Source organism: Haliotis rufescens, unplaced genomic scaffold, assembly GCF_023055435.1.
Source record: "Haliotis rufescens isolate VD_foot unplaced genomic scaffold, xgHalRufe1.0.p SCAF_35, whole genome shotgun sequence".
Lineage (NCBI taxonomy): Eukaryota > Metazoa > Mollusca > Gastropoda > Lepetellida > Haliotidae > Haliotis > Haliotis rufescens.
Genome location: NW_025964057.1, coordinates 992,320 through 1,101,640, shown reverse-complemented (window position 1 = coordinate 1,101,640; position 109,321 = coordinate 992,320). Strand labels below are relative to the sequence as shown.

Below are 109,321 nucleotides of genomic sequence, written 5' to 3'. Positions count from 1 at the left end.
ATGACAAAATGGGTTCCCTCTCATTCAGGAACAATCGGAAAATGCTTGTGAGACAACCAATATCCGTCATTATGATCCTAATACACATCGTAGCGACATATGGTAATGACCAAAGTCCAAGCTAAGAAAAATGGGGATGTCATAATTATGCTGTCCGAATGTTACTTTCCGGAACACAAAACATTTAAGTCCAATTTGTCATGGAAACGCAAACTCTCAAAATCACAATATTTCAAAATGCGACAAAAACGTAAGAACCTCAGATTTATGAGACTACGGCTGAGACTTCTGAAGGTGAGTCATTTGTATAAACATCCGATACTCATTGGTAACCCCAATACCCCATGCTTGTCGTAAGTATCGTGTAAACAGTATGTAACTCGGCTGATTGCGTGTCATCGTACCCGACTTATGGTTTCTCATGCTTGTCAGACACTAGTTCCCCTGGTTCAGAGTTGGTTATATAATATTTATATCGACGTGAGTTAACAGAAATATAGTTGACTGAACAACGTTGTGATCCATATATAAATATTACTCGATATCAAAAGTTTTCACCTGGTTCAGTTTGGGTTTTCTTCTAAATAATGCTTACCTGCCTCCATTTAAAAAAAAGCAACACAACAATTATCATAAGAAAGCTGTGCATTGTACGATTCCGACCTGTATCATAAACATGTATTCACGAATCACTGGACCCATGCTTGCAGTAAAAGGCGACTAAGCTCGTCGTAAGAGGCGACTAACGGGATCGGGTGGTCAGGCGCGCTGACTTGGTTGATGCAGGTCATCGTATCCAATTGTGTGGATCGATGCCAATGATGTCAATCACTTGATTGTCTGATCCAGACTCGATTATATACAGACTCGTCATATAGCTGGAATATTGCAGAGTGCGGCGTTAAACAAGAAACAAACAAAACAAACATGAATCATTATGAAATAGTGGTGATTCTAGGTGTTCAGTAAAAGCGGATCTTATTCTGACCCACCTGTTGCATCCGTCACAAACACGTGCAGGAAACCAAAAAACACGGGAACATTTGTTACAAGTCAAAATCGGAATTTGAATCGGTCATCATTTTGGTCGCTGATCCCTCAAGTTGGAAATATCTTCCACGTGTCTACCATAAATGTTTTTGAAAGCTTTACAAAGGCTTTGAATGTCGTAACCCTGATCAAACAACTGGAGCAAGAGTTACATAACGCTCTTTGACATCTTCGTAGGAAGAGGGGGCACGGGTGGCCCAGTCGTCTAAGGCGCCGCGATTATCTGTGCAGAGTTGAGTCCCTTGGGCACGCCAGAAACCTATGATTGTGGGTTCGAATCCCGGTTCGCCCCGATTATGTTTCTAGGTTTGTCAGCACCATACCAGTGCTCGTGGGTTTCACCGAAGTGGTAAACGTCTGAGACCTGCATCACTTCGGGCTTTCCTCCCACATTAAGCTGACACGCCGTGACATGACTGGAATACTGTTAAAAGCGGTGTTAAACCTAACTCACTCACTCACTCGTAAAAGAGCATGCCGATTGTATCTCAAAATGTGTAATAGATACAAAGGATGGGGCTGCAGGAATATTGCTGGACATGAAGGAAGAGTTGGGGACTATTGTGGAGTTGCAGGCATCCCTCTTGTCATACATACTTATGGATAAGTTTAGTCATTCTGTGTTTTTGCACAGCTCGGAATAAGAAACAGATGAGACTGTTTCACTGCTCTCTCATTTCTAGTACAGGTGGGTTGTTGGTTGGTTGGTTTGTTGTTTAACGCCGCACTCGGCAATATTCCAGCTATATGACGGCGGTATGTAAATAATCGAGTTTGGACCAGACAATCCTGTGATTAATATCATGGGCATCGATCCACGCAATTTGGATCGATGACATGCATCAATCAAGTCAGCGAGCCTGACCACCCGATCCCGTTAGTCGCCTTTTACGACAAGCATAGTCACCTTTTACGGCAAGCATGGGTTGCTGAAGATCTATTCTACCCCGGAATCTACAGGTGGGTAAATCAGTTGAAGGGAATTGGATATTTAACCATTACTGAACGATAACAGATCATTACGATACCAGAATCTCAGGTAAAACTTCTCAGCTAAACTGTAGGACCTAAGGTTTTACCTTGAATCATAAAAGAGACCTGCTTTGAGTTTTTACTTTTGAATTATATCATTTAATGTTGAGTTTTGGCTTTTTGAAAGTCAAGGGTTTTTCCCACATGAAAAGTCCATGACGTGAATCGAACCTGCACCCGCATATATCATGTTTAGTATTGTAACTTAGTGTTGTCCCATTGGAAGCTTCCAAGGTAGGGGATGAAGCAATGGTTCACTGAGCACGTGGATTGTGACAACGTGCGTCGCCGACCGGATGCTGCACGTGCTACTATGTTATTGGGCGTTAGACGAGCATAGTTGATTATTACATGTATCAATCCATGACAGGAAGAGTATGTCTGTTAATAAGTCGGTTCACAACCTCGAATTCGGACTTGGAGTGTTAAGACCTCACAAAAAGCATGTGCTTAAATCGTTACAAATATCAAATAGAATAAATAATTTTAAAAAGGTACTTTAGTGTGTTCTTATTTCAGTCGTTTGTTATAGTTACATGATCTTTTGTTAATTTACAGATTGACCCGCCGCCTACCAGTGTCAACATATCGGTGATGAGTTGGTTCGATGTTGTTGTTTGCTTGTTACATTTCCTGTTCACATTCAGCAAACACCAGGTGTCATAACTGATTGTCGGGGGCACAGGTGGCCCAGTCGTCTAAGGCGCCGCGATTATCTGTGCAGAGTTGCGTCTCTCGGGCACGCCAGAAACCTGTGATTGTGGGTTCGAATCCCGGTTCGCCCCGATAATGTTTCTAGGTTTGTCAGCACCATACCCGTGCTCGTGGGTTTCACCGAAGTGGTAAACGTCCGAGACCTGCATCACTTCGGGCTTTTTCCCACATTAAGCTGACACGCCGAAATTTAACTGGAATAATGTTAAAAGCGGCGTTAAACCCAACTCACTCACTCATAACTGATTGTCGGTGGTCCTTTCACTTAATTCTCACAGTTATTGTGCCCATTAAGCCCAATGGAATCTGTTCCGGTGCATAATATAGAGTGGTTATTCTCTAGCATTGACAGTTTATAGTTTATGAGGATATCCGGAGTTGATAACAATAATCGAAATGTGTTATGTACAGAACGTGGTAAGGATATTTCGTGATTAAAAAAATAAGTACAGTAACTGCAATATGATTTTCAACATTATAATTTCCCCTAGCTACGCCCCTGTCTTGAACGGTGCAATCTGAAGCTCTTATACCACAGACAGGACAGTGTTGTCGCGAGAGTGTTGTTCCCGATCATTCATGTAATAATCGTATTTCTTAATGACGGGGGGGGGGGGGGGGGGGGGCACGGGTGGCCCAGTCGTCTAAGGCGCCGCGATTCTCTGTGCAGAGTTGCGTCCCTTAGGCACGCCAGAAACTTATGATTGTGGGTTCGAATTCCGGTTCGCCCTGATTATGTTTCTAGGTTTGTCAGCACCATACCCGTGCTTGTGGGTTTCACCGAAGTGGTAAACGTCTAAGACCTGCATCACTTCGGGCTTTCCTCCCACATTAAGCTGACACGCCGTGATATGACCTGATTACTGTTAAAAGCGGCGTTAAACCAGACTCACTCACTCACTCTTAATGACTGAAAAGTATTTCCTTAAGACGCTAGATGAAAGGCCGGAGTCGCTGTCCAGCTGTGTGAAGACAAGAAGCTGGTGATGTCACGGGTGGTTTGTCCGTGAAACCTATTGTGTGGTGTATTGTATACCTGTTAGATTTAATACCCTCTGTGTATTTAGATCAAGAAAGTTGTATTTTGGTAATGACTAGTTACTATCAGAGTTGTTAACATGTGACTACTCGCCTGTTAGGCGTATCTCACGTTATGTGAGGTCACCTTGCATGTACTTACTTAAAGCATTAACGCTTTAGCTCTTGTGTATTGCTCACTGTTAATAAATCCTTAACTTCAATTTGGTTTTCTTTGTCAATACGCCTTAATGCTTGTTTGTTTGTTTGTTGTTTAACGCCGCACTTAGCAATATTACAGCTATATGACGGCGGTATGTACCAGACAATAAAGGGATTGACATCATGAGCATCGATCCACACAATTGGGATACGATGACATGCATCAACCAAGTCAGAGAGCCTGACCACCTGATGCCATTAGTCGCCTCTTATGACAAGCATAGTCGCCTTTTACAGCAAGCATGGGTTGGTCCGGAGGGGACGCGCCTTAATGCAATCGGTCTGTCTATATTTAAAACCCTCGTATATATATTCATATTTCGACTTATCAAGTGTATTCACATCTGCTCGCTGTCCATACCTTTTTTGAGAGTTACGAGTCGGTTTCTCTGTGGGTGAGTCACTATAGCGTAGATGGCGCAATCGTAAGTCATCAGCACCGTGACTCACGCATGTAGAACACATTTGACATGTAAATGTCATTTCTTAGTTTAGTCATTATTATAAAATTCACACGTTAGTCAGAATCATGAACGATGTATGAGTGAGTGGCGTATGAACACATACCTCCCCCATTCCTGTAGCAGAGGTAGGGAAACCTCCAGACTGTTCCAAGGCTGACAGAGTAGCCGATACAGGACAACAGGAACTGGACGTTGTTTCCCCAGGATTCTCTCTCTACAATCGAAGTGGTAATTAGAGCTGCGTATGTATTATTGTTTTATTATTAAGAACCCACTCCACCACCACGCACCCAGAGCATCACAGGTACATTATTAATGAATAACATAACATCTAATTCCAAGCCAACTCTACATTCTGGTATTAAACAGATTAATGTCAGGTGCATGAGTGCATTTGCAAAGGTGTACACACAGTGCAATCATGTACATAGAAGGGGAAACTTGAATGAGTGTTCGATTTATCTTGAGTACTCAGTAGTGTTGTGGGGGAGGGGGATGAGATGGATATGCGCATCAGGGACAATAATCTTGGTTTTTGTTTTTGTTTGAGAACTGTGTGTGGTGTGTGTTTGTTGGTTGGTTAACGCCACACTCAGTTTTACTACAGTTATCACGACGGATAGTAAATAATCGAGTCTGGACAGACAAACCAATCCTTCATATGATGGACAACGGCAAGCTGTGTCGGGGTACGAAAAAGAGAATCTCACCAGAGTGTCTTTTAATATCAAATATATCAACACGAGTTGATAAAAGTGGAAAAATTCCGAGGCTTGCCGAGGATTTTTGCCACTTTTATCAACGAGTGTTGATATATTTGATATCAAAAGACACGAGGGTGAGATTTTATTTATCATCCAACATCATTCTTCCAACCTTTTCAATTTGTAGACAGTAATTAGCAGTGTCTTCAGTGTAAAAAGTACTGCTAACAGCTTCAGTAGCAGAGCCATTAGTGATGTCATTTGATTGTGACGTCATGGTAAACCAGTGACGTCACAATGGTCTGCAAAGCATGGTGATGTAATTTCATTGCAGCGATATCTCCTGTGGGAGCCAGTTTTGGATGATTATTCAGTGCTTGGCTCCTAATGTAACCCGGGTCCTCTTATGATGGACAACGCCATTCTGTGTCGGGGTACGAAGTCAATGTATCAACCTGGCTTAACCACCCTATCACCGTACAGTGCTTGGCTCCTAATGTAACCCTGGTCCTCATTGGGTCTTGCTTGCCAAGCAGGTGACATGGAATTTATGTATTTGAGGTCATTTTTGTTATTCATACTTCATCAATAAGAACAGGAAATATACTTCCCATAAGACCCTGATATTATTTGTTTCATAGAAAACTCATATGATTACAGAACAAAAAATACCAAAATGATGTTAGTGACGGATGCAAACGGTGGGGCAGGATACGCTAACCTTTTCACAATCACCTGGTATCATTACTATATGATAGTGATTCATAAAAACACGCTTCTGACGCTAATGATAAAGTCGGAATGGTACAATGGACTGCTTTTAGTAGTGCTTCCAAGTGCTTTATGAAAAGTGTTTTGTCGCTTTTATTTTAATTATAATTTAAACCTGTCAAATGCGATAATTAATGGTGTAATATGCCAAGACGTCACATCTGAATGAGTAATTCAATGATGAACACCTGTGTGCAGCGTTATTCATAACTAACTGGGGTTACAGAAGATCTAGCCAATTAGCCAACTTTTATACCCGTGAAGAACCAATGCTTGCCGTAAGAGGCGACTGTGCTTATCGTAAGAGGCGACTAATGTGATCGGGTGGTCAGGCTCCCTGACTTGGTTAATGCATGTCATCGTATCTCAATTGCGATTGATGCTCATGATAGCAATCACTGACTTGTCTGTTTCAGACTCTTTTATTTACAGACCGCCCTCATATAGCTGTAATATTCTGACCCCGTGGTAGAATGGGCCCCCAGCACCCCATTGCTGGTGTTAAGAGGCGACCAAATTGGACAACCCCTGAAGACACCAAGGTAGTTCAAATCTCTCTTTTATTTACAGACCGCCCTCATACAGCTGTAATATTGCTGAGTGCGGCGTTAAACAACAAACAAACAAAGACTTTGAGTTATACTCCGTATACCTATTTATGTAACATAATGACCAATAAAGCCCTGAGCTCTGCGCATTGTAATACCTTCCCCGCACGGTTACCCCCCCCCCCCCCTTCTGGCCATTGACAAAAGCGTAACACACCTTTAACGCCAAGACACTTGGCCATCAATCAGCATCACCCAGCGCGGCATCAGACCGAAGACAATCAACAAAAATCTTGTAATATTCTCATGTTCCAAGACTGTAAAAAGATCTTGAAGAATATTTCGCCTCTATGTTGCCTTTAAAAATGACTGTTGATCAGTCGGATCACAGTAAACCCTGTACGACCTTGCTTACTGATGCATATAGTTTGCTCCTGTGACGGTGTGTTGACGGACCGCTTGTGTTTACATGGTTGGATGAATTGGGGCGCCCTATCTACCGGGTTTTGACGGATGTAGATACCAGTTAACGAATGCAATATTCCACGTTTGTAAGGTGGTCTGGTCATTCAAAGACGGCATGGAGCGTTACACATAATCGAGTTGCAAACTGTGGCAAATATTCGAAGTTTGTAAGGTGAGTTGGTGATTCAAAGTCGGTATGGAGCGTTACACATGATCGACTTGCAAACTATGGCAAATATTCGAAGTTTGTAAGGTGAGTTGGTGATTCAAAGTCGGTATGGAGCGTTACACATGATCGACTTGCAAACTATGGCAAATATTCCAACATTATACAGGTGTCATTTTGGAGTGGTGAACATTATTTAATTTTATCATCCAAAACTGGCTCTCACAGTCGATATCGCTTGGGTGAGATAAAGCGATATCTATATTGTAGATAAAATTGCATCCCGATGCTTTGCAGACCATTGTAACGTCACTGGTCACCATCACGTCATAATCAAATGATAACACTAATGGCTCTGCTACTGAAGCTGTTATCAGTACTTTTTACACTTAAGACACATTTTATTAGTGTCTACAAACTGAATTTATTTTTTGTATTCTGAAAAGAATGATGCTGGATAGTAAATAAAATCTCACCCTCGTGTCCTTTGATATCAAATATATCAAGCCTCGGAGCTTTTCCACTTTTATCAACTCGTTTTGTTGTATTTGATATCAAAATACACTTGGGTGAGATTCTCTATATTAAATTACATATAACAATACAAGAACTAACAATGATAATGTAGTTCTATTCACTATAGTTTCAGTATCATTAAAGAGAAAATATGATTCTGAGTTTCCCACGCCCGGTATAAACATCCTATACGACAAACAGCAGGCTCTTACAAGCGCTGTACGTCCGGGCTGTAAACAACTATCACCCGGGACATATCCATGACCACATTGGTTGTGGAACCCACCGACAAGCAGGAAAACTCAGTAAGCAGGCTTGCAACTTTTGAGGGTGCAGTCATCCCTCCTCCGTAATTAATTATCTAATTGATACACATCTGAAAGCGCATATCTGAATTCACTCTACAAACTCAGAATAGAAGTAGAGTGGAACGGAATGAATATGGCGGATCCCTGGCCCAACTCGCTCGCCCAGAGACTGAGGAAATCAGGACATAACTATAGCATCTTAGAAATCGCCGAGCGACATATGCATGCAGTGTGACAACAAATACCCATCTTTTAGTGAGTGAGTGAGAATGGTTTTACGCCGCTTTTAGCAATATTCCAGCAACATCACGGCGGGGGACACCAGAACTGGGCTTCACACATTGTACCCATGTCGGGAATCGAACCCGGGTCTTGGGCGTGACGAGCGAACGCTTGAACCACTAGGCTACCCGACCCAGGGCAGACAACGAAAGCGGTGGAACTAGCCCTGGGCTGCAATAAACTATGTATGGTGTGTGGACCGAATTAAGATGCACCGAGTCGTTGGTGCTCCCATTACAGCTCTCATTATTGATGAGTGAGTAAATATGTTCTTAATGATTTTCAGTGACGCATTCACTAAATATTTTATCACTATTTTGCCTTTCAGGAAAAATGGAATCTGTCACGGCAGATAATCAATGTTTGAAAGTACGCCACTTTCAAGATGGGTATCGGAAGGTAACACCGACAATGACCTAAATGTTTATTCGACCTGGTTACTGAATTTGATTGTACAGCGCTCGGTGAACCCGGTACTTTATATGTAGACGGCAGGATAAATGTATACACAAACCGAATACATGAATACTTGACATAATGGAGATGTTAATGGAGCGTTTCTCAAACGTGTTGTACTGGTAAACACTACGGCGACACAGGCCAGTGAGGAAATCGGCCAGATGACACAGATCCTATGAACTCCTTCGAGCTATGGTTCATAAACTCGACAACACTGAATCACGGTCAGGGCGAATTAAATTTGCGGATCATACTCACATCAACAATATGACTCGACACTTTCGTTCATTGGTTGGTTCATTCGAGGTTCTGTCAATTTCGATCTCTAACTTGCACTGAAATACATCGAAATTGAGTGAAACCATTTCCCGATTCAATAATAGTTCTGAATATCGGAAATCCTGTTTGTTTGTAAATTTGTTTGTTGTTTAACCACCCGATCCCGTTAGTCCCTTCTTACGACAAGCATAGTCGCCTTTTACTACAAGCATGGGTTGCTGAAGACCTATTCTACCCCGTATTTGAGTATCACAGCGTTACATATATAATACAATTTTATTAGTATAAAAGCATAAAGGGTAACGAGCCACACCCAGTTATGAGAGACTATAAAACGTTCGTAAAACCATACACTTTCATATATATTAAACAAGATATAAATGACAAAAATATATATACAAAACAATAATCTCTAATACTACATGGTGTAAAGCAAGCAATCTGGCTGTTACAATATCCTTGAAGGTCTTGGCACTGTACAATTCCATTCTGGACTGGACAGTATAAAAGCTACTTCATGTAAATCAAAATCAGAACATATCTGACGATATTTGGAAATAAGATAAAACCTAAGATGTTCATGGTGTGGACAATATCATAAAACATGCCTTTCATCTTCTATTTTATCCGTACAAAACGGTCATGTTCTTTCTGCAAGAGGTGTATTGGCACAATGCATGTGCCAGTTGCTGTAGATTGACTTCTGTGGGTCTAAATTCTGTAACGTGTCCAACGGGTTTAGATCTGTCCTCGTGGCGGGCAAAGGGACAGTCGTGATGGAGTTGTGCTTGAGAAACTCCCTGTGGAGAACGATATGGTCTCGCATTGTCGTCCATGTAGACGGGTCTGGTAGGCAGAGGTGGTTATTAAAATGTTGTACAACGATCGGATCATTACTTGACGCATGTACCTGTCACCATGCATAACGACCATGTCCAGTTTGCAGTCATGGGAAGGGAATCCCCACATCATGACTACTCCTTCACCAAATGGGACTGAAAGGCGTATGTTCCTGGGCGTGTATGTCGCGTATCCGTGTCGCCATACACGAATACGCCCTTCTGTGACACTAAAGAACCTGATCTCACTCGGCCAGTGCATCTACCTCGATGTTTCCAGCAACGTCTTCCCAGACAACATGCCCAATGTCCCTGTGATGACGATCTAACAGCACAAGACGCGTGGTCACCCTCATTGGACTCAAACCTGCTGATTTATCAATGTCAGTGGTGACAACGTCCAGTTCTCCTTCAGACATTTGCCTGGGGCAAAGGGTTGTCTCGTGATCAAGCCGAGCCGGTCGCGATCGTTGCTTAATATGTTTCTGGCGTCAATCTGCTCCTAGCCTTAACGTATGTAGCCAACCAACAGCTTTGTGGGACTTTCCTACATTAACCATGTATATTTCTAGTTACCTTATTGGTCATAATATTTGCACATTTTGCAGGGATTTAGAGTCGCCGGATCGTAGGGTTTGTTGCACGTGTGTTACGCGTCAGAACCGATGGTAAACATTCACATCTCAGCTGTGGATAACTGTTCGTGTAGTTAACAAAATGAAGATTACCAATACAATTTGCGGTCGCACGACACTGATTAATTTCAACATTGTTTCAGGGATACATATATGGCAGAACGAATAAATATTTGACATCTCTGACTAAATTCCGATGCTTCACATGGCATCAGACCAGTTATTGCCCTAGCTTGTACCATGACCCGAAAGGAAAATAGAATAGAGCGCTTTAAATTTTTTGAATATATATATATATATATATATATATATATGAGTGTGGGTACAGCGAAATATGCATGTTACCATGGTAACATTTTGCTGTTTGTTTGCAACTAACGGGATCGGGTGGTCAGGTTCGTTGATTTGGTTGATGCATGTCATCGTATCCCAATTGCGTGTATCGATGCTCATGATGTCAATCACTGGATTGTCTGGTCCAGACTCTATCACTTACAGACCGCCGTCATTAAGTGCGGCGTTAAACAACAAACAAACAAACAGAAGGAATAAGCCACAGTGTCTACAGTTCCGCACTGCATGCAATTTGGTGATTTTCTGCAGTTCGGCACTGCTACCTGGAGGCTTGTCTATCGTACAATGACACCAGCCTTTACTTGTATTATAAAGTGGAAACGCTCATACAGTAGTATGTAGGAATAATCCAAATGGACACAAGTGATGCGAGGGACAGTCAGTATTTGCCATCGGCCATCTCCGAAACTCCTCAGGTAAACACCCGAGAACACCTGAGGACACCCGAGAACCCTATTTTTCTAGCATTACATATCATGAAAGGATTGTGTTCTCACTAAACAAATCAAGCTCTCAGCATGTCATTTGTCATGTTTTGCACAAAAGCATTGTTTCAAATAACCATAGCCTTTGTAATGCGTGACACGTAAATACACCATCTTACGCTTATAACAAATGTTATATTTGGAACAACATTTTCTCAGGAAAATAAAGATTCTCGTACCATTTTGTGGAAGCGTCGATGACTGAGTTGGTTAGATCGAGGACTTTGTGTTTTGGGGATTAGGTGCCTCACTCTCACAGTGTTGGTTCGAATCCCGGACGGCACTCAACCAAACCAAGTACGAGAATCTGTACTTTACAACGAAAATGTTATCCCAACTATACCATTTGTTACATCTGACCACTTCCTAAATGACATTATGTGTTCTCACACTTACTAACATTCAAGGGGTGCTACCCCTTTTCACTCAATCACATATTGTTCACCATTCACCATATTGTTGACTGATTGCACAATTACACGGTTACATAGATATATATCTTCAGATACACGTTGTCCAGATACAGTCACCCACACGGATATCTACATCATCTACGCATATTATACACTTTGTCTTGATACAGTCACCCACACGGATATCTACATCATCTACGCATATTGTACACTTTGTCTAGATACAGTCACCCACACGGATATCTACATCATCTACGCATATTGTACACTTTGTCTAGACACAGTCACCCACACTGATATCTACATCATCTACGCATATTGTACACTTTGCCTAGATACAGTCACCCACACGGATATCAACATCATCTACGCATATTGCACACTTTGTCTTTACACAGTCACCCACACGGATATGTACATCATCTACGCATATTGTACACTTTGTCTAGATACAGTCACCCACACGGATATCTACATCATCTACGCATATTGTACACGTTGACTAGACACAGTCACCCACACGGATATCTACATCATCTACGCATATTGTACACTTTGTCTAGATACAGTCACCCACACGGATATCTACATCATCTACGCATATTGTACACGTTGACTAGACACAGTCACCCACACGGATATCTACTTCATCAACGCATATTGTACACTTTGTCTATACACAGTCACCCACACGGATATCTACATCATCTACGCATATTGTACACGTTAACTAGACACAGTCACCCACACTGATATCTACATCATCTACGCATATTGTACACTTTGTCTAGATACAGTCACCAACACGGATATGTACATCATCTACGCATATTGTACACTTTGTCTAGATACAGTCACCCACACGGATATGTACATCATCTACGCATATTGTACACTTTGTCAATACACAGTCACCCACACGCATATGTACATCATCTACGCATATTGTACACTTTGTCTAGAGACAGTCACCCACACGGATATCTACATCATCTACGCATATTGTACACTTTGTCTATACACAGTCACCCACACGGATATCTACATCATCTACGCATATTGTACACTTTGTCTAGATACAGTCACCCACACGGATATCTACATCATCTACGCATATTGTACACGTTGACTAGACACAGTCACCCACACGGATATCTACATCATCTACGCATATTGTACTTTTTGTCTAGATAAAGTCACCCACACGGATATCTACATCATCTACGGATATTGTACACTTTGTCTAGATACAGTCACCCACACGGGTATCTACATCATCTACGCATATTGTACACGTTGACTAGACACAGTAACCCACACGGATATCTACATCATCTACGCATATTGTTCACGTTGTCCAGATACAATCACCCACACTGATATCTACATTCTCTACGCATATTGTACACTTTGTCCAGATACAGTCATCCACACTGATATCTACATCATCTACGCATTGTGCACACTTTGTCTAGATACAGTCACCCACACGGATATCTACATCAATTACGCATATTGTACACTTTGTCTAGATACAGTCACCCACACGGATATCTACATCATCTACGCATATTGTACACTTTGTCTAGATACAATCACCCACACGGATATCTATATCATCTACGCATATTGTACACTTTGTCTAGATACAGTCACCCACACGGATATCTACATCATCTACGCATATTGTTCACGTTGTCCAGATACAGTCACCCACACTGATATCTACATTCTCTACGCATATTGTACTCGTTGTCCAGATACAGTCATCCACACTGATATCTACATCATCTACGCATTGTGCACACTTTGTCTAGATACAGTCACCCACACTGATATCTACATCATCTACGCATATTGTACACTTTGTCTAGATACAGTCACCCACACGGATATCTACATCATCTACGCATATTGTACACTTTGTCTAGATACAGTCACCCACACTGATATCTACATCATCTACGCATATTGTACACTTTGCCTAGATACAGTCACCCACACGGATATCTACATCATCTACGCATATTGTGCACTTTGTCTAGATACAGTCACCCACACGGATATGTACATCATCTACGCATATTGTACACGTTGACTAGACACAGTCACCCACACGGATATCTACATCATCTACGGATATTGTACACTTTGTCTAGATACAGTCACCAACACGGATATGTACATCATCTACGCATATTGTACACTTTGCCTAGATACAGTCACCCACACGGATATGTACATCATCTACGCATATTTTACACTTTGTCTAGATACAGTCACCCACTCTGATATCTACATCATCTACGCATATTGTACACGTTGACTAGACACAGTCACACACACGGATATCTACATCATCTACGCATATTGTACACTTTGTACAGATACAGTCACCCACACGGATATCTACTTCATCAACGCATATTGTACACTTTGTCTAGATACAGTCACCCACACGGATATCAACATCATCTACGCATTGTTTACACTTTGTCTAGATACAATCAAACATAGGCCTATACATCTCTGTACCACAAAGTGAACACGTGGTCACATATATTGACCTACGTACATTGGTCCTTGATAATCATCCACGCGTTACACCCTCAAAGGCTGTATTGAAGTTCAGAGAACATAAACAGGGTTTGACCCACATTAACTACATTTATACTGAAGGGGAAAAGAAAGTGTCATCATGTTCTTGGATGTTTTATTTTGAAAACCCTTCTTAAGTGAAGACCTACTGAGTACCGGCATGAACATGGACTCGTCATTATCTTTCAAATTAGGCTTTTGAGCATACAAAAAGTATTTTAAATGATCAGAGTGAGTGAGTAAATATTGCTTTACCCCGCATCAGACACCTTGAAACTATTCGCGGCGAAAACTGATCAGTGTCATCTTGTCTTGTAATGCCATAGATACAGATTTCCTGAAATTGGGATCTTAACAGATACTATTCGTTAACTTGGATTGAGATGTCTCCAGAACAACGGAGTAAACCCTCATCTTATAAAAGATCACTTGACAGCCTTCATGGTATATAAATCATAGCAGATCAGGCCTAAAATTAATTATCATTTTGCGATTTGTTTTCAGTGACAATTAACTAAATATATATAATTAAATCATTTTCGGGTCACATAATGATATACCTTGGATTATGTACAGCTCCCATGATTTTTAAGTTCTTTCAGGACGGTTTGTTTGCTCACACTAATTTGGGAGGTTGTTCACCGCAAGCTATTTGAACTGTCCTGTGATGACATTGGTGATACGTATTATATATGCGAATTTTTTTCATTCACCCATGACCAATTTCTTAACATTGCCGAGGACTTAGAGCATGACATCCAGCCCGACGTCTTTTGAAATTGGGGGTTTGGTGTCATATGGTACAGGTGGTATTCTACGTTACAGATCACTTGCCAACCAGTTCTGGGTACCCCCATCCAAATGCCTGGGCATATAATAGGTGTTAAGGGCCCTTAAAATATTCCTAACATATTCTGCCCTTAGTTTAATTCTTTGCGACCACTGAAAGACAACGCACGGACGTACCAGCATGGCAGTGGAGGTAAAAACTTATTCATTTTCATATTTGTCTATCAGAACATATCTTAACAGATAATACATAAATATTTAATTGAGAAATTATTGTTTGAAACGAGAACATCCTTGTACTGTAAGCTGTATTTGACATTTACAACGCTTGTTTCCCTCACCATGTGTACATACTGTGTTTACATAAGTACATGGTCATTGGAAGAATTGAACAGAAAGTATGGAAGACGATACAGACGGTGGGCAATAGCTAGACATAAACAATGGTAGTCGGTTTCAACATACTTAAATGTACTCTTTGGGGATTCCAAACAGATCTTTGTCCCAGTTCTTGTATACCATCAGTTTTATGTTTAATTAAGAATTAAATGTCAGTTTGGATGGGTTCATTGAAGTGTGAATGATTTAAAAGCGCTGGTTAAACTGTGTGAACCTCCGAGCTTGCATCCAAACTGACGTTCAATGCTTATAATTTCATACTTTGTAGTTTACTGGTCTCGCCGAATAATATCGTAACAATGTTTGCTTAAATTTGAATTCCTCTGGTTTCGCCGAAGAACATAGCAACAATTTTATTTTGTCGGTATTTGTCGGCTCTCGGTCACATACGTTTCCCCACTCATACTCAGAAAGATAGTTCTTTGAATATATACAACATAATCTAGAAATACGTCAGCATAATTTCATTCTCTGAACAAATTTACAAACAATACTTGGGATAAATCAAATGTTAAAAATAGGTTACAGGAAGGTGAACAAAAATATAAACATGACCTCGATGCACCGAGGCGTGGTCAACCTTCAAGCGCAGATTTATATATGACGTCCATAAGTTTGTAAAGAGGTGCATTTTGTGTCGAACGGGAGCATGTGGATGAAATTTATACTTACTGCTGTTGAAAATGATGTTTATGGCGCAGTCATTGAAAACACCCCGACGCGTGAACCCTCTCATGGCACTAGCAAATTGGGAATATCACCGATTTATGAATGTGTTACTTGTGTTTGGATAATCGCAAAGCAATTCGGACGATGCGGAATGGACTGGTGGGGATTGAACCGAGTGCTCTGAAACTTGTAGATTTTCTCTTCTCCGATGACCAATCGGTAGAACAGGCAAGTTTTATGTTTTTTAAAACAAATTATGTTTATGTTTTATGGTTTCTCAAAATCTTAGATTTTTTCCCGATGACATAGTGAATCGGGTTTACGTTTGGGATTGATCAGGAGCAGTCGCGTTTGCTCTGTGTCAGCGGCCACATCTGAGCAGGGTACTACATTGTTTTGATTCGTGCAAACAAGGCATCAAAGTCAATTTCGCTCAATAAATCAATTTCGTTTCCCTCAGTAATTTTACAGAATTAGTTTTCTTTACTTACGTTATTAGTATTGAAAGATTCCGTGTCCAAATCACCGTAAGGACAACCCAGTTAGTTTCATGTAGCAGCTAGACGACATCAAACACCCGAACCAAAGCATTATTTATTTATAAGTCAAATGAAATGTTACAAGACCAGGCAAAAATACTAAATTAATTATATTGCTGATAAATGCAGGGATTAAAAAGAAAATAGAAAAACGAGTTGATCATAAACACCAATCGAGAATTCGGGGAAACCCCGGAAAGTAGTTCCGGCAAAAGTTCACACGATCAATTTCACAAAAAAATGTTCACATCGTCCGCCATAAAAGTATTAGCGGACCAAGAGGTGCAAAATGAAGAGGTTTAATGTGTTATAGTGTCTGTGACCAATGTCCCTTTTCAAAATCATCACAACATGGACATGCTAACCATTAGTCGGGAAACACGTATGATTCGGAAAAAGCGCACCCAGTGTGTCTATCATACTCGTACAGTGACAGTTCAGCAACGTATCAAGATTAACAGAAGTACAAAGAAACAACGTCATTTGCCGCTTGCAGACAGGGGAATCCCGATCAGCTGAAGCTTGGGTTTTCAATTTCAACCGCACCCCAAATACAGGGACTGTGCAGAATCCCCGACCAGACCGTACAAAACCGTTAAAGAGCAGCAGGTCTACGAGCAAGACGTCCTGTTCGACGCGTCATATTGAATCGACAACATCGTCAACAACGACTGCATTGGTGTCATCAACACAGGGTATGGCCTCAAGTGAGATGGAGACATGACTCGTTCAGCAACGAAATCAAGGTTTCACCAGGTGCACTGTTCTACAGACGTCCAGGAGAACGTTACGCCGGAAGCTGCGTAGAGGAAGTGGACAGGTTTGGTGGGGGTAGCGTTATGATGTGGGCGGGTATCTCTCACCATGGTAGGTCAGGATTGGTCCATATCCAGGGCAATCTTACGACTCAGTGATACATCAACGAAATTCTCCTAGCACACGTCCTCCCAATTGCAGTCAACGGAAACGATGTATTCCAGCAGGACAACGCTCGCCCGTATACAGCACGGATCCCGAGAGCTTGTCTACACAACAACAACGTTGATGTTCTCCCCTGGCCCTCCAGATCCCCCAATTTGAACCCGATAGTGCACCTTTGGGATGCATTGGATAGACGGCTACGCCGACGTCAACCACAACCTCAGACATTGCAGCTGTAGGCTTTTGCGTTGCAGGCCGAGTGGGATACCATTCCTCAGGATGTGATTCCCATACTCGTCTCTTCTATGGGCAGGAGATATCAGGTGGCTATCGGGGGACATACGCATTATTGATGGTAGCTGACCTTCACTTTGGGTTTTTCGTATGTACCGATAACTGAAATGACTACGATCATCAAGTGTTCTCTCCACATCATTTTGGCTCAATACCTTGTACGGTTCCTTGTATAAATGTAATTTCCTACCTCACACGAATTTGGTTTTGCGTTTCTTTTTTTGAAAAGTACACATACATCGCCAGATTCTTTAAACATATCATAATTTTTACTGGGCATGAGCACATTTAATATATTTATTGAAGGATGTATAAATAATGTTGATATGAAATTCCTCACGACATGACACACATATAAAAACAAGGATAAAATAGTACTCATCTTCTACATACAATCTGTTACACTGTAAACATACTCTCTCGTTTCTTGGTTGTTTGCAGTACATTCCGGTTTAATTCTTAACAGATGGAAACTGCATCTTAGTTTTGAAAGTCACTGTCTAAACTTAGAGATATTAAATATATTTAATGATATTATATACAAAGAATAACTAGAATTTTTAAAACCGTTTTTGGAGGGCCTCAAAACTTTGTTCGTCTGAAAATTTAATTGAAATGCAAATTCTGAAATAGATGAAAGAATGTTACAGATTGATGTTTCCAAATATGAACAAAACCATTGAAATGGAGCAATTACTTAATCTTTGATACCCTGTTGAAAGTTCGATTTTTTGCAAAAACATAAAATAACATTTTTTGACAATTTAACAGTATTTTACACCACGTTTCTAAGCACATTTATATGGGATATATACCATATTCTCGTTTTACCACTTGACATGATCATTTTACTTGCATGACATTAAATGAATCGTCTCAATTTCTTTACAATTATCTAAATCCAAAATTTCTGAACCGTGCAACAAAATAGGACAAATTTTTGTCTCACACATTTTGATCTATGTGTTATTTTGGTTGAGTTTGAATTGCTGACAATCTCCTAAATAAACAACACAGAACCTTTTCTGCTTGCAACGTGGTACTAGCAACATGTCTATTCCATGCCGCTGATTAAGAAAATATTATTCGAAGGTACGAATATAATGTTTCACATTCTATCTGTGTGTCAAGATAAAACTATTTATTTCATCTTGACACATGCTACCATTCTTGAATACAAGTAGCTTGTTTTTATCTAAATCAACAGATAAATTGTAATCAACACATGTTACGTTTGGGATAACACCTTCTCAGTAAAGTACAGAATCTAGTACTGTTTAAGGTTGAGCCCCATCCGGGATTCGAACCAACGCTGCCAGAGTGAGGCACCTTATCGCTAGCAGACAAAGTCTAACCCAATAACCCACCGAAAGTCTGACAACTGGTAGTCTAGATCATGTACTTTCTGTATCCACCAGATACAATAGAAATATCGAAATACTAATAAGGCACTTATAATTAGGTTTTTCACTTATAATTAGTCTTTTTGTTTATTTTGTTGTATTGTAGTAAATTAGCAAGATCCACATGCTGTTCACAAGAATTATAACCAGAACCAGTGCCAACCAATGTTTTAAAAAAAGAATTTCGGTTGATAACATATGTTAGGTACTCCATTAGGATCCATTTCACTGTTGCAAATGGCAACAAAGCCTCCCTTTGAACTAAACCCTGCACAGATTGGGCAGACTAATTGGAAATATCGCTTTCTCGCTCTATCACTGAATATCGCTTTTTAGCTCTATCGCTTTCTCACTCATGCTTTCTCGCTTTCTCTTTCTCGTCTCGCTCTATCGCTTTCTCACTCTTGCTTTCTCGCTATCGCTTTCTAGTCAAGTGCTATCGCTTTCTCACGGCCGTAGTTGAACTCGATAAAATGATGTCCCCTCCGGACCAACCCATGCTTGCTGTAAAAGGCGACTATGCTTGTCATAAGAGGCGACTAATAGCATCAGGTGGTCAGGCTCGCTGACTTGCTTGATACATGTCATCGTATCTCAATTGCGCGGATCGATGCTCATGATGTCAATCACTGGATTGTCTAGCTGAGACTCGATTATTTACAGACCGCCGTCATATTGCTGTAATATTGCTGCGTGTGGCGTTAAACAACAAACACAATCAAGCTGGAATCAGGAGAAATCTGTCTTCCCGCTGTGTGGTGGAATGCTGTGTGACAATGTTCCCTGGGAGCTGATCCAAACGCATGGTATCGAGTCCATGCTGTGCTGGTCACAATTTGGCTGACACAAAAAACGTTTGCAAAGTAACGTTGTATTGACCCAGCTTCGAGCATGCCTGTGCATCTGCCTAATTCTTTGGTCGTCAAACAAAGTTTTTGAGATTGAGTTGGCATAAGTGCATTCAGTTGTTGCAATCCTCAGCAGCAAATGTTGTTGTGCTCTTTGATGTGCATCGATTCTGTCTTCAAACATGCAAACACAGGTTTTCAAGCACCTCGTGAAAATCGTGCCCATGTCTGCATGCCTCTACCCGTTCATCATGACATTGAGGTCCTACAGGGCTTACCCAATCATTGTGTACCAGGGTGCCGTTGTTCAAAACAACCTTAGCGCTACGACTGTCGTAAAACTATGTTAAGGTATGGGAGTTACGATCACCTCAGCGCTAAGATCGCTTTGTACAACGGCACCCAGGATATTTCATTCTTTATTGGTTGGACGATTTCTTGGTACAGTCAACCACGCATGCTCACAGAGATCCTTTAAATGTGAAATGCATCTTTCCCCCACCTGTCATTCAGTATATTCCTACCAAAAGATGTACAAAGTCTATAAGCTGATGTCCAAATGTATTGGTTGATTTGTCATATAAAAACGACGTTGATTGCTTGCATGCATAAGTTTCGTCTTGTAGTGGAAATTGCCGGCGTGTTTAACATATTTTGGTGTGACGCGTCTTGAGATCGGACCGCTGACCTGCGTGCGCAAGTGCTAGCGTAAGTGCCCGTGTATGTGTAAGTGCGTAACACCTTTTGGTAGGACACGTCCGGGGACTGAACCACCGACCTGCGTGCGTAGTGCGTAAGTCCCTGCGTGCATAAGTGTCTATATGTCCTCAACCTCTTTTGATATGTTAGATGAGGTGAAATTGGGTTTAACGTCGTGTCCAAGATTATTTCACTTATATAGCGACATGCATGCACGTGTGTGTGAGTGTGAGTGTGAGTGTGAGAGTGTGTGTGTGTGTGTTTGCTTGTACTAGTCCGGACTAGTACTGATGCCGATTTAGAGTGCTCGTCCATGGAGATAGCATGCTGCAGTTTAACATGAATACCCCACTCAGACACAGTATACTGACTCCGAGCCGACCAGTCCTTGTTTTAGGGACAAGGCATTTTGACATAGATCAAAGTTTCGCAATACCGACTCTACCAGAAATTGAGAGACATCCCTTTGTCCCTTTATCAAGTTTTCCTCAGCGCTCGTGCTCAAGCAATGTAAGGACCCACCAACCTTCCGCTCTCCGGGCGGTTGCTCTATCCACCAAACCACGGAGGCAATCTCCATACAATACAAAATAAGGTGAAGATGCATTCCCTATCAATGACTCAAATCGACATTCTGCCTTCAGGATTTTGATTGTGGACGTTACATTTCACTTCAGGTTGTAGAGAGAGAATCCTGGGGAAACAAGGCCCAGTTCCTGCTGTCTTGTATCGGCTACTCTGTCAGCCTTGGAACAGTCTGGAGGTTTCCCTACCTCTGCTACAGGAATGGAGGAGGTAATGTCTATCACACATCGTAGTCCTCAGGAGGACATTTTATAATGTGTGATCTTGCTGATTGTTGGCCATTTTGTCTGAATGGCATTATTAGTTTTTTGACTAATGGTTTGCCTGGGTCAAAGTGAATTATCAACAGGTTCTTCTGATACACAAATAACAACAGGTGTTGACAGATATTCATTTTGTTTGCAGCCACGTTTCTCATTCCGTACTTCATTATGATATTGGTGGTAGGACTGCCGTTGTATTTTCTCGAGCTCGCGCTTGGCCAGTTCGCCTCTGAAGGTCCCATCACAGTGTGGAAGATCTCTCCAGCATTCACAGGTAATGAAATAATTGCGTTGGGGTAATAGATCTGCATGATACCATTCGCAGATGATAATTGATTTCTATTATTAAACATATTTTTCTGACGAAATTGTTAATATCTGATGAATGAGTGTTCCCGAGTGCCAGCTAAAATAAAAATGTACAAGTGCGGCCAATACGCCATCAGCAGTTTTAAAACATGCTTCTGTGCATGTGAAATAGTCCGTGAAAATATGTTTGGCATGCTTCATTGAAACTGTCAGTCAAAACACTTCATTTTACGCCTTGTGTACATCAAGGATGGTTGGTATTGATTTCTTGTCTTTTCGTACATGCGTTTCAGGTACCGGAGTTGCCATGGTAACCACCAGCAGCATGGCTTCCATCTATTTCAACGTTGTCGTCATGTACGCCATGTACTACATGTTTGTCAGCTTCGTCAGCCTGGATGGCTCAGTGCCCTGGGAGTCGTGTGGCAATCCCTGGAACACCAACTCCTGCAGGACGGAGCTCTATCCATTACTGGACGGGATGGACGAGAGCAACAAAACAATGACTTTGTTCAGTAGGTGTACAGACACCTTTAGATGTAACACACATTGTGTGTTGTTACTGATTGAAACATTTGAATAAACACAGAGCAATACAATACACAACTGGTCCCCATTGGCATTGCGGTTTGGAACAGATCCCTATGGAACCTACGCATGTCGTAACAGGCGACAAAATAGATCATGCGGTTAGGCTGGTACACTTTCATGTCATTCTCTTATATATATCCTTTAGTTTGTATGTAAATTATTATGCATTCTTCTACAGAGGAGTTGTACAATCAACCTTGTGTAGACCGTCTCCTCGGCAACATTTCCGATGTCTACAACTCCACCTTCATCAGTACCAGCAACCTAACCTCTGCCATGATCCAGAATGAGATTACCAAGAGTTGCAAGATCACCTATACCTCAGCCAGTGCTGAATACTGGCAGTAAGTATCAGTTCTTGTATTTGTCCGAATCTCGTATTCTACATTTCCGTAATCATTGACACACATATTAGAAAGTAAAAGTCTTCCATAAGTAGATTTAATTAATCATCTCAAAGGAAAAAGGTTTTGATTATCAGATACAGGTATAATTTATTGAATGCAATACTACAATGATGAAAATACAATTATTCTGATATTTGTATTTTTGGCGCTATGTGCTTCGTCTCCACGAATCGGATGGGTTTGAAGATTTGGGAGGGTTCAGTCTAAAGAACACCATGTGTCTATTCCTTACTTGGCTCCTCATCTTCGTCTGTCTGAAGAAAGGAATCAAATCATCCGGTAAGGTACTGTACCACAAACTAATGATTCGCAATCTCTAGTGGGAAATGTCTGTATACATTGTCATGAATGTATTCTAAAATTGTTAGCAAAAACCCGAGATCATCGAATGAAATATGAAGGTTAATTTCATCAGTGATTTTACAAATAACACTTTCCAATTGCCAATTGACGTCACCATGATGTAATTGTTCAATGACATGATGTCATTAAACAAAAGACTGCTGCTGCCAAAGTGAATTTGTGTCGAGAGTACTTAAGGAGAAGCATTTCTGGTACTTTTAAAATATATGTTTTATAAATTAATTTTTAAAAAATAACATTTCCTGACAAAGTTGAAATTATTATCTGCGGCTAGTTTTCTGATAATATTTGCAACATATCCCATATCTAGTCAAGACTTCCATACACACATCAAACCAATGTTCAGATATTTAAAGTTTACAATGAAATGTAATAAAAGCGAGTATACAGCCATATTTATTTGATGGCGGCTAAATATGGAACAAACAATAATGGTTATTGGCGACTGTTTTCAGCCTACTAACGCTTTGATAAGGTTTGTATTTTTGTTGGTCAAATCCAATTTTTAAGTGTATACTTTTTCCCCCCAGCAGTTTATTGTTTTTTCTTTTAAAATATCTCTAATACCTGCATAATTTGTGAATTTGCATCTGTTTATGTGCACATGGATATGTTACTTCTGTTTCCCTCCCAGGTCGTGTACTTCACCGCCACCTTCCCCTACATCATCCTGGTGGTCCTGATGATTCGAGGATTGACGTTGCCAGGAAACGAGAAGGGCATCGCATTTTACATGACCCCAGATGTCCCTCGGTTGAAAGATGTCAAGGTAGACATCATCATAAGATATACGAGGGCTGGTCAAAATGTTCTAAGCCTAACAAACAAAACCTACAATTGTGAAGGTGTTTAAAATTTTATTTCTGAACATATTTTCCCTGCTTTTCAATAAACTTCTCATATCGACAGTGAAGCTTTTCAATTCCAGTCAGGAAAAAGTTTTAGGAGGTCACCCTGAAAAGCCCTTTCACGGCAGCTTTGCGGTCATTGTGGTCGTCAGAGCACTTTCCACGAAAGTGCTCTTTTACTTTAGGAAACAGGTCGAAATCACTTGGTGCCAGGTCTAGCGAGTATGTAGGGTTTGGAAGCTCTTTGAACCAACATTGTAGTACAGCAGCCTTTTACGAGTCGAGAGGTTTGAGAAGAGGCCTTGTCATGAAATAGTAGAACTCTTTGATAGAATAGATGAAACATATCAGCATAGTAGGCACTGGTAACGGTCTTTTCACTTTCTAAGTAATCAACAAGGATCACACCCTTTGCTTTACTGAATACAGTGGCCATAACTTTCTTCACTGATCTTGAATACATAATCTTTTTGGTGCCAGAGAAGTGGTTGACCCATTTTTCATCACCCGCTACTAATCTCTTTTTGAATTTGAGGAAAATCCTCCTCTATTAGTTCTAAATTTTCACTGGCAATGTCAGTTCATTTGTCCTTAAGATCAGAATTTTGAAACTTTGACACCCAACGAGCAGATATCTTATTCATCTCCTTGATTAAATCTCCATTGATGGAAGTTGAGGGACGTCCAGACCTAGGGTCATCATCAAGGCTTGTTCTCCTAGCCTTAAACATAGCTGCCCAGCGTTTAACAGTGGAATAGCTAATGCACTTATCCCATACACCCAAACAATGTACAACATGGACTAGTTCAGGCGATTCAGGCTCAGAGCTTTTTGACCAGCCATCGTAACTTATTATGGTTTGTTTCAGTGTTCTCTTTCTGAACTAATCAGAATAATAGCATTTTGCATTTTTTTGGCAGGAATTTAAATCTGTTGTGGCTTGATATATGGTCATGTCTTATGCAGGTGTGGGGAGATGCAGCCAGTCAGGTATTTTACTCTTTGAGTGTTGGATTTGGCGGTCTGTTGACCTTGTCAAGTTACAACAAGTTTAAGAACAACTGTGAGAGGTGAGTTGATTGTGTGAATCACCCTTTTTGTTGGAGTTTATTTGTTTGGGATGTGCCGGGTGGTTGTGGCTGATACATTAGTTTGAGGTTCCTCAGCACCATATCCGTGCTCATGTGCTTAACATTATCGGATCCAGATGGGGGTCTCCCCTTTTAAAAAATCAAACGTTGTATGTTGCAGGTAGTTAAATTGACTGAGAGAGGATTTTGATATTTTAGAACCCTCCCTTTAAAAATGCTGGTTCAGCCCCTGCGTTACCTAAATATAAGCCATGTGTGACCTGCATCACATTCGGTCTTCCTCTCATCTTAGACTGACACGCCAGAAAGCATATAATATTATTTTGAAAGCCGCGTTTGCTGTTGTTACAGGGATGCACTTTTAGTTACTGGCCTCAGCTGTGTGGGCAGTATTCTGACTGGCTTCACCGTTTTCTCCATCCTCGGATTCATGGCTCACACCACCAACCAGGACGTGGAGAACGTGGTCGACCAAGGTTAGTCACAATGTGCATTAAAATACGAGGGGTAGCTGAAACGTTCTGAGCCAAATTGTGAATGATGTATAATATATCATTAACAGTTTAAATGTATTCAGTGCAATACTTTCAATGCTTACAGGCTGCAGTCAGGCAGAATATTTCTGTAGGCATCAACTTGACTGGGTATTCTCTGTGGATGAAAATGGACAAAAGTGACTACAGCGCTGTCACCAGGTATCTCCAACTAGAAGGACAAACTCCATCAGCTATCAATGCGGACATGGTGTCAACTTTAGAGAATAATGCTCCCTCCTTTGTCACTGTTATGATTTTGGCAGCGGAGTTCAAGAAGGGGAGAGAGAGAGCCTCGAAGCTGGTCCGGTCCGAGATCAGGAAGACCATCCACTGCCACCACTAAAGACAAAGTTGCTGAAATACATCTGAAATTATCGGTGACACACAGTATTACAATAGGCATCTCTCATGAGACAGCAATCTGAGGAATTAACTGGACATAACAAACGTTTCAGCACGCTGGGTTCCAAGGCTCCTGACCAGAAATCCTACTAACGCTACAGGTTCATCATTTCTCTTGAGAATTTACATCGTTTTGAAGCAGACCCAGCTGACTTTGTTGAGCGATGTATTTCATCATCACCTTTCGTCATCGATTGACGTGGTACAGGAATGCGCAACTGTTCCTGTTTTCCGATCAAAGCAGATCATCATCAGAGCCGATTGCAGAGTATGTGAATATCGACATTGTGGGTAATGTACACCACTGTGTTGTGTTCAGGTCATGTTCAGGACCTTGAACTAGACTACCATGGGTAGTCCCAACGTTACATCGATGGTGGTGTGCGACAAAGCACTGGCGACGTATCCAGCGTGATCATGCAGTTGTCAATCTTAATGCGACAAAGAGTATTTGCCTGTATGCTGACACGGGGAGGTCACACAGGTTATTGAGAATATTTTGTCATCTGCATAATGAACATTGCAACTTCATATGATTGTCTCCAATTTATTCGCTGGCTCTGACATCGTCACTGATAGCACTTTGTGTGATGTTATATTCTTTTTGATGACTTTCTAAATACTTCTGCAAATCGCTGTCTCTTGTATGATTTGTAAAAATGGTCATACTACTAATAACTTTCATTTTGGACGTCAGTACATGTGCCACTCGTGATAATTATACTGAACCAAATTAAAAACTTCCCCATCCTAAAATTTTAACATTTTGACCAGCTATCATTGTGGGCCCTTATTGTGTATTTAAACAGTAATGGCCACGTACATGTATTGTCTTCAGATAACACCCGTTTTTGTGCAGGTGAATCAATCAAAATCATGTGCACAGCACTATAGTGGCAAAAGTGTTTTTTCATGTGCAACTGGTCACGTGGCCATAATACCGCACGTGTTTTCAGCCATACTTGTTAGCAGTCATTAACAAAAAAAGAAAAACACAAGAAAACAAAAGTCTTTATGGCCATTTGTCATGCCACGCCTTTCAAATGTGCAACGTGAACGTGCCATCGCCATGTTGCAGACGGGAACGTCCGTAGCTGAAGTCGCAAGGACGATGGGTTGTAGTCGACGGACTGTTTAAGATTTACAGACGCGTCTACAGCAAACGGGTACCACCGCTGATCGCCTTCGGCCAGGTCGACCACTTGTGACGTCACATGCAGAGGATCGTCAGATTGTCTTACGTCACCTCCGTAACCGAATTTTGACGGTTACATCAACCAGAAATGAACTGTGTAGGGGTAGACTGAGTGCGCAAACTGTTCGAAACCGTCTGAGAACTGCTCACCTTCAAGCACGACGGCCATACTGCGGGCCGAGTCTGACTCAATTACACAGACGTCAACGTCAATTGTGGGCACAGCGACACTTACGATGGACTCAGAGGAATTGGAATCAAGTCGTCTTCAGTGATGAATCCCGATTTAATCTTCGATTTGCTGATGGTAGGGCGAGGGTGTGGAGGCGCCCAGTGTACAGTAAGTTGACAGATTTCGAGGCGGAAGTGTCATAGTGTGGGGTGCTTTCTTTGGCAATTCACGTTCCAGGCTTCTTGTCATCCGTGGCAACCTCAACGCTGCTGCTTACCGCGACCAGGTTCTGGCACCAGAACTTCTGCCTTTTATGACAGCACATGGACCCGGTTTGATCTTCCAACATGACAATGCCAGACCCCACACAGCAATTTTGACAAGGAATTTCCTTCAGAATGCGGGAGTCAACGTCAAGGTCTCCCGACCACAATCCCATCGAACACGTCTAGGATGCTCTTGGCAGAAGTCTGCGCACTCTCCAGAACCAACCATAGAATTTGCAAGATCTTGGCACCATTTTGCAGCAACAATGGCGTCGTCTTCCCAATCATGTGTTCACAAGCATCACAAGGTCCATGCGGAGGCGTTGTGTGGCAGTTGTCAACGCACATGGTGGTCATAAACGCTACTGAACTTGTGTGCCATCAGATTCTCGTGCTTGGGACTTATGATTTAAACTGTTGATGTTATTACCGAATACCGTAGGTGCTTGGAACAAATTATGGTTACCACCGTTGATTAAATTCCTTCTTTGGACATTAATGATTAAAAATTATCTTCTCTGATACATTTGTCCGTTGTATATCATATATGGGGTTACTTTTTAAAATGTGAAGTTTTTAATTTGACTCAGTATATGATGATACAAGTCACCGCTTACTTTGTTTCAGGACCCGGGCTCGCTTTCATTACTTACCCAGAAGGCATTGCAAAGCTTCCATTGTCCCCACTGTGGGCCTTCCTGTTTTTCTTCATGATGTTTTCAATGGGGATGGATACACAGGTAGGATTGACATCACTCAACATGTGTCTTCGGACATTCCAACATGTTTCTAGGTTTGGCAGCACCCTACCCGTGCTTGCGGGTTTCACCGAAGTGGTAAACGTCTTAGACCTGCATCACTTCGGGCTTTCCTTCCACATTAAGCTGATACGCCACGATATAACTGGAATACTCTTAAAAGCGGCATTAATCCCGACTCACTCACTCAAAATAGGGAATTGCATCATACATCATTTTTGTCACTGATGCGTTAAATTTGAAAATGTCCTCCACATATCTACAATAACACTTTTTGAAAGCTTTACTGAGGCCAAAACACATGCTCAGAATGGTACAATGGATGATGCTTTTAGCAGAGATTTCTTGTGATAATAGAAAGGGTTTTGTCGCTTTTATGTAACTTAGAAATTGCAATAAATGCATTTTATTGCTTTTGATAATATTGATTCCTATCTCTGAAGACATTGTGTGTCTGTAATAATTATGCAAACGGAGATGTGATGTAATGGATATAGAAGCTCCTTCTGTATTGTTCCTAGTTTGCATTAATGCAGACGGTGATGAGCGGCATCAGTGACATCTTCCCACGCTTCCTGAGGCACCACAAGACTGCCTTCACCGCCTTCTGTTGTCTGCTTGGCTTCCTCCTTGGGTTGCCCATGGTCACAAAGGTTTGCATCATCATTCATTGCATAGTTGGGCTTTGTAGATTCCAATATATACATACAAAATCAAATACTGATGCAGGACTGACGATTACTAATGTAACTTATTAGATTTTGACGTGGATCGATTGTCTGTTTCGGCTCACTGTTATTAATGTAATCAAATGATTATACAAGCTTTGTATGCACAAAGGTAATGGTCATTCAACATGTTCGAAGCTGTCATTACATTATCTGATCCGGGGTAGAATAGGGCTTCAGCAACCCATGCTTGCCGTAAAAGGCGACTAATTGGATCGGTTGGTCAGACACACTGACTTGGTTGATGCATGTCATCGTATCCCAATTGCGTCGGGCGATGCTCATGATATCAATCATTTGATTTTGTGGTTGAGACCTCGATTTTTTACAGACCGCCGTCGTACAGCTGGAATAGTGCTGAGTGCAGCGTTAAACAACAAACAAACAAACATTACATTATCTGTTTTATCCAGGGTTGTATTTACCTGTATGCAGCACTGATTGTCGTCTTTGTTTCAACTCAGGGCGGTATTAACATGCTGACACTGATGGACTGGTACATCGCCAGCTACAACCTGTTGCTCGTTGCTCTGGCACAGTTGATCTGCGTCATGTGTGTCTATGGTATGGACGCTCTGTGATAGTTTCGAAAGGGACTATCTGTTTCCGCACATAATGCAAATAAACACTGTCAATAGTAATGTGTAAATATATGTTTCTTGATCCAATTATGAAGACATTTATCGATTTTGAAAGCTAGAAAAATAGAACCTCCGAAAAATGCTGACAACATTAAATTTTGAAGAGAGAGATATTCTTGGTACAAGTACGGATACTTAGATCGTAATTTTAATTAGCAATACTAAACACAATGCATTGTTACTAGACAATCTTACCTTACTCTGATGTACATGTTACAAACAGGAATGTAACGTCCAGTTGGACAATTTCAAAAGCAGTGTACAGTAAACTATGTATATAACAAACACGCTTATAACGAACGTACCGATATAACGAACTTTTTTTTTAGTCCCGGACATGTGTTGTATATATGTTGTGTGTATGTTTATAACGAACTACAGTTATAACGAACTAAAATCCGTGTAGTTGATTAGCAGTGTGCAGTCCAAGATTGTATGACAAGCGGGATGATTTCAACTTTGCAATAGTCATCTTTCTATATGTGGAGCGATATTCCAACAGCTTTTCAGCGTTTTGTGGCTACCTTTTACAACTTTTGAGGTACAATCAAGCATGCTCTTTCTATGGTTTCCAAGAGGGTCATATAACTCTTACTCAAAAGTTGTTTGATCAAGGTTAGCCCATTCAAGACCTCAGAAACGCTTTCAAAAAGGTTTAATGGTTGACATGTGGAGGAAATTATTACCGCAATGATCATTTATTGTAACACAATATACCCATTTTCGCGAACACCTGTTATCATCACCGTTTGATTCATAAACATATGCTTGTAATGTTGTTGGAATCGTACAATGCACATTGTTTTTAGCTGAGATATCTTTGATTATGGAAAGAGTTTTGTCGCCTTTATTGCCTCACTCACTCATTCACTCACTCACGCACTCAAAGCGAAACAGTCTCTCTATCGTATCGGTGTCATCAGACTAGATTATAAAAAAAACCTTTAAACAGTCTGATGAAAACGTGTCATAACTAAAAGCGTCTCCTTTATCCAGAACCAAAACATTACTTCATAAATTGTTATTTTTCTCATCTTGATTTAGACTTTAGTAAGGGTGTACATGTGAAGCAACAATATATGTTATTGTTCTACAGGTGTGAAGCAGTTCAGGGAGGACATCGAGATGATGATTGGCCACCGACCCAACCCTTACTGGGTCATCAACTGGGTCTTCCTGACTCCCCTCAGCCTACTTGTAGGTGTTCTCGGCTTGTGTCTTAGAGCTTGCTCTAATGATTCCGTGGCGTGTGATGATCACCAATCAAGCAATGTTCACTCACTCTCTCTCACTCACTCAGCTCAGCTCAGCCACCTACCCACTCACTGTTTTTGTGTAAATGTTTAAATAATCAGTCGGTGAAGTTATTATTGTTGACATATTAAAATGTAGACGAATTGACTTCAATATTTTTGCTTCTGATCATGGAGATATCAATATACAAACCGGACTGCACACTGCTAATCAACTACACGGAGTGGCACAGTGTGCGCGCCAGGTTTAACGTTTATACATCTATAAACGCAAACAGCGTTGGAGTCACTTCTTAATTATTCCAGTTGCATTATGGTGTGTCAGCCTCATGTGGAAAGATTAATATTAGGATACATAAAGAAAATAAAACAATACATGACGGCATAAAGACGAGATGATGTGAAGAGTATGAGGATATTTCTGTGGAGCTAAATTAAATAAATTGAATTGACAGATTCATTTATTAATTATGTAATATACAGACAGATGCACTATATACATGTTTGTTTCAGTTCCTCGTGATCGTGTCAGCCACTCAGTACTCTCCAGCTTACTATGGAGACTACAAGTTCCCTCCGTGGGCTGAGGGCATTGGCTGGTGTATAGTTGTCACCCCTGTTGCTATCACTCTCATCGTTATGGTGGTACAAATCTACAGACTGGGACCCGTACGTTTAACATAGAGCACTTGCAATTTAAAAAGTCATAGATGCTTTGCAGTTTTTACATGGAAGGTTCATATTGATCCCAAGACATGGAACCCGTTGAACACTAACTGAATTAACAGTTTGCAGACGCTAGCTAGTCGAAATATGTGATGCATTCATATGGATTGTTTACTTTTCAGAAAAACGCCTTCGCCCCAACAACAAGCTGGGGACCTGCCAACCAGGAAAACCGGACAGGAAGATACTTCGTCGCTGTTAATGTTCCCAATCACGAGTGAAACCCCATCAACATTAGTAGTGAGAAGGGGAACCCATCAGCTAGCGTGAACGATGTTTGTGAAAGCCATGTTTAATACAATGAAAGACTGTTTTCGCGCCTGTGAGTAACCACGCGTAACGTGACGGAATATTTGATAATTATCTCCGTTTGTTGTACTAAATAAAACATGTCTAAATGAATGCACTTGTTGACCACATGCTTTAAAGTAGTGTGATTTTGAGCAAAAGGTAATAGAACTAAGGTGATAGAAAATGGTTTTGGCAGTAGAGATTGTTGTAAATTTATTTGTAGTATTGTCATTGGCTTCAAATGACTAAAACGCTGGTTAATGTCGAGTGTTGTCGTGGCCAGTGAGTCAATAAGAGTTACCTGCCCTGCTTGTTGTAAACAACCACTGCAAGCTTGATCGTTCGAGAAGGTTTGGAATGTTCACTCACAACACCTACCTATGTTGTACTGACCTGAAAATGGTGAACACGTTATCTAAAAACTCGTACCCTATTCCAAGAATTAATGACTGTATTGACAGAATTGGTTAAACAAATTTATGAATAAGTTTGACCTTTTCAAAGGGTATAAGGTGATATCACTAACAAAGCGTGCAAAGAAGATGTCTGCTTTTGGGACACCAGATGGACTTTATCAGTACACGGATTGTTGTCACTGGAGCTAATATATTAAAGTGTTTCTTTGTGATATTAATATTAGCAGCACAAGGACAATATCTTCTCATCAGATGAAAGAAGATATGAGAAACTTCGGTTTTGAAAGCAACTGGGAGTAATAGTTCAAAGCTGTTACATTTCTAAGTGTTCAGAAAGCCATAAACAGTCGCATCAGATGCAAGAACAAGCGTTTAATAAAATCGGCTATACTACGCAGTAATGAAAGAACACGTTCCAGAAGGGTACAATGGTGTTCTCGTGAAGTGTATTGAAAGTAAATACATCAAGTGTGGAAGTAGTGCTGTTTTATTCCACAGTCAGCAATATCACGGCATGTCAATGATCCCTTGTAACTAGTAGTTGATAGAATGAGCATGTAGCCGTACCGTTGAGGCTGACGTTATACAGACAGGTAGACCAGAGGTTGACAACATGAACAAATAGCAGTATTGTTGAGGCCGACGTTATACAATCATGTAGAACAGTGGTTGATAAAATAAAAAAGGGCCATAACGTTGACGCCGACGTCAAATAACCTGGTAGACCTGTAATTGATAGCAATTTTAAACATCTGTTTTCTTTAAATAATGGAAATGAGTTGATGAATTAACTTTGAAAATATAAGGGATCTAACTGGTTTATAATCAAATCTAAAATTACATTAACTTGTGCTGAGTGCCAGCAAGAGCAAGATTGTTTACTCATCATTGAGATGCCCCGCTCCGCTACAGTCATAGACAACAATCAACGACCATTTCCTGCACCCAAACTGCATTGGCCGAGGGTTTGACTTTGTAGACGGGGACGAAGGTATTGATTTAGAACGGTATCTGGCTTCAGAGACCTCAGCAAATGAATCAAGGTGAATCTTGGATTTGACCACAATGATTAAAGGATAATTGAATGCATAAGGGGAAGCAACTCTGCAATGCGAAACCACCCGTTTCCCTTGTATTTATCATGAACACACTCTCTCAGATCACTGCACAGTGTCCATAAACTTTCAAATTCACTGACTATCATTTTCTTTGTATTTTACATGGCATTCTTAATAAGATGTCGGAGCCACTGCCCCTCATACATTCATGAAATATATCGGAAGTGGCGTTAAGTATCTAAAATTATACTGAGGTCGTTGAAAACGGAAATAAGAAAAAACACGTTTTTTCGGAGAGGATTCCTCATTAGCAAAAAGCTAACCCTACACTTTGAGATACGAGGGTACAGCGCAGATGTTTGACGCTGAAAGGTATCCAACGGTACAGCGCAGATGTTTGACGCTGAAAGGTATCCAACGGTACAGCGCAGATGTTTGACGCTGAAAGGTATCCAAAGGAGATGATAATGGCGTTGGGGGATATGTATTCAGAATGGTCATGTGATTCAGAACAAGGCCTTTCATTAGTTGCACACAAACGTACCACACCTGCTGTCACTGTAACGTCACACTGTGTATAGACAACCTCGCCCGTGCATTGTGGAGCTGTTTTTGATAAGCTGTTTGCTAAGCTGTGACTGAAAAAAAATCCATGAGCGCTGCAGCAGAGGTAAGTGTAATCGGTGACCATGTGTGTACGTGATCTCTTAATTAAACATATTTTGTGTTTTTTTTCAATTGGTATTGAAAAATCTGATCAATATGTAACACGTTCTAATTTATATAACAGTTAAATGAGAAGTATATGAAAATATATTGCATTATTAAGAGGTATCACCACATGACGGTCGATTTTGACAGAGATTTTTGTTTGAGCTTTAAAAGGATTTTCATTTCCATAAACATGACCAATGAATATAAACTCATTGATGCAGCTGTAATATTACTGGTTTTATGACATCGTGATATAAGTATACTATTACTCGTTATAGACAGTAATCATCACCTAGATGTTACTGAGGATGGTGCATCTTGCTAATGCACCTTTCCAGTTTCATAAACTATAAGAATATTGACAACAGACAGTCTTGATATAATGATTTTGAAACCACCTTCCCGAAAGTCACAACCGCGAAGGTTGACAAAACGGGAGTGACCCACAACTTGCCCATGCGGGAACATATTTTAAGTGGTTGCTATTTGATGCTAAGTTTCTAAGTGATCTTATTGAACCTTTTCATGTCGTATTAAGAGGGTATCAAGGGGAAAAAACAATATACTCGTACTCAGTTTTTACAGTAATTCAATTCTTGCTTAAAGTTGTCTCAACATTTGTCCTGAAATAGAAGTTAAACCTTCTAAGTCGAGCCTTCGTTGTTAAACAACTCTTCAGTACTCGACCAAGGTTCATTATGCCTGAATTCTGCATCCGCAAATGACAGTGCATTCATATGTTCCTTGGAGTTAGTGGAAGGAATGTAGAACAGGATAAGTCCCAACTGAACGACACAAAATGAGCTAATGAAATCGCCTTTGCAGGTGCACGGGAGCTTTAGTCTGCACACAGGCATCACTCTCTACACAGATGTATAGGGGCATAGACAAGTTGAAATTAATCACCCACAGATTATGCTGGATTGTGTTGGGGACTTGTCGTTCAAGCCATTTTGATTGTACAAAAAAGACGTTTTTGACGAGATGTTTCGAACAATCAAGACGTCAAACAAGATGATACATTTAAACAAAGCGATCCTTGTTAAGTCAGCTTTTCTGACAACACTGTGGAAGTATGGACCTTATTGTAACCTGCAATCCTATCATAACAATTAATCGCATGATCATTTGAATGATATGTTAGGGCTGTATCACAATGATGATTTAGTAGTAATTATTTTGTTTTGAAATTATATTTCGAGGCATATTTAGAAAGTTGGTCAGTATTCTAGTATTCCTTTCTTTGTCATTTGTTTGTAAGTGCGAGTAATTGAATTGGTGTGGGGTGTATGTGTAGGGGCGGGTGTGGGGTTGGGGCAGGGGGCGCTTTCTTAGCAATAATACATAATAATAAGTGCGAGTAATTGAAAATAGGAAGTAAAACATCTTTTATTATCAGTTTTATTACTTTTGTAAAATGCAGCCTCAACCATGTATTGCTTCCTTTAACTTGGTGTAGATCATGATTGTTCAGTAAATCGTTCCTTATTAAAAGTAATTGTTGGTGATTGTTATCTAGAATGACTTAATATTTTTTTTCAGTAATCCCTTTGATTCCTAGGATTACGTAATTATTTCCCCCTCAATTGAAAAGAACCAAGAGACTTTATTTGCTGGACAACTGGAATGATTTATTGACACTGACGAGAGCAGCACATTTCAGTAGGGGTTCTGTATGTTAGTGGCATATTGATTTTTAACGTAGGCAGATAATCATGTCTGCTCGTTTTGATTCTCATCAACGAACCTCAACGCAACTTTGAACCTTAGGAGCATACAAAATTATTAAAAGAAAACAACAGTTTTAAAACATAACAATAACAATGGATGGCGATGAGATGTTATATTATTTCTCAATAATGTACCTGTGGTACTCTGGGTGTGGGGTGTGTGTGTGTAGGGGTGGCTGTGGGGGTGGGAGTGGGTGTGGGGGTGGGGGTGTGGATGGGGGCGCTTTCTTAGCAATAATACATTCACTGCTCTACTTACCAATTCAGGATCATGCGAGAGGTTCCTGGGGAAACAAGGTCCAGTTCCTGCTGTCTTGTTTTGGCTACGCTGCCAGTCTTGGAACAGTCTGGAGGTTTCCCTACCTCTGCTATAGGAATGGAGGAGGTTGGTTTTCTGGAATGTTGTCTAATCTTTGTAGCCTTGTACCATGTTAGAATGGTCATATGCCTTCACTGATTATTGTTAATGACCTCAGTACATCTGATAAAATGCGATGATTTAATTCACATTAAAAGATATCAATTGTGAAAGGTGCATATTCATTAATGACTTATCTAACTGCCTGTCGATACATACAGATTGCCACAGTGAGAATATACCGTTTACTCCTTTCTTGCAGCCACATTCCTCATTCCCTATTTCGTCATGATGGTGGTGATCGGCCTACCAACAGTGTTCATGGAGATGGCCCTCGGTCAGTTCGCCTCAGAAGGCGTGATCACGGTGTGGAAGGTCAGCCCGGCATTCCAGGGTAATGGTCTGTTTGGACACCTAAAGAATGTCATATGAGCAATAGTCCTCCTTCTTTTTAGAAACGTCTACGTCAGACACTAATCGGTTTCGATTATCTGCCGAAACAGATTCCATCGGCCATTATAAGGCAAAGTAGTGATGAAAACTAACGAAAAAAATAACCGTGTTTCATATAAAGATGAACAAAACATATCTATTCTGAAATTAAACATGCATCTTTCAATACATATTCATAAAGACATCTTCTCGACATCAAGGTCGAGATTGACAATTTGCATGTGCATGTTCATTTGGGTGTTTGCGTCTTCGTTGGGAGCATGGCACACATACACGTGATCAGGTGCTCAAACAAACATTTTTATTTGACTGTAAATAAGGCTCACCTAATGCCACGGCTTGCTGAAAGTCAACGTCTACGCTGTTGCTATGTTGCAAACAGGAATGGCGCAAAACGAAGATGCCAGACATTGTAATGTTCATCTCAACACACATTTTTTTCTTTGGAGATGTAATCTATAGCAGAGCAACACTCATGACTGACAACGTGCCGTTCGACTACGTGTGAAGTCACGTCAACAAGACAACCATATTTGGTTGGTGCATCTACGGAATGGATACCAAATTGCCACAGTAATACCTCGGACAAGTCCTGGGCTGATACCACTTAGTGGCAGAACCGTTCACAAGCGGTTCAGGGAGCACAACATCCGGCCCAGACGTCCAGTGATATGCCGAATTTGCTTCCACATCCTGGCTTGGTGTATACAGCATCTGCGATTCGGAAGACAAGACTGGGACAGTATGCTGTTCACAGATGAGTCCCCGTCTCATCTGTACAGCTGTGATGGTCGTGCAAGGGTTTACAAGCGTTCAGTAGAACGTTTTAGCGAGGCTTGCGTTACTCAACGTCGTCAGGTTGGGGGTGAAAACGTAATGGTATGGTGTGGCATCACAACTCATGGGAGAAAACAACTCATCATTGTTAATGGCAATATGTATGGTGTACGCGACTGTAGCGACATCAAGTTCTACCCTTTGTTCCAATGCAGGGACGTAAGTTCTTCTTGCAGCAACAACTCATGTTGAGGCAACATAACATTTCTGTACTACTACGTTTCTCCAGACCTCTTCCCATAGAACATTTGGGATGAAATATAACGACCCCTACGACAGGAACAGAACAAACCGGTAAAGCTAGTTCATTTGGTCCACTCTTTGGCTTACATTCGGAACAACAGCCCCCAGGCTCATTTCAATCATCTTGTGTCTTCAATGCACCCCTTCTGCCTCGCTTGTATCACTGCAAATGGTGGCCACAGCCGACATTGACATTTATAATTGAGTTGTTACACTACTTTCAGGCTGTGTCGCTCTGTTTCCTGTTACCAGGTATGGTTTTGTCAATGAATTTGTAATGATAAGATATTGACTAAATATCATGTTGTTATTCTTAATAACATTACATTTACACTACGTTATATGAAGCATGAATGGATCACTGAAAATCAGTGATGACACATTGTATCCGCGAACAGAATCAACGTGTCCTACGTTACCAGTAGCACCCGCAAGTTTTTGTTTGTTGCCTAATACTGCTCTCATACTCCTGCCATGCGACGGCTGCATGTGAACATTCGAATTAAGTACGACATTAATATATAATCTGATGACATTTCTCCATACAGGATCATGTACACATAGCTTTACTCCTCGGGCATTGCAGTGCATTACACATATTGAAAAAAAGACATTCCACTTACATTGTACATACACAAATTACATCACTTCTCCATCCCAATTCAAGATTCAACGACTGTATGTGTATTACATTATCTCTGAATATATATATATATCTGCCATATGTTTTAACCTGCATTATCAATTCGTTCAGGTCTTATGTACGATGTTACACATCCGTATAAAACATTGCCTTTTCTACTTACAAAATATGGATGATAGAAGAAGACATTTTCATTTTCACTTATGTATGTAAATCCCCTTTTCTTCTGATTTATTCCAGGTATCGGGGTGGCTATCGTGATCACCATGACCATCGTTGTCATCTACTACAACGTCGTCGTTATGTACGCCATCTACTACATGTTTGTCAGCTTCGTTAACCTTGACGACAGGGTACCCTGGGGGTCGTGTGGCAATCTCTGGAACACAGCTTCCTGTCGGTCGGAGCCTTTCCCTCTGCTAACGTCGATGGATGAGGCAAATAAAACAACGACTCTGTTTAGTAAGATTTCTTTAGTGGCACTTAAAAACTGTAGTGACAATGACGATAGAGTTAGCTTTGGGATTTAAAGTCACTGAATGTGGTTTTATGCCACTTTTACCAATACTCCAGCAATATTACGGAGGAAGCCACCAGGAGTGGGCCTAACACACTGTACCCATGTAAATAATCGAACCCCGTCTTCGGAGCGACAAGGTTACGCTTTTACCAATAGGTTACCCAACCGCTCCTTGGATGTAGAAAAAAGAAAGAAATTGAAATCCATAGGTCAACCCTATCTTTTTTGTTTGGTAAGTGAATGAGTGAGTGACTTTTTAGCCTCTTTTAGCTATATTCCAGCCATATCACGGACGGGGATTCAAGAAACGGGCTTCACACACTGTACCTATGTGGGGAATCAAACCCGAGTATTCGGCGTGACGAGCGAATGCTTTAACCACAAGGCTACCTCTCCGTCCCAGTAAATCAATTGCTGTCCTTTTAGGCTTTACTTTTATTGGCTCTGCCGTTACATTAAATATTACCAGCATTATTCATTTGTCTACAGAAGTGCTGTACAATCAACCATGTCTAGACGGCCTCCTAAGCAACATCTCCGACGTCTACAACTCCACCTTCAACAGCACCGATGACCTCAACTCCACCATAATCCAAGACGACATCACCAAGAGCTGCCTGATCAAGTACACCACAGCCAGTGAAGAGTACTGGGAGTGAGTATCCGATTCGTCTATTGACGGAAGCGGTTGAGGCTAATTTGTCCATTACCTATTGTGAAGGCATCAGAGGCACTTATGCTTCAACTTAATTTAAATTGGAAAACAGTTGTATTTTCATACATGCTCCCCACAGTATAAATAGTCATCTCAAAACAAATTGTTTTGATTATCGAGAACAGGCATGATACTATTGAACGCATTTAATAATAATTAATATAATGATGATATTTGTAATTTTGGCGCTATGTACTTCGTCTCCATGAATCGGATGGATTTGAGGATTTGGGAGGGTTCAGTCTAAAGAACACTATGTGCCTATTCCTGACCTGGCTCCTCATCTTCTTCTCTCTGAAGAAAGGAATCAAATCATCCGGCAAGGTACCCAAACACAAATTATTGGTTTCCCAATCTCTGGAGGGGCATATTGACTCGGCCACTATTGCTCATCATATAGTAGTTCTTGGTGTTTCTGATGTATAGATCTGTGATAAAGTAGTTCACGTTCACATTTGTGACTTCCTGATGTAAGTTTCTGCTATTAAAATCAGAAGGCAGGGCGAGACAAGTTTGGCCAGAACTTGGCCATACAGAAGGAATCGAGCTGCATGAGCAAACTCTTCGGAAAGCTATGGATGAATTGATCTATTTTATGTCGTAACATGTACGTATGACCATTTGCCCACAAATCGGCTATGGGAATGCTTTTCTGTCGAGAAATATTGCAGAATTATATTGCTACCAGTATGTTCCTTTTTGCATCGAACCAATCTAATATCTCTTGAATATGAGCAAGTCTTTATATCTTAACCAACATGGTATCCGCGTTTATTTTGGTAGTGAGTATACATGCACTACCATGTTATGACCTAGACTTATTTTTGAAGTTATAAAAAGTGTTCTTTCAGTGCATGACGATGTACACACTCTTTGTTTTTCCTCTGTTTCCTCTGTCCAGGTTGGACAGGTGTTTGTAATATTTAATCACATGTATTCAGACTAAAACATGAAATTATCGTTGTATGTAAATTTCAATTTACTTCCAATCTTGTCTCCATTAACAGTGACAATAGGTAGACAGAAAAAATAATTATAATCCTGGTTTTAAACTGAAAGTAGTTCTGGTAGTAATTCCAGTAATTTGATAGGCCTTTAGTACAATTGTAGAGAGTGTTCCGGTACAAATAATATAATAATTTAACAAAAATAACGTTATACAAATGGAGCAGTGTTCATTTAGGTGTAAACACAAGTAATTTTTTCAAAAGCAATGCAAGCTGCTGCAAGGCTGCGTCATTAATATGAATTGATATGACGTACTCTTTAACTGCAGGATGCGTTTGTTTTTGAAACATTATATTTTGCATGGTTATTCAAGATCCGGACTAGGATAGGTCTTCGGCAACCCATGTTTGCCGTACAGGGCGACTATGCTTGTTGTAAGAGGCGACTAACGGGATCGGGTGGTCAGGCTCGCTGACTTGGTTGATGCATGTCATCGATCCCAATTGCGTTGATCGATGCTCACGGTGTTAATCAATGGATTGTCTGGTCCAGACTCGATTATTTCCAGACCGCTATCCAGACCGCTAGAATATTTCTGAATGGGGCGTTAAACAACAACCAACCAACCATAAACTCTGTTGGTAAAAAACATGTTGTCATCTCTCATAGACATTATGTAAACATTGCAAATTTTCCTGGAATGTGCGCAGTAATATAAATTACGCCAGAAGGTCAGTGATTTGTCTGTCAGACAGTGACAACGGCTTACACAGTTCCAACTTAACCCTGTTTCTTAGACAGTAGCGTAACTACATATAGGCAAAATAACAATTGCCTACTCGCATATTTTTTCTATTTGACTTTCATGGCAATCTATCGGTCCGGCCGCTGGAGTAACTACCCTCTATTAAAAGGAGGCTACTCTAACCCTATGAAGTGAAGTTGATAAATTGGACCAGATATTTCTGCAGAAATGCATTTTGTATGGAATATTGTAAGGGACATTCTCGCGATCTCGCATTCTCGCGATCTCGACCTTTGGAAACGAGGTAAATATGCCCCAAACACGAGAATCCGAGAACGTGAGATTTGGCTAAAATCTCGCGTTCTCATGTTTTTGGTACATAGCACTTTTTGTCAAATGTCGACAACGCGAGAATGCGACATTTGGACATGATGCAAAATATCAAAATTTCGCAATCTCGACATTTCATTTTCTCGCAATCTCGCGTTTTAGACGCTGTCCGTGCGCATGCATAATATCATAGGTCAAGGCTCATGCGCACGTTAGTAGTCCTTTGGTCATGCTTCTTTCATGCTCTTCATCCTCCAAGTAGCATTTAGCAAAATTATGACTTGAGCTTGAAAATGCTATGTCATTTACAAACACAAAGTCCTATGTGGAATAGAGCAGAGTCCTCTCCCGTTGTGACACTTCCCTGTGTACTTTATACTAAAACCCTCAACATGCTCAATATAATTAAACAAAAGAAATTGTGTACATGAATGTCCAATGATAGTGAAAACCACTAACTATACCTGTAACAGGTTCATTTACTGAGCTTCAAGTGAATGGCAACAAAGACAACGGTGTAGGGTTATGCCAGATAACGTGGATGACAACAAGAGATAGCAATCGTATTATCCGCGCAATCCAAAATCCGAAAATGCTTTCACTGCTGGGATACCATTTTTTTAACTATTAAACGATAACCATCTTGGGTATTTGCAAATAACGACACCCGAGGGGCTTCCATCGTTCTTTTTGTCCGTTAGTTCAGGCTGAAGAAATTAATTAACATGCGCCCTTTGTCTGAGATTCATAGATTACAGGTAACCAATCAGTGTTCTTGTAGACGGTAGCCCAGTCTCTTGTCACCCTCAGTTGCGTCAGCAAGCAAATCGATTCATGGCAAATAGTGAAGATGAGTGCCCCTTTAAATTGACAAGCCGGGATATAACTGAAATATAAATACTGTTCAAAGCAGTGTTAAGCCAAACTCACTCACTTATTCAGAGCCATGCCGGTCCCTCAGGAAGGATATTGGGAGTACTTTTCCAGTATAAGCATGCCTGTCATTTGGATGTTACGGCCGCAATAAATTAATAGTTACAGTTTGACTGATTTTTTAAAATCTTGGGAGACAGGAGGCATTTTATTTTTAACGTTTTATTTTGTTCTTATCGACCTACTTTAGGCATATGTGTACAATTGCTGTCGGCGGGTGCGATTCACATGCATCATGTGCGTTCAGTAGGGCTACGTGTACGGAGTATTTTATCGGGTAGGAACGTAGGAAAGTAGGAACACTCATATAAACGATACTTCTATTTCTAGGAATTTGAGGGCATTAGAATAATGTAAGGCAGGATGTTTTGTTGTCAGGCGGGAGCGGATGAAAATCTATTAATTAAAGTAGCGAATGTGGTATCGTATTAAAAAAATATCATTTTAGCCGAATGCTACAAATTGGTCTGTGAGAATTGTATTTTAATGAATATTCTAGCCGTGTATAAAATTGCCTCATTGAGAAACTCACTGGCTTGTGATTATTTCTGTAACTGACAGTGTAGCCACGAAAAGCTCCAATACTGCTGATGCGGCTTGAAGCAATATTACTCTCACTCACTGACGGTGATAGTTTTGTTTCCAGCTTTCGGACACATTAATGTTTTCACTATCATTGGACATTCATGTACACAATTTCTTTTGTTTAATTATATTGAGCATGTTGAGGGTTTTAGTATAAAGTACACAGGGAAGTGTCACAACGGGAGAGGACTCTACTCTTTTCCACATAGGACTTTGTGTTTGTAAATTAAATAGCATTTTCAAGCTCAAGTCATACTTTTGCTAAATGCTACTTGGAAAATGAAGAGCATGAAAGAAGCATGACCAAAGGACTACTAACGTGCGCATGAGCCTTGACCTATGTAATATGCATGCGCACGGACAGCGTCAAAAACGCGAGATCGCGAGAAAATGAAATGTCGCATTCTCGCGTTCTCGCGATTTCGTGTTTTTGTGGCCTAATTTGACAAGTCATGATTGCGAGATTGCGAGATTTAGCATTATGTCCAAATGTCGCATTCTCGCGTTGTCGACATTTGACAAAAAGTGCTATGTACCAAAAACACGAGAATGCGAGATCGCGAGAACGCGAGATTTTGGCCAAATCTCGCGTTCTCGCGATCTCGCATTCTCGTGTTTGGGGCATATTTACCTCGTTTCCAAAGGTCGAGATCGCGAGAATGTCCCTTACAGTATTCCATAATTTTGTTATCCAATTTGACGGTTAATGACAATGAATACGTATTGGGACAAAGTAGATCATTCCATCTCATCCAGAACTTATGTAGCTCGATTTCTTCTGTATGGTCAAGTTCCTACTCCTGGCAATCCGAGGTTAACTGTCTACTTTGCAGGCAGTTTGATTATTCAATACTGGGAAGTCTTCTTATTTAGTTAAAGTTTATATATAAACGCTTTTATCAAGCTGTTTGATGTTAGTCATCTATTGCCAATTTTCATAACGTCGTATTATGTATAGTGATATCTTTGTGTGGTTACATATAATTATTACATATACAACTGTGATAATCTAGTAATGTTACTGTCCTTTATTGATAGGGTATAGTGTAAATATATAATTATCATCAATGTCCAACTTTCACGATATTGCTGAAATATAGCCGATGTGACTTTATTTCACTCACTCACTCACTCACTCACTCACTCACTCACTCACTCACTCACTCAATATTTTCATTATATATGTACAATTTTATTTTTTCAACGAACACACACACGTTTTTGTCAAAAAGCGTGTATATATGTGAACATGTGTGTAGCTGCTCATACTTCCCTGCCAGGTCGTGTATTTCACCGCCACCTTCCCCTACGTCATCATGCTGGTGCTGCTGATCCGGGGCGTGACGCTGCCAGGACACGAGAAGGGAATCTCATTTTACATGACACCACAGCTTCCTAGGTTGACAGAGGCCAAGGTTTGCTAATTTATAAAGTTTTGATTCATTACTTTTGCAGAGAATAAGCAGAATAATTCTTATTTTCCTGCTGGCAAGTTACATTATCAAATCAAATAGTTAAATATCATATAACAAATACAAAACAGAAGGAAGACCGATTAGAAATAATCAATTGCCATCTTGTCACCATTTGCTCATTGAAATTCAGGTGTGGGGAGATGCAGCTACTCAGGTATTTTACTCTTTGAGTGCTGGCTTTGGCGGTGTGTTGACTATGTCAAGTTACAACAAGTTTAACAGCAACTGTGAGCGGTGAGTTGATTATAGAAACATAGTACCTTGTTTCCAACAAAAATGATCTGTTGAATGGTGTGTGAAGGTGTATTTATCAAAATCACTTTTTTCAATATTTATTAGGATGGAGAGGGAAGAGGAGCGAGAAGGACAGGGGGCGTTAAGTTTTTCGAGCATGTGCCTATGGTCATGTTTACACAGTGTTCTGTTTAATATCATGTTCTGGAGTCAAATCATTTAAATATGTAGAAATCGTAAAATGAAAGTAGAAAGTCGGTAGGGACGGCGTCTTGTCATAATCAATGGCGTCTTGTCATAATTACTGTTTTTAATGGTGCTTTCAAAATGTTTTATGTTTGACTTATGGAGACTTGTGTTTTTCCATTTACCAATTGATTTGCCTTTGCATGAGTTTGTTATGCACATGGGTGCCCCCGGTGGGGCAGCATACGCACACCTTTTTGCGAACAACTGATATCAACAATATTTGATAGTGATTAATACATATGTTCTTATGACATAGCCGGAATCGTACAATGGACTTAGAAGAGATTTCGTATGATTATAGAATAGGTTTTGTCGATATTATTTAATTAATTAGCCTAAGTATACCAACAGTAAGACTCTTGTTAGTCCAACTACAACGAAGAGAAAACGTCTCTTCAGCAAGCCTCTTTGTGGAACGATAACCGATTCTTGCATAAAGACATGTTGAATGACCATAGATATTTATGAACGTCGTTTGTGGAGTCTCTTATGGTTTATTTGTCTTATTACAGAGTTATTATTTAACGTCATCTCGACAGAAGGTCAGCCATATAGAGATGAGAAAAGTTATATAGAAATCGATCTGCCACAAGCGACAGCAATACAATTACAAATTGTAGTGAGTGAGAGAGTTGGGTTTAACGCCGCTTTTAACAGTATTCCAGTTATATCACGGCGTGTCAGCTTAATGTGGGAGGAAAGCCCGAAGTGATGCAGGTCTCAGATGTTTACCACTTCGGTGCAACCCACGAGCACGGGTATGGTGCTGACAAACCTAGAAACAATCGGGGCGAACCGGGATTCGAACCCACAATCATAGGTTTCTGGCATGCCCAATGGACGCAAGTCTGCACAGCGAATCGCGGCGCCTTAGACGACTGGGCCATCCGTGCCCCCTACAAACTGTAGATTCAATCTTAAACATTTCAACTACTAAAGCAATCAAATCAACACATACATCAACAGCACCTTTCAAAATTTAAAAATATCAGCAACCAAAACTACACCTTCTTACTGGGGACCATGGGGACTTATAATACCTCTGTTAACTTCAAAAGTGCCAATCAGGGTTGAAGCCATCTCTCACACAAGCTACTGGCAATTGTAGACAACACTAGCCATAAATCAAAACCCTCTTCAGAAAATTAAGTTTCTTTTCCGGTGCACTGAGATACTTTTTAGATTTACGTGCCACCATCACGGGACGATATTGCAAACCCCTAAAATGACACCGTCTTTATAATATAAGTTCTCAATTATATCAAACTCATCTAAACACATTTATTCAAACTGTTTTGGTAAAACATCTTTCCCTTTTAAAACCCATAGTTGAATGAGAATTTACTTATATCAAAAGATCATTTTAATTTAAAACTTGATAAAAAGTAACCCGTGTGAGGGAAAAGTCCACCCAGTCACAAGGGACACGCACTGGGGGGGTCATATACATTTAAAAATACTCATGGACTTAATCTTTGACGAGTGAGTGAGTATGGTTTTACGTCGCTTTTAGCAATATTCCAGCAATATCACGGCGGGGGACACCAGAAATGGGCTTCACACATTTTACCCCTGCCGGGAATCGAACCCGGGTCTTTGGCGTGACGAGCGAACGCTTTTTTAACCACTAGGCTACCCGACCGCCCTCATCTTTGATGAACGGTTTATACTCACACTATATGGTATCAGAAGGTGAAGGACAGACTGCAGCTGCTTCTGGTGTGTTACCCACGATGCCGAAATGGCTCTGTAGCCAACAAAAAACGCCGTATTGGTCAGTAGACAGACTATTCACTCTAAAATATCAAGAATATATGGATGACTGAAAGATACATTTCTTTCAGAGCCTGAAAGAATAACGGAGAATCGGTGATGATAATTTGTTTACTTTGGGACTGATGTTGACTAAGGCTGTTAGAACAGCATTGCTTCAGCAGTGAAAATTGAGCTATTGTCTGGTATTCAGATTAGTTTTGGGTCTTATTACAGAGATACTATTATAGTTGCTTTCGTCAACTGTGTGAGCAGTATTCTGTCTGGATTCACCGTTTTCTCCATCCTCGGATTCATGGCTCACACCACCAACCAGGACGTGGAGAACGTGGTCGACCAGGGTAAGTCAGAAGGAATAAGAGTTATGGCACCCCGTTGGATACAAACTAGTCCGTCACATAGCAAATACTTAATTAAATTAACTAATCCTTAATCTATGCATAGATTTATGATTGATTAGTAATATGACAAAGTCGACATCGTATTTAACAGGTAAGGTAAAATAAAAATGAATATACATGAGTGACAAATAGCACAAAGACTAGCCTGCTTGTCTGGATTGGGGAGAAATGACGGAGTGAATTTAACAGATTCTCTTGTATGAATTCCCCACGTGTCATAATTTCCATTACCTGGAGTTTCTCAACTGCAGTACCCCATCAACACATTACAGCGAAGGACAACCTTAAAAAACTTAAGTGTACATCCATTGTTTGACTACACATGTTGTCAATGATCTATGAATTATACCTTCAACTGGAAGTTCATAGCTGGAGTATTAACGGTCCACGCTGTCCATGTGCAAAGACCACTCACCAAGATGATACACTGTAACCTCACGATCCTCATTTTAATGGGCTAATAGGACAAGCACGAGGCGCTAGGCACCTTCAGCGCCATGGAAATAAAATGCGTGGCATTGTTTCAGGACCTGGTCTCGCTTTCATCGCTTTCCCAGAAGGCATTGCAAAGCTTCCGATGTCCTCATTGTGGGCCTTCCTGTTTTTCTTCATGTTGTTTACACTTGGAATGGACGGTCAGGTGAAACAAGACATCACTCACCATGTGCCTAAGGACGATCATTTCGTAAATTAACTATTTCTCACAGAATAACAAACCAAAAGCAACATTTAAAGAATAACCCATAAGCTAAGTGTTTTTTACCGACAATCTGCCCCGAATTAGTTAATTCCCATATCAAATATTCCGTGACACCATTAACACGTGAAAAGCCTTAAAAAGGTATTTTTTCAAGTGTAATATTGTAATGCTGTAGAATGGTTTTGTAATGAAGGTATCAAACCTTTTCTAATCTGTTCGTACATATATAGTAGTCATTCGTGAAAAGATGGTAATTGATTAAACGATCAATCTGGAACTAATGACAGTATAGAAATATTTATCAAATCAAATTTAGAATAATTATGAAAATAGAAAAAAAACATATTGCTTGCAAAGCAACAACAAAAACGTGTTGGTTGCTTGCAAGGTGTGATTATTGAAAAATAATTGACAAAGTAATCATGGAGCCAAGCACAGAAAGAGAAACTTCTATACTTTGTCTTTCTGTAGTTTACACAAGTGCAGACGGTGGTGAGCGGCATCAGTGACATCTTCCCACGCTTCCTGAGGCACCACAAGACTGCCTTCACCGCCTTCTGTTGTCTCATTTGCTTCCTCCTCGGGTTGCCCATGGTCACAAAGGTTGGAGTCCCAATCATTGATATTTGTTATCCTTATCAGCTAGTAGTTGGGATCTCTACGTCACCTATGCCACCTTATTTCTCTCTCTACGTCACCTATACCACCTTATTTCTCTCTCTACGTCACCTATGCCACCTTATTTCTCTGTCTACGTCACCTATACCACCTTATTTCTCTTAATATATGAAATGTGTGTCATTGCCAACATCAGTCATTCTCATCCAGGACGAGGATGAATATTAGGTTCAATGTCTGTAAATGTCTGATAAACGTTGTACATGCCGATACCTCGATCAACGTTTGTAGATTTCATTATCGTCTATGTTTCACTCCAGGGTGGTATTTACATGCTGACACTGATGGACTGGTACTGCGGCAGCTACAACGTGATGCTAGTGGCTCTGTCGGAGATCATTTGCATAATGTATGTCTATGGTACGTACGGTCTAAGTTGATCTGCAGTCTCCAGCTAACCTACATCATATGCACGGATAATGGAATGAATCAATGTAAGACCGGTGAGGTGAGGTGAGGTGAGGTGAGGTGAGGTGAAATTGGGTTGAGCGTCGCGTTCAAGATTATTGCACCTGTAGCGTGTGTGTGTGTGTGTGTGTGTGTGTGTGTGTGTGTGTGTGTGTGTGTGTGTGTTTGTACTAGTCCGGACTGATGCCGATTTATACTGCTAGCACAATGAGATACCATGCCGCAGTTTATCATGAATACCCCACTCAGACACAGTATACTGACTCCGAGCCGACCAGTCCTTATTTTAGCCCCTTCATGCCGAGCGCCAGATAGGGTAACAACAAGTATCATCTTTTAACGTCTTTTGGTATGACGCGGCAAAGGGGATCGAATCCCGGACCATCCGCTTTCCGGGCGGACGCTCTACCACTAGACCACGGAGGCGGTCGACCGTTGAGGGTTAATAACTTGAAATATGAAGGTGCTTTACTTGTTATGACATTTTGTTTAACATACTTTTCTAAGCTATAAAAGTAAGTCAAATTGTGATTTTATATCGCAGTTATAACCACCAAGGTACTATTAATTTATCATCGGTAAGAGGACTGTAATGTCCAATTCGAAAATTGGCAAGCAGGTAAACACTCAAAAGTGACCTGCTTAAATTCGTTCAAGTGGATTGAAGCGTTTGTAAAATCCCGCTTTTTCAACATGAGGTCAAGCGCAAATATATCGCCTCCTAAATCGATATAATCATGACATTGGTTTTCGTGAAGTATCTAATTCAAGTCTTGGAACTTGCTTAAAAGGTTTTCTTGTGTTGTTATTGTTGTACAGGCGTGAAACAGTTCATGGAGGACATCGAGATGATGCTTGGCCACCGACCCAACCCTTACTGGATCTTCAACTGGGTCTTCCTGACTCCTGTCACCCTACTGGCAGGTGTTTTCATCTCTGTGGTGTGTCAGAACAGCAGCTCATCTGGTTCTTTATGTAGGGGTGTCAAAGAGGTCATGGTGGTATAGAGCTGATGTATTGCCGAGTATGATCAGGGGGATATATGTCAGCTGTAGCTCAACTGAAGAAGCATGATCACCAGTGCAGGAGCAGCGATTCATTTTCCCTTTGAATTTTATACCAAGGAAGTTCTTTTGATTTTTAAAAGGGTCTTGTCGCTTTGATTATAATCATTTTCAGATATCCTGAACAATATCTTTTGAAATATATCAGGAATGGATTGTAGCTAGGTTATTGAATGAGTAGTGAACTATTGCCGTGAAACAGTTACACATGGTGGTAGATGGTAGATGTCTGTTTTTCAATATGAATGTGTCATTTTGTAAACAGAAAAAAAATGTCGTTAGGCAGACAATTAATGCAAGATACGAATATGTCATGGAAATATTTAGAAAGCGTTGCATGACGTATTTCTAGATGTGTGCATTTGTTTCAGTTCATCGTGATCGTGTCGGCCACTCAGTACACCCCAGCCAACTACGGAGACTACGAGTTCCCCCCGTGGGCTGAGGGCATGGGCTGGTGCATGGTTTTCGCCCCTGTTGCTATGATACTCCTCGTTATGGTGGTTCAAATGTACAAGCTCGGACCAGTAAGTTCGATAAAAATCGGTCCTGTTCAGAGAACCCTTAACGTTTCAACATCGGCACGTTGCAGTCTATCGATCATGACATCTATTCACATCTACGAACGCCGTGATATAGTTGGGATATTGCTCCGTACGGCGATAAACAGTCTATGAAATCCTTTATGACATAAAAAAAACATTTGTATGAAAACAAGTTTCTGAGTGAACATTGCTGACCAGTCTCTTATCCAGGCTGTTTTCATGAGTTCAGGAGTAACGTTTTCTTGCCGAAATGTTGATTCATATAAAACAGCAGTGCTTACGCTTTGGGGTTGTTGTCTTTTCAGAGGAAAGCAATCGCACCAAGGAGCAGCTGGGGACCTGCCAACCAGGAAAACCGGACAGGAAGATACTTCGTCACTTCTGAGGTTCCTGATAACCACATGCACTCTATGGGCACCAATGCTGCGTACACTGGGAAGAGGAACACAGCAGGCAGTGCTGAGGGTGGTTCTGATAACCCTGGATACGATAGCAATAGATTATAAATTGACCCCCGTGGTAACACACATGTTGAGTGAGTGAGTAAGTTTGGTTTTACGCCGCTTTTAGCAATATTCCAGCAATATCACGGCGGGGGACACCAGAAATGGGCTTCACACATTGTACCCATGTCGGGAATGGAACCCGGGTCTTCGGCGTGACGAGCGAACGCTTTAACCACTAGGCTACCCGACCGCCCAACACACGTTGAGACTCGTTACCACGAGTATCCAAAGTAAGCAACTTATTTTCCCCAAATAACAAAATCATCGACGGTATGTTTTGATATTACTGAAAAATGAATGCATTAGTTATGTATTTTGTTATTGGGCAGTGTAATGTATTGTTTAAGAATGATTTAACTGTGTCAGATAGAGGAAAAAGACAGTGGTGATATATCTGTCCCCGAGACAGAAATGAGTCAGGAATCAGAGAGATACACAGAACGAGATGAAAACCATATGCAGAGTAGACCAGGGTCAGAGAGGAGCAATACAACAGAGAGCGCAGTGCATAGAGACTTAGGCAGAGACAAGGATTCTGATTGGCGCAGGGATCGTGTATATGATGACAAGAGACAGTCGGGAAATGAAACGAAGAAACCGTAAATTAAGAGACAGAAACAGGCCCGTAGACAGGAACAGTAGATACAGATAGGGGTGCGGCCAGGGCCTTCGTGATTGTACGAAACTTCGTTCAACGCCTCTCACTAAAACTCACGCACAGGTTGAGTTTTTATTCTGGAATGTGTCAGGACTCTATTCCAAAATTGATGACTCTGACTTTATTGATTTTTTTAAATCATGTGATATCATTGGTTTAACTGAAACATGGATGAAAGATTTTGATTTGTATTCATTTTTTTCGGAATTTATGATATATATGAAAGAAGCTGAAAAGATATCGGAAACGGGCAGATGTTCTGGAGGTGTTATAGTTCTTGTTAAAAAGAATCTTTCTGCTTATATCAAGGATATAGAGGTGTTTGACAGTGGAATTTTACTCTTATTGGACAAACAGCTCTTTGGACTTAAAAAAGATATTTTATACTCTTGTGTTTATATACATCCAGAGGGATCAAACTGGTATTCTAATCTGTTAAGACAGTATAAGAATGGTGTAATATACCTACAAGAGAAGCTTCTTGAGGTTCTAATGAAATATAATGATGTATATATGTTTATTGGTGGCGATTTTAACGCCAGGACGGGAACAGAGGCTGATTTTATAGAGGATGATATTATTGAGTATGTTGAAGGTAATGACGGTTGTTTTGGGGATTTTTTGTTAGATAAATTATCACTGAAAAGATATTCAGTGGATAAGTGCGTCAATAATTTTGGCAGATGTTTGTTAAATCTATGTGCTGTATTAAATGTTCACATAATGAACGGAAGATGTGATGATGATCAGGGAGTTGGTGACTATACTTTCATTGGACATAATGGGGCCAGCTTAATAGATTACGTTTTATGCTCCCAAGAGCTTTTTCCAAATTGCAAAAAGTTTGCTGTTCTTTCGCGAGCAGAATCATCACACCTTCCACTTAATTTATCTTTACGAGCGCTTTATCACAGTGAACGCCACGCTGATAGTAATTCCAAAGATTTGAGCTATAAGTTTAAGTGGGACAGCACTAAGAAAAACTCCTTTTGCGATAATTTACAATCAGATAGGGTTCAAAATTTGTTGGAGGAATCCATAGATGTAGCCTTTACAAACATAGATGAAAGTATTAATTGTTTATCCCGGGCTTTGTGTACGGCAGCAGAAGGAATGCGGAAACGTGTTTGTGGTACTCCAAAAACTAGCAAACCTTGGTAAGATTTTGAATGTGAACTCTACAAAAAGGAAAGATGTAGGGCATTAAATAAATTCAGGACACTTAAGGACACCCAGTCTTTGCAAGAGTATAACTTCGCACGGAAAAATATAAGGCAGTTTGTCGTAAACGAAAAGAAGCATATAACGGAGAGAAATTAAAACTATTAGAAAATTCCATCGATAACCCCAAAACGTTTTGGGAAGTGTTAAAAAGTTTAAAATGTACTAACTATACGTTTAATACGATAAAATTGGAAGACTGGTTTAATCATTTTAAGGGATTATTTGACGATAGATCAGAAGAGAATTGCTCAGATGTTAATGATTTTCATAATTATTTCGAGTCAGTTTTGGAAAATACTGTTGAGAATGATATTACAAGGGATATCTTAGATTTACCAATTTCAGAAGATGAGATAAAAGTAAGCATTCGGCATCTTAAAAATAATAAATCTGCAGGAATAGATAACCTTATCCCGGAGTTTTTCAAACACGCTGAAGATTTATTAACGCCATACCTACTGGTAATGTTTAATTTAATGCTTGAAAAATCTTACTTTCCTAAATGTTGGGATGTTGGTATTATCATACCCCTATTCAAGAATGGTGACCCAAATATGACTGACAATTATCGAGGTATTACACTTCTTAGTATATTTAGTAAAGTTTTCTTGTATATCATCAATAAAAGACTAGTTTTTTGGTCCAACGCTACAGATAAAATCACTGAGGCACAAGCAGGATTTAGGGAAGGATACTCAACCAAGGACAATATTTTTATTTTGTATAGTCTCATTCCGCGCTATATATCAAGCAAAGGGGGCAAATTTTACGTTTTATTTGTTGATTTCTCTAAAGCTTTTGATTCTGTGGATAGAAGTAAATTATGGATGTTATTTACCAAGCATGGCCTGAGCAGTAAAATGGTAAAACTATTGTGTAGCATATATAAAAATGTAAAAGCATGTATAAGAAATAACGGTGTAATGTCCACCGCTTTTGACTGCAGCATTGGTGTACGCCAGGGATGTATACTTAGCCCTTTTTTGTTTGTCTTCTTTATTAATGAACTAGCTACAGCTGTTCACCAGAACTGTACAGATGGTATACAACTTCATCCAGACGTTGTCAAGCTTTTCCTTCTGTTATTTGCTGATGACATTATCATGTTTTCTAGTACGGTGAAAGGATTGCAGAAACAAATAGCAAAATTAGAAGTTCATTGTGATAAGTTTAATTTGAAAATTAATACAATAAGACAAAAATCGTTGTTTTCAAAAAAAGGTGGCAAATTATCAAGGTTTGAAAAGTGGTTATTTAAAGGTCAGTGTTTAGAAGTAGTTAAGGGTTATAAATATTTAGGTGTGTATTTTTCCAATACGTTGGCATGGAATACACACGGAAATAATGCTGCTGTACAGGGAAAGAACATATTGTTGGGCATGTTCAGTAGTTTAAAAAATGTTGGGGCTGTAAACAATAAAATATACTTCAAAATATTTGACACGAAAATTAAACCCATTCTTTTATATGGGGCAGAAATTTGGGGATTTACACAAATAGATGCTCTGGAAAAAGTTCATTTATATGCTTGTAAGAAATATTTAGGAGTTAAAATGAATACCCCAAACGTGATGGTTTATGGTGAATGTGGACGAGTCCCTTTGTGTATAGAAGCACGTCTGAAAATAATAAAATATTGGATAAGACTACTTAATATGCCCTCCTCAAGATTCCCTAAGAAATGTTACAATATGATGTGTTTGTATGATAGCAATGGCAAAACAAATTGGCTAACCGACTTAAGGAACCTGCTGAATAATTATGGTTTTGGTTACAGTTTTAAATTAGAACATATTGCTTATCCGAAGTTGTTCATAAATGCTATAACACAAAGATTAAAAGATTTATATTTTCAGTCATGGAATGCAACTCTAACGCGTTCACCAAAGTCCCTGTTATATGGCAGTTTCAAGTCATATATCATTGCAGAGCAATACCTTTTCAGTGTTAGCCTTAGAAAATTTAGGGTAGCACTTGCAAGGTCCCGATGTTCATCACACGATCTTTTAATTGAAAAAGGTAGATATCAAAATATTCCGAGAGAAAATAGACTCTGTCCACTATGTGACCTAGGATTAATTGAGGACTAGTATCACTTTTTACTAGTATGTCCGCATTATGATGAACTAAGAAAAGTATATTTACCAAAATATTTTCATATAAACCATTGTACATTTAAGTTTAAACTATTACTGACCACTAGCAACATCGAAACCATAAGAAATCTTTCTATGTACATATATCATGCTTTTATACAAAGAAAATCAAGTTTGGAACTTATATGATTGTACTAATTGCTCCTGTAATCATGATTGTACTATAGGCCTGTGGCCTCCTCAGTACGTTGAATAATAAAAAAAAAATTGAATTGAACTGTGTTACATTCGCTTCTTTTGAGATTCGGTAGACGCTCGTTGCATTTTATTTGGGCAGTGATTAGTCGTCAGGAATGTAGTACTCTAGCTGTAGCAGTCGTCAGGAAGTTATTGTATTTAGATGTAAGTGTGGTGTGTAAACATCCGGTCGGGGATACCGCGTACCGTGAGAGTGTGTTATAGAAACATGAAGAATATTCAATGTTTTGAGGGTATTACAGTGTCGGGGTTATATATAGTGGGACAAGAGCGTGTTTACGTATCTCTCACACATTTCGTCTCTCACGCATTTTCATCACATCAATAACGGATTTCATGTGAGGATCGCTCATCATCCCTGATTCCCTGGGAAGCCCATCTCGCAAGCTTGACATAGCTGAATAAATGTTAGTATCAATGACTTTTGATGTCACTAATGTATTTTTGTATTAGATACTGTCCACTGCCATTATTTATTTATTGCCATTGGATATTGTACTACCTCTCTGTTGTTTACTGCCATTGTAATTGTTGTTGTTGTATGTTGGTTTCACACTAAGTTCTTAAGTACAAATATAATGATTAACATTTTGTGTCAATTTGGGAATCAACACGTAACAGTTTATATAGTCTGACTTTGAATGGGTGCTAATAAACGTTAAATAATGCGCAGAATCTCTGCACTTGTACCTTGCAGACGTTCAAAATTAACATGACGTTTTGGGTTTAAACAAAGTCAGTAAACGCGCTATGGCGAGACTTGATTTCATTTGATTGTATGAAGACTACACATATCCTGAGAACTATAGACCAATAATATTGCTGCGCTGTATGTGTAAATACTTATATCTGTAAAGGACATACTAACTGCATATTTAGATCCATATTCGACAATCACAGAAATAAACTAGCGGAAAAAAGTAACCGTGCGTCATGTGAAGTGGTATAAATGTAATGATAATAACCTACTTTATATTTGCTCAAATGTCCACCAAATATTGGCCGAACTGAGCAAACGTTCTGGTTCTGGTCCTCTCGTAGGCGTCGTGCATCTCATCCCTCGACATGGAGACGTCTGGAGAACCAGCCGGCCATGGCAGTACAGTAATGTAATGTTGCCTCCAAAAGCCTGTTACAAACCATACAGCGTATGGGCGGGCATACACCTGCTGCCTCACAAGCCTCGTATCTGAGTATCATACTCCCAGCAAACACACAAAATATCCAAATTGTGCGCCGTGCAAATTGTAAATCACGCCCCTCTGTTTTATCCCGCGGATGCGGGTTTTAAATATCATAAATCCGCTCGGACCTGCTTTATCCTACACATAAAGCTGACTCACCATCGAATACCTCAAATACTCTGCAATGTTGAAAATAGATCGTCAGCCCTTGCTGCAACACACTAAGCCCGAACAATGTATTGTGTGGCTTTAAAAGACCAACAAACAATCATCGGAATCACGTTCTCTTTTATTGTTTCCATAATATTAAACTCGGTATTTAGCATCGGCGACACTTTCTGTCAACCAGCAAAACACTGTACAACACTTGTCATATTCAAATACATCACACTTGGGTCTTCAAATGGTCGTTATTGAATTGAAGTTCACTTTAGGTGAAGAGAAACTGACGTGTTGAATGGACTCCCCCGGAGAATACAGATTAGTTTTCCGTGCAGTGACCTGACCCATTATCACAATGTGAGATTGTTTTATCTCAACCGGAGAATACAGATTAGTATTCCGTGCAGTGACCTAACCCATTATCACAATGTGAGATTGTTTTATCTCCCCCGGAGAATACAGACGAGTTGTCCGTGCAGGCACATTCTTCATTCCCTATTGTGTCATGTTGGTAGTGATCAGTCTACCGATGATGTTCTTGGAACTGGCCGTCGGTCAGTTCTCCTCCGAAAGGAACTTATCACTGTGTGGAAGGTCAGCCAAGCGTAATAACCTTATTGATTATCTAACAAATGAGTGAGTGACCAATGCTTAATGTGGAATGAGCAATAGTTGGCCTACCTGCTACTCAGAGGGAAACTTTAGATACTTACCAGATGATATCGTTGCATTAGGAACTTCTAGCTTCACGATCATTTCCGTAGAGTCTTGTGTGTTCTCTTCGCATATCGCATATCGCATATCGCATGCACATTTATAAGCCGACCAGACACACAATGCATGCAGACAAGAGATTCTAGTCATCTGATCTAATGATGATGTTTTAGGTATTGGGTTAAAGATTGACTGTGTATTTATTTGGTACATTGAGGTATGAATCGAAAAACCGATGTGCACAGGCGTAGCGGATTCACAAAAGTGTGCACATCGGTTTTTCGATCCATACCTCAATGAACCGAGAAAATACCCAGTCAATGCTTATAATTAAATTCGACAACGTAAAACATGTTTTATCTCCAACAGTTTAACCAAAAACAGTTGTATATATCAGAACAGACAAAAGTGATGAGATTGATAAACATCCCAGGTGTATGAATACATACTGTGGCGTGACATGAATCGGGTGATCGTTTAATTTAACTTGACACGCCTACAAAGTCAGTAGCCAATCAACGGAGATGAGGATCAAAACAATGTTCATAGGACCTGTCAATTACGGCAAGGGGCGAGAAGAACTGCAACAGTCAGACTGTAACAAACCTGAAGAAAGTAAGGAGTAAGGCGGCTGTTTCGAATGACATGGACAGTTACCGCCAGATTCAAACATTACTTCCCTGAAAACGGGAAAACACAGTTTGAAACAATGCTAGTAAGAAATGAAACCCGAAGACATGAAAGTTGAACCGAGGTAGCGGGAAAACAACAGGCGAACGAGTCTACACGTTTGCTGTTTCATTCCCTCGACGGTAATATTGGGATTCCCCGACATTCCGCAGTAATATTAGTAGGGCGTGGCTTTATTTTTTACATTCATTATTAAATGAATGCAATAACACGTGACCAATTCAGCTTTATCAGAGTGCAGGAATTTCAATGAACACAACGAAAATTTAATTATTGTGCAATGATGATCACCAGCTCCATACTGTCCATCTACTACAACGTCGTCATCATGTACGCCGTATACTACATGTCTGTCAGCTTCGTCTACTGGATAGCACAGTCGTGTGGTAATCCCTAGAATGCCAACTCCTTCAGGACGGAGCCCTCCCCATCGCTAACTTCGATAGATGAGGCAAACAGAACGACAACTTTGTTTAGTTAGTGTATGGATTTCCTTCAGCTTCTATGTTTATTGATTCTGTTGAAGGTGGGGCAGGATACGTTCACCTTTTCGCGAACATCTGTTATCATCACTATTTGATAGTGGTTCATGAACACATGCCCATGATAAAGTTGGAATCGTACTATCGACTCTGCTGTGAACCGAGATTTCGTATGGGAAGGAATTTGTGCAATTGCTTACTATCTGTACAGTACATTACATTATTCTTTCAACAGAAGTAATGTACAAACAACCTTGAGTAGACGGCATCCTCAGCAACATCTGTGACGTCTACACCACACCAACCCCCCCCCCCCCCCCCCCCCCCCCCCTCACACACACACACACCACCCTGCCTTCAACATCACCGATGACTACAACTCCACCATGATCCAGGACGACATCACTAAGAGCTGCCTCATCAAGTTCAACACAGTTAGTGAAGAGTACTGGGAGTGAGTATCATGAGAGTAGTAGAATTCTGTCGCTGCCATGTGTTTGGTCACTGCACCGCTGATTGTGAAACATGTACCTGACATGAGATTAAAGGTACAGACATTTCGTATCTAGATCAGCTCAGATACAAAACAAAATTGTGGGGCCACCAGCCCATGGTATACAGCATTTAGGAAGCGATTGTTACAGAATTGACTTTCACTTTGTGTGAATTCATTGGAGTATGAACCTTCAAGCTCCGACGTTCATATAATGTTTGACCCTCACTCTATGAAGGTTCATACTCCAATGAACTCACATAAAGTGAAAGTCAATTCTTATAATTTTTGTATCACAATTTCTTACCTCAAAGGATGAAGGCCAAGATCGAAACACACTTTTATTTAGTACATATGGCTTCATGTTTATACTGACAGCCATACAACAACCAGCTGTATCGCGGAATATAATAGTTCCTCATATAGAGAGGTGTCTCGAGCGTATGTATGCTCAACATGCTCAGGAACAACTTTTGTAGTTTCTTTTCAACAAGTGTATTAATATAATTTCATCATTATCTGTTAGGAACTATCTCTGTCACGACAACAGCGCGTCGTAATACATTTACATCAAGTACAAGACGTCAAAATGGCCGACGATAAACGTGACGAGTGAAATGTCGGAAGTTGTTAATGAACCTGTGGCGTTTACATGTTCTAGTTATCATTTATCAATTGGCCGATCAGTGGAAGGTCATTAAAGATGTGTCAAACAGACACTAAGGTACATTCATTGAATTCTGTAGACTGCCACTGTCAGCCTAGACACAGATGGAGTCGATACTACAATAGTTTGGATGTGCATTTCTTCGTTTTGTGCACTAGGATGGGTCGTTACGAGGATATTCGTGAACGATGATGCAGTCAAACTCTGTGACGTTGCTCAATGTATACTAAAACGCTGAGTTCATGCTTGAAGGGTCTGAATGATCATAAAAAACGCTTCTGTATGTATCAGTGCCAAGGAATTCCCAGGAATGTGGAAGTAGTCCGTCAGTGTTTACGTCATTTTAAGTAAACGGGCTCCATAAAAAACGTTTGAACGTCAAATTGAGTCGTACACTTATGAACGTCAAACGTCCAATGGAAAAGCCGTTTATTGTGTAAACTTTAAAACAGAACATCATGTACAACATAAACTAATTTCTAACTGACATAGCATGATAAATATACATGGACACATTTCGTACAACATCAATGTTAACTGAAGATATTAGATACTTTGATTTACATAAAAATGTCGTTTTAAGTATATACTTCTCAGATTATCATATTAATGGCATATTAACAGTAAGGGATATAGTGATATTAGTAATTACATTTACAAGAAGTGCCTACAATATCTTTAAGGGTTTGTCTTATGGCCAACAATTCTTTATCTGGATGTTCTGGTATACATTATTCATTCAATACATAACTGTATCCACACTCGTTTGATAAACTTTTTAACATTTTCGACCCAACTCCATGGCATTCATATTACAACACCATATTTTAACATTTTCTTGGCAATTTATTACACGGCATCTTTAAAATTGTAAACCAATATTTAATTATTTTAAAGTACTGACACGCATATAAAGTAACACACCCACATTCGCCATAAACCATAACATTTGAAGTACATTCTTTGTCACCAAGAAAATTTGTTACAGGCATACAAGTGTACCAATTCAATCGCCCTTAACTCATAGAAACCCCATATCTCTGATCCATATAAAAGCATGGGACATATTTTAACAGCAAATATTTTAACGAATGTTTCATGAGCAAGATCATTTAGTTTTTTTTAATTTTGTAAAATTCCAAATAATATTTCCTTGGCCAGTGAGCTGGGTTTAACGCCGCTTTTAACAGTATTACAGTTATATCGCGGTGTTGTATCACTAGTATGCAGATTCCAGGATAACTTGCTTGAATATGAAACCCAAAAGTATTTATATGATGTGACAGTTACTATTTTTTTTCCATCGAGATACCACTTTTCATTCGCTGAAAGTCAAATGTTGTAAACCTTTCATTGTACTTGGAAACAAAACAATATCATCAGCAAAGAGTAGCATGAATATCTAAACTGTTACAGGGTAGAGTTGAATGCCACTTTCACAGATCTGTTCCGCCAACTCATTAATGAAAAAACAACCCTTAAAACACAACCCGGTCGCATGGTAAGTAAAAATATTGGAGTAGGCACCGTTTTTTCAGCACGTTTTGTATCTACAATGTAGATTCGAATGTTATTTTACAAATCTATGAATATTGCATACAGCTTGCCTCCTTTCGTTCTAATATATCGGTCTATGATAGTCTGTAGTATCAACATATTGTCAATGGTTGAGTTCCCATTTCTACATCAACCAGATTCGGACCAACATGTCAAACGTTTATTAATAATTGAAATAAAAAAACTTGAAAGTGTAAACCTCTGTAATGACTCGCCTTATTAATCCTTTCTTATGAAGAGGAACAGCAACACCGAGTGCCCAATCTTTGGTACAGGATTGTTTCCAAAATAGTGTTGAAAAAAAAAATCCAGATATTGTAGTATTTCTTTAAGGGAATATTGAAAAAATCCGATACTAATCTATCGATACGAGGACTTTTATTGTTTTTCAAATATCGAACAGCAGCTAAAATTTCGTCACTAGTTATTGGTAGATCTAAAATATTAAATCACATATCTCACTGCATATCACCTGAAGCATCTGTAGAATCTGTACCACAGAAAATACTCTTGAAGTATTCAAACCATTCGTCCACGTTTATGCTATTGCTTCCTTTGAAAGTCAACTGTTCGAAATTTTGACCAGAATTCTTATGAAGAGGAAATGTTTCTTTCTACCGTCTCTGGTCTGATCCAAAAATATTTCCTTCTTCAGTCTACATGTAGTCCTATATTTATTTCTAACGCTAATATATGCAGAGAGTACTTCTTTATCATTCTTTTTGCTGAAACTGTACAAGTTAATACATCTGGCATTTATGTAATTCACACTCAGTGGTTATTTTCTCTCACAGGGTTTACTTTCCGTTTTCTGTTTTCACCAGCAAACACAAGCGCGTCAGTCAAGAACCTCACGCTATCCTCAATATTGGCGTCAACAGCCTTTTCTATGAGAAATGAAAACGTTTCTGAGGACAAATTTGCTAATATATATCCTTCGTATTTCTTTCCCACTTAAATCTAAACAAAACTCATTTGAGGAAGGCACGGAAGAAGAGTGAAGCGCTCGTAACGACATACACAAATGTAGGAAGGGGAAGATGCTTCACGAGGAGACTCAATGTTCACAAATGTCAAACATATCTACAGTACCTAGAATGTAATCAATTACACTAGCTCCAGCTCCCATATTACCAATAAATGTAAAATCTCCTTTGTCACCACCACATCGACAATACATGATGTCTACATTCAACATCGAACATAAGTACATTAAACGCTTTTCAAATTGTTGAAAACTTTATCCGCTGAATATCATTTAAGGCCAAACATATCAAGAAGAAAGTCCCAGTATAAGTTGTCTTGACCTTCGAGATACTTCAGGATACAGTCATCTTCATAACATGGCTCTGTTCCAGTTCTGGAATCAAAATATCCTCCCAATATACCAATATATTATATTATAATGTGAGTGAGTGAGTTGGGTTAACGCCGCTTTTAACAGTATTCCAGTTATATCGCGGTGTGTCAGTTTAATGTGGATGGAAAGCCCGAAGTGATGCAGGTCTCAGACGTTTACCACTTCGGTGAAACCCACGAGCACGGGTATGGTGCTGACAAACCTAGAAACCTAATTGGGGCGAACCGGGATTCGAACCCACAATCATAGGTTTCTGGCGTGCCCAAGGGACGCAACTCTGCACAGCGAATCGCGGCGCCTTAGACGACTGAGCCACCCGTGCCCCCTTTTATATTATAAAATTCACGTGTGATATAAAACCATCATCCAGGTTATATGTTATGTTTTATAAGAAGCAATAAAAGTAGGTACCTGTCATGACAACATGCACCTTCTCATCCCAGAAAGGAAACCTCCAATGAAATATCCATTCGAATAAACAGAAATATTAACAAAAATAGAATTCACTAAGGTCGAAATAGGATGTTATATCTGACATCTCATTTAACGCAGTCGTGTTAGAATTGTTTGATAGGCATTACTTAGAAGTTGACGGATAACAAAGTAGACACAATGTATGGATGAGAACCTCTTTAATACTTTAAAGGCGACGTGTCGGAAAAATATCCTTATACCGTTGTCAACTGACTGACTGATATAGAAGATTTAACGTGCGCTTTCCGACTGCAGCGTATTTCGCACACGGGCCTGGCCAGACCATTTAGTGTATTCCGAGAAGGGTGAAAGTGGTGTGTGCAACACAAGAGGGGGCTTTTAGGGGTTGCTTATATCGATTTTTTGAAATTTTAAAATTTGGAATAAATGCCGAGGTGGGTGGAGGAGGGAACTAAGGGAGCCGGGTGAGGTGGGTGTTTGTATGTTTATTGGATTTTGGATTGGTAGATTAATTAGTTTTTAGATGCGCTTAATTAGGCCTGTTTTGATTAGGAATACGCCTAGGGCCTTGAAGTTTTCTAGTTTATTTTGAGGGTTTAGTATTTCATCTAGAGTAGGAACCTTATTTAGATTGAGGTTGGTTTGTAGTGTGGTTCTGTGTGTTTGGTAGTGGGTGCAGTGGATGAGTGCGTGGTTTCGGGTTGTTTGCAGTAGGGGCAGTTGCCTGTGGTGTGTCTTTTAAGTTGTTTTAGGTGGTTATTTAGGTTCGTGTGTCCTGTTTGGAGTTTTGTAATTAATCTGTCAATTTTTTTTGAGGGGTGTAGGATTTTAGGTTTGGCTAGTGGTTTTCTGAGCACTTTTTGGATTTGGCTATTTGAGTTTTGATATTGATTATGCCATTTTTTGGTTATTTTTTGTTTGTTTACACTTTTAATTTCTGATTTTGAGATGGGTAGGTTTAGGCTTATTTCTGGTATTTTGAGAGATAATTTAGCTGCTTTATCGGCGCTTTCGTTGCCGTAAATTCCTACGTGGGCGGGGATCCACAAGAAGGTTATTTGTTTGCCTGCTTTTGTTAGGTCGTTGGAGCTTTTAAGTATTTGGTTTATTAATTTAGGTCGTTTTTTGGTATTTTTGTTTTGGAGGGCTTGTAGCCCACTAAGCGAGTCAGTGAGAATTAGGATTTTTTGTTTGTTTTTTGATTGTTGGTTATGCAGGGCTGAGGCCATGCCCATAAGTTCGGCCGTGAATATAGATTGGTTGTTAGGGAGTCGGTAAGATTGTGTGGATATAACTGGTTGTGTGGTATGGACTCCGAAACCTGTGTGGTTGGAGATCGGGTCTGAAGATCCGTCAGTGTATATGTGACACCAATTTGGCCAATTTTCGTGTATGTATGAAAGTGTGGTGGTTTTAGCTATGTTTGGGTCGGTTTGTTTATTTATTTGGTTAGTTAGCGTTGTGTCTATTTGGGGTATTTTGAGTTTAGGGGTGAAGATATTTGATTTTTTGCAGTTTTGTTTAAGATTTTGAGTTTGGTGTTCATTGAGGTAGTTAGTTATTCTTTGGGATATTGGGGTGAGTAAGGGGTGTTTGCGAGCTAGAGCTTGGTTTCTTGGGCTAATGTTTTGGTTAATTAGGCTTTGGATGAGAGGGTTTGTTTGGGACGCGGCCCAGAAATTAAGGCTTAGATGTTCCCTGCGTAGATTTAGTGGCATTTCTCCTGTAAGGGCCTGAAGTGAGGTGTAGGAGGTGCCATGTTGGGTGCGTGTAATTAGTTTAAGGGCTGGTATTGTATTGAGTCAAGTTTTTTAGTTAGAGAGTTGTTTAGGGTATTGTATATGGCGCAGCCGTAGTCTAGTTTTGATCTAATTAGTGTTGTATATAGTGAGAGGGGGGTATCTTTGGAGGCTCCCCAGTTGGAGCCGGTGAGACATCTTAATGAGTTACTGTTAAGCCACCACTTACTATATATATTCTGTACTATGAGAGAGAGAGAGAGAGAGAGAGAGAGAGAGAGACAGAGAGAGAGAGAGAGAGAGAGAGAGAGAGAGAGAGAGAGAGAGAGAGAGAGAGAGAGAAGGTACAAGTGATTATTAGAGTATGCACTGGAAAACATAACGGGAATGTGGACACAGTACACATGACAAAGCCTCACCAGCCAAAACACTGTTTTAGCAACGTCTAACGATTGAAGCGGACAAAGCGTAACCAATTTACATTGATCTTACACATACATCACAACAGATTGGTCGACTCTAAATTTCATTGGTATTGATCACCATTTGTGTCCACTGCCATGTGTTGCCAAATCCATATAACCTACAACGTACAACGACACAACTGTGTAATAGAACAGCTGATGACGTGAGTCTCCGTGTAAGTATTCCGAATTAATGTTCACCATATAAGGCATAATTCGGCGCTTATTTCGCTGCCTACGCCAAAATGTATTGTTTGGAAATGTGTGTATGTACTGACCCGCTAGTGCTCAATTTGAGACAAGTTGGTTACTCATAACAGTAAGTAGTTAGTTAAAATTGTCTGAGATTTATGTCGTATTGTAAACTGTTGTAAATGTCCGTTGATTAACGTTGATTTGTCTGTGTAAGTTTTCTTTTTGTAGATATTTTACAAACACGGTTCATTATATTTGTAGTAATTTGGTGACATGTTTAAACGCAGCATACTTAATATATGAACAGAGGATGTTGTTTACTATCTAGACCCGGTAAGGTTTCTATATTCGCAATGTGATATATGTCAACCTTTCCTGTCATGTTTTATAGTACATTTAGCATACTGTTCCCTTCATGATCACTATATGACTATTAATTATGACTTACTCACTCTGTTCTTAATTATAAACATGGTCACAGTTAACATGTTTTGGTATTATTGACGTTCGCTGTAAGGGCCTAAACCAGGGCTTGTCGGCTCGGAGTCAGTATACTGTACCTGAGCAGGGCATTCATTACTGTACCTGAGCAGGGCATTCATTACTGTACCTGAGCAGGGCATTCATTACTGTACCTGAGCAGGGCATTCATTACTGTACCTGAGCAGGGCATTCATTACTGTACCTGAGCAGGGCATTCATTACATGCATGCGCGTCGCTATATAAATGCAATAAACCCAATTTTACCTCACCTCATAAGGGACATGTATGTAACTCCCATTAAATCATATACTGTGAGGCCTTTATTGAGATAGTGCTGAAATAACAGACATTCATTTCCCTCATTCTCAGATATTTAAACATTAATGTTCACTGGTTCTTTAATCAAATGTATTGTAGGCCATAGGCCCATGATACAAACGGAAAATGTACACTGGAAGTTCGAGGATCACATTTATGTATTTAACAATGATTGTCTAAGATACATGGCTTTAGCAATGACCAAAGATAGACTTTATACATTTGCTTGATGGACAGATGACATTAAAATGTTTGAACTTTTGCCTTGTTGGAAATTCAAAATATTTTTTGGCATAAATTGTGCCCTCTGAATCTGGTAAAGTTTGCATATTAGAATAAAACTGTACTCATCGTCAACATAACTGTATTTTGCATAACTATAATTAAACTCGATCGACTCTAGGTTCCATTTTGTGTTTACCAGATTCGATCCGAAGACGATGGGAACTAGGCCGTAATCAAGCCAGAGCAAGTCGAAAATTCTCTTGGGGTAACATAGTAATATATATTTCCAGGCCAAACGTTTGCTCATACAACGAATAGGTATATCACGCAGTGCTTTCCGAAAGATTTGCATTCCAGGCTTGTTCATTTGAAGATTTTAATCTACATTGAAATTAATTTATAAACATGGGGATATTTGTAATACATTGGTGCTCCCACACAAGGCCAAAATCTGTTAGCTGAATAATACTTCTGATTTATGAAGCCCAGTTAATTTTATCATTTGTACCAGCGCCTGAAGTTGTATGTTATACCTTTTGTTGATATATCATGAATCTGTCATTTTCACAATATTACACCAGTATTTAACAGCTCTTTTACACTCATAGATATACAGCGGATAACGCCCACATTCACCTCTCACAACATGATTTGAGGTTGCGTTTCGAACTCCTAAAAATCGCTTACAAGCAATCTAATGTACGCCATCAATTTCGTTACAAATTTCAGGACTCAAGCCCCATATGTCTGACCCATATAACATTATAGGAGTTATTCTAATTAAGTATTAAACGATAACGGCTTCAGCTTTGCTAAAACTTTAAGTACTCCAAATAATAGTAATCGTTGCTTGTAGCACTGCATCCTTTACATGTTCACCCCATGATAATGAGCTATTAAATGTTAAGCCTTAATATTTTTAGGAGTTCACAATTGAGCTTGACTCCATAAAAAAAACCAAACATTTCTCATGCCTAGATAAGGCACCACCTCTTTTAAAAACAAACACCTTTGTTTTCTCTAAATTTACATATAAATTCTATTCATCGCAAAACAATTTAAATGTATTAATACGTTGCCGAAGTCCATACACACTACCAGACACCAAAATGATATCATCAGCAAATAATAACAAAAAAAGTTGAACAAGATCAGGATGTAGTTGTATTCCATGCCACATGATACTTCTATATCCCTTGCCAGTTCATTGATGAACATAACAAACAACGTCAATGTTCAACGTCTGTATTTACTATGCATGCACCGGGGGCACGGGTGGCCCAGTCGTCTAAGGCGCCGCGATTTGCTTTGCAGAGTTGAGTCCCTTGGGCACGCCAGAAACCTATGATTGTAGGTTCGAATCCCGGTTCGCCCCAATTAGGTTTCTAGGTTTGTTAGCGCCATACCCGTGCTCGTGGGTTTCACCGAAGTGGTAAGCGTCTGAAACCAGCATCACCTCGGGCTTTCCTTCCACATCAAGCTGACACGCCGCGATATAACTGGAATATTGTTAAAAGCGGCGTTAAACCCAACTCACTCACTCATTTATGCATGCACCCATATAACATCCGCCAATGTTTTAGTTATGATGTACGAACGTCTGGTTATTAATATGTTCCATGTCTTTTCAGCCATCCCTGAATAAGGTACAGTCATGCTCATTTCCCATCTGGTGTTTGTGAGTATTTCTATACATTCAAGTCTCTCCTTCCCACTGACTTCAAGAGCTGACGTCGGTGTCCCGTCAGGTAAACATATTTCTCGACAATGGATAATTAGGAGTACAGTAAACTACGGTTATAACGAACTCAAAGGGACCACCAATTTTAATTCGTTATAACCGTAGTTCGTTATAAGCATATATGCAGCATATATACAACAAATGGCCGGGACTAAAAAATAAGTTCGTTATATCAGTCAGTTCGTTATAAGCGTGTTCGTTATAACCGTAGTTTACTGTAATAATAAACACAATAAAACACTACAGGGAAGATAAACCTTGAGGTGCGCGGTGCAGTGGTTCATTTTCACTGCAGTGTTTTACAATAAGATAAAATCGACTACCAGTCGTTGTCGTTTACTTCTTGTATGAGATATTGACATTATGTAAGCCTCGTTAAGGGTGTTGATATAATGTAAAAGCTTTGGAATATTTACTCGTGACTCTGTGAATAGAAAGTAGGCATATTCACACAATCCTCACGTCGATTATCTGTACCGTTTCTACTCATCCCAATTGTCATATCTCTCCCACATTTGGATGCGATCGTTCGGCCATTGCGTTAATCTGTATAGCCCATCTACATCTATGGGGAACAACATACTGGACACTTCCCTCTCAAAAATAACGTCGTCCAATATACGACGTCATCAAGTTGCGAGCACCAATCTCCAGAAATGGCGTCATGACAAAGTCTTATCGTGAAATATACCACCCTTCGTTTGTTCATGGCCCTTTGCGATTTATCGTGTAGCTATCTTATATTTGACAGTAATGTGTGATATAAGAAAATACTATTTGGTATTCAAGTTTTTTGGGTATGATAGTTAAGACATTGTAAATATTCATAAACCATTAAGCCACGTAAGTCATTCTAGTCGTGCCACAATAACCACATTGAAATTCCCAAAGAAATGGTGTCACTATATAATTATGTATTTATATTACATGGCTATGCATTCGTGTTTTCCGTATATATAGTCTCTAAATGTAACGCAGTGAAACGTGTATCAATTTCATAGATGACACAACCTTTTCATAGACTACGTTGAAAATTAACTTAGAAGATCCGTCCTCTTTAGCTCAGAAAACGTTGCCCGATTCAGTCCATAAGACGTGTGAATGAACACAAAGTTACAAAGAAATAACTACACTGACTACCATTGCACCCCCAAAGAAAATGACAAACATCGCCTGTGTCACCCGCTGCAATATTTGATATCACTACCTTTTCAGATACTGAGGATGCATGTGAGAGAAATGAAGCGGCAGTAATGGGGACCACAGCTGCCGAAGTGACAGTAAAGGAGACCACAACAGGGGACGCAACAGTAAAGGAGACCACAACAGCTGGCGCGACAGAAAATGAGGCCACAACAGCTGAAGCAACAGTAAGGAGACCACAGCAGCAGACGCAACAGTAAAGGAGACCACAACAGCTTGCGCGACAGAAAATGAAGCCACAACAGCTGAAGCAACAGAAAAGGAGACCACAGCAGCAGACGCAACAGTAAAGGAGACCACAACAGCTGGCGCGACAGAAAATGAGGCCACAACAGCGGAAGCAATAGTAAAGGAGACCACAGCAGCAGACGCAACAGTAAATGACGACACTACAGGTGGCGCAACAGTAAATGAGACAACAGCTGCAGCTGACGCAACAGTAAATGAGGCCACAACAGCTGAAGCAACAGTAAAAGAGACCACAGCAGCAGACGCAACAGTAAATGAGGCCACTACAGCTGACGCGACAGTAAATGAGACAACAACAGCAGACGCAACAGTAAATGAGGCCACAACAGCTGAAGCAACAGTAAAGGAGACCACAGCAGCAGACGCAACAGTAAATGACGACACTACAGGTGGCGCAACAGTAAATGAGACTACAGCTGCAGCTGACGCAACAGTTAACGAGGCCACAACAGCTGATGCAACAGTAAATGAGGCCACAACAGCTGAAGCAACAGTAAAAGAGACCACAGCAGCAGACGCAACAGTAAATGAGGCCACTACAGCTGACGCAACAGTAAATGAGACAACAACAGCAGACGCAACATTAAATGAGGCCACAACAGCTGATGCAACTGTAAAGGAGACCACAGCAGCAGACGCAACATTAAATGAGGCCACTATAGCTGACGCAACAGAAAAAGAGGCCACAGCAGCAGACGTAACATTAAATGAGGCCACAACAGCTGAAGCAACAGTAAAGGAGACCACAGCAGCAGACGCAACATTAAATGAGGCCACTATAGCTGACGCAACAGAAAATGAGACCACAGCAGCAGACGTAACATTAAATGAGGCCACAAGAGCTGAAGCAACAGTAAAGGAGACCACAGCAGCAGACGCAACATTAAATGAGGCCACTATAGCTGACGCAACAGAAAAAGAGGCCACAGCAGCAGACGTAATATTAAATGAGGCCACAACAGCTGAAGCAACAGTAAAGGAGACCACAGCAGCAGACGCAACATTAAATGAGGCCACTATAGCTGACGCAACAGAAAATGAGGCCACTACAACTGCAGCTGACGCAACAGAAAATGAGGCCACTACAGCTGACGCAACAGTAAATGAGACAGCGACATCTGATGCGTCAGTAAAGGAGACCACAACAGTGAAGGAGACCACAACAGATGAAGCGACAATAAAGGAGACCACAACGTCTGACGTGACAGTAAATGGGGCCACTACAGCTGAAGCAACAGTAAAGGAGACCCCAGCAGCAGACGCAACAGTAAAGGAGACCACAGCAGCAGACGCAACTGTAAAGGAGACCACCACAGTTGAAGCGAGAGTAAAGGAGACCACAACAGTTGAAGCGACAGTAAAGGAGACCACAGCTCCTGAAGCGACAGGAAAGGCAACCACGACGATAGCTGACACGACATCAAAAGAGACCACGACCACTACAGAAGCGACTGTAAAAGCAACAACAAGTATACCGTATTATGATGACGAGAATATCAGGGTCATGGTAGAGCCACCGGAAACTACCACAACAGAACGTGTTACATTCCAAACTACTACAACTATTGATCCTCCCATGTACTATGACTATTAATACAGATTTATCCGTCCCAATTGTTGCACACGTACCAATATTGATTATAGGTTTGAATATCGTCAGCCACAGGCAAAATGGACATCATCAATGATCATCAGTATTTGCGAAAGTGTGTTTGATTATAAGACATATTGTGTATGCCTACATCGTCATCATGTGACGTGGCGAGGGGGGAGCTTAGTGGGATATTTCTATCAGCGGCGTAGAGCCAAATCTACCGTGGGGTATTCATGTTACACTGCGGCATGGTATCTCAGTGAGCTAGCACTATAAATCGGCATCAGTCCGGACTAGTACAAGCAGCCACTCACACATACGTCGCTATATAAGTGCAATTATCTTGCACGCGACGTTAAACCCCTCTTCCAGTCACATTTCATAAGATGACATTCCTTCACGTATTCCACGATCAATAGTCATAATCTCTCATTTCTTTTTGGACATTTTTGGAATATGAATTTATACTATCATAACAAGTGCTCGCACCCCAACTTGAACACATATACATAAAATGGTGATAGTCTCTCATGGGTTAATATACCCATGCTCGCGGGTATAGCCAACGTGGTTAGCGTCTGAGACCAACATCCCTTTAGGCTTTCCTCCTAAAGCTGACACGCCATGATATAACTGAAATACTGTTCAAAATGGCCTTAAACAAATCTCGCTCGCACTCACTTTACTTTAAGATGGACATCCAACAATGACGAGCAAATCGGTGTGTGCAGTGTTGTTATATTTACATTAAAATAGTTTCTTATCCTCAAAATCGTTAGTTTTCAAAACATGCTGATAGTATCATCCACGCGAAACAAGTGTCGATTGTACGTCAGAAAAAATATTCCAAAAATGGCATAACATTACTAAATTATCAGATTATTATGTCATATGTTTCAGAAGTTATATCTCGCAGACAACCACAGCGTAGCGTCAATATGCCTAATGCCTAATGTCGTAACTGCTTTCGGGTGTCAAATGCGACCCTAATACAGTTTCTAAAAGTACTGTCGTTCTTGGTCATCACGGTCAGTTGACTTTGCAACTCGCCCTGTCAGCCTCGGCTCAGCTCAGTCAAGGAGTGATTGGTCTAACGACGCGTACTATAAGTTGTCTCCATCAGGATTCATACTCGCATAATAAAGAAACGCAACACCAGCTTTATACTCACATTGTTTTACTTACTCTCAGCCCATCTATCAATACACGACAGGATCAGACCGGCCAGACTCGTCACTAAATGGGGAAAGCTTAGAACGATCGGGATACAACTCGATGATTGCAAACCACGCTCTTTTCTCCTAATGTTAAAGGTATCATTTCATAGTGTTCGGGCCTGACCTGTCTTTGTCACATGTCACAATACCTCATTTTCATTGGTTAAAAGATAGATCTGACCATGAACTCATGTTTGTCGTAATCGGAAAAATACAGAAGCCTCCGTGCCAGATTGAACATCTCTCTATTGATTTTGTGACTCATTCCGGATGCTACAAATGAAAAGTATCTTACCTCTCTGCCTGTTTCATTAATTGATCGACGATAACATGGAACCAATCCAATGATAAGTATGAAATGGCCAGAATATTCTTGTGATAAAAGTGAAATGTCTTTTATCTATTAATTCCTTTCGATCTAAAAGTTCTATGTCACAAACTTATGTACATTTAGGTCCGATTCTACAGTGTATAAGTTTATTTCCTTCTAGTAACACAGGATTGAAATAAAGGATAAATATTGCTAATAATATATGTTTCGTTCATGAAACAGGGATTAAACTTGTTATGTATTCGGGCTTTATATATTTTACTATGACCCATTCCTCTGACAGATACACAAGTGTTTTCTTAAAGCAGTTCTTGGCCCTTAGTACAAATGTTCCAGATGTTATCGCAGTAATCGAATATTGGTAATATAAAAGAGTTATACAACGTCTGTAGGCTGTTTCTATTGAACCGATATTTGAAACTTCTTTAGAAATTTACCATTGGGTTTACTTTGGTAATAATTTCATTAATATACAATTGCCACTGACCATCACTTGCAAAGTAAGTCCAAGGTGTTTATGAGAATCTACAGATTGAATCTTAGTGCCATTCATTTGTTTACAAGGTTCACTTCGATTTCATAATGGCACGGGTGGCCCAGTCGTCTAAGGCGATTTGCTGTGCAGAGTTGCCTCCCTTGGGCACGCCAGAAACCTATGATTGTGGGTTCGAATCCCGGTTCGCCCCGATTATGTTTCTAGGTTTGTCAGCACCATACCCGTGCTCGTGGGTTTCACCGAAGTGGTAAACGTCTGAGACCTGCATCACTTCGGGCTTTCCTCCCACATTAAGCTGACACGCCGCGATATAACTGGAATACTGTCAAAAGCGGCGTTAAACCCAACTCACTCACTCTTAATGGCTCTTACTTTCCTTGCCCGTGATCATAGTTGTATGTGGGTTTTAGCGTTTGTGAGAAAATACATCCGAAACTGGATCAACATTTATGTACCTCGATATAGTCCAGTGTTTAGCGATACTGCTCCTTAAACGTTTCAGGTATTTCCACATTTGTTAACCTTCTTAAACGCTTTTCTAGTATTTCTGCCATAATCTACGTCAACTACGCTTATTATCAACTAATATTATCAACTTGTAATAGTGTACTGGGTACTTGTCTGATCATTCCCAATGTGTGTTATATTTGCAGTTAACTTTTGTCATCGCTGTCATGAATTGAAATGTTCTTCCTTTGATATGTTTTTTTTAATAAAAGGTGTAAAACAATTTTGTTGCCTTCCCAGACTTCATATTTTACAATGCTGTGATTCACGTTCAGGAACATTATGCCACGTGCTTTCAAAAGCATATTGATAAGCAAAAGCATATCCGGTGACGATGCAATTGTTATGTATTACATGGAAACTCATCATCATCATGTAAGTGGACTATTTTGGCAGAGAGCAGTTTAAGGATTAAATTATGTTCTATTTTCGTAACTGTCGCATTGATCTTTATCAGGTAGCCTAGTGGTTAAAGCGTTCGCTCGTCACGCCCAAGACCCGGGTTCGATTCCCGACATGGGTATAATGTGTGAAGCCCATTTCTGGGCTCCCCCGCCGTGATATTGCTGGAATATTGTTAAAAGCGGCGTAAAACCATACTCACTCACTCACTGATCTTTATCGGGGCCATTTATAATTCAGACAGCTCGAGGAGGCGCATAGGAAATCCTTCCCGAGGACAAAGACATCACTGGGACACACTTTCTGCAACTGTACATGAGTATGTTAATTCACCAACCTTCCATACTTGTCTTAGAATATGTCTTGTAATAGAAAACTGTGAGTCTTTGTATGTTGGATACAAATACGCTATTTGTGTGTAAAATCTTGATACCCCTTAAACCAACAAAACAGTTTGGTATATGTACTACATTTGAACCACAGGGCTATTTTTGCTGCAATGTCTGAATCTCTAATTTGTTTTATTGAAATAGCTCTTTGATGTTATTTTGAATATTGCAATTCTCTAACAGGTTCTGAACTGCGAAAAAAGGATGTGCGCATAAAGTCATCTATGGTGCACAAACCTGTTGACAGCAGGGTATTTTCCTTAATCGTTACAAATATGATACGTAATTCAGAAAATGTTTACTATATAACACTAAGAAATAGTGTACTGCGTTCTAAATCACGGAGTATCTCTGTTGTTGAACAATTTCTTGTCAGATTGGCCTTCAAATTGTTTAAAGTTGCAACATAGGACCTAGCAGATAAATGTTCAATTCTGTTAATGAATTTCAAAATCCAGACTATGTGATCTTGAGATATACCCAACTATCTCGAATGACACCTATCAACGGCGATCATCACGTTGAACAATTACGTGATGGTTTTTATAATGCATATTTTTTGTGTGTATGCACGTTTTGTGACAGAGCTGCTGCAACGCGGCAGCTAGCAATTCAGCTTCTTTTGACGTCGGCTAGTCACGACAACATCCCACCCATGTATTCGCTGGCATAGGTTACCGGACATCAGCATAACGAAAATCCGAAAGTTAGACTATCATTTGTCGGACTTCCATTTTTTGTGGAAGCCTCGGTGGCTGAGTGGGTTAGATCGCTGACTTTGTGTGCTGGCGATTTGGTGCCTCACTCTGGCAGTGTTGGTTTGAATCCCGGTTTGAATCCCGGACGGGACTCTACCCAAAAAAATACGAGAATCTGAACTTTACTCAGAAAGTGTTATCCCAAATGTAACATTTGTTACATTTGACCACTTTCTAAATGGCATTGTGTGTTCATGTCTTTAAAACTAAAATGTTTTAGAATTATCTGCCATCGGTCACTGGGCTTATGTGTCCAAGGTAATTTTAAAGAGGTTATCGACGGTAATTTTTGCTTTGCGTAATCGGAAGGTAGCCAGTCGTGTACCTCTTCATCTGAACCTCGTTCTCGGTGCTGACAGTCTGGGATGTGCGAGAGGTACAATGTCAGTACCCGAGGGCCTTGGACCTATTACCGTAGTTACCCCAACAAGCACAAAAAGTTATCTTCGTTTAACAGCTTTTATTCCCACTTTGTGTTGCCGGTCAACCCACTCTATTTGTCACCTAAATACGAGACTTCGGCCGCAAAGCTTCAGTCTCAGTCGAAATGCTGGTGCCTAAGCTTGGTTTTTGGTTCGAAGATTGTGACAACAAGCCGAGAGCGGAGCACCAGTCCAGATGTAGTCTCCCCAGCCGCTCTCTCGATCTGGGGCTTTGGGCCCTTTTTAAACCGGCACTTACGTCACAGTTCTACTCATTTTTCCATGTATCATTGGTCAACCACCTTTCCCCCCTACACTAGATCATTCTAACCCACTCTTGTATAATAGCAAGATATAGATGCTATATATATATTATATATATGTGTTCCTTTGTTTTCATGAAATGCACATTCAAGCCTTTTTATAGGTTTGTTAGAATGTAAACTTAAGCCGCTGTGTATTGATATTTTATGGACGTTTTATTTGCACTTTTATAGGCCTCATCTTATACATATCTGTTGACAGGACATGATGATCAGATTTAACTGCCCCTGATGTTTGAATGTACGTGTCTGTTGACATTCATGCATCGTCGATGTCAGACATGTGTACGGCTCTGTGAATAAATCTTTTATCCAACGAGAGTAGTTGAACCCTCTATCAAACAAAAGGTTAGAAGTATGGCGAATTCAACAATGTTGCTTGTGTAGAGATTGCCAGTGATTATCACTGACCTATTACACACCTTCACATTGCCTGTATGTAAGCTCTGGTACACTCACATGAAGGAACCGTGGGAAATTAACTATTAAATATTTTCATAATTTTGCATAATGCTGAAAAGCTCAAAATAATATGTACATAATATTGTGTTAGAGCAGGTTACATACAACAATGTTGATATTTCCAGCAATTAGACAAACCGCTGACGAGAAATACAAAATAGTTAATATATACATCCTTGTTCGGGGCTCTATATTTCCTATTATTCCCGTCAGAATGTATTGACAATATGCAAGCGATTGATGAATACAAGTTTCAGACCCAACGAAATTATGAAAAGTCGCGTACATGCATTGTAAATGTCAGCTCGCGTCGAAGCTTGCCGCACGTCTCTTCAGTTAGGATCAAGACAAAGTGGTCATCTCCCAGGTCGGGATTGACGTGCCACGCGGCGATATTTGAAACATTGATTGAATATGCCATGTCGGCAAAACGTGTACTTTGTACAACAAATGGGTGTAATGGATTATGTGAAACATTCAATTGAATTTGTTGGGATATGAATGAATATTTCAGCATGAAGTAAGACTTTTCTTTATTGTGACCTTTGATACGTGCTGAAAATGAGATGTTTGATTCGACGGCCAGAATCAAATTATTTTTAAATTGTTGTGTGATCTATCCTTGTCATTTATTGAGACTGCATAATAGCTCCACTCATAACACTACCTCTTATCACTAACTAGTAAAGAATCTACATACCACCTACACGTATACATATGACTTTACTCAGATCTACCTCCCTTTAACACTATCTACAACCACTTAGTGACTCCCTTGTGCCAGCCACCCTATTCAAACATACACGCTATCTCTCTCAGTATTATATGACGGTGTTTTATATTAACAATTGTTTGAAATTAAAATACCATTGACTATTCATTATTGGATATGGCAACAACGTGTCAGGGGAGTATCCATCTGTATATTGTGACAGAAACTTGGGAATTAATTAAAACATTATTAACTCTTTCAACACCAGTCAACCAGAAGTGTTTACTGCTGGGACACCGAGTTCCCAGAGACTCTTGTGTGATAGATGAAGCCAACATTTATCAAAGAAAATACCTGCTTGTAAAATATATTTGCTACTACATGTTATACACCATTTGAAAGGTCTGATCCTAAGGTTTATAATTATGAAAGTTATGTTTTTCACATTATTTAAAAAAGTGCATTTACAACTTAATTAAATTCGTTGTAAATAAAAAATGTACGCTAACACGTTGTTAACATCCAGATTAAGGACCAAGGAAGCGAAAACTTGACGATTTTCGGCAAATATATGATTTCATAATATCCACGTACCTATTTCTGTTTTATTTTCATTGTTTACGTAATTGGAAAATCATTTTAAAAAGAATTATAAATAGTTTCTGTGATCGCCCATTTCCCGATAACAGCGACTGTCCGCTCAGTAAAATGAAGAAATACCCCTGTTTTCGAGGTTTCGTATGAATAACACGTGCGTCGAAGAATGGCATATGACACATCGCTGGAAAGCTTATTCCTTCATCTACACGCTCGTAACATCGACTGGTTGTTTCTCGTAGTTATAACAAGTGATTTCATTGGATTAAAATTGGTTTCTAAGACGCTTTCTTGCTGAAATCTGCTACAAGTTTCGTGATTGGTCAATTTTGAGCACGTGACCTAAGGCAGCCAATCAAATTACAGCTGTGATACCAAGCTCGTGTTCGATAAATTACAGAAGTTTGCGAAAGAATTTTGTTAAATCGTGTTATTCTGAACGTTTTGAGCAGGAAATCACGATATATATTAAAAATATGGAACTTCGTGAATGTATCGTGCTAGGTAACGAGCTGTGACAAAGATTTTTCATGCATATATTTTTGCATTAAACATCGTGTCCGAGCCGAGAATTCAAGGCGACGAAAGCCGAGATGTCATTTGACTTACATTACACGCGATCGCATGAAAAGATGGAAATAATAATATAGATGTAAGTTTGATTACTTTTAGATATGTTTTTGTTGATTTTATTTATTACTTTGTATAATATATTTAAAGATTTGTTTAAAACGTCTTTATTTTCCTCTTTGACGTGTTCGATGTGGACCCGTTGTCGAAATGTGTGTCCGAGAATTTTATTTTCAATAACATCGCGAGAAATAGTGAATAATGTTTTAATTTAACGATAAAAAATGTTAAATTAAAATGGAATATGCATTTCAGACATTGTGAAATGTGATAGATTTAATAAATGAATGGCATTACAGGTAGGTCCATAAAAATATATACTATTTTGACGTGACTACGGCTTGGCCGGATAACCGGCCTGCGGTGTCTGGGGACTCGATGCTTCTTGGCCGGATAACCGGCCTACGGTGTTGAAAGAGTTAAACATGTTGGTATCAGGGATGAAGATTCAGTTCCAAAAGGACATGGCCGATAGTAATCTAATACACAATTCTCGGTGTTCATGTTGAATGTATCAATGTGAATTATTCTAATATTCTCAGATATTAAGAAATACAAGCTTGTTCTGGTCTTGTTAACTGGAAGTATGATTAATTCTGAGATTATTAAAATATCAAGAATATATAAATAAGCATTGGATGTCGTTGATAGTTGCGTCTCGACGACAGAGAGCACCGCCACAGAAAGGTAAGTTATTCCTCTTAACAAAATAACACTATGTATTACAACGTAGGACGAGGGACTATTTTCATCCTTATTGCATCTGCAGAACTCAAGAATTGAGCAAAACATTTAGAAATGTTCATCTGAATGAGAGATAAACTTTCTTCATTTCACAATTGCATATTTAAGACTTCTGACAACACTAAAGGATTGAGGTACGGATACAATGTATTCAATAAGAGGCAAGTCTTTGAACCAAACCGATTTTTCATAGACGATAAAATCATTACAAACACATGGTAAAACATTCATCTTCGGTCGCGGACTTGCTCAAATTTAGAAGTTTCTTCGAAGCTCTAAAAATCTTTTTTGACTCCATTTAGCCATAATTATGTTTTGACGATGTCGGAAATCTAAAATTTGCAATTGTTAGAAAGGAAAATGGGTAGCTTTGAGCCATTTTAACACTAAGTTTCATTAGTGTACAATTTGACATTTCTTGTGGGCCAGAAAGGTCCCTTTAGGTCGCAATTCGCTGGTAGTGGTTATTTTGGTGTGTTGATACAAGTGAATACAATGTATTTTTAGTGTCAAAATAACGTAAACGTTACAATCGCCCTGTCAAGCACAACTCAACATTCTGTTACAGTAAACAACGTGTATAACGAACACACTTATAACGATGTGAAGGATATAACGAAATGTTTTATTGGGGTCCCGGTCATTTGCGATAACCTTCAGTTGATATTTGTCCCTTGGAGTTCGATATAACCGTAGTTTACAGTATATGCACACACCGTTGATGCAGCTCCAATATCTTGTCTAAGTGACTTTTAAAAAATATTTTAAAAATATTGAATACAACTGATTTTATATGACAACAGACTTTAACAATAGTCAACATCCACCTACTTGTTGACTTGATAAGCGCTAAAAAAGGCGTTATTGTGCTGTGGATTTTCATAACAACGGATTGATTACCACAAGGACAGTTGTTCAAATCCTAAATTATAAAAATAGGTGTACATAATATTGCAAGTCAATAATGATTATTGAAAAGTTAGCATATTCATTAATCTAAACTGTGCCAGTACGCTATATCAACAGATGTGATCCTCGGCCGCGTCATACCAAAAGACGTTAAGAGATGGACCTTGTTGTTACCATGTCTGGCGCTCGGCATCAGTCCGGACTAGTTCAAGCAGCCACACAAACACACACACTTACATGCACTTCGCTATATAAGAGCAATAATCTTGGACGCGACGTTAACACCATTTCACCTCACCTCACCTTGGCCTGCGTGTATTCTTGATCCCATTCCACACACCACAAATGTTTAAACAAACCAATTTTTCACTTAGGGACACGTTGATAGCATTAACCTCCAATATATTATGTACATGCTTATGGCTTTCGTAACATAAGCGGCAAGTTATATTTTAAAAAAGAAGAAGTTTGCTTTACTTGCAGAAAATGATGGTGACAATCCTCCTCGCTGTGTGCATGTTATCCATGTGTTCAGCACAAGAACGAGCACCAAACCTACCTGATGAAGATGGTAAGTCTATACCGCCCTACACGATTGAGGGTCGTTGATTTGACAATCATTGAAGGTGCTGTGACGTTTAGGGAAATATAATGTGTTCCTGAACATGCTGAAATAAAATTCTTTTGTACTCAGGTTTTATCCAAACATTCTTGATATTCTGAAGAATAATGTGTTTTGGTGAAATAATGTATGTCTTGAAGAGAGGAAATGTTCCATCTAAAAATAGCAGAAAACTTTAATACTTCATTGATGACATAAAAACATTCATTTATATTTTTTAGTTCAACGACTTGATTTGAGGTTTCATTGATGTAAACCGCAAGCATGCTGCAAACAATATGTGTATGTCTACTGAGGTATCAACCATTCTAAACAGTTATTACAATTAGGTGTGCATGTTAACAAATGACACCTGTATCGCTTCGGGATTAACACTCCGATATTGTTTTGGCATATATATCTATCCATGTAATCATCATGGGACCTATCCCTACTTTAGTAGGCTCTTTCCACAAACAATTATAACCAGGAATTAGCACAAGGCATATTGTCCTTCAAATGCATATCATGTTACTGTTATATACGATAATAATCAAACATACATGGCTCGTTCACATTTCACAACATATCTTTCAGACTTCTGCCTGCGTTCAGCTTTCGCTCCAAAACTTGCGGAGCGATGGCCATTTTTCGGCTTGGAAACTGGCTTGGATGACACAAAACTTGCAAGGACATATAGAGCATCGGATGGTGGACATCTCTTGGAATATGCTCCAGCGCTTGATGCATGTGGTGGGAAATACCCAATCTGGAGAAAACGTAACCATATCCTGTACTTCTTGCTGTTATACTTGATACACCAATATATTTATGTTCCTCTTGACGGCATGTTCATTTTCCGCATTTTGTCTTTTTATGGTTATTTCAGCCCGCTATTACTGGCACATAAAACACCCTGTTGTAAATACTTTGAGTGAAGAATGGAACGGATGATTAGTGTAAACGCCCGGAACACTATATTCCCATGTCGTAGTTAAATCAGGAAAGTGGGTAAGTGTCTATCAAGACACAATATGGTAATTCATACCACAGGACATATTACGATATGATGTTATACTTGTAACCAACGTCTCGACATGTTTATGATACAATATCATTGAATTTCACCACTACATATTCAATCTTCAGAATTCAGAAACGACACATCAGTGGTGTGCATTAAAACTGAGAAAAGCGATTGTGCTCAAGAAATGGAGATAGAAACACGAATCTGTAACGGTGTTGAAGTATACAGCCTGAGAACTGATTTTGAAGGAAGTACCTTTTGTTTTCGTAAGTATGTTTGCATTAATCTTATAATGTGAAGTCCAAGATGTTGGAGTAGTCAATTTTGATATTGTAGAAAACCTCAGTGTAGCAAAAACGCATTGTATATATCCATGGTTCAACGATACCTGCCTATTTTGAAACAAAGTAGTAAAATGGAGAAGATATTGGGCAAATACAAAATGATCAACAGCCAAAGACAACCGAAAAATCTTAGAAAGATTTTGACAAGTTCTAAATTTGATTCTATTGTCATCACTCCACAGGTTTCTAAGTGCGATGGCAAACGTTGCCTTACTTGCAGCAATATAGTTGAAGGCTGTTAAGTCCAAATTACAAAGGACATTAAATTTACTGTTAAACAAAATATCACTTGTGACACTAGAAATGTTATTTACTTGATTAATTGAAGTGGAAGTGCAATGAAAAGTATATCGGAAAGACAGAACTTAAATTAATAAGAAGAATGAATCTTCACCGTTCACAAATAAAGCAGCCACACAACCGCAAGATTCCACTCAGTGAACATTTAGATACATGTGGAAGCGGCAATTAGTTTTCCCGCTATATAAGCAAAATTTGATCATGAACCTACATTGTTTCAAAAAGAGTAAAATATCATTCATAAATACGCGCCTACCTTAAATGTAAAGGCGTAAGTTATTTGTCCATTGTCCCGTTGGTATTGTGACGTCATGGTTCTCCTAAATGTAATGACGTCACGTAACTGTATGTTACTACTTCATGTCCGTTATTCAGTTAAGCGCTAGCCAATTAAAACTGTGTTCAATCATAATTGAATAATTATTCTTCCCCGCCCTTAAGGCGGGGAAGTATACGGGAAACGTTAAGTTTGTGGCATGTATGTCGACATGTTGGTTTATTTGAAATTTCAAGCCACGCATTTACGGAAACAAAACATACAAATCATGTGCGTCGAATGTTGATGCTATTCTTTTCCAGCAATAAGAGATACTTCAAAATCGTCTTTATGTAGTTAATTGATGCATCTGACCGTTTCTGGTCATTAGCTGACATTATTAAACCATTCATGTGTAATCCGATGTCCTTTTTTCCTCAAGGACTAATTTTCTGATTTTCACGGTGTATACAAAAGAAGAACTGTGCTCCGGAGATCGTTAATAACAGGATAATAAAAAATATGTTCTGAATATGCTTATTCATGAACAACGACGACATCTCAATTTAAATGTAATATGGCTGAATTCCATATTCTACATACCACACTTTTGATTGTTTGGATGCTCATGTTCACTGGAAATATTTGGAATAGTTATATTCCGTATTTTGAATTAACCCAGTCCCCCGTGTGTGTTTTTTAATCAGTGCACCGCACATAACCACATGTGAAACGTTTGGTAGCAAAGTCAAAGCAAAATCGGAGTAGTGTGTCAGCGAATTTGCATCAAGGCTGTAGTATTTTTCAACCGTTTAATGGAATTCAATGTACAGCCGTAGCTCTGGTCATTCATATATTTTGTGTCCCATAGCTCAAATCTATTTGCGTCTGTACCGTGTTCCACTGACCTCGATAATCTGTTGCATGAAGGCACAGCTCTCTACAGCCACAAAGTTAACACCGAAGGCTATGAGGAGTATTTAGGTCATAATCAGTCCCCAGCAGCCACTGCCTCAAGCGATATTGTCCACATAACAGATCAGTTTTATGGCTCCGTCACAGGTGCTCCAAATATTGAAGCAGGGAAAACAAATTTCATAGAGTCATTTCAAAAAGCAATATTGATATCCCCGTCACTTTTGGTAACTTTTAATGATGTCTCCATTGCAATTTTTACGGATTTCGATTCGTATGCATTATTTGACTGTCATCAGCGGAATGGTCTTGGTCAGATTGATCCGAATGGACAAGCGGTTTTACTTCTGTTTAGTAGTATGGATGAATTGTCATGTTACATCTTAACAGTATATATATATATCAGGCTACTATGCTTGTCGTAAGAGGCGTCGATCCCAATTGCGTGGATCGATGCTCATGATATTAGGCACTGGATTTTCAGGTCCAGACTCGATTATTTACAGACCGCCGTCATATAGCTGGGATATTGTTGAGTGCGGCGTTAAACGACAAACCAATCAATCATCATCATATGAACTCAAACCAGTCATTGTTACAAGTAAACCACATTCCACAACAGTTACTGACACTGGATAAAAAACAGTATATAGAAAAAAAACAAGTAACTCAACTCATCATGATCACAATTACTATTCTTTGAAAGAAAGAAATACACACAAAAACTGACCAAAAAACGTAAAACAAGAGACGAGGAATCTCCGTTATTGATTAGTCCCGGTATTGAAATGTTCTCCAACTACGTGATAATATTTGGAGTATGTGCATCTGTGTTTGTGACAAAAAGACCTTATCTAGTATGACTTTTTTTGCCATATGGAGCCCTTAGTATTTTCATTTACATTATTATAACCAAATGCTAAGTGTAAAAAGAATGTGATCTATTTTTTGAGTAAGTGCATCTGCCAATGTTGTTGGCAGTTTTGACACTATTTCCACATGTTTACATTTGTGCCAGAAATTGCTTCCATTTCCTTCGATCTACTTTTTAAATAAAGACCCAGGTAAGAATAGGTGTTCAGCAACCTATGCTTGCCGTAAGAGGCGACGAACAGGATTGGGTAGTCAGGCTCGCCGATTTGGTCGATGCATAACAGCATATTCCAATTGCGTAGTTCGATGCTCTTGGTGTCAATCACTGGATGATCTGGTCCAGACTGGATTATTTACAGACCTCCGTCATATGGCTGGAATAATGCTGAGTGCGGCGTTAAACAAGAAACTATTTTTAAATAGACCTACCCTATGCAAATGTATCAACTGTATTGCCCAATACTCAAAATAAATAATATTTTTTTCCACAACAGGGTTGTGTTATTTGTGGTTAATATAATTATGCTCCATCATGCCTTTCAGTAACATCATAATTATGCGTTTGTGAGGCATCACATATGGCGGGGAACTTTGATGCTCTGCATCAATGTTTTCTTGTTATTATTATACAAACACACACACACACACACACACACACACACACACACATATATGTGAATCCAACGATGCTTAGTGTTACATATGTGAGCACCTTTCTTTTGTGCAGTTTGCAACTTGATCAAGATCGAAATCAATCTCTAGGATTTGTTTTTAACATTATAGCAAGTTACGCTCATGTTATTTACTTCATGCGATGCGGTTTTACTATATATTTGCTTTAAGGCATATTTCGTTTACTTCATATACTTCTAGACATTCAAGCACTTGCTGCAATATTTGTTCTTTCAGAACCCAATTTCTGTCACTTCCAACCATGTCAAAATGGAGGCAAATGTGTTAACAGACGTGACGGCTATCACTGCGAATGTCCTACAGGATTTTCAGGTCCTACCTGTCAAGGCGGTATGCATGCATTCCTTATGAAACCTTAAATGATAATTACAAAATACGATGAGGATATGATATGACCAGTTGTAAACACGAAACAGAATGATATAAGGAATTTTGACCGTAGTGTGTGTCTGTAGGGTTATAAATATAATGATATCAATGTATGACTTTAGCCGACATGTTTAACATGGCTACGTTAGGATTTCCCTGATAGACGTAACGTTCTATTATTCATAACTTACACTGCGAAAGAATCTGAGCATTGACGTTGAAACATTTAAAACATAATGTTATTACTATGGTACCCAGTTTATCAATGGTACTCCTTGTTTGTCGTCAATTGGATCTGATGGTCATACGGAGTGACATGGCTGGGTGTGTCACCGATTTCAATGATCCTTATATTGATCTTACATCTTTCCTTGTCCAGACTCGGTTATTTTCAGACCCACATGCTTCAGCTGAAATACCGAATATTGCAATGTGAAGCAACATTCCCTCGTTTGTGCACTTGTGGCTCACATATATCGTTCTTAAGGCATACTAATGTTGAGAATGTTAATTCAATTTCCAAGCGTAATGTAATGAATATTGTACAGTTTAAGTTTGGCAATACTAATGTTCAACCTTTACATTTGATCAACTTTTGTGATACGATCAAACATGTGAAGTGGAAAAAGTACAGGGTGTGCAGTTTTACGTTCATCAACATAATATGTGTGTTTCGGAGCTGTTCATTGTGAAAATATTTTGATTTAAGATCCTTGCAACAACTATCGGACGTTACCGGACATGGACCTACGATCCCCAAGCAACACGGTGCCTCATAGTTACAATGACACCATTGCTCCGGGCTGGTATGAAGCACCCATGGGATGGACAATGGCTGATAGTGATCCATATTTTGCATGTGGAACAGAGTTTTCCTTATATACCTTAGGTTTGTAATTTTGTTTTATGGGGCCTGTTCACACATATGCGTTTATTTACATGCTCTACTAAAACACAGATGAACAAATATTGGAATTCGTTATTTCCCTCTGTACACATCTCTTAACACCAAGTTGTACAGAATAACAATGTGAGACTTCATATTAAGAAAATATAGCAAGGAAACAGAAACAAATATAAGGATGTACTAAGGATTATGAAGGATTCTTGGACTATAATTATTCCTTGCAAGAACCGAACATTTATCACACTTTTGGCAAATCATGTAATATTCAAACACGTTGATATTTTTTTCTCAATTTTAAATATTTAGTACACTAGGTTTGTAAAATCGTCTAAAGGCTGTGGGAATCTTGTGCACCTACCTTGTTGTTAGCCACTAAAACGGAGTCAACAGCATATAAAGCAATAAATAGTTAGGCTGGCCATCGAGAACGAGAGAGTAATAATCTTTGAAATTCATGCCATCACATTTTTCTTCAAAGAGGAAAGATTCCAAGTCATTTAGGTAAGGTGTAACCAAGACTGGAGATAGATGTGTTGTTTTTTGCTTGCAGCGACAGACGGAGATATGATGCTTATGTGCGAGTCTTTCTTTACCCCTGGTCAGTGTTACCAGCCCTTCGTCCTGAAAACATTGACCTGTGGGCAAAAACAATTGTATGGAATTTTCCACCTGAACGGTCTCGTCACGCATTGTTTCGGTATGTTATTAAATCAACATTCTACCAAGTGATATATATCTCTTATTTTGAAAAAACATCCAAAATACTGAATGAAATCAATGAAATGGTTTAAGCCACGGTGATTTTAATATTTCAATTCTCTATAATGGTATAACAAATGTTGCATCCATGAAGACTTTTATAATTGAATTGCTCTTCACTTTCGTTTTCTTATTTTGAAAATTAGATAGTGTCACTATGAACAGTTCACAAAGAAGAGACAGTTTATGGATAACTCTTTCTTTAAATACTGTAAAGGCGACATTTCGGTAAAGATCCTTGATAACGGTATAAGGATCTATACCGAAACGTCGCCTTTACAGTATTAACGAAGTTGTTATCCATAAATTTGTGTCAACTTCTACGTAATGCCTATCAAACAATACGAACAGTTCGTTTGAGCTTAGAATAAAATAAATATGGCAAAAGGTAACACATGGATTCAGTTCCCAGTGACCTAGTTGGTAGAAGAATTATTATGTTTATAACAAAAATTGAGATATTAAATCGCCTACCATATTACACCATTATGAAAGTATAACTTCTTGAGTTCGCCATGATTTGTTTCATTCCATTCCATAGCACACAGATTGCACAATAATCTTACCCGTTGCAATTCGCTATGCAGAGTTGCGTCCCTACTCGTGCCAGAAACCTTTGATAGTGGAGCGAACCCGATTTTATCCCTTAGTATGTTTCTAGGTTGTCAGCACTGAACCCGCCGCGTGTATTTCCACCAACCAATGAAACCATAGTAGGAGAAAGAATATATTGCATTCACACAGAGACCCCTTGTGTGGAGCCCTATTCCTCAGCTTGACAAGCAATGCTTTCCCCACGAGACCTCCACACAACCCTCTCACGGAAGTAAAAACGTACATCAAGCATAATTTTACAAAGCACAATTAAAAGAAACTGAATTTATAAAAACATGGAATTGCATTTGACATCATGTTTGTCAATTATGCGTCAAATTTGGAAATGTCCTCCACATGTCCCTCATAAAACCTTTTGAAAGCTTTACTGAAGCCTTGAATGTTGACGCTCTTTGAAATCTTGGTAGAAAGAGCATGCTTAATTGTATCTCAAAACTTGTGAAATGTAAACACGAAAGGCTGGAGCAGCTGGAATATTTGCTGGACAGGAAGGGGAAAATTGACTTTTGGAAAGTCATCCCCCTTGTTGTCTTTTGGATACTGTTTTCTCACTCGGAATCTTTATGCATAGATCTAAATATGAAACCATTGAGGCGGTCTCACTGATATCCTTTATTTCTAGTTCATGTACGTAAGTCAGTGGAAAGGATTTGGCTCTTTGATTGTTAATGAACGACATCAGATCATCGATATCCCTGAAGCTTAAGTAAAACTTCAGAGTCATATTCACCTCAAGTTATCTTACCATCACGAATGAACCTCAACAAGTTGGTTATGTAGGTGCAACTGACACCATCGCTGGGGTGTATCAACTTGAAACCTTTGTGTGAGGAGTAATTGATTTCCAATCAAACGAATGCTGCGAGTAAAATACTGCTCTCCTGAAGTGTTTGTCAAATTATTGAAGAATTGATCTAAAATGATGTCTTTGTTTTGTTTTAGAATGTACACCCTTCCCCCTGGATGTTCTGATCATAGAGGACGTATCTACCTCAGTAATGAAACATGATTATATCAAGATGAAGGAATTTGTCATGCAGGTTGTCAGTGGACTCGACATAAGTCCAAAAGGTACCAACGTCGCCTTTATGTCTGTAGGGCAAACTGCGAAAGTTGGGTTCCACTTGAATGCATACCAAAACGAATCAACCCTGTTAGCAGCTCTTGCTGCTCAACGTGGTACCGGTGGACGCACAGTCCTAGGTGATGCCATCTTACTGGCAGTGTCTGATATCTTCGAACCGGCCCATGGCGATCGTGCAGAGGCTCCAAACGTTGTCTTAATTTTCACCGATGGAAAAGCCAATGGCGGGGCAAATATCTACAGAAACAGCTGGCGTTTGAGCATGAGAGCTCAGGTGATTGTCGTGGCAGTGACGTCGGACGTGAATGTGGGTATAATGAGAACACTGGCATCGAACATGCACCATGTACTGGACATCAAGGACCAAAATGCCATAACTTTGGTCAAGAATGGAGTCACCCCATGCAAACGGTACATAGGGTATAGGCCTCAATAATAATGTAGCTGCGTCTGCAAATAAATAACTTGCATCCTATCAGTTATTTGTTGTTGAAAACATTTGAGTATTTGAGCAACGGTCCACAACAGCTGCTGTTTGTCGTCGGATTTCCCTGCTTTTAGGGATTACTTTATTTGACGAGTAAGGGTTTGAACCCAAACCTTTTAATAGTACTAAGAAAAACTGTGCAATAGTATTAAATCAATCTATAGTAGAACGTGCAAACAAAACCTGAATTAAGGACTGATTGACAGCTGTGTGCATGGTCGCTTTCGGCTATGTTTCAGTTCAATATTTCTTCTGATAGATGCCGGGTTTTTTAGTCAGGCAGTATGACGGCCCGACGTATATTGGAGTCGACACGTCTATGAGAGACCAGGTCACTACTTCTATTGCTAATACTAATACGGTTTCTAAAGGGGTGCCAATTATGCTTTGGTTCACAAGATATGTTATGGTGATGTTGTAACACTGTAATACAATTACAACATTGTTTCACAATAAATTACACTGCAATATAACAATGTCACATTAATTAGAGGAAATACGGCACATCGTGAAATGTCAGTCTGATTTGAAAGGAGAACCTCCCGTGACAAAAGACAAAGATATTTATCCACTTCTGGGAACACTGCAACGGTCGATTTTAAAGAATGTATGTTGTTTAACGCCAGTAAGCAATATATCGGCTACATTAAAGAGGCATGTAATGATACTAAACCACTTACATTAAAACCTGCATACTTTCACTTATCTAGCACTCTAAACAGATCAGAGAGAGGACTGTTTGAAATACTTAATAAATGAAAATGACTCCACAGGTAATAATATCCTGACAGCTTCGAAAATATTTATTTACAACATGATCATATCGTAATCAATTTACTTCATCAAATTAAACTATAGTTCCCCGCAGTAGTTGATAATTGCTAAATATATAAAACTATTTGCATAATTTGTATCATTAATCCCTCTTAAATGACAAGAAGAACGATCCGACATTCACGTTTTGGTGACTGAACTTGCATAGTTGTTCAGTCCGCATAGTGTGCTGTAGCATGTACACGGAATGCTGGAAGTTCTCGAAATTCTCATTCTTAATTGTTCAATTTTTTATTCAATTAATATCTATTATATTTGTGACCCCTGTGTGATGTATTGTCATTAACCACGAGAGCACGAGGTGATGATGATTGGTTTTTATTCACTGATCGTACACACCTGACTTCCGGTTTCGGGTAACACTAATACCCGGATTCCATATTGTAGCGGAACACATATTCTGAGTATAATACGGAACGTAAACATTACATCCTCTTCTTTGTAGAATGTAACTTGGTAATGATGCACATTAAATTATAACTGTCACTGGTCTCTGTAAAGTCTCTGACCATCACTGCTTTCACTTAGACAAATTAAAATTGGTCCACAGAACATATCTTGTTCACCTACAGTTCCAAATTAGACCGTAATAACTAAAACTGCCATTTTTCTTGCTGATGTAAATCACATCACAACATATGCACTCTGATGAATTTCAGGAATTAAAATCAACATTTAACAAAAACCCAGCAAAAATATGCAAACACAGTCACTGTTTGTTTGTTTAAAGAACCAATCTATCCGGAACTTTACGGACACGGGTTGATCTGCGGACTGTAGTATGTTTATCTGGACTCGAGCGACTTGTATCACGTTCGACTACTGTCTCTTTGACATCGACAGCCGTTGATGGGACATCAGACACTTTGACATCACGCGTACCTGCCTGGGTCGACACAGGAATGTCATGGGTCGGACTGTACATCTGCTGTCCGGGGTTGTGCTGGATCACATTCTCAGGCTGGTAAACATCACTAGTGACACTCATGTTGTCATCATCTGACTGATTGTTCATTAAAGGAAGCTTCTTGAAAAAAGATGAGTTTCTCGTCACTGTTCTCCCTCCTCCTTCTGCGGTGTACATGCTGCCTTTCTGGGACACAATGATCATGGGGTCAATTTCATATGGTGTGTTTCCTTTCACCATGTTGAATGGTCTGTGTACCAAAACATTGTCACCAACTTGTAGATTACACGGTCGAACATTCCGTTTGTGGTCATGGTAGGTTTTCATTTTCTGTTTCTGTTCAGCATCTCGACTGCTAACAATCTCTGCAAAGGGATCGATGTAGGGAAGCTGTGGTAGCTTGTTCCTGACGATTCGTTTCAACAATAATGTCGCTGGGGCAACTCCTGTAGTCTCATGAGGCGATGTTCTGTACAACCGGAGGTAAGATTGTAAACCTTTTCTCCAGTTCTCACCTTTTGCCTTTGCCACTTTCACGTGCTTTTTCAAGGAGCCAACGAAGCGTTCAATGCCTCCGTTTGCACGGGGCCAAAGAGGGGTAACTCTTTGTATCTTGAAGGCGAGTGAATTGGCAAATCTCTTGTATTCGTCACTGGTAAATGGTGGGCCATTGTCAGACTTGACAACTTCGGGTGTTCCCATTGCTGCAAAGATTTTGTCCAACACGGGAATAACACACGATGCACTTGTGATGGATACTGGTTCGACGAATGGGTATCTAGAGTAGTCGTCGATCAGCAGTAACACGGTTTCACCATCAATATGCGCAAAGTCAACACTCACCCTTTCAAATGGAGCTTTTGGTAAGGGCGACATTTTCAGGGGTTCTCGTTGCATGGTTGGCACAGCTATTTGGCACGGTAAGCATGATTTTATTTTCTGAGTGACCAATTTGTCCATAAGCGGGAACCAAACTTTCTCACGGAGTAATGCGATTGTTTTTACAATGCCCAGATGCCCTTCATGTGCGATATCAACCACACGTTCCTGGAGTAATGTTGGCACAACGATCCGATTGGACTTTAAGAGAATCGTGTCAGAATAGGTAAGCTCATGTTGGATTTTCTCGAATCTACTCATCTCTGCCAGTGACACGCCTGGTGGGGTTTCGTGCCACCTTCCAGATTTCAGAGCCGATATAACTGCCTGCAGGAGTTGATCATGCAATGTTGCATTCTCGATTTCGGTAAGTGTCATGGCTTTGGGAACAGCATTTCGCGAGACGTACGCGACATAACTTTCAGCACACTGGTCTTCCTCTCCTGATCGGTCTGAAACAGGCAAAGGATGACGTGATGCGTAGTCTGCCGGGTTATTTGATCCGGGTCTGTAAGTCCATCAGCCATCTTTCGATTCTTGCCGATGGTCTTGATGCTGGATTGTTGAAGAGTGATACCAATGGTTGGTGATCAGTCACAACTGTAAACTCTTTACCGTAGAGGTACAAGTTGAAACGTTTGATTGCCCAATAGATAGACAGTGCTTCTCTGTCGATTTGAGGGTAGCGCGACTCTGTGTCAGAGAGTGGATGGCTTGCAAAATGAAGTGGTTTCACTTCGCCTGTGACAGGATCCTTCTGTGTCAACACCGCGCCAAGCCCAATGGGACTTCCGTCTACGAACAACATGCATGGCTTCTCGGGGTCAAAGTAACTGAGCGTTATGTTTTCAGATAACGCCATTTTGAGCCTGTCAAGAGCTTGTTGTTCGGTTTCACCCCAAGTCCAAGGAAAATCCTTGCACGTGAGTCGACGCAGTGGTTTCGTGATGAGAGCAAAGTCTTTGATGAAACGACTACAAAATGACGCTGAACTCAGAATGCTGCGAACTTCAGAGGCATTTGTTGGTGGTTGGATGGTCTGTAGATCTGCCACCTTCTTTGGATCAGGTGAGATACCATCTGCGCTAAATCGATGACCGAAGAATAGCATGCTAGGCACACCAATCTCACACTTTGATGCATTGATTGTCAGGTTGCAGTCAGACAGACGCTGTAACACTTGTCGTAGGCGCTGATCATGCTCCGAAACATTTCTACCACCAATGTAGATATCGTCGCTGATATTGCGAGCACCTGGGATGCCTTGGATCACATCTCCAATCACTTTTTGGAATATTTCGGCTGAGCACGACATGCCAAAGTTGAGCCTTTTGTACCGGTAAAGCCCAATGTGCGTGGAAAATGCAGTCAAATTCCGAGAATCAGGGTGTAGCATGATTTGATGGTACCCTTGCTGGAGATCAAGTTTGCTGAACAACTTACAGCCATTGAGGTCTGCTGCGATGTCATCAATCGTGGGTATAATGTGGCGTTCACGAATGATAGCACGGTTCACAGATCGCATATCCACACATATGCGTATGTCATCTGGGTTTCTCGGTTTCGGTACAACAACAATCGGCGAGATCCATGGTGTCGGCCCGTTGCATTTCTCAATGATATCTGATTTCTCGAGCTCTTCGATTTTCTTTTCCACCTGTTTCCGAACGTGAAATGGAATTCTGCGATGTGGTTGTGTTACTGGTTTTATGTTCGGGTCAGCGTAGACTCTGACAGGATTTCCCATGTATGCACCCATACCTTCTGTCACATTTGGAAATTCTTGTATGATTGACGGCAAAGTCGACTTCTCTGTTGACTTTTTTGGGGTTGACTTCTCACCAGTCGACACGTGTATGTTGTTGGCCACACGAATGAGGTTCAGCTTCTGTGATGTCTTCCAACTGACTAGTGAGCTACTTGGTCCACTCGCAACATAAAATGTCTCTCTACACTCCCTGTCTGAATATTCACAAGCCAGGTCTGCTTCAAATTTCCCCAAAATGTTCAATGGTGATATGGACAAATAGGGGTAGATTTTGGTTTTGGATGAAATAAGTTGTGGTTTCGGGTTGAGTTTGTCAAAGTCACACTTGTTCATAATATTCACTGTAGCACCAGAGTCAGCCATGATTCGGATCGGGGAACCAGAAACTGAAATGTCGAAAAATGGTGCGTCAACCAGACTTGTTTTCGATAGCAGGAAGGTGTATTCTTCCCCACTACTTGTTTTGTGTGTAGCGCCAGCTACTGTGTTGTTTGTTTCATCTTCATGATTGACTGATCGAGCAGATTGTCTGTTTCTCCCTGGTGTGTGTTTCCAATTCCCTTGTTTCCAATTTCCTCTCCCACGGCCACGATTGAAATTGCCAGGTTTGCGGGGACTGGAATCTGGTTTAGAACGACACACATGACTGAAATGATTTAATTTTCCACATTTGTGGCATACTTTTCCATGTGCTGGACAGGTGCCATGATGGGGATAGTGTCCTCCACACAATCCACATGTTGTATTTTCCACTGTAACCCTTGGGCGTGGTTTCTGATCTCTCGCTCGGTGTGCATGCACTTGTTGCTGTGATTGCTGTGAACTGAACATGAGGTCATTTTCTTTAGCAACTTCCATGGAATGAGCGGTTTTCAAAATACTGTCAAGTGGCAGTGTTTGTTCAATGGCTTTACGTCTGAGTCTGTGATCACGTGTTCCTTGGATGATTTGCCGTTTAATTTCCAGGTTCTCATCATGAAACTCACACCGTTTTGCCAAGATCACTAACCGGGTATAAAATTCACTGACAGTCTCTCCACTTTGTTGCGTTTCCTGACGAAATGAGTAAACAAGCTGATCAATGCATTTCTGCGGTTCAAAATGAGTCTTTAGCGCTTTCATCGCACACAAATAAACGTCCTTCCGGTCCTCAGCGTCCTCTGAAACCGCAGGAACAGTCAGCGTATCGAAAATGTCATTCACATTTTCACCCGAATAATGCAACAACAAAGCCTTTTTACGGTTTGCATCAGTGATGTCCGTGGCGAGGAATAGGTTTTCTAATCGCCTGAGGTACTTTGAGAAACGAGTAGGTGCTGTTTCTCGTGGTTGCAGTTCGAATTCTGCGAATGGGGGTAACGACGCCGCCATTTTATCTACGTACGGTCAACGTTGTGCGAGGGTAGGTGTGAACGAACTATGGAAAAAGTCAATGTTCGTATCGATTCAAACACAAGAAAAGTGTCTCTCGCCAGTAATTACCTCTAGGGTATCTGTAGAGGTCGGCCGATAGGCTGCTCGTCGCCAAAATGTGATATATTGTCATTAACCACGAGAGCACGAGGTGATGATGATTGGTTTTTATTCACTGATCGTACACACCTGACTTCCGGTTTCGGGTAACACTAATACCCGGATTCCATATTGTAGCGGAACACATATTCTGAGTATAATACGGAACGTAAACATTACACCCTGTCACAAGCAAAAGTGGGCGGTGGGGTTGTCTTGTGGGTAAAGCATTGGCTCGTCACGCCGAAGATCCGGGTTCGATTCCCCACATGGGTACAATGTGTGAAGCCGATTTGTGGTACCCACTCCTGCGGCGTAAAACCATACTCACTCACAAGCAAAACCGAAGCTGACCTTTTTAATTGAGTTTGTTTTCACTTTCGAACGGTACGCGAGAATAAAACAACCAATGTTTATTTAAAATTACTAGTTATGTTCTCGCTTGATGTGACCTCCCACTTCGTTAGAACGTAGATCGATCAGCTGCTCGGTGCACATCACTTTGCACTAGCTTGTCCCTTGATCACGACCAGCTATGTGGTGCTGACAAACTCTCTAGTATGCTACATTACCTAAGCCGTTATGGTGACGATTGCCTCTCATTAACTCTTCCAAAAAAGAAACGCATAGCTGAAACATGCAACCTTTAATGGGATTATTTCGAAGCGTGATAGGCTATGAACAACTGCTCTGTAAAACAACGAAATGTCACACAATTGGAGTTACGATGTTTGTCCGTATGATGTTTCGGTTTTCATAACACACGTATGTTGTCTGTGGTGACGTCAGGCTCAAAACCAGTTATAACCAGCATGTGCTTGCATAACCGCACGGCAACGTCCAGGCATTGACTGTATTAGTCTCTGAATTCTGGTCTGGAGAATCCTTACGCACGGGATTGCCTAAAAGTCGGGCCAAGAAAAGTCGGGCCGGGCCGGGCCGGGCCAGCGGGTAATTCTAAAAATGGATTGCAGAATATCAAAACGAAACGTGCATATCTAGGCAGATCGCAAATGTCCACAAACATATAGTTTTGCTCATTTAATTGAGTTTGACTCAAAATGCATCTTCAGCAATGTAATAAACTGATAATTATAGCTACATACCGAGAGTCCTCATAGAAAAGTCAGTGTCTTGACACACGTCTTTTCTTTGATGAGAAGGTTTCTCACCGACCTCAGCGTGTAGGGGTGTGATGTCCTGGGCAGGAAATTACAGTATTTTGACTACTCTTCTTTCATTAATTAACGTGTCTGGCATCCCTAATTAACCTTTACTAATTCATGTTAAACCAACACAGGATGTTTTCTGCAAGTGGATATTCGCGAATGTCATAGGGCTGACACGACACGTGTGAATAACTGTCAAAGCGCTTCTAAAATTACAACACATACTTTACATCTATAGACTAGTATTTGAAGATACATCTGTGAGTTTAAAGTGAAAATGGCACTCCCCAGGGCAGCATCCTAAGCCCGACACTCTTCAATATTATGATTAACGATCTATTCGAGGGACTATCCCCAAAAGTAAAACACATCAAAATTCACGGATTATGGAGCCCTCTGGGTCCGCACTAAAAGCATTAAAATGGCCCAAAACTTACTACAAAAATCTCTAAATAAAATACAAAAATGGGCTGACAAATTGGGCTTCTCCCTATACTCAGAAAAAACCACAGGAATAGTATTTAAACACAAAGATATGCAACCCGCCTCCCTAAACCTCCAACTAAACAACAAACCAATCAAATTTCAAAAACAAACCAAATTCTTAGGAATAATCTTCGATGAACATCTCACCTGGGATTCTCACATTAAAAACCTAGTAACCAGATTCAGCAAAGACCTAAACACGTTAAGATGCCTAACCGGCTCCAACTGGGGGGCCTCTAAAAACACCCTCCTCTCACTCTTACGACACCCTAAACAACTATCTCATTAAAAAACTAGACTCAATCCAGTATCAGGCCCTAAAACTAATCACACGAACTCAACATGGCACCTCCTCCACCTCACTCCAGGCCTTAACAGGAGAACTACGTAGGGAACAACTTACCCTAAACTTCTGGGCCGCGTCCCAATCAAACCCTCTAATCGAAAACTTAATAAAAAACAATATTAGCCCTAGAAAACAAGCCCCAGCCCGGAAAAATCCACTACTTACTCTAATTTCCTAAAGAATAACCAATCACCTAAATGAACACAAAATAAATAATCCTAAAGAAAACAATAAATCATCCAATATCTTCACTTCAAAACTTAAAATTCCCAAAATAGACACAACACTAGCCGATACACTAAATAAACAGACCGATCCTAACATCGCTAAAACCACCACACTAGCATACATACACGAAAATTGGCAAAATTGGTGTCACATATAAACAAACGGATCCTCAGATCCGATCTCAAAGCACACAAGTTTCGGTGCGGCGTTAAACAACAAACCAACCAACCAACCACAAGTTTCGGAGTCCACATCGCACAACCAACCAAAAACACCCAATCTTACCGACTCCCAAACAACCAATCCATATTCACGGCCGAACTCATGGGCATGGCATCAGCACTACACAATCAGCAATCTAAAAAACACCAAAAAATCCTCATCCTAACCGACTCCCTCAGCTGACTTCAAGCCCTCAAAAATAAAAACACTAAAAACCGCCCCAAACTAATAAATCAAATACTCAAAAGATCAAACAACTTAACTAAGGCAGGTAAACAAATAGAGTTCGTTTGGATCCCCGCCCACGTAGGAATCTTTGGAAATGAAAACGCAGATAAAGCAGCAAAATTATCCCTTAAACTCTCAGAAATAAGCTTAAACTTACCCAGCTCAAAATCAGAAATCAAAAGTCTCACTAAACAAAAAATCAACAAAAAAGGGCAAAATATATACCAAAACTCAAATAGCCAAATCAGGGAAGTACTAAAAAAAAACCTAACTAAATAAAAAATACTACACCAATCCAAAAGAATCGACAGAATAATTACTAAACTACAAACAGGCCAAACCAAACTAAATAATCACCGTAAAATAGCTAATCTACACACAACAGGAAACTGCCCACATTGCAAACAACAAGAAACACCAGAACACTCACATATTCACTGCACACACTACCAAACACACCGAACAACACTACAGACCACCCTAAATCTTAAAACCGCACTTACACTAGAATCAATCCTAAATCCACAAAATAAATTAGAAAAATTCAAAGCCTTAGGCATATACCTATTTAAAACAGGACTAATTAGTCGCATTTAAACCCCAAATAAAATATTAAAACCAAAATTACCTTATCTAACAACCACCCAACACACACAGTTCCCTTATAACTAGTTTGTCCTCCAGCCACTCTTGGCATTCATACCAAATCTCAAAATTTCAAAATTACTATATAAGCAACCTCAAAAGCCCCTCGTGGGTTGCACAAACTCACTTTTCCCCTTTTCGGAAACACATTAAATGGCCTGGCCGGGCCCGTGTGCGAAATACGCATGCAGTCGGAAAGTGCACGTTAAATCTCCAATATAAGTAAGTAAGTAAGAAGTTCAAAGTTGATTTTGAAAGCCCCGGCCAAGTCGGACCCAACACAAGCCAAACACTTCTGATAGAGACTATGTTGAGAATGTAGGGGGAAAAGGGCTTCACTTTGAGCGCCTTGTTTTCTATAAGTACTGCGATCTGTGACATTATAAAGTGGTATTTAGGTAGATATAACACTAATCTATAGGTGTAAACACATGTGAAGATACATCTGTGTATTTAAAGTTGATTTTGACAGCCCGGGCCAAGTCGGACCGAACACTTCTGACAGATTTTCCTAAGAAAATACAGTAAAAGTGTTTGACTTTAACGGACTAGTTTTCTTTAAATGTGATGTACTGCGACACTTTGAGCCCCTTGTTTTCTTTAAATACTGCAATCTGAGACACAATTTAGTGGTATATAGGTATATATAATTCTAATCTATAGATGTAAACACATTTGATGATACATCTGTGTGTTTAAAGTTGATTTGGACAGCCCGGGCTGAGAGTATGAGGAGAAGAGGTCTACCTTAACCAACGTGTCTGCTTTAAACACGATGAACAGTGACATTATAAAGTGGTGTTTTTTGCTATGCCGACAGATTAAAATTTGTATCACGACAGCTCGAAGTATTTGATACGTTTCAAATCCTATTTCGTTTAACGATTGCTCTTTTACATGTTACCTAGATTAGCGACGCTTACACACAGCTCCACTTTCTGTTTTTTAAATCCGAGGCACTTAATTATGGTGCACATTTTTGGTTTGTGATTGTTCAATAATGTCATGTGTGTATGTTGCATCAATAATATGTAGGTATGGTCGCCGATAATGTAGTAATTAGCCAATGAAACTTTGGCCCGTCTTGGCCCGGCCCGGCCCGGCCCGACTTTAAGGCACGTTTATCCACCCGATGGGAACTCGACAAATGACGCGGCACAGAGCATACACACACGTGCATGCACGTCGCTATATAAGTGCAATAATATTGGACGCGACGTTAAACCCCATTTCACCTCACCTAAATCTAACATTGAACTGCTTGATCAGTTCTTATTAGAAAACCTTTCAGAACTTAGTGATTCTTACACAGTTATTTATGGTGATATGAATGCACGTACAGGTGAACAAAACAACCAACTTGCTAACTTTGATGATGCTTTTGATAAACACAACATTCCATTGAGTGAGGAGGAAGATCTACCTATCGATGATCGTAAATCCCATGACAGTGTGATGAACAGATTTGGGCAGATATTGTTAGACATGTGTTATTCATCCCAGCTATTTATTGTTGACGGCGGGGTATATGGAGACGCAGAAGGGGAATATACATATTGTGGTCACCGGGGACGTTGTGTGAATGATTACTTTATCTGTTTTCCGGATCTGTTTCAATACACTGACATGTTAAACATTGGAGATCGTATAGAGTCCGATCATTTACCATTAGAATTAACATGTAAATTCCCAAACATGAACAACCAAAATGATAAGCCAACATCTGGTTGCTTTGAAGAAAAGATTGTTTGGAATGAATCTCTTTGTGAGACGTTTTTATACAGCCTGCAGGGAAGGATGATGAGTAAAGGAATAAGGACTACTTTTGAGTAAACTGGAGTTTAACATTGATGGGGCTATAGATGATTTCGTCCATTTTATTTTAGATTTTGCAGATTGTATGATGAAAAGAACAAGACTTATACATTATCGACATACCAAGGCCCCATCAAGTTACGAATGTGAGTGAGTGAGTATGGTTTTACGCCGCTTTTAGCAATATTCAAGCAATATCACCCCGGGGGACACCAGAAATTGGTTTCACACATTGTACCCAAAGTGACGAATGTAAGATTGCTAGACGGGATGCTCGAAAAGCATTGAGAACATTAAGACGTAGACGTACTGTTTCTAATAGAAACATCTACTGCAAAAAGAGAAATCACTATAAATCTTGCTGTAGCAGACAAATAGAAAAAATAGTATCTCAAAGGCTGAGTGGCTTATACATTTTATGAATTTATTTTTTTTCAAATGACACTGTTTTGAACACTGACAGTGATGTGTTTGACGATATTATTGATGTTTCCTCTTTCATGTTATAATGATGTTGACGAACTTATTTTAGATTCACCCATATCACAGGATGAAATTCTGGACGCTATAGTCCATCTAAAAAGTGGAGAAGCTGCTGGTCCTGACCATATTGTGGGGGTGTTCATGAATAACACGGGTCGTTATTTGTCATGAGGATTTATTATCAGAACAAACGCCCTCAAACATATTAAACTTAAAGATAAATATACACGTAAATATATATTTATGTTAATATACACAAACATAGATATGTAAGAGCACATCACATTATATAATATTCATTCACATCGCCTCACCGGCGACAACATAGCAATAGAAAGAACTCATGTTTTTAACAAATACGTTAAAGGATGTGTTATGATTCACAATAACTTTGTATACATTTGTATTCATATCCATGTGTAATAATATGATAAATGCAATTAATTAATTTCACTTTTACATAAGAAAGTAGAAGCATACCCTGTTGGTGAAACTGGGGCGGGAACTGCGTTCACCAACACAACTGACAGGACGTCTGATGCCTGCATCTAAATACAAATAAAAAGACAAATGTACTATTTAGGTAAAACGGGTTACCTTAGTAAACATGAATTATGTGTTACACATAACATACCAATGAATGCTTTACACTATACATGAATAACATTGTCATAAGCAAACACATACATCATAAATACAAACCCACTCGCTCACTCATTCACAAATGAAACATTTAGGAAAGGTGAAGATATACAGTGCTAGATTTCTCTTGGAACGTACTGACCTAGTTTAAACATTTACATGGCTGCAATTATATGACTATATGTAATGACCTATCTAAATATGTATTAAGACTGTGTAACACTACAGCTGATTACACAAATAGATGCAAGTACATTATAACAATACGTATAGAAACATTACTAACCTATTTGGACGGTCTCAGTTGAAAATACTACACAGAGCAGATATTTGTTGTCCGCATTGTCAAGGTGTAGTGGCTGGTGTGCTGGTTAAATGCTGGGTGTTAGTATTTGAAACAAGGCCAATAAGGCGCAAGCTGTATTAAACAAAGGACCGACCCAAGCTACCTACTCTACCCCACAACCAGTAGAAGTTAAAATAAAATAAAACTCCACGCAGAGTCGTTATGCAGAGCTGTGGAATACAGCAGCCATACAGGTTTATTTATAATAATTTATTTTAGCATATATAAAAAGTAAAAACAGTATTTCATTACAAAACAGTATATGTATACAAATATTTAAAATACATAAAATATACATATATACAACACTGCCACACACTGGTAGCTTTGGGAACGGCCATAAAATTTCCGACTCCCGTGATGGCATTCGAACCACGGACCTTCTGATCAGAGGTCGGACGCCTTGTCCACATGACCAAAGAGGTTAACCCCGTCAGCAAGCTGACAAGGTAAGGATGTCATCTGTGGGACGACTCCACGTTCTGCTACACTTGCCCATGTTGATGGGCCTATTATGAGCAAATATAGCCCTGATCAAGATAATAGTAATTTCTTTTCTATCTAAGCTACAAAATCACAAGTACTGTACAGATACTAGAATGCATAGAGTTACATACTGTATAAAAATTGCATAAAACACATTTCGCAGTTCATAAAGGGATATGCAATTGGTACTGATATTTAGTTGTTAATTTCATACCCTTTCTCCAATGTCGCCGTGGCTGAAGACTACATTCGTTTGCCTTCGGTGCGGACTTGGCGGGCTCGCATTCCGCTGGCGACAAACGTTTTTCATGAAATTGTTCTTTCATCAAGACAAATGATAGCTGAAAAAAGAAGTTCCGTCATTGACAAGTGGTGTTTTACTAACAATTCTGTTTGTTAGACCACGGTCAAAGACAAAGGAGCCATGGTTTAAGTATGGTTGTACCAAACAGTTGGGGATGTTAAACTCTTTTTGAAACAATTTCGTGAACAATCTATAAATATGTTTTATTGGGAATGGCATTCCGCTCTAAAGAAACAGTTCAAGGTATGACTTGTACAGAACGTTTAAGAGTATTATTCAACCAGGAAAATACTATGTCCTTATTATTGTGATCTAAGAAGAAAGTTTATACCAGAACGCTATCTGTCAATTTATCCTGTACCTGTTTTTATTTCTCTTCTTTCTTCAAACGATGCTGCTGTCATATCAGAACTGGCTATATATGTTAAAAATTCAATTTCCCTCAGAAACAAATTGTTAAACATGAGTACATATCCAAATATGTAAAACTACTTATTTGTAACTCTCTTGTATATGAGCCGGAGGCCTTACATGCAATAAATATCTTTGACTTTGACACTGGCGTAGGCGTCCCCCGAGTTCATCCCAAGATTCTCAACTGGGATCAAATCTGGTTATCTGGATGGCCAAGGAAGTGAATATTTACGTTGTTATTGGCTAGAAAGGTTCCCGTGACCCGAATTGTGTGATCATGTTTGTAAATCTCACATTGGACGTCAATTACAGGAAGGAGGTGTTGATGCCAAATCTGTCCACTTGACGTACACAATTACAGGTAAATCGTATGTAAACACGTCTGTACACACAAGTTCGGCCATCACGTCTTTGATTCATCACTAAACCATATTCATCTCCGATGTCGCGGATTCAAGATCTGAACGTTAGTACACCAACGAAGGCGTTGAAGGCGGGGATGACGTCGTAAGACGTAGGCAACCTGCAGCTCGTGAAGATGATTTAGTATTGTCTGGGCGGATATCCCTGGCACGATGGCAACTGTGTGTTCGGCCATGACAGTTCGATAACGTAAATGCAGCACCCGGATGTACCGATCTTTGAGAAAAAAAACAATATCAATTGTAATGCAATCGGTTAAGCGTTTCTTTTTATGGAGAATATGTTATTCGGCTTCAGTCATGAAGTGGTGTTTTCAATTTCCAGAAAATACTTACTCACATGGGTATTTTGGGGGAAGAATTTACGTCTGTTTATCACGGGTAAGGTTTGGAAATACAGTTGAACATTATACAAACACATTAATTACACAAATACGTTCACATTCAAGGCAAACAGTACTTCGATTACCGAGGTTGTATTTTCTAGTGTCAGACCTCGTTGTCATTATACACCGATGGCGTGGAGCGTTGCTCATGCTATCAACATCATATTTAAAGTCTTCCCTGAGGTAGCTAAGACAGCACGGTGTATAATGACATTCACACGCTCACCCGCTCATCGTATGAAGCTGATCCTTCTTTGGGATTTGTACGGATTAACTACAGCTACGTCTGATGTCTCCAGTGGAGATGTTTTATTGGTGCTGAAATGTTACCTTCTTATGTTTAAGTGGGGCGGGGCTTCATTTCCTGAGCATAACGCCATAAACCGTTAAGGAGAGATCCAACAATCTTTGTTTACTTTCGGGTTTGGCTATTTCAAATATGAAAACAAATAATTTTCCTGAAATATTTTTTGGAATTTATGTTCAGGACTTCCTTATATATGACTGACCATGCACAGCAACTGCGAACTATTCATGCACATACTCAGTTGTTTGTGAAATTGTGCAAACACATTACACATTATCGTGCTTTCTTCAGTCCGACACAATTCACTCCAGTTAATGAAAACACATGCCTACAATCGCAAGCAATATCGGGTATCATGCCTCCAGTTAACATGATGAGGAACCCACGTGCATCTCCGGTCTAACGACAGTAGTGCAGTCTCATAAGACACGACCTGAAGCCTGAAAGTCGAAAGCTAAACAATTTAAAATAAAATACTCTTTTGTAAAACAACATCAATACGATACACCTTTCAACAAGAAAGTCACGTGCTTCTATCTACCTCAATAAGAAAGGCACATGCATATACAGTTTTGGACCAAAGATATCTTATATAGCAGCTTCCAAACAGAGAAAGTCCTGGAAATAGTGTCAATAGACTTATACATCATCGTAAGAATTATCCACCTACAATTTTCTGAACTAGTACTTTTAAAGACTTGTATTGCGTAGCATAACCCGTATGTAGTTAAGGATTGACTGTGTATTTTTTTCGGTTCATTGAGGTATGAATCGAAAAACCGATGTGCAAACTCTATGAATCCGCGTAGCGGATTCTTATAAAAGTTTGCACATCGGTTTTTCGATTCATACCTCAATGAACCGAAAAAAATACACAGTCAATGCTTATAATTAAATTCGACAACGTAAACCATGTTTTATCTACAATAGTTTAACCCAAAACAGTTGCATATATCAAAACAGACAAAAATGAGGAATACATACAGTGGCGTGACATGAATCAGGTGATGTTTTATTTATGCACATAACTTGACACGCCTACACAGTCAGTAGCCAATCAACGGAGATTGGGATTAAAACAATGTTCATTGGACCTGTCAATTAAGGCAAGAGGCGAAAAGAACTGCAATAGTCAGACTGTAACGAACCGGAAGAAATATGTCCGAGAGAAGGCGGCTGTTTCAAAAAACATGGTCATTTACCGCGTGCCTCAAACATTACTTCCCTGATTACGGTAAAACACAGTTGGAGAAATGCTAGTTAGAAATGAAACCCGAAGACATGAAAGTTGAACCGAGGCGAGCGGGAAAAAAACAGGCGAGCGAGCCTGCACGTTTGCTGTTTCATTCATTCTCGGCCTTCGGTTTCAAAGGGTAGTTTAGACAATGAATATGCATGAAAGTCGCTGAATGTCCTGTGCATGACGATACACGTGAGCAGAAAGGGAGTTCCCTCGACTGTAATATTGGGATTCCCCGACATTCCGCAGTAATAAAAGTAGTGCGCCGCGGTGGGCGTGGCTTAATTTTTTACATTCATTGGGAAATGAATGCAATAACACGTGACCAATTCAGCTAATCAGAATGCAGGAATTTCAATGAACACAACGAAAATTTAATCTTGAAAAATATTAACAAACGTAGCAACAATTATTTGAGGTTGATAAAATTATAATACAATCGGATGTGAATATAAACAAAATCAACGTAAACAAAATAATTATTCTTGAAATCTACGTTACCGTTGTTGGAAGCGAAAGAATACATGCTAGTCAAATAACAAAATAACGCTTTGCGAAGTGAACAGTCTCGATTGACGAGTTACATTAGAAATGTACAGTTCATAACGAAACATTTTCAAGAGAATGAAAAAGGCAAGAAGCGATATTAACTACATAAATGACAATGTCTCATTATTTTACCTTGTCAATGTGGAACTAACGTAAATAGGAAATTGACATTATGTGTACGGGCAAGACACTATAAAAGGTAAATAATTTGCGCGGAGTTAACGCTTGTATAACAATAGTTCCGTCAAAGTGTCATGTTCACTGCAGTGAAATATCAAGTGTTTTGCTCATTGCAATAAAAATATCACCTTTCCAAACTTCAGAAAACTCAGTCGTTCACAGTGAAGAATATAATACATGATTATTCTCGTGTTTATGTTGTCAGTTATATAACAATTAAAACTGTCGGGTTAAAAGGAAAACATTTGAAAGGAAAACACCAACTCTTGCATGTGTTGATCTTTCAGTATACTGTACAGTCAATTATCACCATCCCAAGTGTGAGAACCTGAAAAAGGCTGACAACGTTTACTCTTTAACAGAACAGATCTGAAACAACAATCGATTGAGGCCGAAGTGTGTATGTGCATTAGATGTCTGTATATATTGCATGTGTTTCTTCAATTTACTTATCAAAAGTTTTAAAATGATTACCAACCACGATTCAAGAGGTTATGTTTTGCTAATGCCTCAGGAACAAACAAACAAGTGAATCTCAAGAGGACCTGGCAACACATGGAATTCAGGCTTCCTGAAACTCATAGCATTGGTGTGTGCAAATGTTCATCCTGCGGCAAATGAAATAGATGAGGCACGATGACGGGTAAAGCTGAAGATCGGCCCATCATTGCCTCTGCCTATCCTGTATTCGAGAACCAAAAGAGTGTCATCTTAAGTGCGCATAATTTTATCAGAGCCAATATGGTTCAATCACCAATTTAAAAATAATTTCAGTTTAAAACATTGGTTTAATAGGGGTATTCATAGTTTAAATGATTTATGTAGCAAAAACAGAATTTAAACATATGAAGAATTACAAGACAAAATTTCAAATTAAAGGTACTTTATTTGACAGAGTAATGCTAAATATCCTAAAATCTTTGAAAAAAGCAAAAAGATTTTGTATCACAGCTAATTTATATAGAGGATTAACCACTGTGTTCGGTTGTTACCGAAAAATCTACACACGAGTGATTAATCTGCCACGATTAGAACGAGGCTTTACCTCTGAATGGAGAACTCTCTCTTGATCTTTTCTTTGACCCATTCCTTTCTTTCACTCGTGAGTTTCTACCTAAAATAATAATATCAAATTAATTTTTTCACTGCTCCCTATTAGAAATCAAAATAGTTAAGAAAAAATATAAATACATATATTACTTTTAGAGTTTTCATAGATCAAGGTACTTATAACTGCATTCAAGTTTAAATGTGGTAATGTTAATGTTTTTTTATTAAAAAAATGAGCTTCATAATTTTCCAGAAATTGTATGTTTCAATTATTGAAGTCTTCAAGGTAAAAAAAACCCAAATATTTATAGGCCCAAATAGATGAATTATATTGATCTGGATAAACTCTACCTGTTGTAAGGGGAGACAACTGCTGTGGTTGCAGTACACCCTGGTCGTGCGCTGTACGGTCCGGCAAAGTATGATCGTTTCCTTCATTAAAATGAAGTATTGCGTTAGATACAAATTATTGGAGTCTTTATTTTCTTGAAATATGAAGTCTCTATTATTGTCAAATAACTCTGAAATATGCTTTGGACGCTGGGTTACACAAACGATCGATCGGCTCCATATCAACACTTCGTTTATAACGTGACATTGCTTATGTGTTTGATGGTTAATTTTTTTAAATACCAAAAGCAATATGGTAGTTTATTAGTATTTTTACATAAATTAATTAACTATTTCATTAGCTGTTTTATTAGCATTGAAAACGCCCAGTGAAGAATCTTCCGGAATGGCTCACCTGGTCCCGTAATATCGAAGCGGTATCTTGCTTCGGTCACCGTCTTCCCATTCTGCGACTTAATCTCGTACATCGGGAAGCCGAAATTCTCAGATACATCTCCGCATATCACACCCCTTCCTCCTCCACAAATTTTCACTTGATCACCAACTTTCGGTGATTGAAACATCGTCACTACGGTGGGGCCTAATGTTTTGACAGCTGAGTATTTCCTGCACCAGACGACCTCGGGAATCCCCGATTCGAAAATAGTGCCGGAATTTATTTTTAGACAGCCAATCAAAACACGATGACACAGCACTCCACTATCAGCCAGCCAATCAGATTGCGTAAATAAAAATAAACCACTACGAATAAACCACTGCTGGCGATTGGAGATCAAGCCCTGTTATGGGAGAAACATAAGTAACATTTTGAAAGACGTGTTGATAATTACAAAGGGCTTAAGAATAATTTATGATAAACTCATTGTTACAACTAACTTTCCTCTGATGTGTGATAAATGGGAAAATGAACTTAATCAAAGCATTTTATGGAATTATGTTTTCACTAATTGTAAAATGTGTACCGATGATGTTAAACTAATACATTTCCAGTACAGATTCATATACAGAGCTCTATATACCAAAAAGGAATGATTGAAAATGAAGTTGATGATGATATATACTCTTCTTGTATCTCTGAATCTAAAAACTTATACCATATATATGTAGAATGCGTTTTCTAAAGGAATTTTGGTTCGAAACTTGCATATGATATTCATATTATTGTTGTGGATATATCATTTTGCTACAACAAAAACAACGATCTTTTCAACCATATAATTCTTCTTGCAAAA

General features: G+C 39.7%; 4 protein-coding genes across 5 annotated transcripts; all 4 read left to right on the top strand.

Annotated features, from left to right (window-relative positions):
• Positions 1–7,177: 7,177 nt before the first annotated feature.
• LOC124134498 (sodium- and chloride-dependent glycine transporter 2-like) lies at positions 7,178–32,405 on the top strand. Of its 2 annotated transcripts, none has more exons than XM_048381094.1 (15): positions 7,178–7,240; positions 21,560–21,677; positions 21,873–22,004; positions 22,333–22,554; positions 22,809–22,974; positions 23,183–23,321; positions 24,035–24,169; positions 25,216–25,319; positions 25,692–25,816; positions 28,539–28,651; positions 29,191–29,322; positions 29,862–29,961; positions 31,135–31,235; positions 31,805–31,960; positions 32,140–32,405. In XM_048381094.1, exons 3-15 carry the CDS (start codon positions 21,899–21,901, stop codon positions 32,236–32,238), a joined length of 1,698 nt encoding a protein of 565 aa, XP_048237051.1. In that variant the 5' UTR covers positions 7,178–7,240; positions 21,560–21,677; positions 21,873–21,898; the 3' UTR covers positions 32,239–32,405. The 2 variants fall into 2 exon arrangements, with proteins under 2 accessions (XP_048237051.1, XP_046355298.2); XM_046499342.2 differs by lacking the exon at positions 7,178–7,240 and adding an exon at positions 15,134–15,303.
• Positions 32,406–34,434: 2,029 nt separating this feature from the next.
• On the top strand, positions 34,435–51,569 carry LOC124134470 (sodium- and chloride-dependent glycine transporter 2-like). The gene is made up of 15 exons (XM_048381028.1): positions 34,435–34,452; positions 36,494–36,611; positions 36,847–36,978; positions 39,001–39,222; positions 39,770–39,935; positions 40,181–40,319; positions 44,817–44,951; positions 45,142–45,245; positions 47,484–47,608; positions 48,196–48,308; positions 48,840–48,971; positions 49,307–49,406; positions 50,274–50,395; positions 50,890–51,045; positions 51,369–51,569. The coding sequence occupies exons 1-15, from the start codon at positions 34,435–34,437 to the stop codon at positions 51,567–51,569; spliced, it is 1,983 nt and encodes a 660-aa protein (XP_048236985.1).
• A 7,269-nt stretch (positions 51,570–58,838) lies between these two features.
• On the top strand, positions 58,839–71,761 carry LOC124134381 (flocculation protein FLO11-like). The gene is made up of 2 exons (XM_048381027.1): positions 58,839–58,941; positions 70,146–71,761. The coding sequence occupies exons 1-2, from the start codon at positions 58,839–58,841 to the stop codon at positions 71,759–71,761; spliced, it is 1,719 nt and encodes a 572-aa protein (XP_048236984.1).
• Positions 71,762–79,636: 7,875 nt separating this feature from the next.
• Positions 79,637–89,878, top strand: LOC124134497. Its single transcript, XM_046499341.2, has 8 exons — positions 79,637–79,694; positions 81,144–81,231; positions 81,859–82,041; positions 82,411–82,554; positions 85,886–85,999; positions 86,748–86,927; positions 87,496–87,642; positions 89,262–89,878. The coding sequence occupies exons 2-8, from the start codon at positions 81,147–81,149 to the stop codon at positions 89,837–89,839; spliced, it is 1,431 nt and encodes a 476-aa protein (XP_046355297.2). The 5' UTR covers positions 79,637–79,694; positions 81,144–81,146; the 3' UTR covers positions 89,840–89,878.
• Positions 89,879–109,321: the final 19,443 nt, after the last annotated feature.

Excerpts from the sequence above, each read along its gene's own strand:
- LOC124134470 (XM_048381028.1), top strand. Across the intron at positions 47,609-48,195 it reads GGAGAACGTGGTCGACCAGG|GACCTGGTCTCGCTTTCATC; the intron begins GTAAGTCAGAAG and ends GCATTGTTTCAG. Across the intron at positions 48,309-48,839 it reads CACTTGGAATGGACGGTCAG|TTTACACAAGTGCAGACGGT; the intron begins GTGAAACAAGAC and ends GTCTTTCTGTAG.
- LOC124134497 (XM_046499341.2), top strand. The coding sequence starts at position 81,147 with ATGATGGTGACAATCCTCCTCGCTGTGTGCATGTTATCCATGTGTTCA. Across the intron at positions 82,042-82,410 it reads ATACCCAATCTGGAGAAAAC|AATTCAGAAACGACACATCA; the intron begins GTAACCATATCC and ends TTCAATCTTCAG. Across the intron at positions 87,643-89,261 it reads TCTCGTCACGCATTGTTTCG|AATGTACACCCTTCCCCCTG; the intron begins GTATGTTATTAA and ends GTTTTGTTTTAG.
- LOC124134498 (XM_046499342.2), top strand. Across the intron at positions 22,005-22,332 it reads GATCTCTCCAGCATTCACAG|GTACCGGAGTTGCCATGGTA; the intron begins GTAATGAAATAA and ends CATGCGTTTCAG. Across the intron at positions 31,236-31,804 it reads TGACTCCCCTCAGCCTACTT|TTCCTCGTGATCGTGTCAGC; the intron begins GTAGGTGTTCTC and ends TGTTTGTTTCAG.
- LOC124134381 (XM_048381027.1), top strand. The coding sequence starts at position 58,839 with ATGATCACCAGCTCCATACTGTCCATCTACTACAACGTCGTCATCATG. Across the intron at positions 58,942-70,145 it reads CTGGATAGCACAGTCGTGTG|AAAATGAAGCCACAACAGCT; the intron begins GTAATCCCTAGA and ends CTTGCGCGACAG.